Consider the following 144179-nt stretch of genomic DNA (forward strand, 5'->3'; position numbering starts at 1 on the left):
GCTACACATTGTGTCGACGCTTCTGTGTGGCTTTTGCTTCTGAGCTGGCATGGCCTCTCCTCAGCATCTGCCCTGTCTTTGCAGAGTAGCTGGGCGTAGTTAAACCATGCCTTTGGTTTAACAAGCTCCAGTTGTGTATTTCACTAGAAAGCAAAATCTTCATAAAAAAGACTGGATTTACAGTGACAAAAAGATGCAAAATGAACACACATTATGTATTATATAGGGTTATAAATACTGAGACATTTTATTTGGAAGAAGACAAGAGAATGTGTTTATGTACGTGTCCTAGATACAGAGGCATAAATGCTGAAACTTTTGCATTTGAACATGTATCACAGCAACAAAGTAGAGCTTCTGTGTGAGGAAAAGCAGTAGGTTTACTGTATAATAGCTTTTATTTAAAATTTATCTACAGTCTTCCATAACATTTACAGTGATTTACAGGATTCCATTTATATGTTTTTTACAATTTACACTATTTGCTGTAAACACTGGAAGTTGACTGGAAACTATTAACACCTATTTATCAGAGTGTTTTTTGCAGAAGTCTTGAGACTCAGACTGTATCTAATGCTTTTGGAAGAGTTTCGTAGAGACAAAAATCTGCCCTGTGTTTCAGCATTAATGAAGGACAGAAGGAAGGAAAATAGAGTTCTATAGTATCTATATACATAGCAGTTCCTCAAGCAATATTCAGAGTGAATTCAAACATGAGAGAGAAGTGAATTCTTCTCTTTCTTGTTACCATGAGCAGAAGAGTCGATTGTGTAAGATGCAGCTACTGAAGCATAATAAGAGAGGAAGGCTGAGATTTATCCAAAAATGGAATTTGACCAGCATTGGTGATAATACATGAGAAGGAAAGAAAGAATCCAGGTTGCCACCCATCTGGAAAAGCATTTCATAACAGTTAACTATAAAGCCCTCTGAACAATTTTGGCCTTAGGAAAACGTCCCAAAGAGCCAACAAGAAAAAAAAAACAAAAAAACTAAAAAACTGTCACAGAAGAAAAAGTAATGCAAAGCCTGATAAAAACAGATTGCTCCTTCCCTTCAATATCTGAAAGTAACATTCCAACCATAGATCCGTAGTGTCAGGAAGAGATGAGTCTTTTAAAAAAAAATATGCGGATTCTCAGGTAAATTTCTTTTTTTAATACCTTGGACAGAAACAAAGTAGCATTACATTTCAGTAAGCCAAACATTACAATTTCATCATGGCATATACACAATATAGTATTTGTGTTTGTCTAAATAACATTATAAATTTACAAAATAGAGAAACTGTTACAATTAGATGGTGGATTTACTAAGCCAGTGAATGAATACTCTTCCAACAATGCTGGTATGTTCAATCCAATAACTGGCTAGACATTAAATCAGCAAAGAGGTATCCAAGGCACATATTTTGTGTGTGTGTGTGTGTGTGTGTGTATGGGCACACACATGCACTCTTATGTACTATGCAATTATTTTCTTCAAACTGTAAATTAGTTACTGTTCTCAGAGGCAGTATATCAGATTTTCTGATGAAGGATATAAGAGTTTTTCCATTACAGAAATCATCTATACTCCCTCTCACAGGGGGAAGTCCAGACTGCGGTATACAATGGTACAAGAAACCATATATTTTGCGCTGGGTTCTAGAACTGGCTGGGTCATACCTTTACTAAGCAGGGCACTGCTTGAACTTAAATATAGTTGGAATATAGTTTGGTATTTAGCTATGTGGGATTAACATCAAATTGTGCTTCCTGGGTTTACTGTAAAACACACGTGTAACAGGCTAAGAAAGTTTAGTTCAACCTGATGCAACACTGTCTTCACTGCTCAGCTCTTATCTCAGATATACTACTTAAATTGCAGTATGATAACTGTTAGGGTGGTCTGACATAACCCGTGATAGTATTGTAAATGCCTTGTTTTTCTATGTGTTACCATAGACAAATTTAGTGGATAATTGCATATTAGATTTTATGCCTCTGGTTCATATAATTCTATGGCTCCCGTTCAGCCACAAATACACTTAAAATTAAGTTTCTGTGTTTTATCATAGATTAAACTGTCACTGTGAACAGTTCTACCATTGTCTCAATTAGATCTTATAAATGGATTCCTGTTAGCCAATTAAATAATTCTGTTTTATAAGAGATTGCATTAATAACAATTGGCATACATTAATTCAAATTTTTAGGAAGGTATTACCATGAATAAAACTCATCAGGAACATATCTCCCTGCTGTTGTCTTCATGATTCTGTAATTGCAATGACTTCTTATCTCAAAATTCAGGACAAAAGGGCTTGACTGAAGACATTTTAAGCTGATAGAAAGTCTAACCAATTTCAAAATGCTTAGAACTGGCCTTGCTAGTCACTGTTAATATTATCATAGATTAATAGAAAATCAGAGCAGGAAAGTCCTTCATGGGGTCATTTAGTCATTTAAACAGAATCAGAGCTGTCACTGAGTTCAGTGACTACAAATCACGTCTTAGGAAATATAGTTCCTGGTGTTGAAAAATTACTCATTTTAAATATGTTTTTAGATTTTTTTTTTAATTCTACAGAAGCACATCTTTTCTCATTATTCATTTATTCCACTTCCTGGGCTACACAGTGGATGCAATGTTTTTCCAGATGCCAGGTTTTTCCAGTCAAAACTATTTTTTCCCTTCTAGCTGGCTGTAATCTTTCAGGGTACCCCAGAGTCACAGCAGAGCTCTGTTTCTCAGAGCATTCATTTACCCCCCAAACTGAATCCAGCCTGTGAAGGTCCCGTTTTGCTCATATCTATGCCCACGTGAGAAGCCCTTCCACTTAAAAGATGTGCTAATAAGGAAAAAAAAAAAAGGAACTATGCTGACCTGTTAAAAAATGGCAGGTTTGAGTGCTCAGAGATTCCTGATTTTTCTGGGTAATTTCTTCAAAGAACAAAAGTTTTGTTCTTTGTTGGTTAATCTACCTTGGAGTTTAAACATACCGTAAAGCAGATTGGCTTCCAAGTGTTCAGTACCATTCCTTTATCTCCCTCTTGCCTTTCCACTGACATGTTTACCTGCCTCTGAAGTATCATTGCTAGCTCTCTTGAAGTTTTTTGTTAAGGTTGTATAAGTACCCTGCTTATGGCATTGCTATTCCTTGCTCCAGAGTGCATTTTCGTGCCCTAGCTGCTGCTGCTGCTGCTGCTGCTGGACATTTGTTGCTTTGAACATCTGTGCATTAAATCTTAGAGCTTATCTGTAGAAACTTAGGATGACGTGTGATTAACTGCACGGCTTTGATTTTGTTAGCAAGTTCTCCTTTTATGTAGGACCCCAGCCACTGGCAAGCAGATACTGACTACCATTTAGTTGCTATTTCTTCTAGTATCAGTAGTTAAACTTCTACAGTTTCTTCAGCTTATTCTCAGTCTCAATCCATCAAATTCAGGAGTTCATTGGTACATCACATCTGCCTTAAGAAAATGTACAGAAAACACTACTCTGTCATTTTTTCATCTAAAGGCTAAATATGCGTCTTTTTGTGATACCTCAGAAAATCTACATACAAATTTCAGCTCACCCAGAGCGGCTGTGGCTGCCCCATCCCTGGCAGTGTCCAAGGCCAGGCTGGATGGGGCTTTGAGCAACCTGGTCCGGTGGAAGGTGTCCCTGCCCATGGCAGCGGGGTGGAACTAGATGATCTTTAAAGGTCCTTTCAAACTCAAACCATTCTATGATTCTAATTTACTGTTTCAGAGTTATATAGCATTGAAGATAAAAAAGTATATTTGGCCTGTGATAAATTTTTTTGGTATAGTCATCCAGATCTCATACATTTTTGACTCACACTGCATTTGTTGACATTTTTACTAGCTTCTAAGTAATTGACTTTAGTTTCCAAATATATCCTCATTTGAAGTATATAGTTGAATGAAAATGTAAGTATATGTGGCTAGAGCCTGTTAACTGATCACATTGTGAACTGAAGAGCAGCGTGTTCAGGAAAGGATAACCAGGACTTTGTCACTCTGAAATTTTTAAGGAAAATACCTGAGTAAGCATTTAGCAGTAGAAAGATGCCACTTTCATTAGTGCATGGAGTGGAACAGTTTGGGAGGTTTGGGTTATTTTTAGAGGGGGACAAGCTACGTGCCGTTGCATATAATTGTTGCCTGGTAACACATCTAGGATTACAAGATAGCAGGGTCATTGATGTAGACTTACTTCTACAGAAAAGAAAGAAAAAAACCCAAACCCACTCCAGCAAACTGTTGCTTGGCAAGTTCTGTTTTTCAGTGTTTTGTGAGCAACTGAGTAATGCCAAGCTTTCAGAAATATATGTTCTAGAAATGCAAGACCAGAGTAACGGCTTGTTAGTCATTGCTTTTGTTGTATCAATAAGAAAGCCAGTTTTGCCTTTGGGCTTGGATTAGATTTATTTTCATTTGCTTTGTATGTCAGTTTACAAATACACAACAAGCTTTGGATGCTTCTCTGTATGCTCTTCTGCTTTAATAAATATTTGTTGATATTTCTTTTGTAATATCTTTGGACCTGATCCTAAGAGTATAACTCATACTGAAAGCAAAATTTCTTTAATAAGATCACTCGTGCTCAGCTACTACCTCTCATCACTAAGAGTGGCAGAATTAGGTTCCTCATAAATGTAGACTGGTGAGCTTTTCTAAGCATGTGTACTTAAATCTATATTTAGGTATTCAGTTGCTGAAAAAGTATCCTAATTTGCACAGGCATTGAGTACTTACAATGAACATTGTTTGCCATGGGCATTTTTGATCCTCAGAATGCCTTGATTTAGGCAGCATTCAACAATTTTGGCATCAAAATCTGCTTGAAATTGTTGGTTAGCAAATACAGTTGTCATTGCCATATTCTTAAGACCACTTTTTCCTCTGAATACATCCTACCTTTCTGCCAAGAACATTTTTCCAGCTAAAATTGGGGACAGCTACAGAAGTCACTTTGCAAGTGGTTCCTCAGAGGTTCAACCTCTTCCTTTGAAGTCTTTTAACTTCCCTAAAATCTTTTATTTCACTGTCAGGAACCAGGAACTCATCCTACATCATATCTTGCTTGTTGCTAAGTTTCTTTAAAGCTCTGGTGTAAACAGGAACCGATGGTGGTTGATGATGAATCACACTGGCCCTTGAGTTTCTTATGCAGTAAAATGAATCTTCCTGGGTTTTGCACGCACAGACTCAGGCTGTGGCCTCACAGCTGTGACCTGTGCTGAAGCACAGCGCAATGAATCATAAAGGACCTTGTCAGAGACTTGGGGGGGGACAAATTCTCTTTAGTTACTCTCTGGACTCTCTTCATAAGGAACAGAGGGACAGACAAACTGGGGAGCATTTCCCACTAGTGCAACTTAAATAGCCAGAAGGCTCAGCCAGCAGAAGACAGTTGTTCTGTCCTAGGCTCAGGTCCTTTAATTCTTCTGGTTTCAGGAGGGTGAAGGGGGTGCGTGTGGAGAATGATGTTTGTGTTTTCTGATCTATCCTTTTGTTCAATAAATGCTCGTGCCCATCTTTGGTGTTCCTTGACTCCACTGGGAAGATGTTTACATCATCAGTAGTTTGCCACATCTGCTAGGCAGACTTTTGACATCAGATATAGAATGTAAATACAGGCTCTTGAGGAAAGAGAAAAGAATAAAATGGGAGAATCACTGCTACCAGCTTTTTTCTAGCACTCTAGTCCTACTTTGCTTTCTTCTGTGTAGGTGGTGACCTGCATTCTCCTTGAGAAGTAGAACGTCTTCACACTCACCCTTTCCTCACAAAACAAATCTTGATCCCTTACGCACCTCTCATGTTTGTGCCATGTTTTGATCTATATGAAATTGCAGCTTTTGACAGGAAATATTTTCTCAGTATGAATAGGTAAATATGAAAAATCTACATTCATTATCAAAATGAAGCAATTAAACCATTGCTTCTTCCAGGTATCATCACTCCATCAGTCCAGCTTTTCTACTGGGGAATTTTTGCCTTTTGTAGTTTTGGTTTCTGCTAACAAAAAAATCTTTACTTTTCAAATCTTCTTCTTTTTATTTTTTTTTCCCCCAGCAGCATCCTTTAAGGTCTCATTTCTAATATTATTTCATAATTAAGATAGATAGGAGAATCTCCTCCCTACTTTCTATCTCCACCGAACATAAAAATAAAAAGGAAGGTTTTCTCTTGAGTGTTCTGACTCTTTTAATTACCCTCTCAATTTTGATTTAGGTTTTTTTTTGTTGCTCAAAGTAATTTTGCTCGCCAGCAATTACAGATAGCGTGTTGTACAACAAACCGTTCCAAACACTGAGGGCAACCTCAGGTAAATAGTTTCCATGGCGTTTAGTCAGACCTGCATAAGTGTTGCTTTGTGAGGAAAACAAAACAAGGGTACTCAACAGCAGCAAAGCGGAGGGGACTTGATGTTCTGGGTTTCGACCTGCATGTTCAGCCATACTGGCCAGACCTTCCAGCCAGCCTGCTGATGTGTTGTGCCACAGCATGGATGGGGGATTTTACCAAGGTGAATTTGCTCAAGATTCTCTGTCTGAAGGCCAGATGATTATATGATTCTCTTTCCTTTTTACTTTGACAGTTATGAATAAAAGATGCTGAAAGCATGACTTACGAAGGGGTAGGTCTACAGAACGCCCTCCTTCAAAGCCCACCTTCTCTTACCTCACTGCTCACATGCAGGAGGATTTCACTGTTCCCTGAAGAAAAAAAAATCCCTGAGCCTCTCTGGTATTGCTCCAAAGCTGCACAGAGTCACCCCGAAGTTGGAGGCTGGGTGCTGGCCACCCTGGAGCTGCAGCTCAGGGAATCACAGTTGAAATTAGTGAAAAGTGTTGCCACTCCTTAAAGCTAGAAATACAATTTTTTGCTTCTGCTGCCCAGTGAAAGAAGATGAGAGGGAAATCTCTCTGCATGTGGGACAGGTTCACTTATAAAACCACATAAGAACTGAAAAGTTTTGGTTTTATTCGGATGAACTTGCAACCTGGACATCAAGCTGTACTCAGACAGGGCAACCTTGTGTTTAGGAGTTCCCACAAGACAACCTGGTACTTCCTTCGGAAATGAAGTCAGCCCCCTCCTTCTCCAAAAAAATTTCTCCCAAAGAGAATGGAGTCATGTGTTCCTCCTGCCTTGATCGTGAGCAAAATCTGAGAGATCCAGATGCCTTCCCCACATCTGCCCGGGGCCATAGGACGCCTGAGATCACTGATCCCACCTGGGAGGTTTAGAAGCCCGCGGCTCACCCTCATCCATGTGGCTGTGGCTCACGGAAAGGCAAACATCGCACGTATGACACCTATGGGGCAGTCAATCCAAGGGACAGGGGACGGATAGCTCAGTCCTGTTCCATCCTGGGCTCCAGTGGGAATAAAAGAGCATATTTTAAGTGGCTTGCAGCAAATAACTGCTTTTGGGCACACTTGCCTCTGCCGGTTTCATCACCCTCCCTAAGCAGAGCACCTCCAGCAGCACTGCCCAAGTGTTATACAGCCCTGGTTCTCTCTGGGCTCTTCCCCATGTAGCTGTGGTTTTAGCTATTGCTTTACACTGATTTATCAGTCCCTGCTCACTCTATCCCCTGTAGATACAGTCCTGCATTTCACTGTCAAGCTAGGAAAAAAATCTTTAATGCGTTAAGCCAACTTCTGCCCACAAATGCTCCATTAATTCCATCAAATCTATTTTGGTCTTATTTCTGCCATCAGTTCTGCCACATTTTGTGCCAGCTCGAACCAATAAGCTAAATTATTAAGGCTCGGAGCCTTGCTCAGATAATATGGGCACTTTCTGAGCAGCACAGGACAAAGGTTAGCAGCAGAACGCAGCAGTGGAAAACGAAGCACAGAAGGGATGTAGCGTAAAGATGTCACTAGTTTTCTAGCCAGGCCTAGCATTAATGCACTTGCTATATTTTCCATGTCATTTACACCATCCTCTTCCCAGTTAATTTTGCAATCTGAATCCGAGGACGAAGGCTGGGGAAGGGAACTGCTCTTCTGGAAAATGGGAGGCTGTTTTAACTATTTGAGAATTAAAGTGGAAACGGGGAGAGGGAAGGCTGGGAGATTTTGTCTGGGAAAGGGAAGGTGTTTCATTTGACTTTCCTTGCACTATAAAATGAGTGTAAAATGAACAAGATTTGGCTAAGCAGCTTTAGTTTAGAATGATCGCAAAGCTCTTCACAAATGCTTCACAGTTCGTACTTAGGGGAAGCTTCATTTTCCACTGAAGAATTATATGACGCTTCAGTCAGAAAATAAGGACTAAAGCCTGGATTTATTCCTCCTAAATTGAGGAGTTAGGTGTCAAGATGTCATACCATAGCAACCAAAGAGATTTTCAGCCATTGGTGTGCCTTTCCAGCTCATGACATCCAGGGTAGGGACCCTAACCCCACGTGCCTTCCCCAAGATATCTTGCATTTGATTGATTCCCCCTCGTGCGAGGAGTACGACCATCTGTATAAAATGACCTCACCTCATCCTGACCTTTGTGCCAGCTGGGGAAAGAACAAGCAAGAAGGGGTTGAGGGAAATAAACATTGAGGGGGTTTTGTTTGGTTGGTGGGTTTTTTAAGAGGCAAGTGTGAGGATAAAGTAAACTGGAGTGGATTGGAAGATATCAGCAGGTTTCAGAGAGAGAGATTAAGAAGGAAATGAGGCCTGTACGTTTGTTCAAGAGTTCGTCAGCTAGTCCCATTCTCTATGGGATGCTGGCAGAGACATGCCCTAGGGGCAGGACATAGTGTGCACGCCACTCTTAGGAAGTTCACGGGGGACACAAGAGCTAACCAAAATATACAAGATCAGCTCTGTGCATAGGTGGCAGAGTGCACTCTTTCATGACTATCTCCGGGTCCCTGCCGTGATGCTTCTGCATGGTCTAAGTTTGGTTTCTTCACCCTCTTCACCTTCAGGGGATTTCCCAAATAGGCAGCTGCTTCCTAAGCAAGTCCTAATGGGGACTCATCATGTTTTACACTTGATGCTGCTTCTGCATGGTGCTTACTACTGTATGGACAATGACTATGTGTTCTTCAAAAGGAAAAATACCACCTTCTATATAAAAGAATTTCTGATTTCCTTATGAGCCTGGATTTAATATTTATAGATCCTCACATTGTTTTCCTTGTTTGAAAAGCACATCCTCCTCCTCCTCCAAAATCTGTGTCAGAAGCGTGGAGGGGAGAAGCACACTTATTTGTAAGATTAAATTCCTTTTATCTTCCTCACCACCAGTCTTCACTTCGATAAGACAAGGCAGGTTAAGAGGTCTCTGTAAAGTACAGAGTTCCAGTTCTCATCTTTCTTAGTACAGACTTTTCAGTCTCCTCCTAATCTGTCTTATTACTCCCATCTGCACCCTTAGAAAGACTATATTTTGAAATAGGCTAACCTGAGGACAGTATTCCTAGCACAGCAGATGTATCTTGATTTATAAATGGGCTTATGATCTTTTCCTTTTTATTCTTCACACCAGCCTTTTGTAGCCTAACATTTACTTTCTGATTTTCATCTCTGTTGAGCAGTGATCCTTAGAGAGCTGTGATTAGTAATTTAGAACTGCATCCAGATTTACTGTAGCATTGAATTTCATATTGCCACCTCACTACACTGCCTATTTCCCCATGTTAGTCCTTCTAGTTTTGCCTGGGTTTGCTATCTTGCTGTTTATCACCCTCCCCAGAACGCTGCTACACATATATAACTGCATAAACCTCATGAATGTATTTGCTATACCTCAGCAGTCACCTTTTTTTGACTCTTAGCCAGTTTCTAGTCCATGGCAACAAATTGCCTCTCACCTTGATCCTGCTGAATTTCTTTATCCATTCAATGTGAGGGATTTTGTCAAAGGCAGTTTCAAAATCTAAATAATGTCAAATAATTGTCCATCTCCTATAAAATATTTTCCTGGCATTTTGAAAGACTGCTAAATAGGTAAGAAGGCACGATCTCCCTCCCTCCTAGCATACTCACCCTCGCCGAGCCCTATGGTCATGACGCTTTAGAGGACATATAATTATGGTTATAATTATCTCCATAACCAATTCACTATACTAAACTAAACTATAAATTCAAGAGATTAGAATTATTCTGATAAAAATATATATTTATCAGACATTAAAATTGTATTTGAATAAGAATAAATGCTTTTGAAAATCTAATGCTTTTGATTTACTTCTCAATAGCAAAAAATGTAGGCATTGTGGAAACTTCCCCATTCAGAGGAGAAGCTTCCCCTCCGCAAGTCATTTGTGCAGTCACTAGAAGGAAGGCCACATGGTGTTATGTTGATCTTTTCGAACAAGATATCCATATGGGAGATCTCAGTATTACTGATGCTTTCAGTTACAGCAATCTTGTTAGGCAGAAAAATACTTCTGACATTTAGGTGAGATTTTCTTCAGGACCCCTCAGCTGTTACATGGGCCCCTCATTTTTCTTCATTTATTGGAGAACATGTTAAAGCACACTGGCATATATCAAACACCCTATAAAACAATGACTTTTTATGCTTTAGTGTTGATTTGGCATTAAAGCACTTTGACATATTTATTCATTTAAACAGTTTCATTAATGATTATAAGCCATCAGTTAGAACAGTCTTAAAGACTAATACAGTGGGTTGTCAGATTAAATAAAGATCAAATTGTTAAGTAGCAAATTAAAACATTAGATCACACTTTTCCTTCAGTTTACCTCTAGAATCCTATTTTTACATTTTGTCAATTTTTACAATTGTCCAAACTCCTTGTTTAACTGGTCAAAATGTGTCACCCCAGTGTGCTGATCTCTATAAGTCTCTGCTGTGTCCCTGCCCGGTTACCATTTTTTCCCATTTTGAATTGCCAGAGCATCATATTACGAAGAGCTCTACTCCAACTCATTCTAAGCAAAGAATAATTTTCTGCCCATCATTTCTCTTCCTTTCAAATGGGATAAGCTTTCCTAAGCTTCGGTGGAAAGGTCCTGGAGGACCCAGACAGAAGCACAGTCTTTGAGAAGGTGATTCAACCCATCTGGAGATAAGCACGAAGACAAATAATGTGCATTGCCTTTGGGAAGCACCTGTCTCTGCCCATTGACTGTGGAAAGTAAATAATACATCTACATTGCCCAGTGCAGTGCTACACAGATACCTGAGCTTAGTCTATAAGCAGAAGCATAGCGGCCACTCCACCCTCATTAATTAGTCTTTCTGGAAAAAAAAAAAAAAAAAAAAAAAGCACCGATGTGGCTGATCCCAGGATCTGAACAAGCACCTCTGCTCGACACTGGTATTCAGAAGTGCCATCAAGGCCAATCTCACCTGCAGATGGCAAGTCCAGGCTCAGAAGCAGCCAGGAATGTGGATGTATTTTGGTTTTGACACCACCTACAGAAACATCAGGGTCTCACATAAAGCCTGGGGTGATATGCTAATGCTAGAAAGCCTAAAGGGAACCTTCTGGCTTCAAAATGATTAAAACAGGAAATCAAGGAAAGAATAAAATTTCTCTAGCAATTTAAGGTTTTTGAAGTTTTAACTGAGTATGCTGATTTTTTAAAAAAACTGTGGCTTTATTTTCCCTCTTTTATCAATGAAATCCTTTCCACTTGAATGTGTAGATTTTCTTTGTATGTATAGAAAGACATTTTAAATCAACTTTCATTTTTTACTCCACAGAGTACCACTCTGGATAAGTGTCATTTATTCAGAAGACTTCCTGAAGAAAAACAGATTTTCATGACAGAAGGTCACTAGAAAAATCCAGTAAAGAACATGGCTTTTAGTAAGTTAAGACTGCTACTTGTTTATTAAATGTTCTTGTCATCACGGATCTCTTGACAGAATTAGGTGCAACGAGTGGAAACTTCTGTAATTTATCCCCATGTGCCATTTTACTCAATTACAACGCGCTTGCCTTGTTTTCTCTCTAGAGCATAGGTTAGCTGTTTGCTCAAGCCAATACTGGATGTAGCCTAAACATGACTAATACTTTTAACCAGATGGCTCTACAGATAGGTCTTTTTCAATTATTTTTTCAATATTTTCTTCCTGGACCTCTTATCTAGATTTATCTTGAGGTTTTAGCACCATATGTCCATTTTATATACCTTTTAATTACTTGGACTTGCTACACAGCATTTTCTTTTTTAATGACTCCCCAAAACAGTGAACTAACCAAATTGTTACAATTCATGGTCATTTTCATACTCTAATGTCTTTTTTCATAATCTGTTTAAAAGTAATTCTGGTACCTTATCCAACTAATGCTGCATCCTCTGAGACACTCCAGAGAGATTCTCAGAAAACACAAAAGGTTTGTCCATTCATTGAGCAAGATGTTAATGCAGACTTGAGTTCTGCATCTATCACATTCCTGCTTTTAGATATGTAAATCTCATCTTCAGATGGCAAATTTAAGTGAGCTTGTTTCTATATAGAAATACCATCATTTTCTTTTATAATGGAAATCTCTGTGAATGAACACTTGATTTTGCAAGTAGTTTTGGTGACTGCACAAATATGTTCCTAATCTGGGACTGTATTTTCCACTCAGATGTTTAAATTTACTTATGTGAATAATGTCATGGAAACATTCTTTTTTTTTTTTTTTTTTTTTTTTGTAAATTTAAACATACTGCATGTAGAACATCTCACTAAGGATGTCTATACATAATGGTATTGGCTCTAGTCTGTGTACTGAACAAGAACTACAGATAATTGCTGAAGTAATCCACAATAGCAAGAAAATATTTTTAATATGTGTAACCAATTTCTTCAGCAAAAATTGCAGCTTTTATTGTAATTAACTCTTTGTAGTTAAGTGGCCTGAACTGGGCATGGATCACAGTGATTCAGTACCTCTTCCAGGATGTAACATGTGGTGAGTACTTCAGGGACACCTCTCTGTTTGTCCTTGAGTCTTTTGCTCAGTTCCTCCTTCCACAAGCAGAGTATTGGCACTCGTCATTGCTCTCATCACCTCCAAGCTGCCAATATGATCATCAGTATACGTCTACATAATTTTTTCTTGGTTCAGGTAATTTTCTTTGTGCTATTTTGAATAAAATTGAAATTGTTTCTGCTTTGGAGGTGTCAGCTTTTAATTTTTTTCCATAATTTGCTGCTATACAAATGGTAGCCACTAAAAAGTCACAATTTATCATGCTGATGTAAAAGCTGTTAAATACTTTGAACACAGCTTAAATAAAGCCTTTAAACTTCCAAAAGACTTTATCGGAAGATTTTCTTAGAGAAAAAAACCCTCATACAGTGGAAACCTAATTAATATTGGCAATGGATTCACAAAGAGGAAACAACATTCCTCTCATATGGTCAAATAAATGATGCTTTTCTACTCACTGAATCAGAAAGCTGTCATCTCGCCAAACAGTATAGCTCTGTGGTCCAAATACCAGATTCCAGAATTAATAAAAACAGATTGTGGCACATGTGCTGGACAGTTTGTTCTCAGATTGCCTGTAACGTGATGTGCCTTTCAGGAGAGAGTGGTGGGCTCCAGTGGGCCCCAGGGAAGGAAAAAGTCTCTGGGTGAGAGAGTCGTGGCAAGAAAGCAGGAGCAAATTTTCTCTCTTTGAAAGGTTAATTACTTTGGTTTATGTTTTAATAAATTCTGGCTTTGAGTTGAAAGAGCTTTTTGGTTTTCTGGTCGCCACCCTAAGGCAAGGGTCAAGACACGCATCTCAGCTTTACCTGGCTCTCCCCTCGCACCATTGCACACAAATCGTTGGCTTAACAGTATGCAGCATTTGAATTTATCAGAACTGGCAGCAAATTAATACTTACATCCTGTGAAAATGCCAGGGTTTCAAAATTTGTGTTGTGTCAGACAAAAGAAATATTGTCACTTTTTTTACATGGAAGTAAAATTTCACAGCATCCCATTCTTTTGTTTTGTTTTGTCGTTCTAAGCTAAACAACACTTTTTGACATTTCCAGACACTGGGTTCACTGTGAGCTTAACCGAAGCCTATTATTAAACTAATAATCTTCCTCCAATTTAGTCTGGATTTTGAGCCACTGTGCTGACTCCTGAAGAGCTGGTCTTTGTGCCTCCACTCTATTTTAACTCAACTTATGAAACTTAACCATCTCAGTGCTGTGGAATCCAGCCCCAAACTAAATATTTCATCTCCCAGTGGCAAGCTGAAACATCTTAACCTCTGCTTTGGGGTTTGGAGGTTATCGTTTGGTTGGTTTTTAATTTTGAAAAACTGTCAATCAACTCTACACATCATTTATAAAAATACTGGGCTTAATTTAAGAAAGAAGTTTTTACTGTGTTCCCAAAGAAGAAAACCCTCAAGTTATTTAATAGTCACTATATTTTTTTATCCTGGCACTATGGTGCTGACTGATTTATGTCTTCTCCCATGGCTGCTTTCCCCATTTGGATTTAGTTTTAGATCATCCAGAAACCTGGGAAAAAATCTCCAAACATCCTAAGAATGTGTTTTTGACTTACAGAAATGTTGGGGTTTTTTTCTGTTTCACTGTAACGGTCTTTGTAAAGTACTAAGTTATGAACATGGGCCTCTGCTCTTAGGTACGTAATGGAGACCTTGCATTTCAACACCACACTATTATTTTGAGTACCCTTCCATAGCTACACACCTACTTGAATTCCTGGAAAACTGCGCTGGTTTGGGATTGTGGCTCCCCGTTCCCTGTTGGCTCTCTCTCCTTATCTCCTCCTTCACAGCATTTCCCTTCTCTCCCGCCAGCTTTGTGCGATCGCTTCCCCGAACCACAAAAACCGCTCCTGCGAGCTGGGCAGGGTCATCCAAAAAGACTCCTTGGTACTGTGGGAAAAGCACAAATAATCTTGGGTCGTCACATTTTGGTACTTGTTTATTTATTTGCAGGTTGAGATCCTAATTCTTTAGTCTGAATTGATTCACAGTGAGCTAAAGGTCATGCTCATTTTGGCCAGGCAGTTGACATGATTTATAATTCGTGTTTCTCCAGTTTTAACCAGGGTCAAATACTTCAGAGAGCTGTATCTGAGATGTTAACGGCTTCCTAATCTAAGTACAGGGGAATATTTTTGGTATCCATTCTTTTTCTTTTTTTTTTTAAAGAAAATTTGAATTTATAATCAAGAATATATAGGAAATTCTTAGATTAAATCTTTTTCTGTGTATTTTCTTTCTGCCTTTTTTTAAAAAAAAGAATATTGAAATTGTGCAATAGTATGTCTTTCTCTTTAGGACTGTTTTAACTTCTATACTAATTTTCTTTTGTTTCCATGATTACAGTGAAATTCTGTCATGTCCAAACATATTTTCTAGTTGATAATTTCATGACTATTACACCACCCTTTTATTATGCATGCTTGCTGTTTTCTTCAAACACTAATAGTTTCTATAAGAGTCTACACAACTCGTGTTACTGTTTAGTTCTGCTTAAAGGGTAAATAAGAACATCCCATTTCCTCATTCACACACACAGTTATACGTGTGTGTGTGCATGTGTGTATCTACACACACAGACATATATATCTCCATCCTAAGCCCAGAGTAGAGAATTTCATAACTGTTCCCTGGCCATGAGTGAGTATTCTGAAGCTATTTTTACACCAATATTATGTCAAGTAGTCATAGTATTTGTGACATTTTTCCATTCTAAGTGTCTAGAACTCTATAATCACTATATAATTATATTATTATTTGTGTATAAAATGTTGTGAATACTATGTTGCCCACAATAACTCTGCTTAAACCTGGGGAAATGCAGACAAACAATTAAAAAATCTTTTGCTATAACCCTTTGTTTCAATGTGTTGACAATTTGACTTTAGATTTTTTATGTTATCGTCTGCTTTCACAATATCAAGTTATGCTAGACTCCAATTTATTGCATATAAAACTACTTTCTTGGAACCTCTGTTACCAAGATCCCAGACTGAAATATTTTCAATCTTTCTATAAAGAAGAGATGGTATCTTTCAGAAGGTCTGGAAACTGTTCTAATGCATAAAGTGCCTTTCAGTGGACAGGTACTTCAATTAAAGTAATATCTATCTGTAATGTGACAGGCTTGCAATAACTGGATTCCTTGTCTAGTCTAACTTGAAAGCTCAGAGGTAACCATTGAAAACCACAGGAAACGAGGTTTAATTTGACTGTGTGACCTTGTGCCTTGATCTAGATTAGTTGTGTTGTGGTTTCTGAAACCCTAATGAGTTTGTTTAACAGCCACCCTGTAATAAGCAGCCAGTAAACAATACCTCTGCCTCAATCTACCTATTTTTATTTTGAAGAAGGCAAGAGTTGTGGAGATATGGAATGAAAACTAAAAAACAGTAAAGCAAATACACAACTAGATAGGAAATAGCAAACAAATTGTCACATTACCCAGATGGCTTATCCTGTTTTGATAACAACTCCTAACTGCTGCATACATCTAATTTAAATGCAGAATAACTACTTGCAGGACTACGCTATGTAGTGCTAGTTAAGAACTGTTTTCATAGTTTTATAACAAAGGCTCCTTCATATTTATTATTCCAAAGGAATAAATCTATTCTCTTGCAAACAAGTTTTTTTTTCCTGTTCTTTTTCTAATCTAATGCTAAGAATTTTAATATTCTTAATCTTCACTTGATTTATTCATCTGCTTGATTGGTTACACAGTGATCACACATGATGGTGTCTCTGGGATGTGCTTTCTCTTGGGATTTTTATGAACTTGCAATCCTGTGTGCTGAATACTTATCAGAAGTAGTCATCTTAGTTAGGACTGTATTCAATTATAGGGCTGTTATGTTTCACCTTCCCTATTTGTGTAAGGTGATTTCATCCAGAATGTTATCTGCTTTGTCCATTATCATGCAAAATAGTATTTCCAAATAACTTTCTTCTTTTCTTATCTATAATTTGCTTTCTCGTGGCCCTTTCTGACTGCTTCAAAATTTCTGTATTTGAATTCCCATGGTCTGACTCTCCCTTCAGCACAAGAACAGGACAACATATCCAAGTATTTTGAAGCTCCTGGGATTGCTGATCCTAGTTTTTGTTCCCCCGAGCTCAGCTTTCCTCTACCTCCCCCTTTTGCCATCGCTTCAGCAATCGTCTTTCCTTTGGACATCTTGCAGAGCAAGCATCCTGTGAGTAATATGGGGTTTTGTGGTTCTCTAATGCTACTTCTGTTATCCTATTTCTTATCCTATTTCTCCACTCTGGAAGACTTCCAATAGTACAGCTCTGCCTCTAGCAGTGCAGTTGTCATGATACCTAAAGAGCAGAGAAGTTACTTTATAGCTTTTTACACTTTTAAACGAGGTTATCTTTGTTCTAATTCTTTGTAGACTTTTCGAAATACAAGGAAACTTTTCCAGGCTCTGGAAGTCATTACACAAAGGGATAGAGCCCACAGGCCTCTGCTCCACAGGCAGGTGGGCTGTAAGCCAGTGACAGGTTACATCTGGGGACACAAAAATGCTGACTGCTAGGCATAAATCACTGTACTTCAGGAGCTATAACCTTAGAAGTTCTTGAGCTCCCAGACCTGATAGCTGCAGATAAAGGTTTCGGTACTACTTCTAATATCTAACCCTTAGAAGGGGTAATTCTCAGGATCACAAAGGAAAATATGTGCATATGGGTGCTGTAACTGAAATAGTGAGCATCATTGCGGCTGTCTTCAGTGAAAATTTAAACTGATGCAGTCAAATGTATGCATTGATGAATTGTTAAACCAGTCCCTGGCACATTTTGAGCTGAGTAAGTTAGTACCCTGCTGAGCCGCTCCAGAGCACAGGCTGCCCCGTGCCAGGGTCCGTTCACAACAGGCAGTTTGGAAGTGGGCACCCCATTTTGGAGGCTGAGAAAAATGAACAGTATGGGCACAGCCAGTCTAAGCCAGTCGGCCTGGGGATTAACGAGCGGACCTTGGGACTGGTACGTTTACTGGTATAGACATAACCATCTTGTGTACTGAGTGCTTGGGTATGCGTTGCAGAACTGCAGCTGGCCAAAACCCCCACGGAGGGGTGGGGGAGTGGGGTTTGACAACCTCATCAAATGCAATTTAGCTCTTTCGTGGTAGGAGTGCCTGAAAAGGGCATGAGGGGGCAGTGCCTGAAAGCCAGGCTTTTTGCAAAGTTACAGTCCATATACATGTAGCAACTAGGATCTGCATGAAAGGGCAGGGAGTGGACTTTGTAGAGTCCTGCTATTTGGGCAATGAGCACTAGGAACCTCTGGGACAAACCACCGCAGGTGGTTCAGAAAACATCGGTAGTACTACCCAGAGAGGGAGCTCTTGGGTTAACTGCTGGTATATGGTATGCAGGTATATGCTGGAGGACACGTACAAATAATAATGATAAGGCTCAGTTATTATTACATAGCCACATGTACAAGAATAACAAGCATAATGGAATAACAACCATAACTGGGATATAGGTTTCTGCACCATGATGAGTTGAGTTGATGATTGGGTTAATAGAAATGGGACAACATTCAGTAGCACAAAACATAAGGCCAAGGATTAAGGAGTTTCTGCAGTAAATTAGCTCACCTGTTGGAGCAATAGACCAAAAAAAAATTGATAGCTGGTAGTGATCCTGTGATAGACTGAATTGATGCAGCCATATAAAAAGAAAACCTATCCTCAGGGATAGGGAGGTACTAAACAGTACTCAAGCAAGAGTCTACCTGGAATGCAATGTACAATTATAGCTGGTTATACAAGTGAATTAAACACGCTGAAAAGCAGAGAAAGACTTCCAAGATAATTAGGGAAAAGAAAGGTTATCAAATGATCAGGGGGCTGGAGCACCTCTCCTATGAAGACAGGCTGAGAAAGTTGGGGTTGTTCAGCCCAGAGAAGAGAAGGCTCCGGGGAGACCTTATAGCAGTTCTCCAGTACCTAAAGGGGGGCTACAGGAAAGATGGGGAAGGACTTTTTACAAGGGCATATAGTGATAGGACAAGTGGTAATGGTTTTAAACCATCGAAAGAGGGTAGGTTTAGATGAGATGTAAGGAAGAAGTTCTTCCCTGTGAGGGCAGTGAGGCACTGGCACAGGTTGCCCAGAGAGGCTGTGGCTGCCCCATCCCTGGCAGTGTCCAAGGCCAGGTTGGATGGGGCTTGGAGCAACCTGTTCTGGTGGAAGGTGTCCCTGCCCATGGCAGGGGGGTTGGGACTGGATGACTTTTAAATGCACTTTCCAACCCAAAGCATTTTTGTGATTCTGTCTTCTGAGAGGAACTTGGCTTTCAGAGCCTAACAAAATGTTGCGTGTCTATAACATTGCATGTTAATACACCAGAGAAAAGCTGTTTGAACTAATAGCCACTGCTGGCACAAGAACAAATGGGTATAAACTGGACATTAATAAATTTATCCCTAAAAGAAGGTTTTCAAGCATCAGAGCAACAACATTTTGGAACAGCCTTTCTAATTGCGGCACAAAATTTAATGTGGTTAAACAGCATGATCACAACCTGGATTAAATGATGTGACTGACCGAAATAGCAGAACTGCGATGCTTTCCTATGGCCTGTATTACTAGAGGAAAACTTTACACAAGGTTTTGGGCAATGGAAGTATAGATCCTATATCTCTAGATAAGTTTCTGAATTCAGTGCACACTGAAAAACACGTTTGCTGTTGCCAATTTTTTCTTGCCTCGCTTAATGCTTAGGTTCTGTGTCTGTTGTTTGTTAACAAGAGTTTGTGAACTTGATTATACATTGTTTTGCTACTGTTTAGGTACTTTACATCTCAGTCATTAAATATACATTAATTCTTTTAAAAATATAAATAAAACATTTTATTATTTCAGTAGATTAGATCTTTGCAATATATTGTTAATCTTTTAGTTGTATTGTTACAGTTCAGTTTGGCATGCTGATGTGTAATGTCCATTCCCCTCTCCTATTAGGGTTTTATTGGTTGCTATAGTTACCAGCCATTCCTCTTCTCGTGTCATTTATGTAGGCGAAATTCTTAGTGACCCTAAAGCTGTTATCACACACAACTTGTTGTTCTATTTTGTGGGATGGCAAGGTACCCACCCTGTTCTGAGAAAGACTTCCAAAGAAATGAGTATATCTTGTCTGCATGACGGTCCGGACTCGCAAGGCTGAATCCCTCCCTGCACTGCCGTATCTTTTAAATCCACACTAACAATAACCCAGCAAGGTCTTGTACATGCTGTAACACAGTCTATCTTGATATTTATTTTTTAATCGATTAAAACATTTGGCTCTCTTCACACACAGTTGGGGAACCAATTAAAAGTCCAGAAAAACCATACAAAGTTTCTGATGTAATTAGACATTTCAGGGCATGCCATTAGGGGCCATCTGTTCTCCTGGTTGACGGAGTACGACTGAGAAACGCGCTGTTTCCTTTTGTACTTGGGGTTCCGTCTGCCTTGATGGGGGTGGGGGCTGAATTTATTTATAGTGGTCTTAATCTGTATAGTCGGTTAAGTATGGTTTATCGGGTAGAATGTTGAACTGTTTAGCATTTGAGGTGCCCTTTACTGTTTCAGTGCAAATAACTCTCCTGAACATTTTTCTAGGAGCATCTCCATTGGTTGTGTCTTGTTTACATTCCCCCATCACCTGTTTTTTTCCCTTTCTACCAGTGATCCAATTTTGCCATGCAGTAAATGGTTACAACGAGAGAGAAATCACTGACATTTCATGCATCTTGAATTTGGCTAGTAAAGCCAAGCAGATCTGAGCAGTACAGCAAAACATACGCTGCAAAGTTATGAGAACTGGCTTACTGTCTCCTCTGTAACTTCTATGTGGTCCCACTGAAGGCAACTTAGAATATGTCAGACTGACACACAATGTGGAGATAGATATCCAAATTAACTTTTAATTTAGGCATTTCTGCTATTCTGCCAGCCGTGATGTGTCAATACTGTTAAGAGGAGAGTTCAGTCCCTTTGTATCAGTGCAGCTGGTTGTCTACACTTTTCTCCCTAAGTGCCTCTAAATCCTAATAGAGCAATGACATGCAGCAACGCTTTCGTTTAACATTTCTAACAACTGATTGCTTCAGCTAGATTTTTGCACTAGCACACACATATTTAAAACCTAAGCCTGGCTCTAAATAATATTTTCACTTCTTGTATAAATTCATGCAAATAAGATCAAAGGTCTCGTATGTTCTGCCTATAGCAAAATACTCACAAATCTGTGCCAAGGCAAGACATCTGGTCATTCTGCTTGGGTTACGGCACTGTGTTTCATTATATCTACTGTGCTTTGTTGTTCCATCCACTTTATGTACAGCAGCAGGTACAGTTATAGCAATATTCAAGCAACACCTTTATCCATTCTTTCACTCAAATGCAATATTGTTTGAAGAATCAAACCTGAAATATGAGTTTATAATGCACTGTCACTGCACGCTTAGCAATGCTAATGCCACTGCTCCAGCATCACCCTTAGGCATGTAATCCCTGGCACTTGCCCAGGCTGGATGGCTTCCTGTCAGTTTTAGGAACGTTTATCAAATCCATAAGCAGCTCAAAAATAGTATTTGAAGATAATTGTAGGCACTTAGGGTAGGATCATCTCACCAAAATTAGACAAAGTCAGTTATCGAGGAGTGAGTTAGCTACCTTTCATTCCCTTTAGTGTCAGCAGAGAATAACAGGAATTTCCAACTTGCAATTATTTTCCCTGATTTAGGGAAGGTGTGTAATTAGGTACCTCATTTGGAGTGAGATGAATCACCTAGGAGCCCACATCCCTCATCACTATGAAGAGCTCAACCTTGACTTCTCTAAGTTTTAGCCCCCTGAAGCTGACTTCACCCACCCCCCAATATGTGTTTCCCTGACCTGCAATGCGATGAACTCAGCATTTTTCAGCTATTAGTAGCTGACTCTAGAGATGTTCTTCCTCTCTCTTGAGGAGATAGGGCATGCATTTTTCTTCAAAGAAAATATAAGTGCAGCCACTGTGACCATGAAGCTGCAGCTGTTCATGATGCACACCATAGTGAACGCAATTAATAAAGTCATCTGGAATTTATTATGTACTGTGAAGGAGATGTGGATACTGTGGGGTGTAATTGGAAGGAGAATTTAAATTCCTTTTAAAAGAATTCTCCCTGAAATAAAGAGTATCTTTTTTTTTAATTTAAAGTGAGTGAAGTTGCTTAAAGAACACAAAAAAAGCTATTAAAACTTTGACAGATGTTCTGCTCTGGTAAAATGGGAAACTGTGTTAATTTTAACCCAAATAACATAGAGCTAGATTGAGCATGTCAGAACTTTTTGTTGCAACACTTTTGCAGACTGAAATGTTTCTTTGCATTTTTTTCCTTCAGGAATTACTTTGTTTCAAAATTGTAATTATTCTATAATCAGAAAACTGGAAAAATGAACTTTGATGGATTAATTTTTTTCTAGAATGGTCCTTTCATAAAGTATCTGAAAGCATCAAGATTTTGGGAGGAACGAAATCATCCAAGAATTGGAATTTTCATCCTCACAGGAGCTCTACTTAAAGGTCATCTTGCAAAGCTGTTTTCATCTTGGGAATGGTCATGTCGACTGTCTGCTCCCTTGACGATAATAATGTACATCACTTCTCACAGTTTTCATGAAATGGAGGATGGTGTAAGTCACTGCAGATTATATCATTACTAGATGGTAAAAATACTGGGTTTAGAGATGGTTTTCTATGTGTTTTAAGACATGTATCTTCCAGGTGCTACAGTAGTGGCTATGCTTTCTCAAAATTTAATATTCATCAGGAATCCTTAGCATGTTCCTTATCAATTTTCTCCATTTTCTTGCTTCATAAGAATACACATTCTGTTACAGAGGAACTGAAAAAAAGATATGCACATAAAAGCCGTGGTCTGAAAAATGGCTATACTACGAGCAGGATGGAGAAAGGTGATTTTTCTGGCCCTCTTGGCTTTTCTAGGTCCTGGCAAAAATATCTGGGCTTCTCGGGCTCCTCCCCCGTCTCAGCAAAATTGTTTATAAATACCTAGAAGGGACATGTTTTCTTATAACGGAGACTGAGTGGCCAGAGATTCAGTCAAGTCTCTGCTATTCAGCAGCGAGTGTAATTTTCCATTCCAACACTTTACCTAGAGACACAGCAGATCCTTTGTCTCTCAGCATCTAAATTAAGATCAGGTTTTTATCTTATGCAAAAATTCCTTAGCGATATCTGCCGTTTTCCACGCTACCGAGGACTTTACAGGAGATCGCTGCACCCTGATCCGGCTGCAAGAAGCTGTGAAAAGTTTCGAGCTGTTTTCAGTGACTCTCCTGTCCGTGGGATTGCTCCTCCTGCCCGTTCCCAAGAAGAGGGAATTGCATGTGAAGCCGTCTGTCCCTCTCTGGCAGGATCCCGAAGCCGTGTGTCCCGCACGCCTCAGGCTGCGAAGAAGCCCTGAAGAGCCTGGGCGACTGGTGCCTCTTGCGTTTCCCCACGGGGATGGGTCTGGGCTGAAGCAGCAGGAGGTGCAAATGGGGTGCTCCTGCTTTGGGGAGCAGTTGTCCAAAAGAGGCTTGGGGACCTTCTGCACCAGTGGGGTTAGTAGGGTTTTTTTTTGTTCAAATCTCGGTTTACTAGAGGAGCAAATGAAAATGGGTATGTGAAAGCTCTCCTGTTAGGCAGAATATTTCAGACTCTGTGTTCAAGCTGTATTTTAATCAAGGGTATCAAAAATACAGAGAGAGTTTGTCACACAGACTGAGCGTTAGGGATATTTTAACAGGCAGAAAGAAGGATGAGTGAGAGCTTAGCAAACTAACATAGGCCTGGAAAATAAGATTTGATGACCTTTTAATCACTGGCTTTCTCAGTATGTAGAGGAAGACAATTTATTTTCCCAGTGCTTCAGTTGCTTTCTGTACAGTGGGGATAATAACACTACTTGAAATAAGCCTTGTAGGGAGAAATGTTAAATATTAGCAGCTGCTTATGGGTTTACAATCAAAGAATCACACTAGGTATTTACTTCGGGTGAGTAAACGCTATGTGTAGATACAGAATTTCAAAGTAAAATTGGTCATGAAATCATAACATGGTAAGGCACTCCTCTCAGACTATGACCAGAGGGTACCGGAGGACCTGTGGTATTTTATGAGACACCTGTACCATGAGCTAAAAAACCAACTGGACTTTAAAAAGCCTTTGACAATCTTCAGAGGAAAAGACGAGTTATCACCTTTAAATCTGAAATTACAGATAATTACATTTTCCTCCCTTAATCACCCCGTAGTTCCAATTAGGGATGCTATTTCTCACTTTCTCTCCCAAAGTGTGGCGCAATGCCGCTATGCATTAGTGAACAGCTGCCTTACTTGACCCCAGCGGTGACTGCTTCTTGGCGGTGGATGAAACGAGCCACGCCGATTCCTTGACTACATCACAGGGATATTGTGACTAGCTTAATTAGATAATGCTCAAGAAGCGTTGTGAGATACTTGGCTTAAAAGCATTATGTAAGGCCAAATTAATTATGAGTATTAATACAATCTTGATCTAAAGAGTAATTTGAATAAGGGATAAAATAATAACGAGATCTTTGTGAGTCACGTACAGAGTGCTTTGCTTCTCCACATAAAACATCTCCCACGTCATTTAAAATGTTTCCGTGGAGCAGAGCAGGGCAGTGCTGCTCAGAAGTGACAGGAATATGCGCTGCCAGATGTGAGTCATCGCTGAACTCCAGCACTCCTCTCTTTGTTCACATCTCAAGCACAAGACACCCTGTTCCCTACGACAGAGCTGCCTGCCGATGCCTTGATGGAACATGAAATGAGGAACCCGCCAGACAAGGTGGGGATCTTTGGTTGTGTTTTGAAGTCTGGGGGATTATCTTCATTCCCGGTGCAGATCAACCAACCTTGTCCCTGGGTGAAATCCTGGCATTTCTGAAATCAAGGAAATGTTCCCTTTGACTTCAGTGGAACCAGGATTTCCACCACGTACATGTTTCAGTGCTGGGTTCTTTCAGGTAAGGAAACGTGGAAGTGCTGGAAACGATGTGAATTTACGTAGCCATGTAGGCAATTTCCCTACAAAAATAGAAAAATCAGACTGAACTGAACTGACTGATCTCCAAATCTGTCTTGACGGCTGTGTGGCCAGCACAGGCTTCCACTGCAGCTTTTTGCTTGGTAAGCTTTACACATTTTATGGATACCTAGAAAGTTTGGTATCAGCTTTATTTTAATGAAATCTGAGCACATGGAGAACAGATTTCTAAGTCTAAACTTTTTATATTGCTATGGTAGATTCTTTTGATTAAAGACACATATCTACAGTACTCTAGGATGAACTGAGTTGCTCCCTAGATCTGCACTGACGCTAAGAGGAGTCTACGGTAACTAACTACATTTAGTCACATGAATTTTATAATTTTATATTTACTTTTTGGTAAGTACTTTAGGATTTGAATGAAACAGGGCTGGAATATTGAATGAGTTAATGTTACTGAGCTAGTTACCACAGAAACTGAGCACAGAATTGTATTTTAACTTTAGAAGCAGTGTATCTCTGCAAACTTCTCACTTTGTTTACTACCTAATGAAATATTTGAACTGAATAACCATTTCCTTTTCAGGTATTGGACAAATATCTCTAATGACTACTATTTACACAAACTCCACTTATAAGGCCAGACTTCCACTTGCAGACTTCCTTGTTATGTAAAACTTGAGCTGCCTGACTAATGCCAAGCATATAAATGACATTCTGAATATTTAGTTCTAGTCTTGTTATTTTTATTTACTTCTGTGCTTCATTACAATGAGAGATACATGTTTTTGTGTTTCAGGGATTATAATTACTCGTGTCCACAGAGCAGCTCACCGGAGAGTATAATTATTGCTCACACATTGGCTCAAGGCAAGAATAAGATTAGAAAGTCGGACACGGTCATGACTCTTACATTTTAATTTGTTCACCTCCTGGTAGCACCTAACAGATCACCTACGCCTGTCCTAATTTTTCTATACAAAGAGATTAAACTCCTGCCTCCATGAGGCAGATACTTTTTGTGAGGAAGGTATTCATACCTGAAAATGCAGTTCACCTTACTCACAAAGACATAGAGCTGTCCGAATCGCCACCTGCGGCAGGGACGGGGACGGCACCCAGGGCAGCTGGCCACGCGTGCACCGCAGCCGATATCACAGAAATGTCCGAGGCCACAGAGACACGACAGACAGCGCTGGCTGCACAGGGATGGAGGGCGTCCTCTTTTTTTTGGGAGAATTCAAGCAGGGTCTTGGGGCAAGCTGCGTATCTACCACAGCTGGAGAGATTGATTCAGGCTGGAGGTGACATATCCATTGCTCGTGAGCCACGTGTAGACCAAGAATCGGTTTGACGTGGCCTCTGAGGACTCCTTGAAGACGGGGGCTACCGCGGCGATGGCCAGAGGGCCATCTATTTCTAGGCGGAACCTGGTCCAGAATTCAAAAGTGCTTTTAGTGCAGGAAGACACTGGCCTGCCCCTCACTCACCTGGAGAGGGGGGTGCGGAGGGAGGGAGGGTGCTGCCTGGCGCAGGTACCTGCTCCTTTGCTATTTCACTGGCCTGTGCACTGCTGACGCTTCTGGATTCTTCTGGTTTCTGTCCGGTGCACAGTTTAACTTCCTGAGAACTCTCATGCTTCAGTATAACAAAAGTGTCCAGGCTTTAACATAGCCTGTCTGGTAAGACATTATGGTTTGTGCTATATGTTGGGCTAAGCCGAACAAGTTAAGCTCTATCAAGCAGTAAAAACTGGCAACGTCCCTTCTTTGTCTGTTACCAGTGAAACCTGGACCTCTAAATCACTGAAAAATATCTGGTACTCAGACTTTGCCCGGGCTGAATTACTCTGACTTTGTGCGAAGATTTTCCTCCTCCGCAGGGAGTCCTGACCATCTCCTCAGAGCTATATTGAACAGCATGTATTCACGAGCTTAGTTTGGGAGCTACATCCCTAGCTATAATGTTGGCCAAGATTTCTCCATGAGGCCTTGGTAAGGTACGTAAGACCACGTAGAGATGGCCATCCCGCTCTCCGTGCTACAACCGAGTGAACAGAGCAGCCGCTTTTCCCTCTGTACACTTGGCTGAGATCTTCCCTTTCACTGCCTCACCATGTACGGCTTCCTCCTCTCCAGAAAAACTGTCTGTCTTGACGACAGGGTAAGGAACAGCAGAATTTCTCCGGGGCCATTCTTTTCCTGAACCTGGTTTATATTTGATCACAACCATTTTGGTATTAGAAGCCAGGTACCATACATGACCATTAGAAGCTTTGCTGAATGTGACATCTCACTTTTTTATTGAAGCGAAGCAAGGATTATAATTTTTTAATTTTACCCAGGACCAGAACCCTCATAAGAGTTGTACACACTTGCAATTTTAATGACTTAAAAGTACCACTTATCTCATGCCTGAATTTAGCCCAAAATGACTCGCTACAAAAAAATATTTTTTTTTTTCCAGAGATTTGTCTCCATTACAGAAATGCTGGAAGTGGTAAGAGGAGAGCGAGCAAGCTGTTTGTAAATATTACGTATTCTGTTTTAACATCTCTTAGTAGTAAATGTTCACAAACAAGCATAAATTGAGAAGTTCATTCTGCATATTTTACCTTCATTTTACCTGTTTCTTTTATCAGACTTATGTCTGACTGTATGATTTTAAGTGGTTTTTCAAAATTGCTTCAAAAAAGATGCTTCTGTAGAGTTTGCCTATACTTGATATATATATCTTCGGAATGATTTGTTCTTGTGCATGCTTTTAGTTACAGAATAAAGACTGCTTAAACTTTTATTGAGACAACTCAAGTAATTTCCTTACAACAAACGGAATGAAAACCACAGCATTAAAAGAAGATTTAAAGACAAGAAAAAAGCCTTTTCATGAGAGCACGATTCTTGAATAACAACTTCAGCTCCGACAGTGAATTCTTAGTTATTTAATGAAATCCTAGTGAGCAGTACTTGATACCATATGTGTCAGGATTTTTCGGTGTGAGAAAATGAGCTTTGGTCCTAATGTGTGCTCTGGGAGCGAGAGGCACTGGGAAAATATTATAGCAGGGCACTTCAAATTAATTTGCTGAGTTGTCTTTGAAGGTAGCTTGGGTGCTGATAACAGCAATTTCTGGTTCTCCGTCAGGCCGTGCATGCGTGCGGGGAAAAAACGTGTCACTGTCCTTTCCTTCCCCACCCACCGGTTGTGTTCATTCCTCCTGATACATAATCCACCTCTGCAGCTCTCTCCCCAGCATCACTAACCGTGACCCAGCTGCACCTACTCACCCCCCTGCCGCCTTCACCCCAAGCCCTTTTTTTTGCCATCACAGCAGCCCCACGCTCAGCCAGCGAGCCGGAGCCTGGACGCACGCCGCCGGCGATGCACGCTGAAAGCGCGCGTCCTCCCACGCTCGAACACCTTGGGGCAGGGGCTGGTGTCGGGGCGGTTTGGGGTGCCCACGGGTACCCCCTACACCCAAATGCTCGGGTCAGCACGGTGGTAGCCGCTGCTCTGAGGTACCACCGCGCTGTCGGCCGTGCTTGTAGCCCAGCGGGACAAGGGCTGCAGTAATGCGTTGAGCTGCTGAGGCTGCAATTCCTCTCGCCTAACTCCGGCTTTCTAAAGGTTAGAGAACTTGAGACTGGTCTGTTCCCTTCCCTGCTAATGGAAGGAGACAGGAACAGCTGTGCTCGGAGCCGAAGCTCCGGGTGGACCTCATCGCTCTCCAAAGGTGTCTGTCCTCCACCGACAAGGACATCAGTTGGCTAACGCTAACTGCATGTGGCACTGCTAGGTCTCGAGAGTTCGCAGAGACAGAGCTTGACCTTAATGTGCACCAAAATCATTTTAGCGTTAACAGAACCCTTCTCGGCAAGTGAGTTGCTCTACATAAGGTAAGATCTGCACAGGGTCCTACCAACATCTGCTCCTAATATTTCAAATTTCTTTTGCAGGTTATAAAATGCAAAAGCAATACAAACAAAAAGTGTTCTCAATGATGAAGAAATATTGTCATTAGAAGCTAATGAAATAACTTTCTAAACCATTTTACACCAGTTTGCCAATAGCCCAAGCCCAGACTGAGCTAACTCAAAAGGACTATAAATACTGATTTTTGAAAATTAATAAAATAAATAAAACCACACTGTCCTGGTTTTGGCTGGGATAGAGTTAATTTTCTTTCTAGTAGCTGGTATAGTGCTGTGTTTTGGGTTCAGTATGAAAAGAATGTTGATAACACACTGACGTTTCCAGTTGTTGCTGAGTGGTGTTTAGACTAAGTCAAGGATTTTTCAGCTTCTCGTGCCCAGCCAGCAAGAAGGCTGGAGGGGCACAAGGAGTTGGGTGGGGACACAGCCAGGACAGCTGACCCAAACCGGCCAAAGGGATATTCCAGACCATGTGAGATCAATCCCAGTATATAAACTGGGGGGGAGTTGGCCTGGGGGGGGCAGATCACTGCTCGGGAACTAACTGGGCATCAGTGGGCAAGTGGTGAGCAATTGCATTGTACATCACTTGTTTTGTATATTCCAATCCTTTTATTATTGACATTTTATTATTGTTATTGTTACCATTATTATTTTCTTCCTTTCTGTTCTATTAAACTGTTCTTATCCTAACGCACCAGTTTTACCTTTTTCCTTCCAATTCTCTCCCCCATTCCACCGGGCTGGGGGGAGTGAGTGAGCCGCTGCGTGGTGCTTAGTTGCTGCCTGGGGTTAAACCATGACACACACTAACATTATCTGAGCAAAATTCAAGGTGGAACCAAGAAAAGTAGAAGCAGATTATTTGCATTTCTCAAAGATTATTGCTGGAAGTATATTCATGTCTATAAGTACAAAGGGGAAATTGAAACTGATATTATTCATAAATAAGCACATTTAAAGTAGTATTACATAAACAATTTCATTGAGTATTGATCCACTTAAAAGCCATATAGCATAGAAGAACAGTGCTCTCATTACATGAAGTGTTTCATAATAAATACGTGAACCACTGAGTAAATCCATCTCATTCATAAGCTGCACAGAAGAAAAAGGTAATCAGTGGGACAAAAAACATCAGCTAAATCTGTCGTTGTTCAGTATGAAGTTCTTGTTTAGTGCCAAATTAAACTTTCTCAAACTTTTTTTCTCATGTCACTACTCTTTGATGCTTTATGTTAAAGATGTATCTGAATAGAAAGCCAAAGTCATATCTTTCATTTGCAAATAAGAAGTAAATTGAAATTTGATTAAATACATTTCATCAAATAGCACTTCTGCTACCAGGATGTGATTGTGAAGCTCTTCCAGTATAGTGAATGACTTTTAAGCTCTTTTTTTTTTTTTTTTTTTTGAGAAAAAAGTTACTTGCTTGCTTTCTAGCACTAGCATTTACTTTTTACAAATACATTTTCTGTACCTTATTGTTTTTGTGATGGAGCTGTTTTGACTGATCTCACACTTTTAAAAGTCAGTGAAAAACCTCTGTTTCATTGAAGTGGAAGCCTTGATCAGGCATTGCTTTTTCTTCTTAAAGCTGAAATAAATATAGAAGCATGTGTCTTAGTACATTTAGATCAACCTTTTCTTCTGCTCATGAACAAAGAACTCAGGAGTGGAGGGAGAAGATGAGGGCTTTCTCTGGGACAGGAGAGAAAGCCAGGGGTGGGGGGAGAATAAAAAACCCCATAGTTTCTCCTTAAAGTCCTCAGAAGACCAACTTTGCCTCCCCCTTCGTGTTTTGTGGATGGAAGGTTTTGAGCTGATTGGTGACAGAGGTAGGTCAGCATAAGGACCATTTATTGAAATGAGGAAAAAAGCTCTCCAGGTCAAATGCTTCCATATCCTTTGCCTTTCCAGTGGTTAATCAGTACTGTCTTCTGAGACAACATGACTATGTTGAGTCCTGTTGCAAGAAGATTATTGCTGTAAAAATGTTCAACCGACAAAGATTTCAGAGTATGTATTATCAATTTGTATGGGTCAAATCTTTGTCGGCAAAATCTCACTGGGATTTGCTTGATCCTGCAAAATGCAGTTTCCAGCTCTAGCTCAGCAGACTCGTACCACGTATATATGACTCTAAGCAGACCACCAGTCCCATGTATTAGAGTAAAGCTTTTCAGCACATTACAAAACTCATCCCTAGTTGTTTCTGTTCCAGTAACTTTTCCATATTTTTATTGTAGAAAGTTCTTCTTAGTTGATACAAAATTCCTTTCTTACACTGCATCCATCCCAGAAGATGCAAAACGAATTGTCTGAGTGTGAATGTGTATGTACATACACACACATATCCACACACATGTGCTCTAATACATACACAACATCAGCCAGACTCCTAATATCTACAGCCAAAATTAAAAAGAGGGACTGTTTGACACAAGAACATTAAATGCCTCTACTGAACTGAAAAGTTGAGGATATCTTTTTTTAAAACATTCCTCTTACTGCAACCACTGACATAACTGACATAGCTCTCCTATCTATCATCAAATAATTTTTTAATTGCTGTAGGTGAAAACTAGATTTAAACCAAAGCCCTGGAGGCATGAAGTTCCATATTTACATCCCCCTTCAATAAATAGCCAGCTTCTTCGGTTCAGATTTCATTTATGTGTAATGAAAATACCAAAGCATCTGAAGATATTCTTTGATCTGCTTATAAACATTTTGAGATCAGTGGCAACAATCAAGGTACAGTAATATGATTGATTGATACAAACAAATTAAGCATCAGTGAAGAAAGTCATTGAAAAGTCCAAAACTCCCCAAATTCTTAGAAGACTGGATTTCTTCTAAAAGGCTTTTTTCTCAGTTAACTAACTTGGCAGTGCTCAATAAAACTGAAAAGCTATTAAGCTAAGTTAATAATAAGCTAAGTGAATAAAGTTAATAACTATCAGAAACTGTCTGCTTTTTTGTTAGTCAGCTTCTTGACAACCAGTTATAACCAACAGCCCTGGCATCTGATTGGGAAAACTCTTGGCTCTGGATAGATTCTTAGAGAAGAAAATTCAACATCAAAATAATGAATGGTTTCCATGTAGCTTTAAATTTTCATTTTGTTTCCTTAAATTATATAAGGAGATGGAATTTTGTTCTCTCATATACCAACCAAGAGCTAGGAAAATTTAGCAACAACAGCCTGGATAGATGGTTACACATAACATACTGAGTATTGCAATAGGATGTGACATGCTGCGTATTGCAAATGACATCAATCATTAAACACTTACATGTTAAAGGCCCTTAAGTAATTTACGCAATTTACTGGCTAGTCCACAAGTCAGTGTTTCAAGATTAATATTATACTATTATGGGTTGTTGAACAATGTCAGTGGTCAACTCCCTTCTTTTTCCACCACCTTATTTTGTGGTTGTCATTAGCGATACCACTTAACGCTTTATTGGACTTCCATTTGCCTGTTTTCTCACTATGTAGATATATTTCTGTTCCCTGTAGCCAAGTACCCACAGAATAATATGAATACTATTCTCTTTAAAATGTAGTGTCATTATGAGTACTTGCTCAAGCACACAAAAATTGCTTGGATTCAGAGGCCAGTAAATACGGAGTCAAGCCAATCTCAGGTGCTATTGTCAAAGTCTTCTCATTTTTCTACTTAGGTTTGTACATTCACTGAGTTATATGATTGCATCGTTCATAGAGAATACTGGGATCACATCCTGACTTTGTCATTTCTGCTGGTTTTGTAACAGTATACACTCCACTTCATCATCTTAGAAAAATAAGAAGGGAAAAGAAAGAGAATTGTATTTTCTATTCAACATTGTTCAGCATACAAAATGCTATTTGAAGTCCTACCTGAAAATTTTAGCGCTAAATGGTTATTGCAATACACACTGAACACAAAGGAGAATTCTACTAATTCAATTAAAATGGAAAGACAGATGTCAAGCACAAAAAAATCCCACAAATTATTAAATATTCCTTTAACATCATCCTGTCATCTAAGGTAGCTATGAAAGTTGATTACCTCTTTGTTGGAGGAAATACCAAGCCAAATGTTATTACTGCACCCACTCATTTTAAAAGAAGTTGCACAATGTCAAAATGTTTTATTCCTATAATTTATCCGACATTTTATTTTTCAGTATGCCTCTTTGTATGTGTTAAGAGATCTGTTTTCATGAAACGAATGAAAAGAAAGAGGACAGTAGGAATAAAAAATAGAAGTCAAGGCAAAAATAAACTATCTATAGTCATGTATCTCTGTAAAAATGCCAAATAACCTTGGCACTGGGATAACTGGCTGCTTTGTGTGACAAAGGGGACAGAGGAGGCATTAGCTCACCCAGAAACTGTACCAGTTTCACTGGTGATACCCAGGCTTATGGGGTCCCTGGAGCAGGAAGCCCACCTGGAGATGAGCTGCAGTTCCACCCACATCTCTGTGTCCCTTGACCTGGTCACTCTTGTCACATGAAATCTCTGAGGATGTGACCAGCATGATGTGAGTTGTCCTGCTTGTTTAGAGAGGTAGGACAGGAACAGCGTGTCCTGCCTGGGGCTGGTGCAAGCAGCGTTTGTCTCTTCTGTCTCCTGATTCCCTTGCATCACTCACTGATTCAAAGAATGCAATTAGACTCACCCTAAATGAGAAATCACTTGATATTACATCCGTGAGCAATGGTATTGTAAATTACTGTCACTGAACAGAGGATGGATAAACAGAGATATTTTTCTAATGTGCATTCCTCTTTTATTAATAACATCAATAAGCAAAATCACTTGTCTTCTCAGGCAGGCTGGGGAATACAAGCAATTGCAATTGTTCATTAGCTCATTTACACAAGTACTTTTTGCTAAATAGGTGCATATTCTTGTAGCCTCACCGCACGATCAAGACAAGATTGCTGGAGCTCAAAAGAAACAAAGACAAGCCCAGGGGGACTGCAGATATTTATTTAATCACAGGACCATTGACCTGATTTTCTTAAGCTATTTGCTCACTTGAATTCAAACCCATCCATAACAAGGATTAAGCAATTCACCAAACTTTGAGATGTAAACATCAAACCAAGCCTGTTTTATCTGATTACATAAATTGGAAGGAAAATTTCCCAGTCTGTGGCACATTAAAAGATAAAAATCCTCCCCTCCCTTGCCCTCCCACACGTTTACACCTTGTCTCCAGGTCACATGAGAAAGAAACTTGTCAATTATCAAAACTCTTAACACTGAGACTGGGATTAGACAGAACATGGAAACATGTTTCAAAATTAATGCAGTAAAGAAATACGGCAATAATAAAGGCAGCCTTATGCCTCATTTTAATATTTCCTCATTTAGGTTATTGGTTTGCAATATCGGCATCCCATTAGAGTCTAAGCTACAAAGAAGGCTTCAGGATAATAGATCTTGCTTTAGGCACCACTGTTTGAAGGGAAAGGGACAATTTAATATTTTAAAGTCAGTGGAACTGTGTGTGGGCAGTAAGGAAGAGGGGCTTATCTGTAGATTTACTGTGAAACAATTACGCTCCTGTAAGCTCTAAATCCCTCTCCTACTCACAATTAAAGGCATAGATAACTTCTTAATGTACAGCAGCTGACAGTTCAGATGATGGAAAGCCAATATCTATCAGTCTCTGTTTACTTCTTACTCTGTGTGGGGAAAATCAGCCATATGCAGAATCCATTTGGGACAAAAAGAGCTTGACTAGCAGAGTAGAGATCATTTCCAGTATCAAACTGTTTCATCCATCAAGTCTCTCCAGCAAGACAGGACTGGATGTTTCATTTGCAGGGCAGAGGAGGCGATACCAAAGGAGGAAGCAATCAATTCAATGAGAAAAGGAAAACTCCTTTCAGGCAGAATTTCAAGCTCCTAAATGACTTCCTGAAAGCCTCTGCATGGCTCCTTGATGGTTCTTTTGTTTGCTTGTTTCTTCTCGGAAAGGTAACTGCCAGAAAACTTCACTCAACTTGCATTTTCATTCATAGGGAAAGCAGTGCAAAAGGAAAGGGTGTGGGATTTTAACAGGTACAATGAATCAAACCTTGAAGACTTTCTTCAGTTTGTGTTTTACAGCTTATACAAAACTCTAACCAAAACTGGCAGAAGCTTTAGCACTTCAGGAACCCCAGAATTTAGCCTGCTGTGTTTAGCTGTGAAGCTCTTCCATCCACCTATTACACAAAGGTACAGTATTCATTTGTACAGCTAAATTCAGTTTATTTCACTAGTAAAATTTATCCAGTCCACCAACAAAGGTTGTCTTTAATGCACATTACTGCACTCCTCTAGCAGAGAAAGCCATGAAACAGATCCTGCTGGATCCAAAGCAGCCTGTGGCTCTCCTCAAGCTCTTTGGAGGCAGCGAGGCTTGCCCACTGCAGGAGCAGGGAGTCACTGCCTGGGGAACTCGACCTGTCTGACACCTGGATTGACAGCTTAAGCACTTTTGTAACTCTGTTCTGTGTCCCTGTTTTTCCTATTAATGTCTTATCTTACAGGATGTAAAAGGAAGACTGGCAAACTAAACTGTGCAAACACGAATCCAAAAGAGAAGTTTGGCTTGCCTCCAAAATATCAGTAAAAACATCCCAATTTTCATATTACTTTTCAGATTTCTGTATCCTTCCTCCTCCCCTTTTAATATCACAGGAGATTCCTGGCTGATCCTTACTTGTCATAAAGATTTTATAAGGAATTTGTTTAAGGGGACTTTAATGAAGATGGCTAGTAATAGCTCACTTGTGCTAACTATAGAGCGAGTAACTGAGGAGACCTACAACTTGTCCTCTATCTGCCAACATTTGTGGGTCCAAACCCAGATGCCTGCTGCTTGAGACTTGCCGCACGTGCAAAACTGCGTGAATCGGTTTGCACATGCAGTGTCCATTTGCCTAGGTTATCTCCTTGCCTGGCCCAACAACTATATGGAAGACTGGCAGATTCCTGCTAAAAGCTGGAAAGCAGCAGGTCCTTCTGTTGAAGGTCTATTCTGCCCATCTACTGATATTGCAAGCAACTCTTTGACATCCAAAACATTTACCTCAAGAGACACATAATCTACAGTCTGCAGAAAACCTGGGTACCTTATATAGTGTTATACCTCAGTGACAGAAACGAAGTCAAAACCACTGTGTCAGTTGTGCTCCTTCAGGATTACATTTCAGTCTCAGCGAGAGTGGCAGCAGCCTAGGGCAAACAAGTAATGATGGTAGGTACTGATCAACAGTGAAATTACTTACTTCCTTTTTATTCATTGACCCATGATTGAAGTGATTGAAGATCACCCTCCTAGAAAATGGTATCAAAAAAGCAGGTTCAGCTGTTTTTCACCTCACTGGTTATTTAGGTGTAGGTCTTTGCAGCAGCATTTTTATTTTTGGAAAGAAAGGACCCTTGCTTTGATCTTAAAAATTTATATCAATATTTTTTTAACCAGTTCAATCATACCTGAGTAGTATATTTTTGTGCTTCAACATAGTGTGCAGAGACTTGCATCAAGAAAACCAATAAAAGGAATTTTAGGGGGGGGAGCATTTGTTATTATGACATCTGTCTTCCAGAGCAACCACTACATGTACTGAAGCCCTACGTCCTGGGAAATGGCTGGACACTGCCTGCTGATGGGAAGTGGAGAATAAATCTTTTGGTTTTCCTTTGCTTCCGTGTGCGGCCTTTGCTTTAGCTTTATTAAACTGCCTTCATCTGGACCCACGAGGTTTTTTCCATCTTATTTTCTCCCTCTCCCATCCAGCTGAGGAGGGGAGTGACAGAGCGGCTTGGTGGGCACCTGCTGTCCAGTCAAGATCAACCCACCACAGCTACCAAATATTTTTAACATCTTTCACAATCAAAGGTATATTTGCTTTTATAATTTTTGTAACAACATAATCTTTGTAGTATTTACAAGAGGGGGATTGGAGAGTTGGCTACTAGGCAGAACATCTTTGAAAGTGTTAGGGGATCGTTCAATGTATTCTCACCAAAAAGCAACATCTAATCACCATGCAAGACACTTTAGTTTCTAAGTCATCCTAGAAATTAAAAATCAACACTACCTTTATCATACAGGGAAAAATAATGAAGATGGAAAAACTTCCACTGCACAGGCTTTCCCTGTGATTTTTGTGGAGGCTCAAAATTTTTTTAAGATCTTCTTATTTCATTGTTTTAAATTGAAAATACAAATCAATGTTTTTATCATTTTTTTCTTTTTAGCTTCAGCTGTTTTAGTCACCTAACAATCCATTGTTCACAATTTTCAGATTTTAATAACTCAACATTTCAAGGATTTGCTTTGAAAACTTGCTGTCTAAGCCCTTGTAAAAGTCTGACTTGAGTTGCATTTATGATTTTATGGTGAAGGATCTGTCAGATTTTCAATTATAAAGTTTTATTTTCAAGGACATTTACATCATCTTTGAATTCCTCCAGGGACATCTGAATGATCCTTTTAGGGTTTCCTATATTTGACAGGATTTTCCAAGGTTTCTGTGAGCTACTTAGATATTTCACAGGGGCTTCCTTAGCCCTGTGGTGCAAGCTTACTGCATATAACTCAAGAAACTGTAATTTAAGCACAGAAAATCAGTATGGGATAACATTTGACACAGTACTCAATAGCAATTTTTTCAGTTATGAATGGTGGTTTTTTGGGAGTTCTCTTAGAAAAATGTAAATACTCTGTCCTGCAACTCTGTGGTTTGAACACATGTTAAAATCTACTCTATTTAATTTATAATCAATTTATCTAAGCACTTAGTTTTTGTAAACTGAACTAACATCTCTGTTGCATCAGTGTCTTTGGCAAATATAAATAGTGATGTTGTATATGGCCACAACCTGACTTACAGCTGTCCTTTTACCAAAGGAGAAAAAAACTGTAAAATTTAGACTACAGCTAACGAGCTTTGAGGGCAATTAGTCATCTTGAATATGATCACTAACACTTGAAATGAGCTCTGGTTAAAAACCATTACCTAGAATAGTAAACACTATCTGTATAATTTGCACTTTTGCATTGAACAGATAAGAAAACCTACTGCATGATCTTTGAAACAAATAAATACGCACTGAAGAAGGCTAAACAAATGAACATCTATAAAAGCAGTGTCCTGGTTTCAGCTGGGATAGAGTTAACTGTCTTCCTAGTAGCTGGTGCAGTGCTATGTTTTGAGTTCAGTATGTGAAGAATGCTGATAACACTGATGTTTTCAGTTGTTGCTCAGTAGTGTTTAGACTATAGTCAAGGATTTTTCAGCTTCTCATGCCCAGCCAGGGCACCTGACCCAAACTGGCCAACGGTGTATTCCATACCATGGGACGTCCCATCTAGTTTAGGAACTGGGAAGGGGGGGCAGGGAATCGCCGCTCGGGGACTGGCGGGGTGTCGGGCGGCGGGTGGTGAGCAATTGCCCTGCGCATCATTTGTACATTTCAATCCTTTTATTACTACTGCTGTCATTTTATTAGTGTTATCATTATCATTATTAGTTTCTTCTTTTCTGTTCTATTAAACCGTTCTTATCTCAACCCAGGAGTTTTACTTCTTTTCCCGATTTTCTCCCCCATCCCACTGGATGGGGGGGAGTGAGTGAGCGGCTGCGTGGTGCTTAGTTGCTGGCTGGGGTTAAACCATGACAAGCAGCTAAGTTAAACTGAGTTGGCAAGAAATCTGTCCAAGTTAATTGCTAATTAATATTTGTTAATCACATGGGTCAAATAGGATAACTGACTTTATTAGATAGAGTGCTAGTAAAGAAGCTGGAGACGAAAGTTTAGTTTCTCACTCTATGGTTGATTCCCTGTGTCACTCTGTTCAATAAAATTTAAGCAATGGCACTTTCTTACCATGAAGGTAAAGAGGAAAATAGAAGGATGCTCAGCTATGGCAGTAATGAAGGGCTTAACGGTGTCTACAAGCTGAAACAACACACAATGGAGAAAAACAATGCCAGCAAGCAATCTTTAAATAATTTTCTAACAGCCTTTCCCTCTGCTGCCGTAGGAGAGACAAAACTGGGCTGGATGGACTAAAAATGGGCTGGTGAGGAGGGCTTTAAAGTTGCCAGAGGGGAGGAACCTCAGTCCATCCCACTCCTACCAGTTTGATGCCAGTGCCAGCAATAGATGCCCAGAGCCTGGAGGGGGATCACAGGTCAGCGGGGAGCACCTGAAGAGCCGCACAAAGGAATTCCAGACACTCCAGCCAGTAAACCAGCCTCATCAGGGGCCCAACTTAAATGCCTCTATGCAAATGCACGTAGCATGGGGAATAATACGTAAATAAACATTTCAAATGAAGAAACAAAAAGGAAAATGTCTTTTTTTACTTCTTATAGCATCTCACTGGCAATGGCCATAATTATGGTTGAGAAGGTATTTCTATTATGACATTTAGAGGTTTAATAACATGATCTGTTGTGCTAATATTGTTCATGTTTGTTCACTACCCAAATGTGAATTATTAGGAAAGTGTAGTAAAAATCCAGTCTAGCTGGTTCTGAGTTATGGCATATGAGCAAACATACTTCTGCATAATTTGAAAAATGGTTAAGTTGCCCTTTTACACTCCAATTCACGTAACTTTTAGATTGACATATACCTGCCTTTGGCATGTTTGAAGAAATCTGTTTTTGAAATAATCAAGTTATGCATCTTAAAACTGCCTACCTCAATCACAACTGTGCCACACTGCATATTTATTAAAGGCCACATTTTCCCTTGAGAGAAATATGTGCATATGTGCATGACTCTCAATGAAGTCACACACATATCTGTGTGTAGAATGAGGTGATAAAGCATAAATAAAATAGTAGAGTTGAAGAAGGAATGAAAATTATAAAAGCTATTGGAAAATAACTCCCCTCTAAATGCAAGGTGCATGGGAGTACAAGAGGATTATCTCCATAAATACATTTCTTGGACCAATTTCACCTTAGGTTCTCACAGACCAGTGCAGAGCAAAACTTCTGATTAAACTTCAGTTTAACTTTCTTACAGACCTTAAAGAAATTATATATATAGCACATATATCAAGTATCACATGTACTCCACAGAACTCAGCTTTCTTTATTCTCAGATATGAATTATCGAAGAAACCTACATAAGAATTTCACTCTGGTGACTTGCTGCTTTTTCTTTCATTGTTCCTCAAATCCTTGAGACTTTGAGTTATACAAACAATCAAGCTTATAGTAAAGAGCAACTGAATGTTACAGTTGAAATGAAAAACTGCATTGATTTTATAGATCATAACTGACAAATCAAATAGTGAAATATTTCAACAAAAGTCTAGAATTTCGCTAGAACTAAACTAAATAGAATTTAGTCAGAACTGCTTTTAGTTTGTTTTATGAACTATACTTATACAGTAGTTTTCATGGATTTAAATGAAGCATCCTTCCCTCTAACAAGGGTTTTAGTGATGTTGTACATCATGACAACTCGGTCTAGTTCCACAATGACACATATCGTAAAATTTAGGTTCACCTTCATTGCAGCTAATTCCGTCTAACCATTAGTTTTCTTAATAATTACACAATTGGCAATCTTGTAAATTTTTATTATTATTATTTTCTTCTGATATTTTCTACTCATTCAGCAGAAACATCATTGAAGACAGCACACACACTTTGACAGATGGGTGATTGCCTCTTAAATCCTCCTGTGGAATGGATATTTGTGGAGACCTATGGGCATGTGCAACATTCTCCCCTTAAAATATGCAGAGTCCAGCCTTTGTGGTTCTAATCTGCGGCCTGAGGCCCATGTACGGACCTTCAGATTTCTGGACAGCTGCATCAAGACATAACTTGTATGGATCTTATTTGAATTGGAAATTGTGTCACTTGAGTCATGCCATGCAAGTTTTAAATGGCATCTTCATTTGCATCTACTGCTGCTCACATTGGTAGATCACCACCATTTTATTTCAGACATGGGAACCATGGGAATGTGACCCTCTCATGCTGTAAGCAGATGCTCTTCTCTTCTGCAGCAACAGCCCGGCTGCTGGAAAGAAGGATTTATGTCAGGTCCAACTGCCCTTCCCTGATGGGCTCCAGGAGCCCCAGGAAGCACAGGATAAGAGTTTCAAAGCAGATACAGTATTGATTGTAGCTCCCTTGATCTGTTAAAATTATGTTCACCCTTCAGCTGTAAAGCTCGGTAACAACTGAACTAGGACATGTGATGGGATTTTTCTGAGGGAAGGAAAGTTGTGTGTGGAGGAGACAAAGTGTTTTATCTTTGGAAGCCAGTTGCTATAGTTGAAACATATTAATCAGATAACAAAAAATTACTTTCTCTGCCTCTTTACCGCAACCTGTTTCACTTCATCATTTGTATCTAGCTATGTGTCTGTCTGTCTGTCCATCTATCTATCCGTCTAAATGTGTATACATATATTTATGTGTGTATACCTCTATATATGACCTATTCTATTTATGCTACCTAATGCATTGGAAATTCATTTTACTAGTCTAAAATATTTAAGTTTTTCTGAGGAGTTTTTTTTCTTTCTCCAATCTCCTTTCCATAGTTGCTAGATGCAAGGAATTCTGGGCTCCAAGAATCTACGTTTTTAATAATTTAACCTGAAGCCTACATTTCACACCAGGAAAAACGAATGAATTAATAGTTTAAGCTTGTTAAAATCCGTGGGACACATTTACAATTACAGCAAACTGACAAAACTCCTTTTAAGTGAATGAAATGGTGACAATTTACATGGCTGAACTGTACTCATGGTATAGCAGTACAGTACAGTCCTTTGAGGGGAGAAGTTACCCCAATTTTGAAGACTGCTTCATCAATAAGAATAGGTCTGTTAATCACTAGTTATGTGTGCGCCGGTGTGCAAGGAGCCCGTGTAAACAATATAAGCTTCCATGAAATGAGGAAATGTCTACATTGTCCTTTGTGGATATTTTAATGCACTCAATTTTCTATACTACAAGGCAGTTCAGGAGAACTGTTCAGATGCTCTTTGATTCTAGCCCTGTGTGTAGAGGTGTAATCTAAATTTTGTATATCCTAGGATAGCTATTTGACAGCAATTACCTCTTCTCTCTGCTTTTTCTATAAACTTCATAAAGAAAACCTTGTGGAATTACAATAAAAAGTACTAAATTAAATGAAAATTCTTTTTCTATGTCCTTACTTTAATTTTTCTTCCTTCCCAGATGTCTGTTGTCCTATATAGGGAAAATGGAAAAAAAGCTCTCACAACAGTTTTTTGTTAGTCTTAGATCAATGATGAAATACAAACGCAGAAAATTGTCCGTTATATTGTTACATTCATTTTTAAACATCTCTACACTAAAGTATGACTATCATTCTGATTACTTGCTAACACACTTCTACCCTTTTTCTTACCTGGTGGTGTGGGAATCTTTTAGTATTGATTTCCAGATGGTGCAATTCTTTGAGGGAAAGGTTTTCTTTCTTTAGTATGTGCTTTATAGAAAAGAATGGAATCTGTTGTCATTATCTTGTGTATACATCTAATTTTACAGTGTTATGTAAGTGATAACATTTAAATAAAGCACTGTAAAGTATCTATTCATAACAGAGCACACCATCATAACTGATGGTATGTTGCCTCTTAATGGTAGCAAGTTTTGTTTCCCTATTCTCCTCATACTGTGTCTAACTTTTTATATTGCTTTTGTAGCATGAGGTTTTCATAGCATCAGATGCTGAAGTGTTATCTTTTTTTCCTGATGGTAATGCTTTATTTCTGAACAGTAACAAAGAAGTCATCGCATAACTCCCTGAACATCCTAAATCAGATGATTTGTTTAGAATTGCAGATTATGATCAAAGGGACTACTTGAACCGTGTTTCTGTCATCAGAATTACATACAAAATAGAGCCATCACAAACATATTATAATCTAGTTTGAAAAGAGCATGATGCTGAGTAATGAAGAAACATGATGCCAAATTTTTTTTTAATTAAATATAGCACTGTAACACAGAAGAATGAAAGCTCAAATGAGAAGACACTGACGTTCCTGCTCGTGATTTTCACACATTCTTCTCAAGACAGCATATCTCTTGCCCCACATCAGCTAAACAAAATTGCAAACTACAACAGTTGAGACAGCATATTATATACATATTTTCAGACACTTCCAGCTCTCGGGTAAATTGAGATGCATTGAAACATAAAGATATCTGATGACTTCTGACAGATTGTAGTTCTCCAAATAAAAAGTTATTCTTTCACGTTTGCTCAAATTATTGTTGATATTGTAGGCAGCCAGTAAGAGCAGGGCCTGCCTGTTCAACAGTAATGTAATCCATTTACTTTTAACAATCGTTTGAAGCCTGTTTTTTTGGAGTTTGTTCCGAGTGGACCACTGACTTGTCTGGAATTATTCAGCATGTGGATTGGCGAAATACAGAGTATTCATGACCTCTAATGTGATTAAATACCTGCACTGCTTTTATATTTAAATATTAATAAAAGCAGCTAATTATTTTCTATGACCTATTGCCACGAATATATCCTTTGACAGTTCTTGAGATCAAAAGGCATCTTCAGAAACCGAGATCAAAAGAATTTATCTGCAACTAGTAGAATCAGCTTCCTTCATGATCTACAAACTGCTTATTTCAAATCAAAGCTTGATTTTACTGTTGGTTCACTTGAGACTACATACAGTGCTAATCATCCTACATTTGGATATGGAAATGGGAATTGTATCTTATTTTTTATTTATTGGATATAACATTAATTTGCACACGTGCATGAATGCATGTGCACACACACACACTGTTCGTTTATGAAAAAGTAATGTTAGATTATGTAACCACTGGGAATAATTAGTGCATAAAGTTAATACAAGTTCTGTACTTATTTTTGAAAAGTGTTCTTCAATAGAACAGGATCACGCACCTCAGTGAATCTGCAGTTGATTGTGCTCAGATTTTCCTGCTTTCAGATGACTACAAAAAGTCCTTAGGGATGCTCTGTTAATGGCGGGGGTGGGAGGAATCAGCTTTTTTCCACCCTGAAAATATTGGGATGCTTCGATTTATTTTAAAGGCAAACCTAAAAACTGTAAAAAGGTGTTAGTTGGTATTTGGAAAGTTGCATACAGTAAGTTCATAAGTTTAAGACACATTCCTTTTAACTACACCTAGCTTCAAATCCGGGGGGGGGGGGGGGGGGGAAGGGGAGGGGCTGTGTATCTAAAACTAAATTTATGCAGCTCTTAGATGTTTAAGTTCAAAATAATCAAGCAAAAAACATCCCTCCAGGCAGCTGTTTAATGGTAGAAGGTCTCAGGATTGTTAGGTGCCTCTCAGTAAGCCTACATTTGTGAGTAGGACTGGTACTCACACAAAAAGCAAACACTTTATTTTCTAGAACAGTAATAATGTTGCCTCCTCCTAATTCTGCTTTTCAGATTCAGCTCTCTGTATATAAATGCCAGGTTTGCAGGTAAAAGCACTGATGTCCCTGAATCTTATTTCAGTCACAGTTGAAAAGACTATGTGAAAACATGGATGTGCCGCTCTACCTAATGACTGTCCACTTTGCAAAGCATCTGCATCACTTACATGCACAAAAGATGTGCAGAAAATGATAAACAAAGTGTAGCTGCTGATATGTCACCGAAATAAAAGGCTGGAGAATGTTTTGTTATTTTTTCCCCTGGGTTTCACTGAGAAATAAGTAGTGCTGTCAGAAAGAAAATAGTCTCTAAATTATTCAGTCTAATTTATTTTTATCATTTGAAGTCTAAAATGAAAGTTCCAGTGTGTTAACCGTTTTCTGTAGTTGGGACGGTAAATCTGTTTTTAAAATTAAAAAAAAAAAAATTAAGTACATTAGCTGGGAAGCCTACCACTATGTATTTTGATAAAAAATAGCTAGTTTTTTGAATACATTAATTTAATGTGTTAAAAACAAAGCTGTTTAGATTATCCAGGAACAAAAAATGGGGGTGAGAATTTTAAAAGTATATAGTAATGTTTGTCACATCTGAATACTTCTGTGTTTAGAAAGGTCAATGCCCCTCTCCTTAAGATACACTGTGATAAGGCTAACCGGCACCTAACGCATCTGACTTCATTACTAATTTCTTATCTCTCCTCCTGTCTGCCCTCCTCACCCTCCTAACCTGAAGAGACTCCGTTTCTGGCCGAGAAGGTCTTAACACAGCCTCTTCGGCAGAGTTTGCGTAAAGAATGTAATTTTACATACAAAACTAATTTCTTAAGTTAACTGGTGAGCTTTCATGGCAGTGTCGCAGCTAAAAGGCAGCTTCTACTTCCAATCTGCTGCGAAAGAAATACTGTTATGATCTGACTTGCTCTTAGGAGAGCGGAGCGTAAGAAATGTTTGAGGAGACCAAAATGACTCCAAAATTCCTCTAGCGCTAGAAACGCGGCGGATTTGAGATCGCCCATAGATCGGCGTACAAGCGTGGGGGGGTCCTTTCAGGGGACCGAGGCGGCGGTCAGCTCCGCCACCTCCACCCTCAGCAGGCCGAGTGCGAACACCGAGAGAAACACGAGTGGGACGAGGGGGGCCTGGAGCGGAGGGCTCCCCCGGGTCGGGGCCTAGGCGACGGGCGAGCTCCGGCCTCCCCGCCTCAGCCCCGCGGCGGCTGGGAGGGCGGCTGCGGCCGCTGCGCCTCGCCATGGAGCCGGGGAGCGGGGCTGCCCTTGCAGGTGGGTTGGGGCCCGAGGCCGGCTAGGGCTGCCCCGGGGAGGCGGTAAAAGGAGGCCGGGCGAGGGCTCCGGGCGGGAGGCGGCGGCGGCCTGAGGAGATGCCCCCGGCCCGCCGCCGCGGCGCGGTGCAGGGCGGGCTGCCTCCCCCGGCCGCGGCCCGGTGCAGGGCGGGCTGCCTCCCCCGGCCGCGGCCGTCGCCGCGTTTGGGGCCCGTCCTTCGGGTTTGACAACCCGGCGTGTGGCGGTGGAGGTCTGTCGGTCTGGGGGTGGAGGAGGTCTGGGGGAGCAGAGGTGGGGCGGGCGCCTGAGGCGGGCCGGCGGGGGCGGGCCGCCCGTGGAGGATTCTCGCGTGGGCGGTGTGGGGTGTTCCTGGAGGGCTTTCCTGAAGAAAGGTTCGGTTTATTTGGCTTGTTTTATTGGGCTTTTGGAAATGGCGGCCCTCCCGTGAAAGTGGCGCCTCTTGTTATTAGCCAAGACGATAAGCCATGAATGACTGCTGCCAACCTGTGTTCAGGGCCTTGGAGTTCTTTTCTAATAGGCTACGAATCTGAAGTTTTTTCCTTACTCGTTTCACCCAAGTCACAAGTGTTGTTGCTAAGTTGTATTGGATAGGTGCTGGAATGCAATTAATGTTTTGCTAAAACACAGTTCCATTAAATACACAGATATAATACAAAGGGATTATCAAAGAATTAGCAAAGAATTACCAATACTTTAACCTGAAACTGATTATTTCTAACGTCATTGAATTAAAATGACTGTTTCTGATCCCCTTGTCGTTAGGAAATTAGAAATCATAGTGCTCAGTCTTCTACACTTTTATCAGTGACCGACAGAAGAAAGTGATGATTAATTTTCTTTTATTTCCTGTTTGTTTTCTTAATTTGAATGCACTAGTCATTGAGCTGAATTAAAGTGTGAAAAATACTTTTCAATGGACTTGGTGCGAATGCTTAACAGGCACTTCCATAGTCCACTGTCTTTTACAACTTCCAATGCTTCGTAAACTAATATTCAGGCACTACGTATTTAATTGTGGTTATAGTTATGTTAGTAGCTATAGTATATATAAGACTTTGTTCTTCACTGCATACTGTATGCTTTTGAGAGTACCAGGTTCCTAGTATTCCTCCCATTCTCTCTTTTCCTTGTCTTGTATTCCAAACATTTGCTTTCTTTTGAACAGTCTCATCTTCCATTCTGCCAGTATAAAATTTCTCTAAGAAAGCCAAGATCAAGGTTTTTAAAATACAACAGATGCTTTGTGGTAACTTACTTGAAGGAAACTCGTTCACTGAAAGATACTGATCTTGCAGATTTATAAACTTGTGGAAATGGAACTATTCAGGTGAAGACTGAAAATGTGAAATTAAAAGAGAGAAGTATGGTGATATTTTAGCTGATATATTTTAGCATGGGAAGAGAAGAGATGCAAAGTAATCCCTGTATAATCCTCTAAACTGTTCATGACTTCAAAAAAAGGCACTCTGCTTTGAAATTCTACATTCAAGAACTAATGCAGTCATTGCAGTAGGTAAAACTTAGGAGATACGGCTGCTTTCTTGTTGTAACTTGGCGGTATAGAAGGACTGGGATTATTTTCCACAGTCCAAAATGCCAACTGTAAATTTATACTTTATGTAATTAAATATTATTAGCATATGTGAAACTTTATAAATTACTAAGGGTCTGACTTTCATGGTCTATCTCATAAAGCTACAATTGTTTGAAGAAATAAATCATGTTACATTTTAATCATGTTTCCTTGTACTTTTGACATAATGTATTTTTAATACTTACTTTAGTATAATTTTAGCACCTTGAGTCCATTTAAAAAAAGAAAGGAAAAAAAAATATGCTGGAAGTATTGTTTAGGCTTGTGATAGTAAAACCGAGTTTTTCCCTCACCAAGTATGTCAATATTACGTATCGTTGTGTGTTATGAGTATAGGTTGTTTAAAAATGACACTGTAGAGTAGCCTTGTTTTAATATACATTTTTACAATAAAAGCTGCTTAATTGGAACACAAGACATACTTTAGTTCATCTTGATTATGCAGCTGTCCCATTATCATTATTTATTATATACACGAAAGACAGTATTACGTTAGGCATACCAATTAAATCAAGTTTATTGGTGCTTAATGTTATGGCCTTATGTGTCTGCAGCTCAGCCCAGTTCCGCTAGAGCACTCGCATCATTTTGTGACCCATTTTGTGTTCCATTATGACGGATCGATATCTTGGTTGCTATTGTGTAATGCAGAATGAGGTTACAAAGATGGGGGTAATTTTTTCAACTTTATCTGCAACGTGTAATTGACAGACTAGTTAAAGTAAAATTCATGGCAACAAAGCAGTTTTTCCTATTATGTTCATGCCATTAAAGACAGACCACACATTTATATTTGGAAGGTAAACCATTTTTTTTATATTTGTTACATACTATTATTTAGGACTGTCTGAAGATTTTTACCTGTGTAGTAATGGTGAATCATAGAATGGTTTGAGTTGGAAGGGACCTTAAAGATCATCCAGTTCCAACCCCCCTGCCATGGGCAGGGACACCTTCCACTGGACCAGGTTGCTCCAAGCCCCATCCAACCTGGCCTTGGACACTGCCAGGGATGGGGCAGCCACAGCCTCTCTGGGCAACCTGTTCCAGTGCCTCACCACCCTCACAGTGAAGAATTTATTCCTTATATCTAACTTAAATCTACCCTCTTTCAATGGTTTAAAACCATTACCACTTGTCCTATCACTACATGCCTTTGTAAAAAGACCCTCCCCATCTTTCCTGTAGCCCCCCTTTAGGTACTGGAAGGCTGCTGTAAGGTCTCCCTGGAGCCTTCTCTTCTCCAGGCTGAACAACTTCAACTGTCTTGGCCTATCAATTGCAATTTGTTTCTGTCCTGACAAATCCTTTTATATGTTCCATCTATTTCAAATGTGAAAAACTGAGCCCTTGAATGGCCTGGAAGTTAAATGAGTTAGTCTATTTTGTGTCTTACTCTATTTTAAAATGTTCAATCTTAGAGGATAATGATCTGAATAACAAATAAATGTCCTGTTGTAAGCAACATTTTGTCTATGACATTTGAAGAAGTATCTTCCATTATTAGGCATGAATTTTATGGGCAAAGTTAGAGATCATGCCTAAGGTGTGCAATCCTGTGACATAAATGAGTATTACTCAAATGTTGAATTATTTCAAACAAGTTTAGGGTTTGGTTTTACTTTGAGGTGCCTTATATTTTTAAATCACAGTAGAACTTAGCCCTGTTCCCCCCATTGCTTTGTGACTTCCCTGTTTCCAAGGTCAGTCAGAAAACTGTATGTAGCGCTTGGAAAGGTGAATTATCTAAAGTTATTCACCTCCCTTACCCAAAACCATCCCTGAAAGACTTCTTAAAAGCTCTAGAGCTGAGAATTCCCCTGTACAAACTGAGTAGCTCATCCCTTGTTGGCTGGGTGTGGCACAGGCTGCTGTTCCTCTGGGTCGAGGAGCCCAGCTCTGGGTTGGAGAGACCAATGGACGTGGGCCCAGGGGCTGGAGGAGGCTCAGACCAAGACCACTGGGGTTTTCGTCAGGGAGCAGTCCGTTTTGATCTGACTGCAGACTTAACTGTCCCAGTTTCTAGGTTAATCGTGTTTAGGAGGCCGATTCCTCTAGTTCACATATACTAATGCAAAGAATAATGAAAAGATCATCCCTGTGCTTCTGTTAAAGACTGAAAATTATTGTTATCCCTGTCAGCCTGTTGTTGACAGTAGTGCAATTCTGGCATGAGGTAGAAAAACCCATATAGCATCCAGGAGTACTTTTTTTCCTCTTGAGACTTAATTTGCTGTTGTGTGCAGCAGTGAGGGCAACTGCTGTGCATTCAGAGACCAGGCTGTTCAGTTGTGTGTATTTAACAGTGAAAAAAGAAGCAATGAAGAGGTAAGAGGCAGAAAAGCATCTTCTGACAGCTGAGAGAGTGCTAGGGGAGGAAGGGATGCTTTTGTGCCAGTAGTGGGCTCAGGGAATTCTCTTTGTTTCCTGAAGGTGTCACGTGTTTGACCTCAACTTCCAGACTTTGACAACATGTTATGAGGATGAAAGTGGGGATCACTAACTAACAAGGTGCACAAACGGCCCTTTTGTGGGGTTGCAGGTTTTTTGGAAATAGGAGATTTTATAGCTTGTTAAAATTACTTTAAGGAATGATTTAAGTTTAGATGCAAGTTTCATGGCTCTAACGGATGTTTTCAGTTTTTTAATAACAATGAATGATTTGAATTGTTTAGGTTTTTTAACCAGTAATGTGAAACCTTTGAGCTTTGGAATGGAGTTAAATATACGAAGTTTCCGACTGACAAGAAAACAAACTAAAAAGGTGATCATCTGAAACTAGTGGTTTGGTTTTTTTCTAATTAGTGGGAATTATTTCTTCCTCACGTGTTGCCAACAGTGTCAAAACCAAGGTGAGACTTACCAGAAAGGTATCTTGCTGTAGTTAATGATGTAATATGAGCTGCTGCATCAAATGCACTTGCAAAACAGCAGGACTGGCAGGTTGGGGGAGTAGGGTAGTGCTTACAAATCAGATATACCCTGGTTCTTTCTGTTATCCTGTTTCCTGTTTATATCTAAGGTCCTCAAAGGATCTTACACCATCTCTTATTTCCCCTTGGTTATCTAACACAGAGCTGTATAGGACAGTTGACTTCTTTTGTAATTATTTCAGCAGCTGAATAATTACTCAGCAGCCTTCCATGGCTGGGACCTCGGCAGGGCTGTGGGTCCTCAGTACCCTCTCCCTCTACAAGAGTTAGAAAGCTGGAGAGGGGTGGAGGTCTCTCTTGTGCTGGGAATCGGGAGACTCAGTCCTGTTTGACAGTGATGTTAGCCAATCCTGTCCTTTGCATGCACTTCCCATATCAGTTTGCGGATTGAAGGGTTTGCATAGGTATCTGTTGTTAGGGTGCTGCTCCCTGCTTCTAGCAGAGCTCGCAAGGGGTTACTGGTTCCCTCCTTAACACTGAGTAAATGCAGTTATGCAGTGAGCTTTGTTAGTAAGTAGTTACTCTCACTGAGCAACTTGTGTCCCAAATGTGTTTTGGTTGATAATTCTTGATCCTTTCAATTCTTGACAGTCACGTTTTGACATTAGCAGCTAGGATTAGAATGGTGACTTTTTCCTGTTGTTGGCCCAGTCAAGGAAAATTTCTGGTTTGGTTCTAAACTTTTTTTCTGTCTAACCATTGGTGTCATTTCTGTGCTGATATGAGCAAAAATATTATTGATAAAACTCTGTAGCTGCCAATATGCTTTTAGTAGAATGCATTCACATTTGGTGGTCTTTGGTGCAGCACTTCCTGAGGGCAACAGATTGCTGTGCAATTTTTGCTAATGCACAGTTGGCCAGCATCCCTGTATTTCTAACAATGTCATCCGGTGTGTTATTTTCTAGGAGAATTTTTACAGTGGTTTCTGAGAGAGCAGTTAGGCCTTTAGGGTACTGTGAAAAACTTGAATCAACTCTTACAACTCCTGCTTTTCCTTCCACAAACTTCTCTTTTCATGATCATAAAAGAAGAAAAGAGAAGAGAGATGGTGATAGTGACAATAATAGAAAGGAGGTGAAAGAGCTGTATATTCTCTGTAAAATCTTAATGAAATCCACTGTTTCTGGAAATACGTGCAGGTATATCACCATTTGTCGTTAATTACCTGGTTTTAAACAAGAGATTTTGAGATTCCAACAGAATTACTTCTCCAAAAACTGTTTTGATTGTGTCTTGTTCCTATGGAGAACCAACTTTGTGATCTGTGCTGCTTTTTTTTTTAAACCAGCATCTCTACAAGTAATTATTCCAGAAAAGGAGTGATTCTTTTTCTCCAGAGTAAGAGTACTTCATTAAACTCATTCAGTGTAAGGCATTACTACTGTAGAAGTGAGTCTGTACAAGATGTTAAAGAGAAAAAGGTGTCCCTCAAAATCCAAATTTCATTACTTAACTGTATGTCCTAAGTGTTAAGGTGGAATGCTTTTAAGATTTTGATGATTGTGATTTAAAGCAAAATTAGGTAAGATACCATGGTTTATGTGATTTATTAGGGATACATCTCCTTTAGGAAATAGCATTTTGGCATGTTGAGGGTGAAAGAACCTTTTGCTTGTCTCTGTTGTATTATGAGCATGTGCACTAAGGTTTTTGCTCTGCTTAAAATATAGTAGTCCCCTTTAAAACAAAGTAGAAAAGTGACTCTCTTTAGTTTGGTAATAAGTAGTGAAAAAATACTAATAATTTTCCTTGACCTGTAGAAATTCAGTCTCAACTAATACTTGCCTACTACTTACATTATTTTTATTGGGGATTTTTTTTACTCTAAATCACTTGATTTAGAGTTGTGGGCTGAGATGTGTAAAGTGCATAGTGGTAAAATACTACTGGTCAAACAGCTAACTTTGACTTTTCTTTGTAATAGTATGTCATGTAGTAGAAATAAACAGAGCATGATAGAAAAGAAGGTATTGATGGTGACTGTAATGATAAAAGGCACCTGAACATTCATGAAACGCTGAAATTAAATACCATCTCCTGACCCATACTGGAATGTTGGTCCTTCTGCAACTTCTCTGAATATAATTTAAAGGAAAATGCTAGTACTGACAAAGCATGTTATAAAGCACAAAGCAAATCTTTATTTGTCCTTTTTTAAAAGGGGGTGAATCAGAAAACTTTTGCAAAGTAGACTCTGGAGATATCAAAATGATAAACCATCAGTGAAAACCATTTGTAACACATCTTTCTGCCTGTCTTAATGTGTGGCTCTGCTCTGCAAAGGAACTTTGTAAGAATGAAGCTTGACAGACACTGTTTGAGTGATATCCGGGTGAAACTTCTATTGAAAATGAGATAATCTGGGGAGCACCTTTCATGTTCAAAGCCAAAGATTTTGGATACCTTACTGTTACTACTTACTCTTCTTTCAGTGTGTTTCCATGTATTTCATTTTATTCACAGCTTTGAAGGCAGTTCAATTACTGCATGGTTCTGTATTTGTAAAACATTTCCTTTGATGTATGAGGCAAACAAGAGTCTTACATCAGTTTGTTGTCCCACAGAGGGGCTGATCCTTTGAGGCTGGGAGAACTAACTTGTGCTTTTCCACTGGAATTCTTGGATATGGTTAGAAAAGTTGTGTGAAATAGATTTTTAAAAGTAATAAGTTTTGCAAAAAGTACCATTTATTTAATGCATAACTGCTTTAAGCGGTGGGTATAGATAGTTTAGTTCAGTTTCTAAGGGCTTACTCTCTCATTAGCTTTAAGAGTGCACTGGTGGCTTAGACTAGGTGTTTTCTGCCCTGACACAGGGCAGGAATGTAGTGTGTCAAGTGGAGAACGGTAGCTTAAAACATAGCTGTAGGTAGCTAGATCCCAATGAATTTTTGCAGTCTTATCCCTTGTGCTCTGTACATTTCAAAGTGTGACTGGTGTGTCTGAATGGACAGTGTGTAAGGAATGTACAGGAATTGTTTGTGCATTTCAGAAGTATTTGAAAGGCAAAATAAATATTTAAAAGGCAGGTCTTTCTGTAAGTGCCCCTGATGGATAAATAAATATGTGATGATTTATGACTTACTGTTCAAAGTTGAGGAGAAGGAAAGGAGGAAATCAGCTTAGTGATAGCAGGTGATCTGGTGAAAGGACGACATAAAATACCTTATTCAGACCTGTGCTGTGACTACTTCAGAGATACTCAACAGAACTTATTATAGTGCTTAATCTACAGTTTTCTTGGATAACAAGAAAAAATAATATTATGAACAATTTTTAGATGTCAAGACCAGGATGAAAGTGTAGGAAGTGGTTTTTTATTATTATTATTATTATTATTATTATTATTATTATTATTATTATTATTATGGAAGGAATATTTTTTCAAGTAAAAAAAAATACAGTGAACTACTGAATGAAAATGCTGTAGAATTAGAAAAAAAATTTTGATAATTAGGCTGGATATTATTAGTTATTTTTAATTTCATTTTTTTCCTTTTCTGTTCCTAGATCCTGTGCTGTTGCCCATGACACAATCATCTAGATAAATATTTTCTTTTTCTGACTCCTGTAATGCCTTTTGCCCTGTCCTCACAGTTTGTAACAGAGCTGATGAAACTATTTTCTTCACTTATCTTACTATCCACTTGCATCACTTTGAAGCTGTCTTCATAGACCTTTCTGTAGGCTTGAGGCTTAATGTAGATTTAGAACTGCAAGTGCAGCAATACCAGGTGTCCAAAACCAGAAACTAACAACAACCTTAGAGTTTTATCTTTTGAGCACTGGGACTTTTTGGTGTTTTTTAGTGTTTTCATCTTTGTTTTAGTGGAGATAGCATTTGCATTTAAAGTTTTGCTAGGATAAGCCTATTTGAAGTGCTTGTTATTTCCACAATTATTCTCAAACACTGCCTGAATTTTATTGTTATAGCTGGAGTGCAGCTCATGTATGTTTTATTCTCACATTGTGCACAGATGCTTACATTTCTACTCTTTTCCTTGATGATTTAGGAATGCACTAGAAATAAATAAAATAATTGGTCTCACTGTTGAACAGTTTCCAAAGCCAAGAAAATGCTGTGCATAATTTCCTTAACAGAGTCATATGAAGTTACTTTTTTGTTTTCTGTTTTTCTAATGTAATAGAACTCAAAGGCGGAAGAGAAAATCAGGTTTGGTATTTGAAAATATCAAAACTAGCATTGGCTTTTGCAATTATCCACTCAAAACCACCAGGGAAGAGTTGCAAAGAATACACTGAGCACCTTGCCAAAACTGTATCCGAACAAGATTTTGGATGGAAATCAAAAGTTGAAGTGCTGGAAGCTGAAGTTCTTCGATTACGTCAGGAACTTCTTTTGAACAAGATCTGTCCAAGATTCTGCTTGGAAAATGGTAAGTTTCTGAAATAACTTCTGACTGTGTTGCAGTAGCAAGGAAACAAACAGCTTTCATGTTGCCTGCACCATTTCTTGTCCCTAGATATGAGAGTCTTTAGTGTACAGCTTTCTATTTTTCCTAAAGCTCTGAAGAAGTAGAACAATTAATTAATTTGTAATGGGATTGAGCTTGGGAATTTGATGCTTACTCAGAACTTACGTTTTTAACTTTCAGAATCAATATGTATCATGGAATGTATCATTATCTGGAATAATTCCAGACCAAGTTGTCAATACAAAATGTTACCCTATAACCTCAGAGACACTAGTTTGCAAGAATATTGATGTAACCTATTTACATTTGGAACATGTCTTAAAGATATATTGCATATTTTTTTACCACTTTAAAGATGCTTAAAATCAGAATTTCAGCCTGATGTGTTGAAAGCATGAATCCCTAATATGTATAACGGGAAGGTTAGGCAGGCAAAGGACTGTATGTCTGCTATTTCTGTTAATGTATTTAGACTGCGGATACTGTGAATGTTTATTATGACATATAATAAAATTTTGTGAGTCTGATACTGTAGGATTCAGGAAAGCTGTTAGTTAAAGAATAAGAAAAAAAAGAAAAAAAAAAAGATGAGCTCAAACAGCACTGTTTCTCTGACTTGTGCATGTTGAGTGAGTCATTCTCACTCTGAGATATCAATGGCACAGGATGAGCTTGGAAATCGGGCAGTAGGGGATGTCTCCAGGCTCTGGGGAGATACTTCCCCCAGGAGATGGAGGTCACAATGCTCTGGGTTGAAGGAGAGAGACAGCTCACTGTTGAGGGGATCTCTAAAATCAAAATGTATAGCTAGTTGCTTTATGACTTGAGATTTTTAGAAGGTTCCCTGATAGAAAAGTTGATGAGGCTTTATTGGAATGGTTTTGTACTGAAACGGTAACTTCTTTATTTACTTGTGAAAAGATTTCTGGATTCTAACTTTAACTGAGAGGGCAGATGTATTAGACTTTAGCTAGAAGCTGTAATATTTTATTTTTTTTATATAATAGACATTTCTCTCTAGAGAAGTGAATTAATGACTATTCATACTTAGTTATTGTCTGTATGTCTGTTCTCTGCATCCTGTTCCAAACATGAAGTTTATTTGAGTAAAAGTAACTTTCAAGCTGCTCTTTCGAACAGGTGTCTTAATGTTACAAAGAACTGGTTCCATATGATGCATATGATCAGGAGAGATCTATTAACATCTAATGTCTGGAGAGGATATTCAAATTGTGGATTACACAGAACGTACCAAACGCTAGAAAAAAAAATCAATTCATCTGCAACTTCTGTGTTCCAAGTGTAACTTCTTAAAGATTCTTTACCCCAAGCTGTTGAACTGAGCAATACTGGTATGTCACTTGCCAAAGTAAGCTCTTTTAGTTGTGAGATAGGCAGAGGGAAGCAACTGTCCCTGGCAAATAACACTTTTTTCAAAGGATGTTAATTTTCATTGCCCTAGTCACAGTGAAGTTTGTTCACAGGCCTAAAATGTGGTAAATCTTGCCTAATTTTAGATGTCTGCAGCTGCACTAAATTTTCTGTGCTTTCTTCATTATCTGTACAGGGAAATGGCATGCTTACTCTAAAATTTATGGTACACTTGGCCCATTGCGATATTCACTAATATGGATATGGTGAATTGTCCACAAAAGACGTTCCTCTCCATTCTGCTAGCAGTAGGCTGAGTGGCTTAGAAAAAGTCCCATGATTCCCAAATCACTTCAGTAAGCTGCTCTTCATAGATAGCTCTTTTTATCTTTTTTATGGTCTCAGCAGCCTGTTCAAACATAGCCTGGGTAGCTGACCAAGTCTCATTTTTCAGTGAAGCCAAACTTTAATTTCAGTCTATGTTTAGCTAATGGGATCATAAATAGTAGAGATGAGTATGTGGTATCTATATCCCTTTAGTTTCTCCAGGGTACAAAACCAACACACTACTAATTTGAAGGATTACCGTGTAGCTGCTTTTCCCTTCAAATGTTTGTTTATATTTATGATTACACTGTAGATAAACCTGTTAGACAGAAAACCTTTTGACATTTGAAATATCTATGGGAGTTTACATCAACCCCACCTGCATCATATCCTGGCCAAGAGGAATAGGGCATAGTCTCCCGCTTCAGTTTCTCTTAACCACTTGGGTGTAAGAGAGCAAAAATATGTGGAAGACCTGAACTGTATCATAATTTCTATTTCTTCATACAGGTTTTCCTTAACATTGAAAGGATACTTTCGAGCTCTTGGAGTCTAACTTTGAGATGGCCGTTTTTTGTGGTATTTCTTTATTTTGACTGTTTTGTTTTGGTTTTCCCCTCCTTCTTAAACCTTGGTATGACATGTGAATTCTTCTGATAATGGATTTGAACCATATGTTCTCTTGGAAAGGATATGTTCTTCATCAGACAGATGTAACTGCTGAGTGAGCATTCATGGTTACAGGTACATTGGAGACTACAATGCTCAGTCTCTTGCTTTTGAGTAAAGAAAGATCGTTACTGACACCTGACGGGATATCTGTTGGTGAGATCTGTTCACTCTTCTGGTGATCAAGTTGATGATGTATATTAATAGCAGAACACCTGTGGTTGATACTTAAAGGGGGGTGGTTGTAGAAGCAAAGCCTACCTGAAATAGGGGCCACTCCACCACTGACATCTTCTGCTCTGGGGAAAAAAGTTTCCTCTCGTGTGTTGTGCCAGTTTTGAGATTTTTCAAGCCCATGGAGGTTAGAAGCTAAAGGGTGGCTGCTGCTGAGATAGGAAGGCACAAGGAGCTTGAATCTAAGTTGAGAGGAAAAGTGGTATAAGTGGTGTTCCATCCTGTTCACTTGAAGGCTACTATAGATCCATCAAGCCATTGTTATGGTTTGTTGTTGATGGTATATTGCCCAAGTTTACTACCTAATATCACACCAGAGGAGTTCTCTTTAGGGCCAAGTATAACTGGGCTTGTTCTTAGGGCCAGATATTCTACAGATATCATGGATCCTTTTCCTCCTCCATTCGTTTCTCCAGCCTTGTTTTTGGAGCCTGTGTTCTGCTTAAAACAATGCAACCTTTTAAAACAATTCAAACCCTCAGCTTTTCTTTGGCTTTCTTGTGTTCTGCTTAACAGCTCTATAGGTGAAAGAACAGCAGGGTTTCACAAAATCCACCACTGGAAGATCTCATGCAGCAAGGATCAGATACTGCACTTGTGTCTGCTGCTGCCTGTTGAGAGCTGAAGAGTTCGAGTCCTTCAGCCAAGGTTCGCTTTGCAGCTGTATCTTCCCTGCTCTGCATTCTGAGTGTGAGAGCTTTCCTCTCCCACCTGCTGTTTGTAATAATAATAGTAGGTCTTTCAGAGGCTTCAGGAATGATTAGAGACTGCCCATGGAGTTTTATTTCCCTGATGTGAGAAATTTGTGAGCTCTTTGAAGCTGTGATGTGTGTTTTCCTTCTCCACATAAAGTTGCACACAGTATGGATGCACAAGCACATGAAGGAGAAAAATCAAAGTATCCATTTTTAAAGATATGTTGTCTAGATTACTTTTGTCCCACCTGACCAGTTCTTTGTCCTCAGAGACCCCAAAAAAGTTTGGGGTTCCTCGCTGAGGGGAAGGAGCATGCTTTGCTACAGGTAAACTGGTGGTATGGGTTGTTAAAGTTTAATGTGTTGTTTATGAAAATGCTGTGGTATATATTCACTGACTGTGCTGTGTCTGGAGGTTCCTTATTTGACTTAATGTGCAGCTGTCTTTCTGAATACAAGGACACTGGTATTCCTTTTACATGGTGCTGCTTTTGGCTGTACGTCAGCTGTCTGAGGAGGAAAAGCAAATCTTTTCGTAATTGTCTGGTCATTATTTTTCACCTTGCCAGTATTGTCCTGACAATTATGCCTATGGGTAGAAAAAAAATCAAATTTCCTATTAATCAAAGTTTCTTGCCTTTCTTTAATTCAGATTGAAATTTCACAGAAAGGAGGAAACTCGTTGGTGTTATTCTGCGAATAAGAACATAAAATATTTGAGCATTCTGTTGTCACTTTGCTTTGGAGCTACATGAAAATACAAAAGGTCTTACAAAGCATTGATGAATTGATAGATTCATGGATTGAAGCACCTGTCCTCTAAGACAAATTCCTTAGCTCATCAAATCAACAATCATATTGTTTCTTGGCAGCCTCTGTTAAAGAGATCTGAAAAGCCTGCAGCTGTTACTCCATCCTAAGAAGGCATAAATGCAATACTCTACCCTTTTTTGCCAAGCATGTATTTTAGGAATGACAATTTAGAGGACAGATGTTTATTGCCTTGGTTGCTTTAGGCTGATACTCTTGAAGGGTTCCAAATCAGTTATCCAGGGTAAATTTTTAGCAAAACTTGTATCTAGTATGTGTTTTCTCTTCCTTAGCTTCACCTTCAATCTTGGTTCATGTTCTTCCCTTCTTATGGAGTGGATAGGAATTTACTGAACTGCTCGCTTCTCTAATTAAACTAAATAAATACATAAACAAACCAGATTCTCCCCCACTTTTTTTTTTTTTTTTTTTAGAATTAGTTTATTCTTCTTTTTATGGATAATTTACAGTAGAACTTCATCTGCCATGCCCTGAAGTCCCATCCTGTGTTCTTAGCCTCCACAGTAGCATATGGCTGCCAGCCCACCCTACCATAGTCTGTCTGTGTGTTTAGGGAAATGCTGAACTCTGAGTCAGAATGTGGTTAATGTGAATGTCTGATTTTTAACTGTGTCCTGAGGCTGTGTTTGACTTCTCAGGGTACTAAATTCTGCTTCCTGTGTCAAGACATTTGAAGCAACTTGTACCTCTTTAGGGAGTAAGAGCCAGAGACAAAAAGAATTCGTTATCTCCTGCTTCACTCCTTAACTTGGTGTGTTTCTTGAGGCATTTAGATGTACATGTGGAAAAAGGGAGCAATTTCCTTTGTAGATTAGTATGAATGAAGACACTTCAGTCTCCTTTCTTCTTGCTGGAAGCTCAGACCTGTTGCAAAAGCAGAAACATATAGAATTGGAACAACCAGCTCATCAGCTGAAGTAAAACTGATTATAAATGATACACAGCTCCAGTTTACCAGCAGCCTTGTTTTGGGCCACAGAATTCAGCCATCTCTTCCCTTTCCACTTCCCTATAAGTCATGGCTTGGGTGTTTCTTGCTCAGTAGGGAGAGTCAGAAACTCTGGGTGCTCAGCTTAAAGCCCCAGCATTTCCTTGGTGGGCAAAGAAGGGATCAGATAAGTCCTGCTTTGATGAGAGCAGGAAGAGTGATAGCCAGTCAAAATCTTTTTTGAATAATTTGATTTCAAACCTCTGGAAGGGCAGAACTCTCTGCCATAACTTAAATAACTTGTGATGTTTCTTATTCCTGCTTACATTAAAAGGAGCGGTGGGAGAACATAATTGATAATAGATTTTTTTTTTAAAGCTCATTTTCAAAGAGAAACCAGTCAGATGAATTCAGAAAGATCAGACCAAAACATATGCAGATTCCTCAGAGAATATGTTATCTGCAGCCTCATAAAGGAATCTTCCTCGTTAGTGGAGGGAGCAGCAGCAGTCCAAATCAGACTGAATAATAATGATAAAAACATATTAGTCTATTAGGAGAAATTACTTCCCTCCCCAGAAAGAAGATGAAATGGTGTGAAATGTTTACAGCTGCCCTGAATAGCACTTAGCAAAGGCATGGTAGTAAGGTAGAGGAATATAGACTAGAATATCTAAGTTATCATGGTAAGTTTATGTAAAAGCTATTTCTTCAGGTCAGTATGTTTGAAAGAGCTGCTGTTACAGATTGCTGTGTCCTGTCACCACTTTTTTCCCTCCTGGTATTTGGCAGGAAGCAAGGAATGCAAAAGAATGACAGTTACAGAAGAATAGTCAACCTCTGAGGGGTATCTTCGGCTTCTTTCTTTTTCTAGCTTCCTTCTTCCAAGGTGAGAGGATTCTCCATTGGGCAGCAGTCAACACTTAGTTTGATGTCGCCGTGGAAAACATATCTGATTATTTTTGTCTGGTGCTTAGGGAATGTGATGTTTCTGCCTAAAAAGATTCTTCCTCCTTCCCTCTGCGTGCCTTCCCCCCTGACCCCCCCCCCCAAAAAAAAGGTGGCCTTGTCTCCATACAGACACATAAGGGCAGCCCAGTCTAAGTGTCATCTCAGCATTTTCTCTAAGGCCTGATGGTGTCAGACAGACAGTATTTCAAAAACGAACTATTTGACATCTTAAGTGTACTAGTATACTCCTATGCTTCTACCAGTGGTACTAATGCAAGTAGGCCAGCATTGCAAGTAATGTCTCACAACCTAAAAAGTATTTTATTTTTTTAGGAGAGGAGCAGGGAATTGAGAACAGATAACATGAGGTGACAAAAATGAAGTTAAAATGTGTTTAGCACAGATTTATGGGAACATGGCTCTTGGAATATGATGATGAGATAAATCTGTTCCCCATAATTGTAGTGACACAATGGGGAACTTTATGAAAGCTGAGGCCTTTTCAGGATAATTAAATAAGTTAATTTGCAATCTGGAAAAAGCACCAGCTGGAGTGTAATGATTCATTGAAATCTCAGAGTACTGCTCCTTCCATGGATAACAGGTCTGTTTTGGTTGTGGAAACTTTCTCCCTTTGAAAGCAGATGCTGTCTATCTTATCAGATGGCATTGCTACAGCTGTTCTAAGCACAAACTTGGGGCAAAGGGCCCCAAGCAGCATCCTTTTCTTTCCAGGTTTCTGTATAAGGAACCTATTTGGAGGCAAAAACAACCCAATTGTCCCAGCAAGAGAAATATACTATTTTATAAATTCCCTGTGTAGATCAAGTTCCTGATAAGATGCATAGTGATTTTTAGGAATAAGGTTCATAAAAGCAAGGGGGATTCCTAATTTAGTGTAGATTCATTTCCTTTCTTCTGGGTAACAGAATTATAGTTTTGGGGAAAACTGAATGTATATGGTAAAAACAGGTTATGAAGTGTGGCCATGGCATTTAGGATCCTCTTGCCTATAAGTCTACTGTGGGGAGCTAAGGATCAGTCAGATTTTTCTGTGGAAATACAGAATCACAGAATGGTTGAGGTTGAAAGAGGCAACTGGAGGTCATCTTGTCCAACTCCCTTGTCAAGCAGGGCCACCTAAAGCCAGTTGTGCAGGACCGTGTCCAGGCAGCTTTTGAGTATCTCTAAGAATGGAGATTCCACAACCTCTTCGGGCAATCTTAACCTAACTCAAACTTAGATTTGAGTTCCTCAAGCAGACCTTTGTTTGTGGGCTTCTGGATATATAAACAAAAAAGCCAAATATTTATACCATGTTGTATTCAAGAAAAGAGATGTTTTTAGGAATGTACACCCTAGCTGATTCCTTAGGGAGTCCACCTCATATCAGCCTTCAGCTCATTACAGTTGCACCCAGATCACTGCTGCCTGCATTGGCTGATACTTCTTGTTTCTTAGAGAAGCTCTGTTTGACGATGCAAAGCATTTTTAATAAGACATAGTACTTATAGTTCAGTACTACCAGTTCAGATGGGTAGTCTTCATAGGTAACATTAATTCACTTAATATCTTGAAATATCCCCTATCTAGCTTAGAACTCAAATTTCAGTCATCGCATTGAGATGGTCAATATTGTAAAGCATATGTTAGATCTTTTGTTGTGAAAGCTGCTTGATGAGCATTAACTGACCCAAATCTGTATGTTCGTCACCTGATTATCGATCCTTCCATATCTTTACTGCAAGTATTCTTTATTTGACTTGAACTACAAAGGATTTGTGCTGTCTTCTACAGAAATCCCCTAAAAATGAATGTTTATATCCTCAAAATCCTTCTCGGTTCTTAGTGAATTCTAAACGTTTAGATGCTTTATATAAGCAAAATCCCTAACAAATTGAAGTATATGCTTCTAAGCCTTCTGAGAAGCATTTAAACCCTGGCATTGAACAATTAATTTGAGAATTTTAGATACTCAGTCCTATGTTCATTTCTTGAAATTATTCCTAAATGGGAAAAGTATGTCAGCATGAAATGCCTTAGCTTTAAGCAGAAGAGCTTTCTTTTCCGAGCCGGTTATTAAAAAAAAAAAAAAAAGGAAATGCAGAAGCAAAGTGTGGGTTGTGTGCCTTCTAAAATGTCTCCATTTGGAGAATCCTGGAAGCTTTTTATTATTTTTTTGTTATTATTTCAAAATGTTCAAATATGTGAGACAAAATTTCTTTGCTTTGATATATAGAGAAGTTCGGCTTGGTTCCAGATCAGGACAGCTATGGTGTGCTAAACACATAGGAGTTCATGAGGGAGGAGAGTGAGTTGTTTTTTCTCAATCAGTCAGCTTGGTTAGTAATGAAACCAGCAGAATAGAGGCAGGCTTACACATGAAGAAAAGGTAAAGAAAACAGTTAATAAGTGTGAGAAGATTTTTTTTGAGGAAGAAGAAGAGAATAAACTTGATTCATTGTTCATGGAAGGTGCACTTGTAACAAACCAATCAGCGAATACTACATGAAGAATTACAGAGTCCCGAAAAATGCAGAAGTGGAACAGTGAATACAGTAGGAAAAAATATGAATAATTTCACACATGTTTTCATTTCCTTTTAGAAGTTACTGACTGAACACCTTCTTGGAAAGAAGAATGCAGTATCATCAAAGGGGTTTCTAAGATTGTCTCATTTTTAATTGTCTTTTTTTTTTTTCTTTTAGATGTGGAACTGAGCCTATCAATTGTAACTGAGTTTTAAGAGAGCTTTACGTGTCAAACGTCATTGGGTTTGATTTTCAAGTGATAATCCATGTGTGTGCTTACAAAGTGAGAGAATATAAACAATGCCTAATGCTTGAAACTGAAGTAATTTTTTCTTTGCAGAATTCAAGTCATGTCTTCACTTTGTTTCTTACACCTGCCACCTTCAAGCCCATTTTCTGTTCTACAGTCCCTGTTGGTTGTGTGACTGCAGATATATTAAGTTTTTCAAAAGACCTGAAGGCCATTTTATGATTCCACAGCAATTTCTTCAGATAGGGACCCTTCTTCAGTTTTTAAATTTTGAACTACATACAGCATGTGGCCTTCCTCATTGTAACACTGTCCGGTCTGTGGCAGCCAGTAGTGCAGGCGTCGGACAAAGCGTCTTCCACCGCCCCTGCTTCTGCTACGTAGATATTACAGATGCTGCCTCTCTTACTCTGCGTTGGGTAGAACCAGGAGCTGGGTCATTCCCTTCTCTCTCCACAACTCTGAGAAACCTTATGACGGTACTGCTGCCAGCAGGCACCTGGAAGACAAAAGGTGTTTTCCTGGCCTGATGAAGCAACTGGCTCTTCCTGCTCCCTTTCTTGTCCCTGAACTGATTCTTGGTGTCTGTGTTAAGGTGGCTATTCAGAAGTGAGAGAATTCATCTGGGAGATGGGGTGGACTCTGGTGTTTCCCAGAGCTCTGCTTCCTCACGACTACTTGAAGACTCCACAGTATCTCATCGTAAGACTGATTGGCATCTCACTCCACTGATAAGAGCCTCTGTGTTCTGTGGTCCCACAGCAGTATGTGCATTTGAGTTCTTGTGCTTCACAGAAGTGCCTACAAACCTTGCTTACATACTCTACACAGTGTGCAAGTCACCCCCTTGTCCCTTGAGTGACTGCTGGTTTTCAGGCCAGACACTCTTTGCAGTGGTTGATAGGTGTAGAGGGATGTCAGTTCTTCAGCCTTTGCACCCCAAGGCTGTTCTTGTGACCGTATCTTGCTTTGTTTGGGGAGCACGTAATTCTGATTTTCAGCTCAGGATCTTAATGTAGTAAGGCGCTAAAGGGACTTAAGAATTTAAATGTTTCCTGAATCTGATGTGGCATATTTAAGGAGGCTGTAAAATTGCTCATGACCAGATATTTCATTACCTATATAAAGGCATTGTAAAATTTTGTGGTTAGTTTATCATGTGCAGTAAATTTTCATATTTCTTGTTCCTGTATATTTATAGTCAAATGTTTTTGAAATTACTGTTTAAAGATTATTGTTAGTGTGAGGCAGGCTTAATACTGTTCCTCTTTGGGTTTTTTGTTGTTTTTTTTTTTTTGTACTTGATAATCACATAGTGTGAACATCAAGACTGCTTTCTCATTTAAATAGTAGGCAAGTACAAAGTGATTAGTTTACCTTCTTTCAAGAAATAAATGATAAGCTGTTTCTAGACATTTTGAGGGAAATAATGAGTATTTCCCGGTGGGTGATTTATTTATTTTTTTAAAAGATAACTTCCACCTCCTCCCAAAATGACTAGAACATATAAATAACTGAACATTTTTAAAGCATTTTATATTATTCGTTGAACTGGAAATATGCTGCTATTGGGGGCTTACTATAACGGGTTTTCTGGAAGCTCATCATGGGACAGGAGTGTGATATCTCAGTGAGTAGGAACTGGAGCATAAATGTAACATTGTCTCCTACTGGTAGGAATTTCATTGAATATGCTACCTCTTTTATTTGGGGACAGTCTGAAGTTTGGTTCCTACTGGTATCTCTATATTACTCTGTTCTTCCCTTTTTCCTCTCTTTCTGTCTCCTTTCTTTCACCTCTGATGTTTTTTTCTTTTCCTTCGACAAGAGAATCGGTGCACATACATATGTTTTTTTGCACGTAGTTCTTGCTTTGCTTCTTTTGACTCCTGGCATTACATCCTCATGAGCAATTTTCGTGTTGCCCCATGGGATTAAGAACAGGAGCAAAATATCCACATAGTGAAACTCACAGTAGATGGATTCCCTAGAATGGCTTCTTTTCCTTAAACAGTACCATAAACTTTCAATTTTTTTCTTCTGGAATGTCTTTTGCTCAAAACCTTAGGGAGAGAAGACATGAAAGATTGATGACTGTTTTTGTTAGTCAGACCATGGGAAGTGTGCTTTGCTTCTTTGCTTGCTTTCAAAGTGTTGGTATGCAGGGCATTTGGGAACAGTGTTAATATATAAAATGCTAGGCTGGCCTTACAAGCCCTGCTTTTCCTACCTCCTGGAAATGTTGGTTGATTTCCCTACAGTTAGCCCTTTCATTGTGAGTCAATTGGTACCAATTCCTGTTCAATTTTGAGTGTGTCTGAATGTTAAAGGCATGAAACTCAACGATAAGTAAATAAACCACATTTCCAGTTTTGATCTCAGTAGTAATACCCTCATTGGATGATCTGGTATGTTTTCAGAGACTGAAGTAATGGTCAGAATTCAATTTGAAATTGTGCATTTAATGAAGTCTGTATAAACTTTTTTGAGTAGTGTTTTTTTAGTGTACAGAATACTGTAGATTGCTGCCTAGTGATGTTTTCTGTGTTAAATTTTTTTTTTTTAACTTGCCATGAAATATAACATTTATTTCCTGTCAGGCCAAACGATCTATAAAATCTTTTTATTCATTTAAGAATACAAACACAGAGGAGTATGGTATTGCTTTAGATCCTTGTGGAAAATATGAACAGTATATGCATGTTTTTTAAGAGAGAAGCAGTTTGTGGCTGTGCCCCAGTAAGCAGGGCACAGCCAGGAGTTGGTCAGATGGGGTTCTAGCCTTGCCTCATGGCACAGAGATGTTTATGTGTGTTGGTCGTCCACTTCTCTGCTCTAATGTCTCTTGCTTGTTTTGAGTGTAATCTTTTGACATAGGTAGCATGTAGCACAGAAGGAGTCTGTTGTCACCTAGTACTAAGTTATGCCCAGAGGCACTGACTTAAATATATCTAATGTGTGAAACAGGATGAAAGAGAGTCTACAATAGTGTACAAATATAATTTAATGGTGTAAATGCAGTGCATACCTTCTGTAACATAGTTTTTCTGTCTTTGAAGAAGATGGTATGAGATAGGTGGTGACTGGAGAAATTTTTGATTCTGGATGTTTTTCTTTGTTAAATAATGAAAAACTCAAGTGTAATGTTCTGTTCAACTTTGTCTCTGTTAGAATTCCTTACCTGACTTGGGGAGAAAGAGTACACGTAAAGGATGAGATCTTATTTGATGCAGTTACAGTAAAAGACCTTTACTGTCTTATAAAAACAGTCTGAGTTCTTGAGAATAAAAGTAGTGAAAAAGTTTGGAGGGCCAGAAATTTATATGCATTTCCTTCCCTGGGAATAAATGGGAGTATAGATGTCCACTTAAATTATATATGTGAAAACTGAAAACTGTCAGGAATTTTAAACTCAAAATTACTGTTCATATTGCTATGAGCATAAAACATCTTGTTCACAGATAGATACTACTTTCTGAAAGTTTTGACTTTCATTTAAAAATGTCACCTTCTTCCACAGCTAAATTCAAGTCATGAGAAGTTCTTGGTGAGCAAGCATACGTATGTTTTACGTGATTTTTGTGTGGAAGCAAAAGGAGAAAGCATATATGGCACTTCCCATAAGTATGTATTTAAGTGCTATGTAAATATAACTTTTACATTTGTGTTTCAGGAAAACCAGATGCCTCTGCTGAAATTCTTCTGGATCAGGAATGTATAAACCCTATGAGTTACTCAAGCCAGCTAGAAGACTCTGGATGTGATGTCTCTAATGACTATGCATTCGATTCTTTAGGCATAGCTTCTGATTTTCACCAATCTGAGCATAATGTCAACACTTCTAAACGTTGGTTGGAAAGAGTTCCCCCATTGAATCTTTGCTGTACTGGCAAGGAGGAATCTCTGACTGCTCCAGTGCAGTTTTTGCAACATCTGCTTGAAATAAGAAAACTGTCAGAAGGAGGAATTCTTCAAGCAGACTTCACACAGCTTGAGAATGATTCCTTCACCATATGCAATTCAGTGTCTCAGTTGCTTGATGGACTGACTGTTTTTTACAACAGTCCTAAATTTCCAGTTTCAAATGTTCTTACTGAAGCAGTTTGTGTTTTGATCAGTTTAATAACTGATACTAAATTATCTAATCATGTTTTGAAGAAATGTTTCAAGAAGCTGGAAGAATTTAAGAAAAACCTAATTCAGATTATTTTAAGAAACAGCAGTGTCAATAGGGTAAGTTTAAAACATCTTCCATCTTTACTACACCATTTCAATATACTGTAATACTCTCCTGGTTTTAAGCACTTTTTTAAATATTAGCTTGTCTTACTATATTTTGAAGAGTACTTCTCAGAGATTTTTGTGATTGCTCTTTTTTGTGATATGTACAATAAATACTCTAAAGCATTTTAAAAAGTTCTTGCTCATGCATGCAAGTTCTTCTAGTCTGTTCCTGAGTATAGGACTTTAAAAAAACTGTTAAAAAGGCAGATTAAAACAACTTCTTATAGAAAATATGAGACAAAACCACATTGTTGCTCTTGCTATATGAAGATATTTTGTAGATATTCAGAAAGTAATGACTATACAATTTTTTTTATTCTTTCTTATGCACCTAGATTAAATAGGTTGGTTTGCTTCAGAAGATCTCTCTCACTCTCTAGACATTTGCAAATTTGTGTTTTAAAAATAAATTGCCAGATGAGTGAAGAACTCAGAAATAGCATGTCGCCGGCACAAATGGCAAATAGGACTGAATTGCATTTTGTCTGTATTCATCATTCTGCTTTGTTCCATGCATCATCTTGTTAGTTTCCTCATTCAACTGAAATATCCCTAGTCTGTCTTCACAAGACTTCTCATAAGTAATGAATTCCATTGTATGTCTTAGGAATTTTGGTTTTCATTCTGTCTTTTAGAGTAACTTGGAACAGATATGATAGTGGAATTGTTTGAGACTTAAACATACCAATTTAGTGTATGCAACTACACTACCATTATAGTAAATGAAAATCATATCCCTATAATCCATGGAGACTAAAGAATGCTGACCAGGTACTAGGTCCCTATTTTAAGATGAGCTTTAAAGTTGCCTTTAGCAAAATGAGAGCCTGGGCATCCGCTACACCTGTGGACAGATGTACCCATTTGTCTTAATTTAAAATGAATCCCACTCACTGTCTATTAAGTATTTACACCAGAATGTAAATATCAAACCAATATTATTACCAAAATAAGGGGGAGGAGGCAGGGGAGTGTGAATATGCCTGTATTTTGGTTAGAAAGTGTTCAGAAGGAAATCTTCATATACTGAAGCTTTTCCAGCACTAGAGCCTTCTGTCTCTAGTACCAGGGTGCTTTCTATTTCAGCGTTGCCATGGTGTGATACTTAGTTTTTAATTAGAGGTGTCCCTGGCCAGTGTTTTGAAAGGATGTGAGCATACATACCATTTGTGTGGTATCAGCAATAGAGTCATGCAGGTGTGACTCCTTTTATTTTTTTGTGTGATTACAGGATACAGAACAAAGAAAACTTGAGCAGGCATTCTTTAAGGACTTCTTCATAGTTGATGATGTCCAGTGTTTCCACCTGTTCCCCTCCTCTACCTGAATGGGAAGTTAATAAATAATTAAAATAATGTTAATTGTAGGAAAGCAACCAAGAGGTTTTCCAGAGAGGGATTACTTGTTGACTGGAGGAACCTGGCAAAGGTTAAGTGAGAGGTGCCACATCTTAAATGAGAGAGAATATCCTGATCAGGGATGTTTCAAGTCTGCAAAGTGCTTTTATAAATCATTCAGGAAGGGTGGAGTATGTCCACATAATTTGCAAGTGGCATCTTTTCTCTGAATAACTTCACTGAAGCAGATGGCGCTTTATGAGATGTTTTATATCTTGCTTCCACCAAAATATTGACTTAACAGTCGTTCCTATCAGCAGCCATTACTTCAATCAAACACATTCAAAGAGTTTAAAAATTGTATAAACCAATTATTAAGGGATAATTGTGGTAGTTTCCAGATTTGTAGGGAAAAAGGGAAAACGTCTGTAGTAATTGCAATGTTTATAAAGATTTATTGAAAAATCCTTTTTAGAGGTTTGGTTTTCCTTAAACTGAATTGAATATGGAAATAAACATGTAGAATTCAGAATTAGTAGTGGAAATTGTATAACTAATTCTTCATGTGCTGTGTACCAGATATCTCCCAGGAACACTTTATGCTTCAGTTTTAATCATCACTGTTTACTCAAGTGGTGATTGAAATATCAAGATTATAGGTTTAAAATAAAATTACCATTAATTACAAGGCTGTCATCTGGAAAGAGTGGCAAACTGTATGAATTTTGGTTCCAGGAGGATGCTTAAATCCATCCAGTATTAAAACATTAGGAATTTTGTTGTATCTAACCTTACTAACTGTCAAAAAGCATTTGTACAGACAGTCACCAATGCAGCTATAGTATTTAACACAACTTTCCCTTTGCCATCTTCACCTATAAAACTGTCAGGAGCTGTCAAGGAGGACAAAGGGCTGTGAGAAACACCTTAAAAAGTGAACAAAGAGAGAAATAGCTGTGGATTACACTTAACACCTCATCTTCAAAAGCAATCCCAGCGTTTTGCAGGGCAAATTAAATAACTCAAAAAAACCTTTAAGAATTGGAAAAGAGATAATTATCTCTACATTAGATGTAAAGGAAGAAAAACAGCAGCAGAATTGCGTGCTGTAACTGTTGAGTCCTATTGTTTGAGATGTTTCTAATTATAAAGCACTGGAAGCTGTAGGAACCAGCAAAGGCATATACTGAGAGCTTTTCTGCCTGGATTCAGTTGCCTAAAACTGTGCACTTTGGATAGAATTTTCGACCTGAAACTCCAAATTGATGTGAGTATCAAAAGGAAAAAAAAAATCTATCATTTAGGATATGAGAGCTAAAATAAAAGGAAATATTACTTGAAATATAAAACCATTTAAGTCAAAGGACTACAAATAAAAGTAGCCTCTTGAACTTCCCTTTTTAATTTTTCTGTTCTCCCTCCATGTTTGGAGAGCAGCTCAGAAGTCTGCACACATCTGTCAGACACACAGTCTTTTGGAGGAAGCCTTCTGGAAAGGGCCTTAAGTCACGGCTGCTAAGGGTGAAGCATGAATGCTCTGAGGTTAAATCACCTGCTCAAAGGCCTGTCTCTGCACATTCTCCTGGGATGCCATGAAAAAGCTTGTGAGGATCCTGTGTCTAAATCTGGTACAGATAAGTTGTTGCTGTCCTGTTGCAAAATCTGTGATAGTCGCTGCTGATCTATGGAGCAAGCACTTTGTCACCAGTTTTTGAGTCCTCAGCACTGAGGCTGTTGCAGGTTTGTGTGGGTGTGTGGCTGTTGGTGCATCGTGTTTCGATGTGCAAATTGTTCATTCATGTTGAGTCACTCCGCTGTCAGCAGAACCACTGTCCTATTTATGCAGGCTCTTTGCAAGTGCTGCTTTCAAGCAGTCGGAAGTGTATTATAAGAAAACTGTGAGACTGTATTCAGTTTGCAGAGCCACTGGTTCTACTTTTCAAATGGACTGTTCTCTACCACCTGACAAAACATCGGAAAATGTTTCCCATGGAGAAGTTCCACAGGGTCTATGGTATGCGATTACAGCTCAGTGGAGTAGAAACTTTGTCTCTTCTTCAGAAAGGAAGCACAGAAACACTTTTTTCCTTAATCCACCCATTTGGGATTTGACAACAGCTATCTCCATCCACCTCCACAGGGACAGAGCAAATGTGCATCTCTTCTGCTCCTAGATTCATCTCTTGCTCACTGGCACTGAGATGTGCCTGTTCTGTTGAAGTTTGTCTCTGTTGTCCAGGATGTATTGGAACAAGGGATCATTTCTCCTATATCAGAAAAATGCAACAGTCAGAGGCACTGGGGATTCCAATTCCCAACTCCCTGTGCTGTTCAGAATAGCATGGTGTATGTTTCTGGTGAAGGTTTTGCACAGCTCATTGCAGTAGGGCACTTCAGAGAGGACACTAAATTCCTTTTACATGGGCAGTGTCCTGAATCCTGCCGGAAGCTTTCTGTAGTGAACTTGAGCTGGCTGTAGTATATGGAATTATCTTTGAAATCAAATCCCTTTAACAGAAGTTAAGATACTTCATACACATCTTATTTACATCTCTCATATATACAGCTGTGTAAAACTTCAGAACAATTATTGTTAAGGAATTTGGAGTCTCACTTGTTACTTTGGAGATAGAAGAAAAATACTTTTATATTTTGCTTCTTTCAGTGCAGTTAGCTGTATTCAAGGCTGTCATGGCCAAATACAGTCACAGGGTGCTGCATTACACAGGATTTATGCAATGTGATCCCTAGTGGTGTCACACTAGTTTATCAGCATTCTTGACAGAAGTTCAGTTCACTGGTTGTACTTCTAGGTGCAGCTGATACTGTAATTTGGAGGATGGCTAATGCATCAGTTATGTCCCAGAAGATCCTGGCCTTCACCCTGGGTTCTGTACAGAGATCTGTGTCTGTCTGTTGGACTTCCTGGTTTTAAGGAATTAATCGAAACCTTAAAATAGAAGAAAATGGTATATTGCCTTCAGGATTCTCAAGCAAAGTCGAGCTGTGTAGGGCTCTCAGAAGACACTGCTTTCTGGTGCCTCGTTCCTGTTCAACAAATACCTCATCCATCTGCCCCACCTCACTCATAATCTCTTTCAAACAAGATGCAGATGGAAAAGAGATGTGTTTTGGTGAACTGTGGTTGTTTGCTTCTTCTCATAGTATGTTTAAAACATCAATACTGACTTCAAAGATGCTGTCAAGAGTCATGAATTGCCTCCTTTGTTCAAACAAAGCAAAAAAAAAAAAAAGTTATGTGTTATTTCCTTCCCTTTTTTTAATGCTTGTCTCCTTTGGAAATTGGCTACCCTACCTTTAGGGTAGTTGTTCTGAAGTTGTTTTGCATTAACAGTATCTGAATGGATACCGAGACATGAACATAGTCTTTAGGAACTTTTCCTGTCCTGTTTGGGACTTTACTGCCTGTTTTCATTTTTTCTCTCTCTTATGTTCCATTGAAAAATCTTTATGTAGAATTTTGAAAATGCTTAAATATTACTGTTGATATATTTAGGAGAAAAGCAAACACAAGAATTCTGAGTAGTAGTTTAATGCCTTTGTTGTCCCAAAAGTGGGGTCATTTACCCAGTGTGCGAGACACCAGTATACACACAGAGCAGAGGTATTTTATTCCAATTCATGTTTATGCAGATGGGGGCTAGGTGGTAATCCACAAAGCTAGCACACCTTATACCTAAACAGGCAAGCAATTTATAAAGTTTAGTTTTGCATATTTGGTTTCCAAAGTTCTTCCTGAAAACTATTATCAGTAGTCACTTATCTACCACAGTTTCTATTTGGCTAAAGTTTTCCCCACTTTGAATTAAAGGTACAGTGTTCTTTTATTCTACAGCGCATGCTCAAGGTGTTGTCCCACAAACGGTGTTCGTTTACCTGGTGTGCAAGCCAATAACACACAGAGTTGAGTTATTTTCAAATTAATTTCATTGATGTGTATGAATGGGTGCCTGTCTCAAGACAGCACACCCTTGTCTCAAAAATTCTCACATTTATACAGTTAACTAATACAGATTCATTGTTATTTTCCTTAATGATTGGTTCTTTCTTCTTCGCCCCTCATGTAAATTAGTGTGCAGACTCTGTCTTCTTCCTTCATTGTCTTCTTCTGAGTAGGTGGTCTTGTTTGAGTAGGTGGTCAGTGAGTCGGTGGTCATGATGTCCCCCTGTAGGAATTACGTTTTGCCTACTTCTTCCCTAATCTTGGTAGTTCCAAGTGGTTCTTCAAGGTTTATTGCCCAGACCACAGTCCATTACCTTTCCTGACATAAAGCCCCATTGTCTAATAGTTCCTAAACGGTAAATCATGTGTAGTTATTGTTTCCCTATTTTAAATATTAACTGATCCGGGCTGTACACAGGACTTTAGCAGCTCCCTGGTTATTTCAATTGTATTATACATATTAATTGATAACAAAGGAGGGGGGGGTGGTCTTTTTTGGTCTTGAATTAAGTCGGTGGTTGTGATCTCCCCCTGCTGCCTTTACCTTTCCCCCAGTTACGGAAGATCTTTGCTGACCTCATGCCTATTAGCAATTATTCAGCTTTCAGAGCCTCCTGGGGTAGGATGTTCCCTTCTTACCCATCTTTTAGTTCTTCAGGGGAACAGTTGTTAGCAAGGCATGCATTGGTTATACAAAGGGTATCCTGTTTCACAAGACCTTTGTGGCCTTTTTCAGGTGGCTTAAGTACATCACCTTTACCAGATGTTTGTGTGAGAAAGGATTCACAATTCTTCATGAAAAAAACAAGCTGAATTGTAGTACAGTGAAAAGCAGAAAGAGAGAAATGTTTGAATCTCATTGGCAATTATAAAATGAAATGTGTGGAAGTGTGCTTGTGCAATTGAAAAAGTACACATTAATCAGAACCATGGTTTTGAATCTTTTCTTATCTAGGATACAATTTGTATGATTCATTAATGACTGAAATTGCCTGGAAGAGAGTAATCATGAACTTATTCCAATGGTTTTAATACATGCAACAGTATGTATTTAATACATGCTCCAACTAGTTGTGGGTAACAATAAATTCCCCCAGCTGTGTATAGTTTGCAGTATCTTTTGTCAGCAACTGCCAGGACAGTATTTAACTCATTAGTTTACAAGAGTCTTGCCTGCTCAGGGACAAATAAGATCTAAAAATAGTTATTCATGTCACTAGTGGTTCCCAAGTATAAAACTAGTGGGCCTCAGTTTTCCTAAATTAATTGAGTCCCAAGGGGAATATCATGGCTCTTGAGACATGGTGCATTTTCATCAGCCGAAGAATTTTGCTTACCTAGTGGAAGAGCAGTTCATTCATATGAATATTAAAATGTGTTGCCAGGATTTTATGGTCTAGTAAGAGTCAATGTTTGAATCTCTTGACTGTTGAATTAAATTTTCTCAGCAATCTGTTGTCCTATGTAGAGAGCCATTTAAGTCAAATGGTAATCAAAATCCATTGTTTTGTAAATCATGACAGTCTAAAGCAATCACCAAACTGACTGACTCTCATTTACTTCCATAAAGTGGATCATAGGAGTAACTAGACAGGAATGAATGAAAGGAAATTTTGTCTGCCTCTTAGACTTTTGTCCACCTTCCTTCCTCAGCCAGCCTCAGCTGGTATACATTAGGCACTAAAGCTACAATTATTGAAGAGTTACAGGATGAAGTTAGCAGAATTTTTTTTTACCATTAGGGCAAAAAAGTCTTACTTATGTTTTCCAGCCTACCTGTAAAACTCTTTTGTCAGGACTGTCTCTTTCTAATGATAAATACTGTCATTGCCTGTTTTTAGTCAAGTAATTAACTAGTATTCAGGGTATTACAGATTATTTCCACTAGGAGGAGAAAAAAGGGATGGAATAGGCCTTTGCTGTTCTTTTGATTTACAAATTAAATATATGGGGGCCCTTAACTCAAGAATACAGGAAGTTCTTGGTTTTGTCAAATATGGTAGGAAATACATATCAAAAGCTGTTTGTTTGTTTCTTTCCTCTGCCCCCAGTCTCTCTCCAGTGAATGCTTTCTGTTAAAGCTCTCTTAACTTCCTGTAGCATCTCATTAGCACTGTCATTTTGCTGCTTTGGCATCTCTGTGATATTTGCAGCCGAGACCATGTGGAACAGCAACATCAAAGCCCATCCCTCAGTCCTTCACTTATCATGCCTGTGTAAAAGCACTTGAATTCTATCTAGGCCTTGTTTTCTGTTATTCTAGCCATGTTATTGAACAAAAGGACCTAAAATTGTTCTGGTTTTTTGGTCTCGGGTACCATAGTAGGTTGTTATTCAAAAGGATGATATGACCACGTTCCTGCTGTAAGGATTGTCTTTCTCTGCACGGAAAAATTCAGTTTGTTGCTTTTGACAGAGATGGTACTTTTTTTTTGTCTTGGGGGAAAATCACCTCTTACATCCTCTAGTTTTTGAAGGTGGCTGTATATCCTAAGGAGTTTTTGGTAATCGTCCTCAACTGTTGCTTAAAAAGTGTGTACATGCTTTAATAATGAGAATCTTGGGGTTTCTCTGTTCTTTTGCCTGTTTACTAATGAACCTTTCCTCATAGCTTAAATTTGTCATGCTTCTTCTCTAGGAAATATTTTTGTGTGCCCAAACAGGGTGTGTGTTTGTGTTATGGTGATAGGATAGAAATGAAAAGTAAGCTCTGTAGAGCCTGTTATCTACAGCCAGTTGCAAAGACAGTTGAGTATTCCTTGACTAACTTTTTAGTGCTTAGCTCCTGCAGTGAAATCTACAACCCTAAACAAGGTACCTCTGTTCTTCCTAGGTATGCATGCCAGATACTTGGCATCTTTAAGTGGTATTCAAAGTAGCTCGCACATTGTGGGCGAGAGGGAAGAAGAGTGAAGGATTGGGAAATAAACATCTGAAATCCATTTTCATTTGCAGGGACTGTCTGTAAAACTTAGATGCTTAAATGAGACATTGAGTTACATCCCTAAGCTTCTTTAAGGATGACCAGCTCACCCTTTAGTTTAAAAACCTAAAAGCTAAAGAATATCTGTTTTCTGTAATTTATCCAGTGACTTTTTCTAAGCAGTCCTCAGTTTAAAAATTCGAATCCATAACTCCTCTGCTTTGAGTGAGCTCACACTTGTTGCTTACTGTCTTCTGCATCCATTAACATGGCTTGGCAATTCAGCATCACCAAGCAGATAGGCAGTTCTTCACTCCTGTAGACCAGGACTAGTTAAGAAGGAGTAATCCAGAGTAATATAAATTTTAATCTCTCAGGCAGGGAAGACTTTATATCTAGAGCTGCTTCTTCATAATCAATAGAGTATTTGCAGCAGGTATTAAAAAAAAAAAGGGCAGCAATAACATGAATTGTCTGAGTCGCAGCTGTTGTGATGCTGTTTATTTAACTGGGATTGATACTGTCTTCCTGTTGACAGTATTTACTGGATCCAGCCTCTTGGATGAATTAGATATCTAGTTGCCTAATTCATGAATCCCACGGAGATGCAGACGTTCTTGATCTCTGCCAAGATAGCATTGCTTAAAGTAAATTTATTGGTGAAAACTGTAATGTGAGCAGGATCCCAAGTGTCTTCAGTAGTTTGCTGGATTTCCTTATACGTCAGTTTGTACTTAAGTCATCAGATGAACTGAGGACTTGTGTGTTTGTGTGTCCTCAAGGAAAGTGTTGCTTTTTCTGTAAAGGTGATTGGGGTGAGGTACTTGCTTTTAGTGTATGGAAATGGATATTACCATTTTGAGGTAGACACTAAATTAAATGTGACAGTGATTTGCAGGCCTGAATTCCTCTAAGGACATCCAGGTTGTGCTTTAGTTTTGGGTTTGGGGTTTTTGTTTGGTTGGTTTGCTTTTTTTTGTTGCTTTTTAAAAACCAGAAACTCACAACAGGGTCTGTGATATGTATTTTATTCCATCAACTAGGTGTCATTGTTTTATATATCTTATCCAACTCAAGAGAATGTAAGGTGGTCAAAATGGGAAAGACAAGGTAAGTCTTTATTCTATGAAACCAAAAGAAAAAAAAGTGAAATAACTTTAGAATCAAAGACTTAGAGATGGTATTACTGTAACGGTAGAATTTCTAATATAGCATGCTCTATGTTTGAAAGTGAAGGTTAAGAGGAAGTTACCTGGATAGTAGTTTTATCTCAATAACATACAAAGCTTTATAACAGAGTTAAAAGCAAAGAATAATTAAAGATTTAGAGATAAATGATATGAAATGCAACATGAGTTTACCAGAGATAAATTGTGGCAGAACAACGTAAGAGCATTCTTTGCAAAATAAACCGTGTTTACAGATGGGAAATTTGATAGCTTTTATCTATGTAGTCTTCAGTAAAGCATTTGTTATGGAACTCATGCTAGAAAAATGTTAATGAAACTGAAAAAGGTGTTCTTTAATGCTTTAATCTTCTGTAGTTGGATAAGAAAGCAGCTAGAGAAGTAGCAGCAAGTTGTGCTGTGTACGGAGTGTTTGTACTTGACAGGAAGGGAGAGGAAAGGTTTGTGCATGTCAGTCAATCAGAGGACGTACTACTTAAGGGTAGTCCAGCCTCTGCAGGTGCGCTGGGTCTGGCCTGAGTCTTTCCTCCTTACTTCAGCAGTAACAGCCTTCCCTTGTGCAGGGAAGGAGAGGGTAAACACCTAGGAAATAGTCTGGGAAATTTACTTTTGCCAGAGGGCTTGGTGATGTGAAGAAGCAGTAAGGGGGGGGGGGAATAGGAAGATGGCTGCAAGCATGTCTCTCCTTCACAGCAGTTTCTGTGGGGTCTCATCTCTCCTCCTTGCTGATGTGGCAACAGCAGTTGACTTGGCTTAGTTTAGCCTGTGGACAGGAGCAAGCGGATGCACTGATTACTGCCTGCTTTGCTAGAGAACTGGTATCGGGTTGGATAAAAGCATATATGGAGCCAGAGGGACCCTGCTGATCAGTACACCAGAGTGACTTTCAGGCAGCTATGAAGAAATAAACCCAAGAAAGATATTTTCAATTCGTGAGCGGAAAAAATTGCACCTTCACATTCCCAGTCTGACATACAAGCTTCATGGTCAGCAAAGATGACTGGGAGGAGTTCATGTAGTATACTTCCTTGGAGATATTCCCTCCTCACTCCTTAAATTCAACAAAGCGCCACTTAAGCCAATAGGTTGCACATTTCTTTCAGTGAGTACCATAGTATCTACTGCTGGCATTTCTGGCTTTTCCAGCATCATTCACCAAAGTGTTCTGGGTTTCAGAATATTTAGTAGGCTGATGGCAGGTTATTTGTTTTTCCATCTCCATCCTCTGCTTGGCATGCAGGTGCTATATTACAGTAATTCTTTCCCAGATATTGAAATACCTTGGTTTAATTTTCATTATTTTTTCACCTTTTCTGAATCGTTTCTTAACAAACTAAAAAAAAAAATAAAAATTGTTCATCCTTTTTGCATTTTAGCTTGGTTTCTGTAAAAATTTTTGGTGCATGTAGTCACAGATGTTGCAAATAGACCTGCCTCTATTGTATGTCACACTATGTGTCAGAACGTTTTTCAGCTAAAGCTCTGCCAAAAAGTACCGAAATACTGTAATATAAAAGGCAGCTTGCAGCAATGAAGCTAACCGATGGTCCTAGCAGAGAACATCAGGTTTAGAAGAGTGGAGAGAAGTACAAACAGGATTTTGAAGGGGTAACAGCAGAGCAAGGGATTGAGATGAGGTTTACAGAGCAAAGAATTGGAATAATATGTATCAAATCCCAAGACTTGAAGATAGGAGAAATAGTGCAGCATAAGCAGGAGGAGAGATAAATGACAACCACCAAATTAACAAAGGAAGCAACATGACAGATAAGGAAAGGGGTACTAATGTTCCTTGTATAAAAGTCAAACTTTTCAGTTGGCATTGAGTTAGGAGTGGAAGTCAGGTTGTACTAAATGGGCAAAAGGCAAGGGTGATGTGAATTCAAAGGCAAAAATACTGTTTTGTTTTTAACACCTCACAGTTTGAGGACACCTGTAATAATTATTTGCCTTAGTCCTGTATTGCCAAATATACCAGTCACTTGGGGAAGAGTGCTGTTACTTGGCATGAAAGCTGTAAACTAGTGAAACGGAAAGGTGCAGTTTTCATAGTTGCAGGGTGTAGTGAATCGTGCAACTCATGAAGGAATTAAACTCACAAGTTTTGGGTAACTGTTATTAAGGAAAAGTCTAACATTATGATAAATGAATTCTAAACAAATAATTGGTAAGATTTTTATCCTGGTTTCCCGGGGAAGCAAGGCTCATATAAGTGTGCTCTTTATTTTGCCTGTCAGTCTTTTCCTCTACTAGTAACTTTTAAAACTGATAGGCAGTTTGAAATCAGTTGGAAAGATGTGGAAGGTCAAAAATACCTTCCAATAGGCTTTAAAATCGGTGGCTGGGTGGAGGAGAGACCAAATTAGTATGCTTGAGGCAAGCAGAACATCGACATTATATATTCATTTTGGTAACAGCCAGGTCGACAATCCACACATCCTTCCTCGCTACTGTCACAGCATTGCTCGCTCCTGTTCTGCATCCTGAGGAACATGGAGGAGAGCAGAAACCAGGGTGTGGGAGGAGGGTTAAAGACAGATGATGCAGCTCCTGAACAGTGAATCAGGCGCCATTATTTTCTTGTTTCTGATCGTATGGTTTTTACAATCTAATTTTCTGACTGCTTTTACCTGAGAATCCCTGAAGAGCATAGGTCTTTATTTCATCTATACCATTAAGCAAGCCCAAGGGATTAAAAGATTTCTGTTCCTTTTTTAATGTTTGATAGATTTGAGAGCTGAAGATATGCTTTTATCTTTAATGAAACTGCATACTATTTGAACTATTATCAGTTTGAATGTTTCCAGAGTTTAATTAGCAATACATGAGCATTACTCTGAAACACAAAGTCTTATTTCTGTTCGCTATTGACAGTTTTATTGCTTGTATGCTATAATTTTTTTCTGTATGCATTTAATGCATACAGTCTGTGAGCATTATTTTAACCTTAATTCTTTGTTGCCTCCTTATTTTCTTAAAATATACTAAGAGATCCACTTCAATACCATATTAAATCCATACTCTTTAATAAATCAGTTAGCAGGTGGGATTTTTCAGTGGCGTCAATACCCATATCTCAAGTACCGTAAGTATTGTCGTTACAAAATCCCTGTTTACTTCCCTTAGTAGAGGCTCAGGTTTTAAATTTGAAGTTCCCCTGTTATCTAGTCCTACAAAATGCCAATTAGAAAATGGTAACTCTTGCCAAACCAGAAAGGATATGGAAATTTTTTTAAAGATCTTATTTTAGTTAAATCTCAACTGCTAGCATTGATAAGTACAAAAAGATAAAAATTTTCATTGTTTCACTATCTGTCTAAAAATCTTGTAAGCAAATAGAAGAGAGCTTAAAATGGAGCAATTATAATCATGTTTGTATGTAAACATATACATTTAGTGTGTTCTTTGGGAGAGGTAGCATTGAAAAACTACTCTGGATTGTCTAGTTTGCTTGCTTGCCAAAGGCAAATTAGTAAGTATACTCAATATTATGCTCTGAAAATATAGAACTATAAAATATGTATCCACTCTTAATTTATAAAAAGAAGTAAAAATGAGTGGAGACTTTAATGAAAAATATGCTATTTTTTAGCATTGTTTAAACCTTGAGTTATGACTTGAAGCAGTTGTACCCTTTCAGAACATGGGTGCTATCAGGGCAGAACTATCCAGGTGTTGCAAACTTTGTTTCTTTCTTACAGTTTTAGTAGATACTATGGAAGATATTTCACAACTGTAAATGTCTAGATTATTTTTAGGAAGAGGAGTCATTGTTTTGTTTGGAAGGGTGTACATTTCCAGTATATGGAAGTCTGATTTTAATTCATATATCCTCAAAGCACATGTAGGTCCATGCATTACTTTATCCTTTCCTATAATTTTAATTGTTCAGAAACCTGTTTTTATCTCACCTTCATTCCCATTTCATCTTTATAAAATCTTTGGTGTATACATTTATGAATGATTTGTACCTCATAGATTTTCAAAGCTATATGTGTACAATTTATGAATTCTCTTTAATATGAGGAACTTACTTTGTATCTCTGACTGCAGATTTGATTCTGAATATAAGACTTGTGTTTATTATAGTTTTCTTTTTATATTTATTTTGGGATTACGTGCTAAAGCGAGATGATCACAACAAAGATTTATTAAAGTTTGATTGTTGACTGTGAATAGGAAATTGTCTCATTGGGCAGATGATAACCAAGCTGATCAAACTCCTCAGTTGTAAAAGGCTGGTAAATAGGTGTTGCATCAACTGGCAGGGCAGTTTGGCCATCTTATCAGGCAGACAAGCAGTAACTGTAAATGGGAAGCTGCCTAATTAACGGTTTTTACAGCAAAAGTTTTCGGTCCACCTCGCTGTCCGCTTACCTAGCCTGGTCATCTTACTGTAGAAATCTATCAGGTTGGTTAAGTACAGTTTTCCCTTAATAAATCCATGCTGACTACTACTGGATCGCCTTCCTGCCTTTTGTGTGTTTGGAAATTATTTCCAGGAGGATTCATCCAATGCAAACTTGTAAATGGTGGGCAAGTATTCTAATTCATATATATGTGTGTGTGTGTGTGTATATATATACGTGAGCTGGCTAGAGGAGTAAACTAGATTGTTAATAGGATGTGGTGGTCTGCCTTTGAGTGGTTAAGACATGGTAGTTATTCTTAGAGACACAAATTTGGGTCAGAGTATCTTTTTGTCAGTCTAAAATACTCATTTACAAAGAGATACTGAATATCAATGTTGTAGGGTTATACATTTATATAAAAATATAAATTATAGTATTTAATGTGTATTACTTTTGTCTTTGAAAGAACTCCAATACACTTATATATAGAAATGATAATTTCTTCTAGTAGTGTTTTATGAAATAACATTGCATTTACTTTGTAGAGCAGTATGTTTCATTACATAATAGCTATACATTTCTATTTCAGCAAACAAAGACAACAGGTTGGTTTTTTTTTTAGTAGAAAAGGCTGTGGGGAGAAAAAAACCCCAAACCTAATATAATTCTCATGTAAGTTCACATCACTCATCCTGTGCTTCAGGAGGAATGCCTTGTTTACAGCTTGTTAAACAACAATATGAAAGTGAATTGTTTGAATTTGAAAATATAGTGTATCTTCTATCAGTTCACATTTAATGAAGTTTATTCCTGATAATACTAGTGACTGAAAACTCCAGTATAGCTCTTAGCTTGCTAATGTGTTTGAATTTCAAAGAATTCATTTGTTCATTTGTCTACCTGTGACAAACAGAATTACTGTATATGCAGGGTAGTCGCCCACTTTCTATGACAGCAGACAGGCATGATGACAGCTAATGCTGAAAAGCTGCCTCCTGGGGAATTCACACTTTTGGAGGAGTTTGTTCATATGACAGTGTCCTGTAGTGCTAATCTTTTGAGAAAGGAAAGTTCCTAGGTAATGGATGTGGGTTTCTCCTAGATCTCATATTAATAGAGTTTTAAGCTCTTTCAAATTTTGAATTTGACTTTTTTTCTTTAAAATTTTAATCTGTAAATCCCATTTCTATTTAAGGTAATAGTTTGGGCTAAAAGAGAGATGTATTTTGAAAGATCAAACTTACTGTTATTTTCCTTTAGTTTCAGGCACTGCATGCTGTGTCAAACACGCTGGTTTTGCTAGGAAGGAACAACATACTAAGAAATTCTTTAATATCTCTTCTACTATCAGAAGTCCATCAGTTTGCTGAGCAGCTGTTGCAAGCTCACCAGGTACTGTCATCTTTTCTTTTGGAGAAGGGCCGAAGAGTGGTGTTGGGGAGTGTTTTGTCTGTATCTGTTTGTTTCATAAAATGTAATAAATGGATCATTCTATAGAATATGCAGGTTTAAGAACCCAGAAACTGCTAGCACCTAACTTTAACAGTTTATTCCAAAAAAAGATATAAAATAAAGAGAATTTCCTTATGGACAAAAGTAAAATTATCAGACTGTATAATAAATAGATTGTATAGGTTTTAAGATCATGCTATATGATTTGGAAAATACTTGAAATAATTAGTTAAAACAATTATTGCAACATGTAAGTTGTTGGCCATGCAGGCAATGCAACTTAGGTATCCAGCTGGACCCACAAAGAATTATGTCTATCTCTAGCTCATGTAAAACTGGAAAGAAAGTTGCATTATTTTATTTCAGAATTAGATTTCATGTTTCACATTATAATATTAATTTCCATGATGCAAAAGTTATCCAGTGCTTAAAATTATATTTAGTTTGATGCAATGAGCAGGAAATGAAGAGCAGAATAGAATGGAGATAATGTTTTTGGTAAAATGTATTCTGAAGTCAAATTTTTTCCAGTAAACTATAGGGTTTAAAAAAAAAAGAGACAGGAAGTGGATGTTCCTTTAACACTTAGAGAAGGGTTGTATGAAATAAATTGGGTTTTCATAGATTTTTCATGTATTTGTGTGTGGTGGTATGTATTTAATGCAAATTGGTTCAGTTTCACTTGGGATTATGACTTGATTGTACACTATCCTAGAAGGCTCAATAAAAAGAAAGCACACAGCTTTTAATTTGGTGGCAAATGAAGTTATTGTTATATATATAGAAAACATTCATCATCATAGGTATATCTAGTGGTGATCCACTTTAACAAATGCTTTAAGTGTTGCTCATGCAGTCTTAACTTTATTCTTTTTTTTCTCTAGGATATAATATGGGAGTAAGTTCTGACTGCTGGAGAGGGAACACGTAATTTCCAACCCAAATTTCTAGCATGTTTGAATTACATTCTGGAAAGGCTTCAGAAAGGCCAGTTTTGAAAGAATTAGACAATGAGCTGTGTCTTATTTTAAGTCACTAGTATCATACCAGAGTTATTGATGGCAGCCAAAAGCAAACAGACTTTAAAGAAATGTAAGGATAGGGAAGTGTGTAATTAAAAAAAAAAGTTTTGATTTTAAGTTTAAACAAGTTGCCCATTTTTAACATTATTAAATTTCAACTGTTTAACAGAATTAGTCATCCCTCCTTTCAGCAGAGTTCTTGTCAGTGGCAACGCAGAACTCTTCAGTGCTCCATACTAATGAAGAGCTTACGTTGAGCATTTTGTTTTGCTGCGTTAGTTACTATGGTACTACTTAACCTTGCCATCATAAGTGAGCTTCAGGCACTTAGGTGGAGACTCCAGTGACTAGTTTTACAATGACCAAGTAGTCTTGAAATGTTCACTCCCCAACACAGTGTTGGACTTTTTCTGGGAAAAGCAGAAGGTTCAAGGTGGTTGAATTTGAAGCTGCAGGAGCTGTACTTCTATCTGTAGCTGACACTTTGTAGGACTATTAAAGTTTGAAAAGCTGCAGTTCATGTAGGGAAAGTAACTGAAGTTCTGGTTTGCTTAGCTTGCTGTGAAGTCAGTGCTTTTAAAGTTTGTGGATTCTTGCATTTAGTCCAAATAGATGTATTGTGTTCATTTACAAACCCTTATATGTTCTCTATGTGATAATTATTTTTGGAAATACTGCTTAAAAAACCCTTTCTATTTATCACGATAGGACACTAAACTCTAGTATTTCTTACAGCCTGATTTACAGATCTGCTTCTGAATGATTCTGACTTTGTGTAGCATTACTTTTGGTAGGCTTGATTCTAAAAAGGATTAAAATATTTTTTTCTTGTTTTATAATCAAAACTAACAATATGGTATCAGTTTGAAATATACCAAATGACAGCTTTAAAAAAAAATTCTTCAGAAATACTTAAATTAGAATTTGCAGGATATTACTTTATATAATCAAACTTCATTAGCTGGCAAGTATCCTAATCCTGTTCTGTTACTTAAGCAAAACTGCTGTTCATTGCAAAGGCATTTCATGTCTTCCATTTAAGACAATCAAATTAAGGACTCTGAATTCTAGTTATGATTAGAGGTGTGCAAATACCTGTTTTCTTTTTGTTTTGTTGCTTTTTTTTCTTTTTTTGTTGTTGGCAGATAGGAGAAATAAAGAAATCATCTGAGGCATGTATTCAGGTTAGCTTGCAACTAACTTTTAAACATTTGGTGAAAAACAGAAATTGAAAAAATAGCTTATTAATCCAATCAAATTTCTATGTTTTATTTTTGTATAATTATAATTTTTTTTTAAAGTTGAAGATGTTTTCCAACACTGACTTGGTTTGAAAACAAAATTCCTTTTAGTTTTTCTAAATGAATCATCTAAGTATCTCAACATTTTTAGTTTAACTTCCTCATTAAGACAAATAGTTTGTAAAGTGCTTACATTCCAGAATATGCAACTTTATATTCAGTCATTTCTTCAATAGGAAGTGTGCTCAGCTCAGGTTATGTAGATTTGTGGATATATCCTTTGATAAATATTGAAAATTTTTTACTTCAAAGTTCTGACTGATTTTAGTGAGTTTGTATCTGTGTCCTCTTTGAACAAGCTTATCTGTCAATGACCCACACTTTTAAAGAGCTATCTATGCCTCTAGCTTTACAAACTAAAAAAATAGGTTGACTGTAGGAGAGTGTATCTAATGAACTACACCAGAAAATTAGAGAGATTACTCTGTATATTTTTATGTTGTTCTCTAATTGGCTAAATCCATTAATTGTAGAATATGACAAATTAATGTGAAATATATGAATAATAGAATTTTGTTCAATATTTTGGACCAATATTCCCACTTTAATGTAGAAAATAGAAGTAACTAAGGAGCATGTAAAACAGTATAGTTATTCTGATTTTTCACGCAGTTAAGATGAATTTTGTGGTAGTAAACTCTCGAGCAAGTTAGTAGTTTGCTTTAATTCATTTAAGTACTTCATCATGTGCTTAAAGTGAAGCTCATACTTCAGCGCTTTGCTGACACCATGACACTGACTTCTAGGCAAAAGCATATTAATATAAACTCAAGTGGATCCCTTAATTTTTTACTCATGTTGGATATGTACTTTTCATTTTTGTCTGTAATAGGAACCTTTCATGCTTCATAAATACAGTTTATAAGAATACAGTAACTGAATCTTATCTTCCTATGGAATAGAAATCTTCTGATCTCCAATTGGATTCCTGCTGCAGAGCAGATACAATTTTAAGATACTAAGATTTCAGAATGATACTGTGGAAGATGGATTATTTTTCAAATGCTGAACTCCTCACCATGATAGCAGATCATCCTTTGTGATAACTGTTTCAAAGATAGACAACCAGAAAAGGAAAGCACATATTGGTTTGGTGCCCATTTCTAATCCCCCAGGTATTAATTCCAAGAGCTCTGAAAAACAAAATTAAAAACCAGAAAAAAAGATTTGAAAATAGAAAAAGGAAGACATACTGTGAGGTTTTGGAAAGCCCTGTTATTCAGTAATTGCTGATACATAGCTTGTCTAGCATTACATTTTTATATCACATTATTTTCTGTACACTATTTTTCCATTTTTAAAACTTTAAAATACTTTTATCAGAAACACTGTACACTGCATAGTTTGGGTTTTTTTAAATCAAAACACCAAGTTGTGTATAATTCTTAATGTTACATGTAAGCATTAAGTCTAAATCCAAATGTGGGTGCTAACTTTTCTCCTGAAATGAATGGTGCACTTAGACTTTGACACAGGATCCAGGGTGGGATGCATCCTATTTAGTTTAGTTGTATGTAGGAGACACTGCTGTCTACTTCTCATAGAAGTCAACCAAGCAGCTAAGGTTAACTAAAAAATTTGCCAATGTGAAGATAGTCGTGCAAGACTTTGTTGAGTGTTACATCAGTTCTTGACAATCGGGCTCATTACGACAGAATAGCTTGACTCAAATGAGCGAAAGGAGTTAGACATATGGTGGGATTTGTCTCACTTCAGATTTCTATGATGTTTCCATCTGTTTTTCTTAGTTTTGTTTTCCTTTATAACCAAGGGAGGGAAAGAGGCATTTCTTGTCCAGCCTATTTTGGATGACGTAATTATGATAATTGACCCTAGAGTTGTCTGCTTCTCTCTTCTGGCCATGAAGTTCTCTTTTGGATGATCTGGGCCAGAGCAAAGGCCCGATCCTACAGAACAGCTGTAACAGGTAGTCATGCAAAGCGTATTTCTGACTGAACACTGACACACTTATTCAAGTAACCTTCTTAGATGGTTGTAACAAGTTATATTTCAGTTAGGATAATTAATAAGTTAACTTAGTTCCCAGGTATTCAAATTCTTTAAGTGTACACATCACTGGAAGAGATTGATGATGAGCTGGGGTGCAGGATACATATATTGGAGCTTCTTGTAACCTGCATCAGCAACGGTCTGTCTGATGCATGTGCCTCTAAATAGGAAGCCCTGTTCAACTAACAAGTCCATGCAGGCAGTGTACTTAGGAAGAAAAACAACAAAGAGGAGCATGAATGCAGTATGATTTTGAGCATTTTCTGAGATTTTTGTTGCCATTCAGCACTGTGTAGCAAGCAGTCGTGTCACTGAAATGTCAAACTACACAGCAACAACTCTGTGTGGAAGCAAATGAAGGGCTGAAATATTCCTGTGGCTGGAGAGCCGTTTTTTTCTAGCAGGCCTGCAAATTAGAGACATTGTGAATGTCAAGATGGACTAGCACAGTTGGTAATCAATCCATTGGGGAAAATGGAGTTTGCCTGGAGCTGTGTTCAGCTAGATAACAGAAAGGTTTAAAGTGCTAAGAACTGAGCTATTAATGTCAGGGCTTGTCTTCACAAGCCTTTCTCCATGCAGCCATTCTGTATCCAGCAGATGCTCTGGGCAGGTATGGTACCCACCACATGCTTTATTCCAAATGCAAGCGTGTCTGATGTGATGTAGAGAATTCTTCAGATAAGCTCCTGTTTCCAAGATGTCTACTTCATTTATGCAATATGTCTCATCTCTTCAGCCATAAGTTTATATATGTTGTAATAGAGCTTTTATATGGGTTAGAAAAAAAGCTATACTATTTTTCCCAAATATGATAGAAAATGGCTAAAATCATTAATTAGAAAAAAATAGTTGAGACTATTATGCAACTAGAAAAGCTAAATGCATTTTGCAGTCCACTGTTGTTCAAGATACTAAAATGGCTATCCAGCATATTTGGCTTTTTGTAGTTTCTACTGTTGACTTTTACTAACGCATCAGATTACTAATACTTCACCCAGGTAAAAGAAAAGAGATTGGTGCCCTGTAGACCTTATGAAAATAATTAAATTTGCATGTGGACATCTGTTCATCCCTCTTAAGATGTCATTTCTTTTCTTATTATGCTGATAAGCATAGATTGTAACATATTTCAAATTGTAAATGATTAAAGATGCTGCAAAATAGTTCTCTGGGTAAACATAGGATTATTTTTTATTCCATATGACTGCTGATGCTACTGGTAACAAAGGAAATAATGGCTGCATAGAATAATCAGTGGATCTGCATTTTGTATCTGATAGAGACCTAGTTTGGAGATAAAGACTTGTGAAAACATAAATCTCTCCCCTGAAAGACAGAGTGAAAGAATCAGTCAAGACTCGGTATATGTCGGAAGAGTGCCATACACCTTTGATGTGTATACCTGCTTTTCCTGCATATGTCATCCCCTATTACAAATTATATTTTAAGGTGCATATATGTCAGACGGAACTGGAAAATGACAAATGGTTCATGCATTTTCTCTCTTCCCTCTCATACTGTCATAAAATGATAGCGCTAAGGAGAAAGGAGTTTGGAAGGATTCTTACAGAGCTAGAAGCAGCGAGGCTTTGGTTGCACTTAGGTGCCTGGCAAAATTGAGGATGACATGTAATCAGAAAACCTCAGGTGTGTTTGGGAATAGAAGCAGCAAATATCGATTACATGAGGAGGACTCTGTATTACTGTCAACTAGAGAATTATTACTCTTAAAATTGGTGAATCGTCTTGTTCATGGAAACATAATACTGGAAAAGGAAAAATGCTTAATTACAGAAATCAGAATGTATCATACCTCAACAAGTAAATAAGTAATATTCCTGGAAATCTTCTTGTTTCAAATCTTGCACAAAAGCCAGGCTTAAAAAAATCCAAAATAACATGATTATAAATTAAAAAGACCTATTTGAATTCTTGGTACAGGAAAAAAAAAAGTGCAATGAAACCTTATCTGGGTTGATGCTGCTCTTACTTCCTTATTCTCAGTGTTAATTCTGTTCTTTTCCTATTGCTTTCTTTACAGCTCAGTTAATCCTTTTGCATGCTTGAAAGCAGGATGTGAATAAGGAAGAAGCATCTGATTTCTGTGGCATATGTGGTATACCTGGTAGTCTGGAAGACCATTTGATTATTACTTAATCTGTGTCTCCAAATAGGTAGTTTTAATGCTTCTGTTAACTTCCTTTCTTCATGGAGCATTCTTCCTTACTGATAGTGATTTGCAAAACAGAATGATGTTACAGCAAATTAAGCACCACTTCCTTAATGCTTTTGGATATTGGAGTTGTCTATGTGAATTATCATACATACCATATGTGCTCTTAAAAGTTCAATTTACAGGCAAGGTAACATTTTGTTACAGATTTATCTTCTGATTTTCTTTTTTCTTTTAGAGAATTGTTTAAAGTCTTCATTACAGTGTACTTTTATCACAGCTTCACTGAATGCTTTTCGGTATACAGTATAAATGCACCGTTCCTGTGTCAATGGCTTTGCAGTTTATTTGCTGTTTTAGTATTTCATATCTTCATGAAATGGAAAAGGGAAGAGTTGTAGCCCTACAATTTCTAAATAGAAATTATTGATATAATGGATTTTTGTTTGGAAGAGTAATTACAGTTGATAATTAAAACTGTCTTTAAATAAAAACCTACTTAAATATAGTAAAATCTAAATGGAAACTATGGAATGATAGTGGATACTAATGAACTCATCGCTTCATCTTTCTTTCAAAACATTTTTTTCATTTTACAGGACACATTAATATCTTTGGATTTCTTAGCTTCACACGCACTTGCCTGCCTCTAAACACGTGAGAGAGTCCTGTACATAATGACTTAGAACATCAGCTTGCCCCATTGGGACCTCATTTATTGGTTTGGGTTTTTTTGCTGAAAATACCTTTGAAGCTGTGTTTATCTACCTATAGAGCTTATGCATAACCATCACTACTTTAAATCACAGTACCAGGAAGATTAACTGATGTTTGTTCAGTGCTTTCTAAAATGTTAAAGTGCTTTTAAAAACTCATTATGTAGCTCACTGTGAGACATTATAACCACTAAGCACGTGCACAGTGGCATATCTTTTGCAGTATGCTGTGGTATGCCATCAAGTGTAGAAAAACTGCTTCTGTTCTTTGCATGTTCTTCTTTGATAAGCAGTGTTTTTCCTTATGAACTGCTGTGAATGCCACCACATCCAGAAGGAGCTGCTGTCCCAAATTTGGCTCTGAAACAAGCAGAGCTTGTGTTGCTAGGATTTGACTGATGTATAAGTTATTAATAGAGTAGGTTTATGTCTGGGATGAAAGGGTTGGCTACCTGGAGTTTCTTTTGTAGCTAAGGTTGGAATTATGATTTGCATGGCTGAGACATGGTAGGTTAAATCTGGCTTTGTAGCTTACCTTAAACATAGTCTAGATTTTGGGTGACAGCTGGTTAAGGCTTGATCTGGCAGGGCAGCAAACTGCTATCAATACTGTGCCCAGAGGAGGAGGCAAATTTCAGGACTGGTGTAAGCAGCAACTCCTGTTCATTGTTAGATTGACAGCATTTCTGGTATAGATTTAATATAGGGAGATAGGATGTGATGAGCTAAAGCTGAACATGCTTACAGAAGGTATCACAGAGCTAGATTTAGGGCTGTCGTGCTGAGAGCTTAGGAGCCTGGGGTTTCAATTTTAGGTAGACACTGATGATGTAGCCTTCTCAATCCGCAACTAATTTGGTGGAGGTAGTGTATTGGTGGGCCTGAGTAAGTGTAAGAATGAGAATTGAGCTTATTAATGCCTTTGGGACTCATAGGGGTTTTGGAGATACAGGAATGGGATGCTGGGCTAGGTTTGTGGTGAGAGAGAAAGGGAGCAGCAGCTGAGTGTGTTTAGATCTGTGTGTTAGTGACATGAGTTGCTGGACTGGTGTTAAGGTAGAGAGCAAGGCTTGGATGGCCAGGATTTGTGGAGCAAAGAATGCTTTGCTAAAATTGGAGGTATTGCAGAAAGAGAAGCTGAAATATGCTTGGGCAGGATATGATTTATATAGCTTGATTAGATTTAGGATTAAGACGTTGCTGCTTGCAGTCTTGGACTTGGATGAAATACAGGCAACCAGATACCTTTGCTGGGCTGAACCACAACTGTAAAGCACGTGTGCGCACATTTACAGTCACAGAATAATCTATGGCAGCACAATCTGTATCGCGTATCTTCTAGAATGATTTATTTCCTGCTGAAGTATGTATGTGAAATGCATGTAGCACTAACATTACAGAATTAAAACTAGTTTTAGGAAATAATGTTCTTGAATCCACTCCAGTTTAACTTCCTATTATATAAGAATAAATTATTTTCACTTGATTCCAGTAACAGTTCACATGGGGAGAAAAAATTGAGTCAAATGCATAGAGCAAGAAGATGGGGAAAATAGAAGAAAATTGTGTATGTTTGTATTTCTCCTTTTTTGTAAACAATGGCATCCCAGGTTGCACGATTACGCTGCAGCCTTTGAAGATTTAGCTTGCATGTTTTGAATTTCCTGGCATCTGTCAATCCCTGAATTGAGTTGGCAAAACACAATTAAACCTCTAGGTGTATTGTCTTGAAACAAGATAATTTTGGCTCTATTTCATCCTTATAATTAATTCTTTCATTAAAAGTTACTCCTAGTCTCTCCTGAGTTTTCAGAGAATTAAACTTCTAGCTGAAGTTGCTGGTTTAAAGAACTCTGTTTCGTGTAGCCTTATCATTTAATCAAAGCTCTTTTACTAAGCCTAGCTACTACATTTAATAGAGAATACTATAGGGAATTGTGTATGATAAATATGAGAGTGTGGTAATAGACGGAGATACAAATCTGAGTAGTAGTTCTGCCTATAGGAATAAATTATAAACAGAGCTTAGTTTAGGCTATTCGGTTACTCATTTTGAGTTCTTCTGACCCAATTTGATTATGTGAACTGTATTTCAGTCCTGTTGACTAACTTAAACAGAGTGAATTCATCAAATGATCATAGAATTGCAGAATGGATAAGGTTGGAAACGACCTCTGGAGATGATTTAGTACAACCCTCCTGCTCAAAGCAGGCTCCACTGGAGCAGGTTGTTCAGGGCTGTGTCTAACCGAGTTTTGAATTTTTCCAAGGATGGAGACTACACAGCCTCTCTGGGCAGCCTGTTCCAGTGTTGATCACCTTTATCATAGAACAAATTATTTCTTATGTTTAAGTGGAATTTCCTGTATTTCAGTTTTTGCCCATTGACTTCTGTCCTGTCACTGGATACCACTGAGGAGAGTCTGGCTCTGTCTTCCTTATCCCCCACACCACCAGGTATTTATACACATTGATGAGATCCCCCCTGAGCCTTCTTTTGTCCAGGCAAAACAGTTCCAGTTCTTTCAGCCTCTCCTTGTACGTTCTTGTCCCTTCATTATTTTTGTGACTCTTCAGTGGTCCCACTCCAGTATATCCAGGTCTCCTTCGTGCTGAGGAGATGTGCAGAACTGGACCCAGCAACCCAGGTGTGTCTCACCAGTGCTGAGCAGATGGGAGGGATCACTTCCCTCAGCTTGCTGGAAACACTTCCCCTCATGCAGCCCAGGACACAGTTTGCCACCTTTGCCACAAGAAGTCAGCTTTGACTCATGTTCAACTTGTCTGCCAGGGCACCCAGGTTCTTCTCGGCCAAGCTGCTTTGCAGCTGTCAACCACCAGCCTGTACTGTGCATGGGGTTATTCCTCTTCAGGGATAAGATTTTGTACTTCCCTTTGTGGCAACTCAGGATTCCTCTTGGCCAGTTGCTCCAGCCTGTTGAGGTCCCTCTGAATGGTAGCACAACCCTCTGTTGTGTCCATCACTCCTCCTGCTTTTGTATCATCTCCAAACTTGCTGAGTTTGGAGATGTTATGAGTCCCATTGCCGAGGTTGTTCATGAAGATGTTAAACAGTACTGGTGCCAGTGTCAGAAAGAGTGTAATCAACATGGTGGTTCCTTCACTGTGATTAACCTCGCTTCTGTGTCCATCCAGGTATCTTGAATTCTCATTGCCTAGTCATTTCTGTCTGATACCATCGTATTACTGCTAGATCATTGATGTTATCACACCTTCCTTCCAGTTGCCTAAATCCCATAACAGTTATCTTCCTTTTACTTCTGTCAGCCCTGGTTACACACCAATCCTTGTCTGTCTGTCACAGACTCCAGAGTAGCAAGGAGGAGGTAGCACCATAAGTTTGGGGCTAAAGAGGGCAAGAAGCTTTAAAGCTTGAAAACTCTTTCTCATTAAAAATAAGAGTAATTCTAGATATTCACTTAAGATTTTTCTCAAAAGTAAATGGCATATGATTCCATTTGGTATTTCCAAAATGGATAGCAAAATTAGACTAGTGAGTTGCGCTTCTGTCAGATAAATGCTGTGTGGTTGAAAGATGTTATTGTACCACCCGCTGAAAACAGAATAAATTTTCAGGTATAATGTGAAAAGAATACTTTTCTCTCTCAGTAACAAGACAAAAGAAACAACTCTTACACAACAAAATTCACCCGCACTGTAGATCAGGTAAATTATAGTGTTTTCTATCATAAGAGCTTGTTTTCATTTTGTAAATTTTGGCAGATGTTAAGCATTCAGGCTGAAACTTTTTTCTGTAGATGTCTGCCTCAGGCCATTTTTGTATGTGCTTTTTCCTTTATTTTTGTTTCTGTGAGTGCATGTGTACAAGTTTAAAAAGGAAGGCATAAGTGTCCACAGCTTTCACAGAAGTCAGTAGGAGCTTTGTTTTGAATTCATGCAGTTCTGTGTAATGTCAGGCATTGTAAAATCATGTCCTAGTCAGCCGAGATCGGCAGCTGCCTTGAGTATTTAAAAGATTCTTTCGTAAAAAGATGAAAGCCTTACCTCTCTCTCTAAAAGCAGCTGTGAAGTTAAAGTAATATTTGTGGCATGTGTGGCATTATAGCAATGATTGTCATTTTAAAAAAAAGTATTAATTCTGTATTCAGAACAGAGACTGAATGCTACATATTTTATGCCCATGCATATAATAAGGACAGAAAAAGTACTGAGTAGTATTTCTTCTAATTCCATCCTCTATAGTAACAGAAGTAAGTACCCTTGCAAAAAAGAAAAAAAAAAACCCACAACCAAACAGTAAGTGATTACATAGTTAAAACTGAAGGCATAAGAGAGTCAAATTAGGCTTGCCATGTCGTTGTATTAATTTAAAGTTGCCTTTCCTAGTAAAAAGCAGGTAGCTAGTAGTACATTAAGAAACTATATAAAATAAATGAGAGAATTAATTCGCAATATTTAAGAACATAGTCTGAATCATAGACCTTCATTTTCTCAACGTTTCATGATTCTGTTAATGAATCCTTTGACCAACCTTTGGAATATGTCCTGCTAGTTCATTCTACACGGTGGTTGCTCAAGAATCATTCGGCTCTACTTAGCTTAGAGGAAGGTATGCTTTGATTAGTGTCTGAGTTTAATGAATTAGCAGTTTATACCTACATTCTGTCTGTAACACAGGAGCTGATTCCAGTTTGTGCTTTTTTAAGATACAGTTTTCCATGGTCACAGATTCTTGAAATTAATTAATTATCATTGTCTGTTTCTCTGAGTGTAGATACCGCTGTACAATAGTAAAGGAAGTTAACTTTGAGAGAAAGTATAAAGTTGCTGAGACTTTCCTTATGCATGATTTAAGACTAATGAAAAGGAAGAGGGTTTCTGCTCCCATAGTGGTTTTAGAAAAGGTATATAGAGATTAAACTGCTGACAGAATTCTCTTTTTTATATGATACTATTGTGTTATTTGCTATACGGCATTACTAGTCACCTTTAAAGTGTTACTTTTGCAATTATGGAAGACTTAGCAATATTTTGCTCAAAACTCATCTATTTTCCATAGATACTGTTGCTAAGTAGGCCAAACGGTACAAGGTGCGGTTGTAATAGTCTTCCAGGACATGAAAAGTTGCTATAGAAGGAGTAGTCCTGACTTCTGAAGTGAACAAGAATAAATGTACTTGGTGATTAAGGTTAGCTATCAAACTTCTCACACTGAAGGTCTTCAAGTATGTTCCTGATGAGCATCTTTTGGGGGTGACCGAAGTATACTTGAACCTGTCTGAGGGTGAGGATTGGAACTAGAACACATGAGGACCCTTTCAGCCATAAATCTGAACTCTGCACTCCAATTTATGTATTATGGTAACATTGATAATTATGGTCAAAATTTGAATCAGTTGCAACGGAGGGGGAAGGAGGCAAAACTCCAGTGCAGATTTCCTCTGCACTGAGTTTTAGAAGAAATTGAAGTACTATTCTAATTAAATGTGTTGATGCTAGTTTTGGGGGAATTGGTATAATGAGGATTTAATAATTAATCCCGGTAGGTCAAGAAAGAGGTTTTACAGAAAATTTACAAAATTTTACTCATTTTAGAAAATTACTAACACGTCCTACAATCAGGATTTCAAAGTGCAGGAGGTTAGAACTCTCTTCTTCAGGCAGTAATAAAAATTCAGGATGTAGATTAGATGTGTCCTGGCAGAGATTTTAAACAGGTGATTTTTGCACAGAAGGGACTGGTTTGCGTCAGAGGAAGCCTCTTGGGGTTTTCATATTTGGAGTCCTGTGAATTCTGTATTTCTCAGGCGATTACTTTTGATGTCCCCGCTTATATTCAGTATTCGCTGTAACACCTGTGTATAATATATTTTATCTATAAAGACTGAGAAAACGGTAATTTTAAGAGAGGTCTTGGAAACTGGGAGAACAATGTAGCTGAAGACTGGCCTGCACCATTGATCGAAACCTTATAGATTTGTGCTCAGTTACATTGGTGCTATATGTACATATAAGGGTCTGAATAATGAGTAGCTTACAGCTGTGTTCACTTGAATAGCTTTTCAAATAATATGTACTGTTCTGGGTTGTTTTATGCTAATGACAAAATTAATTATATTCAAGAGCCTTTTTGCTCATTTTTAAATATTTCTATTTATCATAAGAGCTGTTCTTCAAAATGTATTTTAGCATACATTTCAATTTCAGAATATACTTCTTAACTTCCTTGCAAACAATTTTAAATGCATTTGAAAGTTAAATTATATTATCGATGCATGGATTCTGAGGTCAGAGGGAGTCATTTAGTCCAAACTCCTTTCTATACAGGTGATAGATTTTTCCAGAAGCTGAATTTAAGAATGTGTTATCAATACATCTAATCTGAAAACTGTTATTGATTCTGTTAATTTTTTACAATTATTATTCTCCTTATTCTTTAATAATAGCTTATGAGTTTTGGCTTTCTCTGTCTGAATTTTATTTCCTAGAATTAAGTAATAGTTCAAAAAAACCCCAAACAACAAAACCCTGATCAAGAGTGATAGAATATGCTGAAATAGTATAACAGCTGCATAAAGTTATATAGTGCTGTATATAAAGTTATATAGTAAGCTAGATAAATTATGAATGAAGCATAAGCAATTGTCCAAACAATTAGTTTTATGTTGAATCAACTTGAATCAATATTACTAACTAAATATTGATTTGTTTTGTTATTTATTATGTATTTGTTAAAATATTTATTTGAGGAAGAAATCCAGCTGGTGGAAACAAAATTTTTACTAGAACTTATTTGAAAGAAGCGTTACAAATGCTTAGAATACTCCAACATTTTCAATATCAGTTAAGATAGTTGGGAAAGATCCAGTCCTGGCTATGTTGTGGTCTAATTGCGTTCTGCATGCTGCTAGTCCTGTTAATTCAAAAGTTAAAGACCAGATCCAGAGCCTGTTGAAATCACTAGAGGACTGTATTTTTCAGTCAAATTACATTAAATGTTTGGTTTTATAATATGATAGCATTATACAGTTGTGGAGTTCGGGTACTTTTAAGAGTACTTATTTAAAACACAAATTCATATTCTGTTCATGTGAGTATAATTGTTTCCTTTTACCTAGGGATTTATAATTTTTTCTTATACTTCACATAACCCTTACTTTGTGTCAGTAATTTTTATTATGACCCTTTGTAAGCTATGATTTCATCATTTTTTGTTATTTATGAAACATAAACTCTTAAATAATCCTACCTGCACTTACCAGTGATGTCTGCCTTGGTTGCCTCCCCTACCTGATGCTCTGAAACAGGATTCTCTATATCTGTCTCCTTATTCACAGAGCGTACCACATGTAGCAAACTTGAAGTACTCTATTTGCATTTTCAAACTTAGCAGCCACTTCTGTTATGATTCCTGTAAGAAAGCAACAGTTACAGTAATACATGTTCAGTAACAAATGCAAATGACTGGTTTAAAGAGAGAAGAACAAAGCTTAATAGTGTAAGTTGTCTGTACTTTTGGGATTGTTTTCATGTCATCCATACTTTCTTATTCCTCTTGTTCAGTTTTAAATTGCAGCGTAAGATATTCAAAGAAGAAATTGAGTGGAGATTTTGAGGGGTTATCAGGATACAAAAAATAAGGTATTTGAGGTTACTCCAGCAATTTCATCTTATTTTTTCGTAACAGTGTTGGAATGGGGAAGAAATTTTATATTTTTAATGCAAACACCCAAAAGATGTAGCCAAAATAAGTTGTACTAAACATAGCAAAGATGAAAAATGCGTAGCATAGTTGCCATGGCAAAGCTTTTTCTTCTTTCTGGTGACAGGCAAAGCAACTGAGAGGACTCTTGCTTCTCCATATGACCTTGGTGTACCCCATCAGTCTCAGGTCCCATGGGACAGCACCCCAGAGAGCTTGCCGCCAAGCCTGCAAGCAGCAGTTCTCCCTGTAGAGCCAAAGGACCATTTGCTCACTCAGCATCTTGGCACATCTTTTGTCATCCTGAGGTGCTTCCTGATTGATTCTCCTGCCTGAAAAGTGAGGGAAGAGGAACCAAAGGAGGGCATTTTAAATATCCTTGCTGGCAGCCTTAAAGACACTTTACTGTCACTGTTGCAGGTGTGAGAAATTCTGTCAGAATTGCAGATAGCATACAACATTGCTTTTAACTCCACATACAACACCACCACCACCCCACCCCCCAGAAGACCTCAATTTCTCATTTGTTGCATTGTCTTTAAAGAAGCATTCTTCATGTCTGCTTCTTTCTTCTAATAAGCAGTGTAATATTAGGAAAGAAGATGACTTTTTTTCTCCTCTATCAGTATCTGTGTACAGATCTGAATTCACTGAGAGCAACTCAGGGTGGTTTTTGTGTGCAGAAGTGATGGCTCCCAATGAATTTCTGCACATGCAGGAGCTGGTATAACATAAACATGGCAAATTCTATTGTAATCTGTGCACAAGGCACTGGTATTTTTTTAATTGCATTTGACTCAGCAGGAGACTGATTTCTCGAATTTCATTCACAAAGATGAGATGCCTGTAGTCATTTGATCAGTGATATCTTATTTGTAAAATACCAGCCTGTTCTAAGTTTCAAATTCCAAAGAAGACTGAAAAAAACCCCCATATCTAAAGGTAAGAATCTAAAAGACTGACTTATTTTTAAGGAACCTGTTTCCTTCAGTAGGAAGTTTAAGAGAGTCAGGATTTGCAGTCAGATGCGTCATGTGAAACAGCAAGATTTTCAGGAATTTTTAGCTATCAATGTAGTTAAAAAAGTAGGTTGACAGTGCAGTCTGTGGATTTTTTTATAATTATATTGAAATTGAGTCGTATTGATTTAATTGCCGTTGTGGTAAATTAAGGGTCTGCAGGAGCAGCAATGAACAATTCTCTTATCAGATTATAACTGTTTATATCATTGGCAAATGAAATTTTTTTGTTTGTTTTGTTTTGTTTCCAGAAGCCTCAATAGTTAAGTGTAAAAGCATTGCATCTCAAAAACAAACTCTCATATAGGCATCCAGTTGCAGTTGGCATATTTCTAACAAGACCTTCAGGGCTTTGTTGCTGTAGGGAAATAGTAGCAATTAATGTGAAATCTAGTAAGTGCATGTCTGTCTGCTAAGTTAATAAATAAAACATAGACGGGTTTTATTAGCTGCCAATTGTATCCAGCAACATAGGCAGTGAACTGTGATACATAAAATAAATTGGCATCTTACAAATACTATTTGAGAAATAATTATAGTCCCTGAAGTGATTAGCCATAATAATAAATTTTACTTTTCCACTTCTTCATGCTATTGCAAAATTAATTAACTATAGAAAAGTAAACTACGATTTTGTGATTTAATCAAATATCTGTTAGTGCCAGGATCTTTCTGGGGTAAAAGAAGGGTCTGCTTCCTTTGATACTCCTTGTTTGCAGTCCAAACCATGAAATATTATGTTTGTATTGAACATAACACTTTTTGCACAGAAACTTTGTATTTTTGTAATACTCAACATGAACATAGGGGACAGAACTGTGCTCCAGTTAATTCAAAACTGTATGAGCATAAAGGAAATTCTTTAGCAGACAGGCCCCACTGCCTTTTTGGCAAATGCAATATCCTGTTGAAATAGATCTTCCAAGCAGTGATCTAAGGCTTAATATATACTTATGTTTGATATTTTAATGTGGGTCTTGACATATGTTCATTGTGAGAAATATTACAAAGGTGCTCTGGAAAGAACTTGAGAGCATCTCTTAATAAAGTGTTAGGCTGTGGCAGATGATGTTTCATATCCCCACTTTTTCAGTTCTGTCCACAATATCATATGGAACAGAAATGTCCTTTTCTTCTTCCGCTTCAGAAGTGGAGGAGAAACCACTCTTGAGTATTTCTGGTTTTTTGTGCATCTAATTTATAATTTTCCTACTTACATTTAATAGGATAAATTTTGTTTTTATCTGTGGTTTTACTTTTATTCCTAACATGCTTTAAAGTTCTTATTTCGGGGTTTTGGGTTTTGGTGTTGGTTTTTTTTTTTAACTCTACTACTTATTGATATTCTGTGATACCTTTAACGTCTCTCATCAGTTACTAGCATTATAAATTTTTACTTTACCTTCAGTGCCTTTAATTGCCTCCTCTTCTGTTCCCTCCGTATAGATTATTTAATGTTTTATCAGTGCTCTCACATTTTCTTTTAATGGGTTCATTTTTACATCAGCATACTTTGTAATGTTGATACTTGGAAAATTCAGCTGACATACTGGCAGCTTAGAAGGAAAAATAGTGACTTCCATAGTTTGTCACCTTTAAGATAAAGCTATATATATATGTTTCTGCAAGATGATTAAATTCATTTTGGGGGAAAAAAGATGTGATTTTTTTCCTTGAACTTTCAGATCAAGCAGTGTGGTTATTGTGGTCCCTTCTAGATTTAAAATTGAAGGTTGTGTAAAAACACCGTACTACATTATTTAAAACTTTCAGATACATGATTACCAAGAACTTGGAACTATTTTTAAAAAGAGGCAGAATTACTACTCTGCTTTTGTCAACGTTTCTTTGCTCTAAGTATTTTAAGTCAAAATATTTGTTCTGAAAAATTTGAGCTTGTTTATTTAGTTTGTTTTTACATGCTCTTCCCTTCAAGGGCAGTTGTGCTATAGAAATGCCACTGAGTGGATATGAATTTGGAATTAGGAAGGGTAAAGTAACTGTCATAAGATGTGAGAACAACAGCAGCAAAAAGAAAAACCTTTGAGAATTGATTTCTAAGTAAGCAAAGCAGCAGCAAAGGAGGACTTTTTTGTTTTCTTTTTATGGACTGTGTAGAATTTCAGCCTTCTGCAGTCTGATACACACATACAAAATAGAAATAATAAGGCCTGTCACAAACTTAAGGAAATGCTACACATATTAGACAAACAAGGACTGTCTAGTTATAAATTCTAAAATGACTGTTTTCTTATCATCTTACTGTTGCTTCTGGTTCTTAACGTGTGTGCCTGCTGGTAGCTAATATTTGAGACTGAGCAATAGATGTGATTTTCTAGCTAGGGTGTACTTCTCAGAGTGAGCTAGTGAGTCACCGTCACTGTCCGTTTGGCTTCTTGCTGTCAGCCAGGTTTTGCTGCCTTTCTCACAGCTTTTTGCAACTCTGTCAACTTTGCACTTTTAACAGTTGTTCCTTGTCATTTCACTGCACGATTTGCTCTAAGGCTGTTGATTTTCCTAGTTTCAGAACTTCTCAGTTTTGTTTGGCTATGTTTAAAGCTAAACTTTAAAGCTAAACTCATGGTTTCACATCAAAACTACCTTTAAGTATTACCATTATGCTAATCTTCTTACGGGTCATTCATATTTCTATTGCATTTACTCCTCTTTCCTTTTATTTACTTACACACACGGTTAACATCCAGAGTTGCTTCTGAAAATAGACTATCAAATTTGCATTAGTCTTTTAAGCAGCTGTGTCAGTATGTTCTAATGGTGTTACTGTCGTGCTGCATCTTCCTAAAGCAATTCAGAGCCCAGTTGTCTGTAGTGAATACTGCAGCTACTTGAATTAGTTAACTTTTTCAAAAACAAGGACAAAGAAATACTTTCAGACTTGCACAAAGTCAAAATAAACCTAAAAAAATGTACCTATATTCTTGCAAAATTATTCCCACCAGTCAGTGACTGCCTTCTCAAAGGCTCATAATATAAATGCAAGGGGAGCATTGCAAACGAACAAGTAATTGACTGCTATTCAAAACTGCTTACAAACATGAATATTATAATAACCAGTAGAATGGCAATTACAGTCTGTGTGGAATGTTAATGTGCTACTTTGCATGAAGTAGGCCTTTGTTATGAGTTCGTTTTATAGGTGAGCCAGTGTAGATTGTTTTCAATATGAAATATGACATGCAGTGGTATTAATAAAATCTTGTTGCACATATTGCCATCTCTTAATATGCAATTAAGCACAGTTTTAAATTGTAAGATAAATCATACTGCATGCAAGAGCAGCAAATTAAAAACCACTCTGAGTATTTTGTCATTATTCTTTCATCAGTTAGTGTAGCAAGGTGGTGCTAGCTATTGTGGGTCTAAATTCTGATGATTGCAGTTAGTGTTATTTTTACTCATAACTGTAATGAATGATTATTTTGTTTAACCCTTAAGAGTGAGTTCTTTAAATTTAATTTCATGTCATTTATCAACTACAGAAAATAGGTTCTTAGCTATTATTTCCATGCAGAGCAACTGTTCTAAAATATTATTCGGATTTGAGATAAACTGGTAAAGATACAGATGATGAGTTGTAGCAGACCTGGTCATGTGATAATGTCCTCTTAGAAAATATGTAATGGAATAGAAAGGGTTTGGATAAAACCAACAGATTTAGAGACTTGCAGTCATCTATTCTGAGAGAAAGAAAGATTGTGATTTAAAGAGGAAACAAATGAGGATTACAACAGCAGTATAGAAACCAGTATATGATGTAAAGAAGAAAAACTGAGTCGTTCTTTGCCCTTTATCATTATGGAAGAACAAGATGGCATTGAAATTTGAAGGTTAAAAAAACTTGCATCTGAGAAAAGACACACCTTTGTTCAAAGGTAATATCTAGTATATTTTCTTTCCTGATCTTCAGATCCTGTGTGAGAACTTTCTAGCTGCTTCCTCTGTGTGGATATTCCATGAAAATTCTTGTCATATGAGCTAGTTCTCTGTAATCTTTTTTTTTTTCCTCTGCTTTACCTTTTGTCTTTGGACTATTGATATCACTTCAGATGTGTTTCTCTCTAAGGCAGTAATTTTCAGCCAATACTTTGTACTTTGCTGTGGATCTACATCTAATGAATCCTAAAGGGTGAGTAAGAAGAGTAGATTCAGGAAGTACTGTGCTTCTAACCTTTATCTTGTTCTCGGAAAATGCCATTAGAACATGCTGCAGTTTATACAAGTAGTCCCAAATGTCCTAAAGAATTCAAAAATTGAAACTGCTCCTTGAAAACCCTCACTTAGCATTTCTGTATGTTTCCAAAGCTGTAATGGGGCAGCCCCTGGAAAATGGGGCACCAGGTGGCAACCATGGGAAGACCAGATATGAGTGGAATAACTGTTCCCTTGTCACAGTAGTCTCCCACCTTCAAATGATGGTTGCTTTTAGGAACAATGTATGCAGATTACTTCCATAAAAATATTTTGAGCATTACCCACCTGATCTGTTAAGCTTTTTTTTTGGTACAAATGTGGTGAGAAAGAGCATTGGTTCAGGAGGAATGTTCTGTTGACTATCTGACTCTCCCTATTGTTAGAGTCTAATAAGTAGAAATTTGCTAGAAGTCGCTTATAGCATAACATCTGTGAACCTTAATTTTGATAGGATTTGATTTTGTTTCTTCTCTCCTCTTTTAATGATTCAATCTGTGATGATTTTCTGTCATATTTTTGTTAATGTATTTCCTGCAGTCATCTGAAATCATTTTGAAGAGCTAGGTGGCCTGTGTATTTAGTATGATTTGTTAATATGATCTTTTAATATCTTTCACAGTGGTTTTAATCCTGCCTGATAAATTAACCAACTATGTTAAATTGCATTAAATTTACAGCATTATATCTGTTTAACATAGCAAAGAGAAAAGGGGAATGCTATTGTGTTACTAAAGGCACTCAAATAAGCATTGCTACTTTCTTGTATGTATTCCCTACTGGTAATTATTAAATAGAATTAGGTGACTGTAAATAGCCTTGTCCATAAAATGAAGTAGCAGGTATTTTGAATTATGACATCTGGTCCACAGTTAGGAAGATGCTTTATTTCTTGTTCCAGACCATTTAATTTAAAAAAAAAATATATCTGTCTCAAACTGAAGCTTACCTATCGTTTTGAAAGGCTAGTCATCATATGAAATGTTGGAGTTTTTCTAATCTTTTCAGGACAAATTTTTAATAAATATCATGCTATATCTAACATTGCATTCTGATTGCACAGTAAACCTGACATTAGCATTGCATTTCACCTACTGTGTGCTCATTTAGTAATTGGCGAGTATTCTGGCACCTGCAGAAAGAACAGGATCATCTCTGAGAATGTTCTGAATATCGGTTACCTTAATTCTGCTAGTACGATGCTATTTGTTGTTTTACACAAAAGGTCATGTGCTGTCTTAATGGTGGTAAGGATTAGGGACTGATTTTTGTAATCTTGAAACTGTATTAAGCTCTGAAGTGGGTTAGGTAAGTACCATATTGTAATTGCTTTTTTAAATTCTACTTCGGAAAAACAAAAACAGCCTTATGAGATGAAAAGCGTGTTCAAAAGCTTCTTTTCAAAAATGAATGAGTTATGATTAAGTACTGATAAGCATGTATCTTGCATTACTGTCAGGATTGTGTTTGTTAGAGCGAGCCACTAAAGCAAAGTGATTGCTGTTTATTTTCAGTACCTCTGTGCGTTTTCTAAAGATATGTAAACTTCGGTCTATAAATCTGAAATTAATATAGCTGTATTTTTCAGCAATCCATTGTTTTCTGATGTGATTTTAATTAATAGAGGACTTTTTATTGTTGTTGTTATTCAAAACTTAATTTTATTACCTTAGTGTCATTCTTTACCTATAAAAATGTTATATGTATGATGTTTACTTTCAGGCCTTGCTTAGATTACTAGCATTGCTGTATACTTTATGACATTTCCTGTAGGATGAGAATGTAATTTCTTATGTCAACAAACAGCATCTATTACTTTGATGATACGGTTATTGCATATGGTACTCCTACACTTGCTTGTGGTAAATGAAAGAAAGGCACATCAGACAATGAAGTGATGTTATGGATGTGTTACCTCTCACCTGTTTGCCAAAACCAGAAGCTTGATAGGTGTAAGGCTGACCCAGGGAATTGAGTGGAAATCTTGAAGGACAGACAAATCTGCCTGTGAACAGAACACAGTTCTGTCTGGGAAGGCCCGTTCAAACATCAGCTGCAACCAAAGCACCGTACGGTTTCTGGTCAGGAGGAGCTTCCTTACCACTTTTAAGAACACTGGAAGAAAGAATATGAAAGCTGTTTCTGTCCTATTCCTTGCTTTTCTTACGGACAGTAGCTACTAAATGGGGAAACGGATGGGTTGACAGCTTATATTCTTCCTGCTTTTTTAGCTTGTTTTTCTGATATGTTAGAATAACTTTGATATGATACTTGACCTTCTAGTTATAAAACCTGGATGCTTATGTGCTAGGACCCATACTATGATAGAAACTTTCACAATCTTTATTTCAGATTCTTTTCTGAAAAAAACTAATAAGAACCCAACATATTTCATGCTTCAGATGTGAAGAATTGATTTTTATTTTTTTCATTCTAGAATAGATTTCAAAACTAACATATATGACAGAAGTGACAATTCAAGTTTATGCCTTGTAGATTGGAGTAAAATAGGTTTATAAATTCCCAGTATCCCGAGAAGGTTCATACATTAATCTTTTTGGTTGTTCTCTCTAAATGAGATTTCTTAGTGGCTCCTATTTTAGCTTTCTTTAACAGGATAATGGGGATTAGAATTTACTTTTTAAAGCTTTCTGGGTCTTCGTTATGTTATTTGCAAAGCAATTGTTATGATTCTTACTCCAAAATGGAAGCTTGAATGCTCTACTGCTGGTATATATCATTTCTTACAATATGTTGTGGAAATCATATTACTAGATAAGAATAATACTGCTTAAGATGGCTTGGGAGTTTCTTGTAATTCAGTGTGTCATATTAAGGGCTAGTAACAGATGACCCTGCTAAATGATACGTGGAAGAGGCATGATGCATAGATGTCTTGGGGATAAGCATCTTCCACTTGGGTGATAGAATTTGAAGTGCTTGTTCTCTTTGCTATCAAAACTATTTTCCAGGGTATGCCAAATTATTGTGTCTGGGCAGACATCATTTTGGCAAGATTCTTACTGTTGCTTCTGAAAACTCTCTAGCATGCAGCTGGCTGGGACATCGAAAGTGTTGTTCACAATATGTTGCTCAGGACTGTTGTCACTGCACATGCTGTAGATTCATTTGTTCCAAGAGTTTAGCTGATGGTCCCTCCTCTGGAATTTAACTTTCAGAAATGTTAGTAATTCCTTGACCCTTTCTGGAGGCATGTTTGGTCTTGATCTGTAAGCAGAATTGTTGAATCTTAGGGAGCCACTTGAGAAGAAAGTGATAGCATGAATAAAGACGCCACAACTAGAATTTCAGATCCCATTGAATAAAAGATCAAAATACTTTGAAAGTTTGGGGCAGGGGGGAGTTGATATAAATTTAAATAAGGAATTGTAGGTGATGTGAATTTTGCTTTAGATACTGAAAGAGGGTGTAAATCAGTTTGAACTTTCTTGGCAGGTGAATATTGACGTGGTTAATAAGGATTATGATTACTGGGAGGGATGTTAGGGAAATATGCATTTCAAATCACAAAACAAAAAGCAATTAAAGAGAAATGCTAATCAGCTAAAAACTGAATCCCAAGTCATGGCAATTTGTAATGTAATTACCTTTTATTCAAATACAGTAGTATTAAAATCAGAACAAAAAGATTTCTAGTAAAGTCTTTCATGCGTACCTGTCTTAAATGTTGTAGAGATGCTTATCAGCATGTTATTTAAACACTAAACAGCAATTAGAGATAACCTCTTTTATCCTACTGTATGCTTTCTTATACCATGGATATTGTTGGGTTTGTAAATTTTAATGATCCACATAGAGGTTACTTACATGCTTGTGGAACATCCAGTTAAAGGACTTCCTGTGTTGTTTTGAAGTAAAATACCTATTACCCAAACATACATGCCACACTCTGAAAAATGTTTGTCTTCTGTTTAGAACTTAAACACAGCGATGAGTAGCCTGGACAGGGATTTCTCAAAGGACAAACAAAGGGCCAAAACCAGAATTCCCTGTGAGAGTCTTCTTTGTTCATAAAATGAGACTGTATTGCCACATGAGGAAAGAATTCATTCATTCTTGAAATATATTTCCATTAACCTCTGACTCAGCCTGGATGGGTAGAGTAAAACAGTGTTGATTTTACTGAATACTTTAGTTTTGTCAGCATTGCCTTAGCAAACACAAATTTACTAAATGCTGATCACTTGTTGATCGAGTTTCCAGTCCGTAACTTCTTTCTTATTTTTCATTATGATAATTTAGAAACTTTTTTCCTAAAAAGCGATGCTGTTAAATCTCTCTCCCTTTAGGGACTTGTTTTTATAATTATATACTTGTTAGGACAACTGTAGTGTTAAAATACAGAAAACAATTTCAGAGAAGCATCCCTCCTATATGCAGGCATAGTGAGCACAGAAATATTTTTTTCATTTCTGTGGACATCAATGGCTATTGTTTAGTTTGTCACTGCCTTGTTGTTTAGTCCCAGATCCGCCTTCCTTATAGTTCTAGATGGAGCAACCCCTCCTACTTCCAGAAAGTCAAGGCAGCAAATAAAATAAATAAATAATTTTTAAAAAGAGTTGGGATAATTGACCATTAAACAGCATACCCAGTGTTGTGTATGTCTAGAAATGTGTAAATCAAGCTTAGACATTTTCTAACAGGCATGCTCCACTTCAAACAGTTTGAAGTAGTTTGGGTAAGTCCCATGTTCTGTGTTACATGGGACATCAGCTTACGCGCTCTCTGTGGCCTCCTAACCCATGAATTTTACTTTTCTTGCCAAGAATTCAGTCTGCATGTGTACCTGCCTGCACCAGCAGCCTTCTGCAAGGAAGCAAGGGGTAGTGGAACTATTTGTTGAGATGTGTTGGTTGGTAATAGACTATTTCAAGGAAGATCTATGCTCTTTGCCTGCTCCCACTTGCTCTAAAGAATTTCTAGGAACTTTGGCTCCATTTGCTTCCCTGAGGAGGGGACAGGCCATGGGGGATTTTTGCTGGAAATGGCTAGATGGGCAGATTTGGTTCTGCTCTATCCTCCGTCCTCCTTAACTACCTGAGTGATCACAGCCCAGGAGCTGGTGGTGCTGCAGTTCCTACTGCCTCTGCGTCTGTTGAAAGGCAGTATTAGCCATAATACTTCCCTTTAGAAGTTCCTGTTTATTTCAGTCTTCCCTTTATGCTTGTCTGAAAAATATGCATGTAAAAGGAGAGAAATACCAACTTTTAACACTTGATATTTCCGTGAAATTCGAAATAGAATTTCTTGGGATATAGAAGACATCTTGCTAGCATAAAAGTTATATCCCTGCTGAATAATAAAAGTTTGCCAAGAAATGGAAGTGGCAAAAGTTGCAAGAAAAAATTTACAAGAAGCAAAACTGTTAGATCATGATGGATTGAGGAGATTTGGGTGGAACACTTCTCTGCTAAAATAGCCATCTTCTAGAATTGTCAATTTTATCACTTTCTAAACAGCAGAGGTGTATAAACTGCGTCTTTCCACTTTGATTCAAATTTGTATCAGTATGTCAGTATTTTATATGGCATTATGTTGTGTATAATCATTGGTTGCAATATACATTTAAACTCAGTATCTTCATAGGACTAAAAAAGCCTGAACAGGTGTTAACTAAATTATAGGGATAGAAAAGGAGTAAAGCTTTTTTTCATTAATCAAACATAATGGTGCTTCTAGATTAATTCTAATTGTTTTAATTTTGTCAGAAATTACAGCATTTCAACATTACATTCTAAACTAAAAATAAGTTTTCCTGAGTTAGAGCTGTTTCTGGCTTATTCGAGAAAGCATACAGGTGTTGCTGAGGCTTTGTCCATAGCCTACATAAGTATCTGAGTTGCATGGAAGCAAATGCTAGTTGCCATGAACATAATCTCTTTCTTTTCATCTAACTTGTATTTGCACTGGCAGAGTATTGTCTCCATTCAGTAGGTCCTTTGCAACATAAAAGGAATAAAAGTTATTTGCCTATACTCAGAAGGTAACATTCAGTTTTTTGCATGTGAAAATTCCAGCCTCAACAGACTGCATCACTAGAAATATGAGTTGCAACTGGTAAATGGCTTAAAAATTGTAGAGCATGTCTTCAAAGCTAATATTTATTCTCCTGTTCTTGTTTATATTGCTCTTATTGAGAGTATTTGAATAGATGACATAAATGTGCATGAACCACATTCTAAGTGCAAAAATTGCACGTAGAATATCACTTGGGATATTTTCTGAATCTGGTTGAATAACCTTCAGAAATTACATCTACTGTTCTGTGAAGCTTACTTCAATTAATTCTGTGCTTTCAGATCCCTACTTTTTGTCCAAAATTTTGCAAAGACCCCAACTCTAAATCTGTCCAGTAAAAGAGCAGTGGCTTGGAATTTGATCGAGGGCCATCTGATATGTTGCTTTGCAAAGAGGAAGGATAATAAAAGCCCAGGGACCTGGAGCACAGATGGCTTTTTAGCATCCTGATTGTCATTGCTGCATACATTTTTGAGCAGTTTCCTTTAATGTATTAGTCCTGGTTTCTGTGATAGCATTTGTAAAGAAGACAGGTTAGAGAACTTCTTCCCTGCTTTCAGATTTTGTAGCAAATATGTGTGCTATTCCAGGTGATCACCGTGTCATGCAGGAGAAGCTTGGAGAATTAATTTCAGCCAAAACCTTTGACAATTCCTGCATTCTGAACTTGGTGATGTAAATATATGAATGCTGATTAGCAGGTCATCAAATCCAGCCAGCAGATCCTTGTACCCCTTGTTTCCATCTGATGTAAAGCTCAATCTTATTATTTAACTTTGAAAAGTTTTTTTGGATTGAGAAATTGTAATAAGAAAATAATTCCAAAAGTTAAATTCAAAACTGAGGTGTGTACTAAATGCATCTTACTGCTAAGAAACACATTTCCAAGTACCTGGTGAGGAAAAATTGGCAAGGACTGATCTCAGAAAAAAAAATTAGTATCCAAACCCCATATTGCACACCCGTCTGATCTGTAAAAAGAGTGATTATCTTAAAATTCTTTCTGAAAAACAGATTTAAGTGTTAAATGTAGTTAAAGTTGGTATTAATGTATTGGAATTGTAGTCTATAAGTGAGGTTTGCGTTACAGACATACCTTCTGAACTTTCTGGATGGGCCAGCTGTGTGTATGTGTGTGTACACATACATATGCCGCTACCCGCTTACACACATAGGTCTGTTATCTGTCTGCACCATTAGGTAACAGTAAAGGTATTCCTTTACAAATTCAGTGGCATAAATTTGCATTGGTAGTAATTGCATCAATTAGTGCTACAAGAGACATCTAACAAAAGAAATGGAGACGCATTTTATTCAGGTTGTTAAATGGGTTGGAAAGGTTAATAAGCCTTGAGCCAGAAAATGTTCTAGACTGATTCCCCCCCCCCCCCCCCCCCCGTTTTTGTGAAACAATATTTCAAAGTGCATTTGTCCCCTGAAAAGCAATAACCTCAAAAAAATACTTCCTCCTTGCCATCAGACTTACCCTTTCTGTTCAAAGTCAGTTCTGTGTGGCTAAAATAATTTTCCTTTAGTGCAGTAGTATTTGCAGAGGAAAGAGAATTAGTTAGGTTGTGGTTTCTATTATCCATAATCAATTAGATAGTTTACTAAGTTGCAATTAGTTGCACTTTTCAAGACCCACTGAAAGTAACACAATTGCTTAACTGCTTGGAAGAGCTTGAGGTTACAGGGATAAGTGAAGTGACATAATTTGCCTTTCTAAAACATTTTCTATTGATTCCTCATGCAAAAGGAAGATCTGAGTGAATTTACAAGGCCAACACATAAGAATCAAATGAAGGTTTTTGCTTGTAATGTTGTACTTCTAATATCCAAATTACAGGAACTGAAAGCATAGAACTTCAATTTATGTTTCTACATAGTCATTTTGCTGGGCACAATCATACTTTATCACTGTAAAGAGTTTCAGGACATGGTACATCTGAGGATCTAGTTTAGAGTGGGATGAATTACATCCTGAAAGAGTCAGTTGCCAAAACTTGGACATCTAATACCACACTAGATGCGATGCCCTAAGGTTGTACTCCTGGCTTACAGCTGCTGACTCTTCTGTAAAGCTCTACTCATCCACATGCCTTGGATACCCATGGACATCCAAAATAGCAACAGATACCTGCATTCAAGCAACTGAGTCCCATCCCCTGCTTCCATCTGTTGGCTAAAGCAGGAACCAAGGATAACTATCTCAGCCTGTTGATGCCTGTGTTGGGTCAGATGACTCCTACACTGAAAGTCTTAGGAGCAGAATTTGTAGGCCTTTAGAATCATGTATTCCCTAGAAATTCAGGAAATCATTTAATAGTCAAAACAATCACTATTTAGGCATGGTTGTCCTAGAGGCAGATGCTTGGTATTTGAAGAAACAGACTGTCTTGTAACTCTGCTTTAGAAGGAGGTTTTCCCTAGTTACTGAATTTGATTTAATTGGACTTTAAATGTATGCAAATAGTTAATATTGTCCTTTTATATTTTTTGCTGTATGTAGTGATAAGAATGTCAATATCGAATTCTTGGCAGCAGCTTTTGAACTGGAGATTTTTCGTACCCGGTTCCAGGGAGACAGAACGGGAGCATGCAAGGCTAGGGATAATATTTTTCAGTAATTAACCTAAAGTTCAAGATGTTTGGAAAACTCAGCAAAATTACTTTGCTACATTGAGGCTTTGCAGTAGGTTCGCTATGGTGTGTTAGTCTTGTCCCTGAGGTGGGAGGTTACCTGAAAGACATTACCCTAGAGAGCTTCAAACACAGATTTTAGGTTTAAGAACTACTAGCTCAGAAAGACAAAGTGAGCAGCTATGTTTTTACTTTTCAGTTCTGATCATCCATCAGGTCATTGGTAGATTTTGCTGTTAAGGAGGACACAGAATTTCATTGCAGGGAGACAAGTCCCCAAGGTTTAAGTTTTTATCTTACCAGTTGTTCCCTCTGTACAGCAGAGATTCTGAAAGCTTCAGTTTGAAATTGCAGTTTCCAAATACAGGGCAGGTAAATTTATATTAGATAAAGCTATAAGGCTTTTAATGAATTAGTAGTTTGGCCAGTGAGCTCATTTGACAAACTGACTCTTCCACTTTGTAACTGACTCAGATATGTAGTACTGGCTTGTGTATTTTCTACTGATATTGAGAATTTGGACTTTTTGTTTGCTTTCTAGAGGTGTCACTTGAATAGATGATTGTCTATATTTGAGAGTAAAAAAAAAATCTTTTTTTATTTGTTATTTTATTTCTCAGAAAAAAGAAATCCCCCCAATATCATTATATGCCTAAAACAAACAAAGCTGCTGTTGTTGTTTATCTGTAGATCATTATTGTATGTCACAGCCTCTGGATAATTAGGTAGAGAAAACCCTCTTTGACTCATGAACAGGATGTTGTGTTGACTTTTCATTTGGTAGCATGATGGAGAGTTAATTATTTGGCTGTTATCACAAAAAGGAAGACATTTCTTGGAAGTAATCCTACTGAGTGTGTAGCTGTTCTGATCATATAAATACTACTGCAAATTTTTACATTATTCCTTAAACTGTCGTCTGAGATGGTGGGCTGCAGAAGCATTTTCAGACTGTGCTTATATATCGATTTTTCTTTATTCCCAGACGCAGGCCATGTATGACATTACCCAGTATGAGAATATTTTTCCTTTGTGCATGATTCTGGAACAACTTCTTCAAAATGAGACAGAAGAAAGTAACATTTCAAGCTCAGACTATGATGGAGAAGAAAAAATCGAATTTCTGAAGAACCTTGATCGAATTATTCTTCATCTCTCAGATGAATTCCCTTTGTTTTCTTTATATTTATGGAGAGTGAGTGTTCTTTTGAACTCAGCTCAAATACAAATTGATTAAAACAAGTAGCCTACTTTTTAACAGTGCATTTGTTGTGGGATTGCATTGGAAAATTTTTGAGCCAGACAGGAAAATTGTCATTATTGGAAAACATTTACTTTAAACTACTATGCTATACAGCAGTTTCAGAGATAATGCAGTTTATTTCCAATTTTAAATATAGAAAAAAATGTTATAATCCAGGTGCTGGTTTTGAATAAATGCTGTTTCTCATAATGGAAAACAATATGTTGGTGTTTGTGTACACAACAAAGTAAGTTGTTTCAGGTGATGTTTAAAATAAGCACTCTGAATTTTAAAGTCTAGGCATAAAGTGTGTGTAGAGGTTTCAAGTTAGGAAACTAGTGCCTGTCTTTTAAGAGTTGTATAGCTTCTGTGTACTTTAGAGACAATGGCTGGTTGGCAGCAATAAAAATGTTTCTTTTTAAACTTGGTAACTTATCACTACAAATTCTTATAGGACAGACTTTGTTTCTGATTTAATCAAGAGAGTCATCACCTGAGCAAAATAAAATCTGGCACTCAGTTTTACAACTTTCTTACATTCATTGTATACTTCTTGTCTTTACTTGTGTATGCACAAGTGTAGGCACGGTAGGCCTAATTCACTCTGAGTTGACTAATGATTTCAAAGATTTAGGCTGAATAAATTAACTCCTTTAATGATTACTTTAAACCTTTCTGTTCAAAATTAATGAATATTGAGAAAATCCCCTTTGTATATTTATGTATTATCTGATTTTAAAAATTTTATTTTTATGATGGAATTATATTCTTAGTAAAAATTAAAGTAACATATTTTAACAGAAATCATCTTAAACATAAAAGGCCTTTAAAGTATGAGTTCAACAATACCTTAACTGATCCAGAGTCTTTGATAAATTTAGAGGGGAACTAATGACATTTAGTTCTATGATGAATAACATTTACTTCTAATAGATAAACAATGTTTTAGTTTTGTTATGTCTCCTAGTAGTGCATATTGACCGTAAATATAAAATATTTTTAGCATTAGTCCTTATCCTTCCCCTTGCACTTGTTTTGTCAGATCAATTTTTGTCAGAAAAATTCTCTGAAACACCACTTTTTTAATACTGTAAATAATTTATCTTGTTAATTTGAATGCATTTATTTCAGGTAATAAAACTTTGTTTTCTGTATATGTAAAATATATACATATTTACAAAACAGGTTACTCTGATGTTGAATTGGCTCCCCAAAGAGAGATTCTTATACTTGTTTAGACGCTGGCCACTGTTCTGTTTCTTAAACTTCGTATTTGGTATGTCATATGGTAACATTTGTTTAACGCTTTCTTTTAGCAAGCTAACATTCAACAGAAATGTTTGATGTGCAAAACAAGTGTTCCTGAATAGTCACATTAGGAAATAGATCAGATAAGTTTAGCCAAATTAAACCAAATTAAGTTAAATAAGTATGTATGTTTGGTAGCCACTCAGGAACTACTGTGCCCTTTTTGTTCGTGCTTGACTTTGTTTGTTTGTTTCATTAAGGTAGAAGATCAGTTCTTCTACCTCCCTCCAGAGCGCTGAAAGCATTATTATGAAAAGAGCAAGGAAAGGAATAAGCAAAAGGAACTGGTATCTAATTGATATAATAATTTTCATTTTATAAAAAAGCTTCATTCAAAAGTATTTTGTAAAGACAACACAAAACACAGGATGATAATGGAATGTGTATAATAGCAAAATGTATATTGTTTCAAGACTCCTGTTCTAAAGAACAATTTCAACACTAGATTGCACACCACTGCATATTTGCTGATCTATTGGCAAAAAATATTTTTGTTATTAGTAAAGCAACTTGGGCACAAAGGGACACATATTTTTTTCTTTGCAGATTGTAGCATTTTTTCACCAGAAAACTCTCTAGGCCACTGGAAGAGCAATGGATATTTTGGGAAATACATGCATCCTTGATGAGTTTTAAAGTAACTGCTGACTTGAGAGATGATTTTTGAAATCTTTTTCACAACGTATATAGAGAGGGGGGGGTTGTGTCCAGAGATGGAATAACTACCTGGCACTTACACTTTGACAAGGATTTGAAACAATTTGTTATGCAGCTTTGAAAGTGTTGGGGCAGAGTTCCCCTTGTAATGCCACTGCAGCGTTTTAGACACACACTAGCCTCTCTGCAAAAGTGCTATTAACTGGTCACCTGGGCTCTCCTTATCTGCTTCAGTGCAAAATTAAATAGTGGAGTTAAACCACATTAATAAGCATATCTCAGCTTTGGTGGAAGCAATAACCTCTGCAACCAGAATAGTTATTAGACAGATTGCTGTGTCATGTTTCTTGAAGAGATTTTTCACCAAGATGGGACTTGCCTCAAGATGAAGATGCACAAATGTAGACGTGCATTTAGATGTCTCCATGTGGTTGGCATGTCTAAGCTATGAAACTCTTAAAATACCCTAATATTTTGGGCTGGGTCTCCAGCTGCTGCGCCACAGGACTGCAGATCTTCTGTAAGTCCTGTGTCACATTTTCTCTCTTCAGGTAGGTGCCTCTGATACCCTGGAGCATCTTGAGTGGCACTGTCACTAAATGTGTCTGCTTAGGCAGCTGAATCAAACAGTGATGATAGCATGAGCTTACATGTGTAGTTCACTGACATGAACATGCATTTAGGTGTCTTAATGTGAGAAATAAATCCCACCCGTGTGATATCTTATCTGTTTTTAGGAGTAGGAAATCCTAGGTTTAAGTCTATGCTCTTCAGACAATTTCTGCTCTTGTCCAGCAACTGTTAGATGTAACTTGAGTAAGCATCGCTGTCTTTAGTTTTGAAACAAAACAAGATGACTGAGTCAGTCCCTGGAGTTAGCTGTTACATGTGAGGATTTGCGACCTGATTGGAAGAAACCTTCCTGCAGCTTGGACTTATAACTAAGTTGTAAAGTACTCACTAAATAGGTATGTCAACATCCAACTTTTACATATCTGGCCTCCAGAGAGGAATCCCAAATCCAGAGAAAGTAGCTATGGTCTTTGCTGAGTGGAGATTATTAGATGTCTCAAAAGAACAATCTCAAAGTCCCACGTGCTGAGTATAACATGTTGTAGATCTAAAGAATAGGAAACACTAAAAAAAGAACTTGGTCTGACCTGTCATCGCTCCCTGGAGTGTTTCACCTGAGTTACCCTTACAGTTTTAGAATTAACAGTTCAAGGATACTTCTTTTGTCTTGCTGATTTCATTTTTGTAAATACATGTACTTTAGAATTTGGCAAAATACTAATGTTCTGCAAATGCAAATTGTTCAGGCTTTTATGTATGTGTATATATATATATGCACACACACATATGGTTGAATTATATGTTTATATGGTTGAATTAGCAGTGCTTATTAATTAGTAGCCTAATAGCAGTTTATGATTTTGTAGTTTGTTACTCTGCCACATTCTTAGCTTCCCAGGTGACTGTGTTTTGTACCTGTCTCCATCTGTTTTAGAAAGAATTTTATGGTAGAGTGTCTCTTTTTATGAGAGTAGAAAAATTATGAGACAAGGAAAATAAATTTTTATTCTAGTGCTGCTCCATTGACTGTTCTATTCACTAAAGAATTTTACAAGCCTACTAATGACAGCAGTGGGTGGGATTTTGAAGTGAACTGTCTCAGGATTTTTTTGTAAACTTAATTTGGAATCTTTTTATAATCTGTTTGTGATTTACTGATTTTTTTTTTTTGAGGTAGTTATTGGTTGTATATGTTGGTAATAGTGGAAATGAAGTTGTACCTTATTTTAATCCTGTAATAATCTTTATTTTTTTTCTTTTAGTTATCTATGTATTACTAGCTGATACAGAGAAACACTTTATAGTTTGCTGTGGCACAACATTCAGCTGACATTCACATGATCATAGGAGAATTTGGATTAGGGGCGACCTCAAGGTCTGCAGTCCAACCTTCTGCTCAAAGCAGGGTTAGCTATGGGGTCAAACCAAGTTGTCTGTTGCTGGTTCAACACTCAGTCAGGGATTGAAAACCTTCAAGTACAGAGACTGCACAACTTCTCTGGATAACCTGCTCTTCTGCTTGACTGTCTTTATAGTGAAAAAAATTTTCCTTATATACAGTCGGATATAAAATTTCCTTTTATGCTCTGTGTCTTTAGTCTTCCCACCACCCAGAGCCTGGATCTGTCCCCTTGGTACCTTCCCCATAGGCCCTGGAGGCTGCTGTTAGCTCCCCCTGAAACCATCTCTTTCCTAGGCTGAACAAGCCCAGCTCACAGCGCAGATTCTCCACCCCAGTCCTCTTGGTGGCCCTCCACTGAACACGCTTCAGTTTATCAACACCTCTTTACTGGGGGGCCCAAAATGGGCAGTACCAGCCTAGATGCAGAATAACACGTGCTGAGTAGAGGGGGATAATCCCTTCCCTTGATCTGTGCTCCTGCTGACACAGCCAGGATGGCGCTGGCCCTCGTTGCTGCAGGCTGATGCTCCGCTCGCTGCCCACCAGAGCCCCCGAGGGTTTTTCCCTGCAGAGCTGCTCCCCAGCCAGGCACTCCCAGTCTGTGGCACTGCAAGGGGCTCTTCCTTCCCAGGTGGGGCACGTTGCACTTGTCTTCCCTGAATTTCATCGTCTCCATCTAGCCCATTCTTCCAGCCAGCATCGGTCCCTCTAATGACAGCTCCATCCTCAAGCATATCAACTGGGACTCCCAGTTCAGTGTCATCTACAAATCTGATAAGGGTGCAGTCCGTGACTTCTTCCAGGTCACTGATGTTAAACAGGACTCATCCCAGGGTAGTTCCCTGTGATACCCCACTTGTGACAGGCACCCAGGTAAAGTACAACCCATTAACCACTACACTGTGAGCTTGATCATCATATGATTTTTTTTTTTTTCACCCACCTGCTTTTTAACCTATCCAGACACATTCTATCCGTGCTTTGCGAGGACACTGACCAATTCTGTCAGCACCCATTAATGTAGACCACCTGATCCCATGGACATATGTGGGCTGAAATCTCACAAAGAAAAACCTGAACTTGATCTTCAGCTACTCCTAATAGTTCTCTTTGAACAATTTCACTAAGCAGAAAGGCCTAGGAGACCTTGTTGAAGACTGAGGCAAAGAAGGCATCAAGTTCCTCAGCCTTATCTGTGTCTGCTGTCACTAGAAGTTTCATGCTTTGTAAATCCTCAATTTGGTTGAGAGCCATCTGTGAAATACCGTGATGTAAATCACTTTGAAAGTCATCAGTAATGTAATTAAGTTCATCTTTGCATTTCCAAGATCTAGCTTTGAAATTTCAGAATTAACATCAGATTTGTATAAAATTATTTAATCTGAAATTCAGTTTAGCTTAGCCTGTTTTAAAAAGCTATACATTTGGGGGTGATTAATGTATGTTCATATTTTATTGATCGAGACAAGGGAATTTAGTCTTTAGATCTCTTGCTGGTATGGGAACAGAGGACTCAGAATGACTGTTTCATCAAACAAAAAAAATCTTACAGCTTCCACTTTTTTATTAGTTTCACAACCCATGAGCGTGTCTGGCCTGCAGGGACAACTACATGGACCAAACCAACGTTTACTTCTCAGAGGTGGAAAGCCCTACTCATAACTTATTTTACACCACAGAAGGGCAGGGCATTCTCCAAAACTCTGCAAGGGAACATGTCTGCGAGGTAAAATAAGCAGTGACTTCTGAGGAAGGGTATTAAAAACACAGTATTTACATGCAGATCCTCTTGTAGCTCTTGCACAGTAGTAATCTCTTTAGCTGTCTTCAGCATTCTGCGGCAAGGGGAGAAGCAGCTCATCCCAAAAAATAGACTGGGGAGAAGATGAAGGAGGTATGGATGAGCAGGAGCCTTTGACACTGCTGGGGGTGCGAGGTGGGACAAGGAGTATGGGAGTATCACATGGCTGGGTGACAAAATGAGACACTGTGCAGAGAGATTGGTACCGTAAAAAAACGTCATTTATCCTCCTTTTCACAAAGAGGGAAAAGGCAAGGGTGAAATTAGATTGGTTTTAAGCTAAGGCATTGTCACCTCAGTCCCTCACAGCCACAAATCTGACTCCAGCTTCTTCAGTTCTAACCCCTTAAAAAAACTCTCTTCTGTACCTTAGTGTCCCTGCACAGATTTTGGTGATCAGCTTGAGAGAGAAGTAGTTAAGAACTACAGTCGGGTAATAATCATAGGACTACATTAACATTAGCATCTTAAACTGTTTCAGTTTAATAGTGAAAAAAGGGCAAGTTTTTAAATATTTATTCATAATGCTAAACACAAAACCAGAAAAAGCAAAGGATGATGTTTTAGATGTTTTCCTTCAGTGTTTTCGTTCTCTGAGCAGTTGTCTATATATGTACCTTTGCCTTTAGAGCCCAGAGAAGTTTTGCCCAGCTATATACTTGTAGCTTTCCTGGTTTGTGCTTTTTCATCTATCACATGCCAGAAAGGGTCTTTTTCTGTTCTGCAGTTCTTAATTGCCTTCCTTGATTTGAGATAGAGCCAATTGCAGGTTTTCATATGGTTTTGTAAAGAAAAAATTAAAGGAACCCCTCATAACCGGGCAATGAAGATTGCTAAAATCCCCTTTGGTGGTAATTTTTCCTGTTAATTATCACTTACTTTTTAAGGCAAAAACCCAAACCCTTTATTTCAAAGGAGACCTTGTTTTTCTCTTTTTGTTTTTGTATAAAAGGCTCTTTTGAGTAGAGAAAATTTATAAGAAATTATGCAACACTTCAAATGTTAGTCTGCCACCATTAGAATATAACAGAATAGATTCTTTTGTAGGTTTTTGGTGCAGCAATTTGTTCTGCTTTTCAGAAAACAGATTGTACTATTTGATCCTTTAAAAGCCTACTCATATATTAGAAGCTAATAGAAGCACAAAGGAAGCCTGTTCCATGCGGATACCCCTTGACTCCAAATTCCTTGTTGTACTAAGGTATTGTTGCAAGGGTTTCTGTGTAATATTAATGTATGTTCTTGAGCAGCATACTCAACTTCACTTTTTTCCTCCTAATGATTATATAAACCAAAATTGACATCCAAAACTGTAAGTAAAATGACTGTGAACTTTAGGATTCTGTTTGGCATTTCTAGTTTTTTGCTCCAAATGAGAAAGAAAACCTGCTTAAAATAATTTATGCTTTAGTATGAAAATCACTTAAGGCAATAATTGAAACAAATAAGTTAAAGAAATACCTGCCAGTCGTGTATATCACTGGAATTATTTTTGACACTTTCTGGTTTTTTACTCATTAGTTTCTAGTAAAGTTGAAAAGGGTCCTAGAGGCAGGTTACACCCAAGTCATTTCACTGCTAAGTTAATTATCCTGTTGCACACAAAGTGCCGTTATGGTTATTTTGAAGTAAACTAAGGGGGTTCATTTTTAACAGGGGAAAATGTTGACGACTGAGAGGCTTTGTTGCATTCTGTGAGTAGACTGCACACAGATATCACGTCTACCCTTACTGTTAACACCTTCCCTCATGTCTTCAGCCCTGGTTAGGCAGACCATACAGGGAGAGTTTACCTGCACCTCTTCGGCAATTAACGAGAAGGGTGAAGTACTGAAATTGTGTGATCACATTTAAAATGAAACATTCCTGAGGTTTTCTTACCTATCTGATTTTTGCAAGATATTTCACCTTTATTTTGGTTGCTGCGAGCACACAGACATAACTAAGGGTTAGATTTTACATTCCTTACTCAGGGTACCTTAGGGTGGGTTTTTTGTTCCTGTTTCTGGTTTATTATTTTATCGTAACTTCAGGATGCACACGTGATGCAGGAATTAACAGAAGAGCAGAGGCATGAGTCCTAAGCTCCCTTAGCACTCCTGCCCCAAAGAGCAGAAAAGACAAAAACCTAATAGATGACACTGATGAAGAAGTCTGTGTAGTTTTCCTTTTTTGTTCTGTATTTCTTCTGGATGGATTATTTTCAAAAACATTGTGAAGAAAAGTGTTTATCATAACCAAACCGTCAAAGCTGCTTTTAGGCTCAGTGACAGTATTCATGTCAGCAACACTTTAGAGGAGGATTAGAAATTATAAGTGAACAAATATCTTCCTGATTTCCAGACTGATGAACAGCAGATCATTTTACATGTTGTCTTGGTAATGTGCTACCAAGTGTTGATAAACAGGAATATCTCCATTTAATATTCTGTGTCCCTGGTCAGATCTTATATTCTTCATTTGCTTTCATTTAAATCTCTTGACTGTCCCTATGATTCAGTCTTTCCAGGCAGCATTATTTGTGTTGATAACCTGTGAGCTGATTTGATAATAACTTTCTAATAACGTTATTATGCTTGGAGAGTAGTAATTCTAGCCGTGACTGTACCTGCTCTGTTTTGTGTGATGGCAGCCTCCCTTATGCATGTTGCAGCTGCTTGTACAAAACCAATGTACATTGTGCTGGATACATCAAGCACTTAAGTCCCCTAACACTACTGGGTGTTTTGTGCATTAAGATTTAAATATGCATCCTTTTTTTTTTTAGTGAAAGAAATGGGTAAACTCTTCTAACTGGTCTCTGATCACACTGAAATAGGTGTTTCAGCTAAAATGGGTCAGCTGAGCACAAATGTGCTCTTTATGGTAGCTCATTTCAACTGGGTGGGTTTTGGGTGCGAACAAGAACAGTTCGGGAGGCCATCATGACCCCAGGCAGCTGCAGTCAGGAGCAGCTGGAACTAATTTTGAGAAGTGATCTTTTCAGTCAGTTCAGCTACAATCAGGAAAAAATAAGTGTGTCTGCAAACGTACTGATTCCTGGGTTCTCCTTTCCTCCTTGTGCACTTAACTCCTTTCTCTCTTCTCCCCTTCCCCTTCCTCATTGTCTTCTTGTGGTAGACACCTGCATTATTTGCTCTACTTACCACATAGGCGCAAAGAATTATCCTAAGCCAACACGATCTGCAAGGCTTCTCACAAAATGCATTTGCAGGTTCCTTGTTTCGAAGGGTGCCCCAGAAGGCAGTAGCAAGGACGTTCGTTCATTCTTCTCAACGCAGTATCCAGGTGGGTCACTCAAAGCGTGGAAAATCAGTGACCCCTGCTCAGTCTTTCAGAGAAAGGCTTCTGGACAAATATTTTCAGAAAAGATATACTCTGTGGCTCCCAAGCACTTTCCTATCGTGTTGCGTAAAGGCTTACATTTAAGGCCATCCTTCTCGTTACTCTCCCAGTGACTAACACGGAGCAGGACCTTGATAAGCGTGTTGGCTTCGCACGGCTCCCTGCCGGCTCCAGTTCTCCTCCTGAGGCGTGCAAGAGGTCTGCCACCCTGCTGAGGCTCAAGGTTCAAAGGCTGCGTCTCTGGCCATCAGGCCAACTGAAATTCTCAGAGTCTTCTAATCCGAGTCGCCGTGTCCAAAGCAGCTCTTGAGGGAAGGTCCCTGGTCTGCGTTGTAGGGAATCACGGAGGAAAGTGCTAGATGAGCGGTGCCAAAATGGTGCCGGGGACCGCTCTGGCGTTTCAGCGACGGGTGATTGAACTTCTCTGCCCTGACGCTCTCATTCACTTCTGCAGGCAAAGTCCGCAGGTTTCTAAAGTCGTGCAGAGGCTGAAATGGGATTTTGCACAGACACGCCTGTTGCTTTGCCTAATGTCTAGTTACGTGTCTGTTTGCAAATTCCATCACGAGGTTTGCGCTCTTTGCTTTAAATGTCATCCTACCCAGAAGGAAACGTCACCAGAGGTTCTCGGAAGGTCTGGAGAGGGGGTCAGGGAAAGTCCGAGGGGAAGCAGGGGAGCAGAGCTTTGGATGGGTGACAAGCCACGGGGCCTGAACTCCCAGGAAGGAGAATAAAGGGAACGCAGAGGAAAAGGGCTCCTGAGAAGCAGAGCTAGTGCCTGGGCTTCCAAAGGACATGGCATGCGAGAGCTAGATCACAATTCGGCAGCTGGAGGCAGGAGATCATTCTGGGCTGAAACTTCAAATATATTCAAGATTATTTTCTTCCTGGAGGCATTAATTTTATTTTTTCCGTTAACTGGAAAATTCTGTGTTTTATTTATTCCCCTCATTAGTCTTTCCTGTTGATTTCTTTGCCTTGTTTGTGATTTGTAAGGTCTCTCCTTATGCCCTGCTTATGTTTGAGAGTGTCACTAACACAATCTCTACTCCTTCTTGCAGATCACTTTTGAAGGCATCACACATTGTCAGTCTTAACACCATCTTCTGCAATACACACCGGGAGAGCTGCCTGCAGTCAGTTCACCAACATTTATCATCGCTTTTTGCTAATGCTGCTTTCGTCAGCTTTTTATTTACTCAAGCCGTAGCAGGTATGATCCCAGGGGAAACTTCCAAGGGGAAATGTAAATGACAGTCAGCATAAGGTCCTCAAGGCAGAGGAGAATGAGCCAGGTTTGGAGAGGGGATCATCAAAGCCAGGGGTCCTATTATATATTCAGATTCCATCTCCAGCACCTGTTTAAATCTTAGATAGCAGCACTGATCTTATCCTTACATCAACTCTAGAGTTTATCATCTGAAGGAAATAGTAACTGGAAGTGGGAGCAGCTGACAGTAAAGAAATTAAGACTCAGGAGAGGGGAAAGAACTCAGAAAAAGAAGAGAATCTTGGTTTGACCTTCAAAAGGACAGCTTTAGTGGGAATAGGGCCTCAATGTATACTATGGAAAAAAGAAACTTTTATAAAAATCTGATAATTTTAAAAGTTACACCAGAAGATACCTGTTTTTCAATAAAGACCATCTCCTGAAACAGCTGCAGCTGAAATACTAAGGGGAGAAGCTGAAAGTGAAGATGAGTACACTCAGTAGTGTGCAAGAAATCCAGAAAGTAAATAAATATAATACAAAAAAGTAACTAGTACAAGTAATATTGACTTCTTCAGCTTTAATAAGCTGATTAGCAGTTATGTTAAAACTGTGATTATTGTGAATTTTATGTTACTGGAGATTTCTGTTCACAGCACCTTGAAGATTAACCTTTACACTGCTGATATCTTAGCATGAAATCAGGAGAGGGAAATCCTCATTTGCAGATGTTGGGAGTAAGTTTGATGATACATTAGAGTTAGTAGTCTTTATCTCTTGTAATGAAGCTATTGTATTCTGTACTTTTATTAGAACTTCATTATCAGTCATTCAATTTCTATTTTTGTCTGGATTTTTATAAGTTGGGGTTTTTTTTTGTCAAAACCCACTAACTTCAAAAGATTCTTAATACTTAGAAGCAAGCAGATTTTGAAACTTGCATTTCTAAAAATCGAGGCCAGCTGTACCCAACATTTACACATTGAAGGCTTCAGATTGCCCAGAAGTTTAGGGACAATCCCCCTCTAGCACAGGAACTCTGTAACTTATAAAGACAAAAAGTATGCACACACTAACTTAACTTGTGAATAATTTCAAAGAAAATATGCAAAGCATAAGATGAATATGGTGCGAATTGAAAGTGCTGACATATCAAAATTTTCTTTAGTTCAGAGTTGTAATGAAATTCTGACAATACATATTTTGCATGAAATATAATCTCTGCAGCTTTGCAGTTTCTCTTGGTTTTTTTCCTATTGGAATCTTACCTTGGAATTTCACTTTTATATTTGTTTTATTTCTGTCTTTAAATATATATATGTATATATTTATACATATACTTTATATTTGTATTTTACTTGTATATTTACTTTTATTTTGGACTTATTTCTTTTACATGCCATAATTTGTTACATAAATTATGCAAACATACTTTACTATTAATATGCCATAGCAACTGAAACTTGTATTATTTGAATTGTTACTTTATCTTTTTTTTTAAAAACTTAGAAGCAGCTGTTATTCAGTTCTGCTTGAAACGTGTTGTCATTTTGTCTTTGGTGCCTCCAGTTTGAAACGTGAGGGCTTTCTAAAGTCACTCTCTCTTCAGTGAGGTCTGTGGCACAGAACAGCAAAAATGCATCTGTCTCTAAACTTGATTCTTGAGTAGTACTTACTACTGGTCTGATGTCCATAGATTTTATTCTCACTTATAGTTTATACTGACAAAGTTTACATAGCTTACTTGAATTACTAGACTTCCTACTGCCTATTATCTCTCAGGTCTGTTTTGGTTTAGCATTTGTATGTTTTTCCAGCTTAAGCTCTGTAGGGTTTTTTTACATGCCAGTCAGCTTGTCTCATTCAGAAAACAATTGCATCCAACTTAAATACAGAGCAAGATTGTTCAGTACTTTGTATTCAAAAAAGCTTTAGACTGCAAGTCGCCCAATAAAGTACTAATAATTAAGGATTTCATTTAGCAGATCAGATGCTATTAAGTGCAGCTCAAAGTTGTTTAGACATGTCAACAATTAATTCTATAGAAACAAATGTTATTTATTAATGAGTTGGAACCCATTAATACACAATTCTTCAAATAAATAAGCTGTAATTATATCAGAATATAATCCTCTGATGGAACAGCTACAAAGTTTGTCTATTTCTAAAAGCTTTTTCTAATGCCTCACTGATTTCTATTTCCTACTCGATAAATTATGGCCTAATTAGTGTACAGCTTTGTTGCAGAGAAACAGCTTTTACTTTCTAAAACATTAATCTTTTCATATTTCTACTTTCAGCAGTAGTCTGTCTAAAAATGATGCTGCTCTGCATCAAAGTTGCCACTTCATTTACTGTTATAAAATGCTGAGGTGATGAGGGGTGTGGAAATTGCTGTAATTATGCAAGTACATGTATTTACTTATTGTCTCACAGCTGCTTAAATATTATTTAAAGATAGGGCTCATGAGCAAACAAAAATTTCATTTACTAATTTTTTTTTAAGTCTTTTACACTAAATTTCTTCCACTACAGTAGAAAAGGTAAAGCTTCAACCAAGATAGATCTCTTACCTAGACCCAAGTTCAAGCTTTTTGCTCTTCTGCAATCTGGATGAGGCAAGATCTTGAACCTGTTCCTGTCACCTTGTCTGCCTTAGCTTACACATTGATTTGTCTCTGTCTCTCACAACTCGGGTATTCTTGCTGTGATTAAGATCTAATTAACCTGGTATTTTAAATCTGATTAAAACTTCTACCCAAATTTAAGAAAACTTTCCCAGCAAAAGTTATTTTTTAATTAAAACTTCCCTGAAAAAAAGCTTTTCTTTCAGGTGGATATTATTCTAAAAAACAAAGTTTTCTTGAAAGTTCCCAGTCAGCTCTATTTAGCTGCTGGAGGGGGGGACAGTTTGCTGCTATAAATCATGTACAGCACTTAAAGATAATTTGTGGAGCAATTAAAATAGCTACTAAGATTTTATGGTGTGCAATTATGTTTCTTCCATCAGAACATCATTAGAAGGAAAGTTGTTTGCCCTTGCAAGTAGAGCTTGCTAAACGTAAAGAAAAATGCAACTGGCAAGCAATAAAAGGCAGATTAAGGGACAAATAAGATGTCCAAGGAGTTCTTTATGAGCAGGGCTTTTTTGTGTGCTCAGCTTTTAGTTTTTCTAGCCTTCCCTGGAAGAAGAATAAGAGCTCAGAAAACCTACTGAAGCCCATATAGTTGGCTGACAGTTTTAAATGCAACTTCATGCATAAGTAGTAGATATGCTAGGTTATAGTTAAGTAAAGTAGTACATGCTGAACTTGCATATTCAATACTATGTTGTGACATTGCCCTGTTTTTTCAGAGTTTTAGTTAATCTGCAAAAGGTGTCTGCATCGTTTTTAGAACTGTAGGAAAGTTCAGGTTGGAAAGGACATCAAAAGGTCTAGTCCAACCTCCTCAAAGCAGCGTCAACTAGAAGGACAAACCGGGCTGCTCAGTGATTTATCGAGTGGAGTTTTGGAAACTTCCAAGGACGGAGACTGCATCACCTCTCTGGGCAGCGTGGCAGGCTCCAGCCCTGACCATCCTGGTGGCCTTCACAACTGTATTGGTTTTATGTGGCAAGGTTTTGGTAGCAGGGGGGGTTACAGGGGTGGCTTCTGTAAGAAGCTGCTGGAAGCTTCCCCTGTGTTCGAGAGAGAGCGAGCCCATACCAGCCGGCTCTGAGACGGACCCGCCGCCGGCCAAGGCCGAGCCAATCAGTGATAGTGGTAATGCCTCTGTGATAACATTTTTAAGAAGGAAAAAAAGTTGGGAGTGAGAAAACAGCCGCGGGAGAGAGGAGTGAGAACATGTAAGAGAAACCAGCCTGCGGACACCAAGGTCAGTGAAGAAGGAGGGGGAGGAGATGCTCCAGGCGCCGGAGCAGAGATTCCCCTGCAGCCCTTGGGGAAGACCCTGGTGAGGCAGGCTGTCCCCCTGCAGTCCAGGGAGGTCCACGGTGGAGCAGATCTCCACCTGCAGCCCGTAGAGGACCCCACGCTGGAGCAGGTGGGTTCCCGAAGGAGGCTGTGACCCTGTGGGAACCCCGCGCTGGAGCAGGTTCCTGGCAGGACCTGCGGATCTGCGGAGAGAGGAGCCCGTGGAGCAGGTTTTCTGGCAGGACTTGTGACCCCGTGGGGGACCTGCGCTGGAGCAGTGTGCTCCTGAAGGACTGCACGCCGTGGAAAGGACCCATGCTGGAGCAGTTCGTGAAGAGCTGCAGCCCGTGGGAATGGCCCACGTTGGAGACGTTCGTGGAGGACTGTCTCCCGTGGGTGGGACCCCACGCTGGAGCAGGGGAAGAGTGTGATGAGCCCTCACCCTGAGGAGGTGAAGCGGCAGAAAATAACGTGTGATGACCGTAAACCCCATCCCTGTCCCCCTTGTGCCGCTGGGGGGGCTTGGTGGAGAAATCTGGGAGTGAAGTTGTGCCCGGGAAGAAGGGAGGGGTGGTGGGAAGGTGTTCTGAGATTTCGTTTTATTTCTCATTACCTTACTCTGGCTGATTTGTAATAAATTGAGCTAATTTTCCCTAAGCTGAGTCTGTTTTGCCCTTGACGGTAATTAGTGAATAATCTCTCCTGTCCATATCTCGACCCGTAAGCTTTATGTTATATATTTCTCTCCCCAGTCCAGCTGAGGATGGGGGAGTGATAGAACGGCTTTGGTGGGCACCTGGTGTCCAGCCAGGGTCAACCCATCACAACAACTCACTCCAGTTTATCAATGTTTAATCATTTCATTTCATTCATTAAGCATATATGCCTGAGTAATTCTACCCCAATTCAACAGTAATCCTTGTTTAAACAGTGTAAGTATACTCAAAGTAGCATGCGTGCTAAATAAAAACAGAATTCATTGACAGCTCCAGCACTTTTTCAGAAAAATGAGCTGAACGTTATACTACACTGTTGCAGAGTCAATAAACATCGGACTGGAATGCATAAGAGGAGTGAGCCTTCAAAACGTGAAATCATTCTCTGCGTCCTGAAACTGATAAGGCCACAAGAAGAATAAGGACCAGTAGCAGAGAATTGGTGGTGGGGTTGTTTGTGTTGTGAGCTTCTTCGTGATTAGACATCTAACCATGACTTTTGGGGGAACACTGGAAAATTAGAATGAAGAGGCAACTTAGGGGAGCCGCTAATAGCAGCTTTCAAGTACATAAAAGGTGTATTTAAATACTGTCTCTGATGCTGAATTTCTGGTTCGTATGTAACACTTTGAAGTTGACAAGATTCATACCTGCATGAATCAGCATGGCAGAACAAGAGTTGTCAGATGGAGCATCCTCTGGCTGAAGCACTGCTCAAAAAGGATTGATTCAAAATACAGACGGAACTAAGTCATGCTTTGCTCTCTGTCAGAAACTTGAGCTTTCGGCTGAAATAAAAAAGAAAGCGCAAATGAGTTTGAAGTATCTATCCTGTTTAACCCATTGGTGTGAGAACAGGTAAAAATTGAATGAGTATAAGGTCTTTTTAGCAAAGACAAAATGTCCAAACCATTTATTTATACAAGGCATCCTCAAGTTTTAGGGAGAAAGTGAAGGAAGGAAGAGGAGGCCTCTGTGATTACTTGATAGGCTGTTCAAAAGTGGTAGCATTTGTGTCATTTTTTTCTTGCCAGCACTCCTGGTGAGAAACAGAAGTAATTCATCTCTGCAGCTGTGTACTGGATTCCCAGGTGTCCACGTTGAAGGTGTGCTTAATTTCTCATTTCAGGCTTCAACTGAGAAGTCTGCTATTTTGTCTAATACTGTTTTCCTTTTGGGGTGAAACAGACCACTTTCTGCTTTAACCTCTGCAGATAGAAATAGAAGAGGAAAAAATAGGTCACTAGATACTTAATAACTTGAGTAATAGACTTGCACACAGCTTTACTCAGAATGTCCATTCATTCTCCTCAATTGTATCATCTCTTACTAGACTGCATTACAGGTGAACATGGGATTTACAATAATAAAAAGATAAGTTTCTGCCACAAATAATTCTGAATTTAAATTAAACACAGCAGTAAGCCAGAGTTAGAAGAGCAGTTATAACAGCAGCTTGTCAGAATAATAAAATAGTTTATTGTTGCAGGTTTTTAAACTTAAAAATGCTTTGAGTTTAGGAGTTAATGTCCAGAGGGCAAATATGATGGATCCATGTTCAGAATAAAAAAATCCAGGAGTTTTCTGACATTAAAGTTATATAAAGTGTCATTTTAAGTTCTGTGGGGTGGGCCCTCCACACTCATTGAATTTCCAGATATGCATGTGCAAAACCGTTCCAGACTAAAGGCTTGTTTGCATTTGTGGCATTTGTGACTTATTTCTCAAACATTCCTGTCTTTTAATGCTCTGTGGAAGAACATAATGCAAAAATGTATGGTGTTTCTCATTTCCTGTTGTCAGCAGTGGCTCAAGATAGATGGAACATTTTATATCTAGCACTTCTGTTCTTGTCAATATAGCTTCCCTTTCATGACTTAATGGTTTGCTTTGGCCATGACAGTCTCATTGGGTTTTTTGGTTGGTTTTGGGTTTTTTTTTTGGTGGTGTCATGTTGTCATCAACCAACAATCTCCATCTATAGTGGCTGAACATAGTCACCATGTCAGGTGTCTGTTTTGCCAAAGAGCATTTCAGGAAATGGGACTAAACTAAAAAAATTGCTGCACAAGCAGATCCTTGCTGCACAAGTTGTCCTTTGACTGTGTAGTGCTAGAGATGGAAGTCTCCAGCTCCTTGTCTGGCATGTGTCATACCTTTGGGCACCAGCAAAGTTCCAAGTCCTGAGAGCCCCTGAGAGGTCTCTCCCTTAATGACCTTGCACCGGGAGATGCCAGCCCCTTCAGTTCCTCTGGGCTTTTTCTACATGCTCCCATCAATTTGTGAATCCCACGGCTTAAGGCTGCATTATGTCTGTTTTGCTTTTGCTGTCTTACAGCCTTCCCCTTTCTGGGGATTTTTTTCAAGAGCTATAGGAGTCTAAGAGCCCATTTTTCAAGCACCTGGCAACGTCAACATTGCACCTGGTTTTTAAGTGTCTTTCTACTTTGGAAAGTATCACTAGGAAGGGAGAAAAGCTATGAGTTCTATTGTTCATGCTCTGTCTGCAAAGACACAGTATGAATGTGTTCCCTGCAGTTTCTGAGATTTATCTAATTCAGAGAACTAGTCTACCTGTGTTCTACCAAGAAATTCACATCTCAAAAGTGGACTCATTCTTCAACACTTTCCTTGTCAAAAGGGTATTGCTTTTCACCGCACGAAACAGTCCCCAAGGTTGTTTCCACTGGTAATTGGGAAAGCTAAATGTATGATTATCTCCTGCTAGAGCTCTTAAACTGGATAAATGAGTTGTGTCAAGGTCCGATATGAGATTACCAGGATGGAGACTACCCTCAGCACTCCCTGGGATTCAATAGAAGTGCAATTTATCAGGCATTATAATATCTCAGTGCCTTGGGTGACCAATAACCACTGGCTAGTTTGTGCCTGTACTTTCTGGAGTTCTTTTGGCTGGACTCTGAGCCCTATATGTCAGGGAGAAGTTTTGAGTCATCCACAGTGTATGTGTGCCTACAGGCAATGACTCAAAGGTATAACAAAAAGGTGATTCAGCACATTCATGCTCACGTGCATTTCTGTGCTCCTCCTAACATACTATAAAATTAAAAATGAAATTGCTTTTGAATTGACTATTAATGCACTCACAGTGGGGCCACAGGCACGTGAATCTCAATGGACTGCTCCCCTAGTAACATATTTCTTGAGTCTGATTTAAGGGAGCAACAATTTTGGTTGATAGAACGCAGTCTGACTGAGGTTATATTTTGCAATGCCAATCCCTGAGCAACGATCACAGTAAATTTCTCAGGAAATTTACCACCCACATCTATGAAGCTGTCTGATGCTATTTTAGATAGTGTATCCCTGGGTCCTGTTCCAGCAGTCATGTCTATTTTTTGGCCTAACCTCTTTCCTAGTAGCGTGTAGTCTGGTAGAAAGTTGGCCTAGCTGTCACGGCCATAGTGGCAGACAGGGCCTGAGTTACTGGGTAAGAAGGAGATGGATGGACAGGTTTTTGGCTTTTGTGTTTTCTGAAGTAATAGATGTAATACATCTTCCAGCAGTATCTATGCATGAGGGGTTTTTTTTTCTCAGGATTTATTCTCCGTATTAATGACTTGATAATTTCATAATTCAGGAGCAAATTATTGTTGATTCATTGGTTGATTCACTCAGTCTTTATTTTGATATATTCATTGTTTATTTTTAATTAGCTGAACAATCTAGAGTAATTTAGCCCCAGTCATTGTTATTGCTATGCACTTCTTCCTTTAATCATAATCCCTACACAGAGAAGCGAATTGATCTTTTAAATTACATCATTAACTCCAAGATTGTCAATAACTTAGCAAATAACTTCAGTTATTTAAGTCGTTCTTCTAAATTACCACTTTTGTCCCCCACAAAATGAACTATAAAGTCAGTAATGAAAAGCAAATAAGAAAGAGTCATGTGTTTTGAGGTGAAGATATACAGTTATATGGTTAAATACGGTGTGAGCATGGCTCGGTGTCCGTCAGGGTCTGCCGGTGCCCTCTGAGTGCCGTCGGATAATGCGTGGGCTCTCTTGAGGAAGCTGTGGAAGTAAGATACTCAACATTTGGACTGTCCTCCAAATTTAGCATGAAGCCATCACCTATGAATGTCCTGGGCTCAACCTACCTAAACATCATCCTGAGCCTCTGAGCAACCCCGTGACTTAGCTGGGGCAGCAAGGAGCTCCCTGTGTGCCAGAAACAGGGCTTTCTCGGACATTAATTCAAGATCAGTTCACTCAGCAGAGCTAGTGACCATTGGAGAACATCGCTATCCTTTGATCCAAGTGCAAAATGTGCCTTTTTTTTTTTTTTTTTTTTTTTGTTACCTTAAGATGAATCTAGAATAGCACAGACATTGAGCTCCCGCAGGAAAGCTCTCTTCCCTCCTGTCACCCTAACACCCTTTATTTTTACTAATGTAGCCAGAGCTAATCTTTCTTGAACGTACATGGTCTGATATGTACAAAGGAGTCCAAATGTGGTTTCACCAGGTTCTTCTTGGAAATTTATACAGCTATATTCTTTTAGCAGTACCTTCCCTGATACGTGTTTGCTTTTTTACAACAGTGTCCCGTTGGTGGTTCGTTTATCCTATAATGGATTCAAACTCCTTTCACTTACCCCTCCTCTGTGATTTTTTCAGCTGGTTAGCCACATTTTTAACACTCTGTTCTACTCATTTTGGTACATTCTTCTGTTTTGACAATACTTCCCAACTTTGTGTCTGTTGTCCACTGATTCCATTATCGTCTTCCATTATCTATGGAAAATACTTATATTCTTTAACAAGATTGGTCCAGCAAGCAAGCTTCAGTGGAAATCCTCCTCTGTCCTTTTAGTCCAACCTGCTGTAATTTTCTTCTCCCCAACTGTTGATGGCTTATTTGGATTGCACATGACTATACTTCTTTTATTATACATGATTCAAAAAGGATAATGCTGCTCCTAATTACCATTTTGCAACAGTGCTAATTTGGAAAGGGCAACTGTCAATAGGTGTGGTTTTACTTTAAAGAAATGTCATGGGAGCCCAAATTGATTAATACACTAATTTTTTCTTCTTATTATGCAAGCACATTTGTTTGTTTATGCTTTTTGTGAAAGCGTGAATTATATATATATTTTCCTCTGAGAAAATAAATAAATCTGGAGACCTGGCCTGACACGAAATCAAGAACTGAAACAATTCTGTGATGTTCTCTCGACATATTATTCCTGACTTTATATGACACGTTTATTGGAAACATTCAGGTAAAATGTTCTGATTTATTGCCTTTCCATGGTAGATTTACTGAATGCATAAAAATGCAGTGAAATTAAATAGGATTTTCATGAAATTATGCGTGCAGTAGCATTTTGATATGAGTGAGAGATCACAATTTTAATTTTATTTTAATGTGTGCTTTGATCCTTTACTCTTGTATCAATTGTATAGTCTTTTTCAGCCCTGGTATTTTCTTGGTAATATTTCAATCATGCTCCAATGTATTTATGAAAAAATATGGGAATTTAAAGTACTGGGACTTTTTGTAGGTGTTGCATTTGGTGGGTTGTAAACCTCTTATAGGAGGGCATGCAATTAAAAATGTATTAAAAACATATTTCATGTTCTGCGTGAAACAAGAAGTACATTTCATCTCTTAACATCATCTGGTGATGACATATTTTAAGCAGAGCTCCGACCATTAAAGCCCAGAAGGAGCCACTCCACATTTCTCACTGCCAGTCAGTGGGGTGTGCATACAGAGGAAATGCAGCGTTGCGAGTCCTCAAGGGCCTCAGAAAATAAAAAAGAATATTAATAATAGAGACCACGAATGCCCACATGATTGAAGACAAAGGTCTCCAGTAGGCTGAGACCAAAAATCATGCCCTGGGAAAGGAAGGAGTGTTCTGGTACAGGGTATTCTGTAAGAATAAGTATGGTTATTTACTTGGAGGCAATAATTAAGTGTTCCTAGGAGACATTGTAAGGCATTAACTTTCTCTAATAGTGTGATAGTTGAGGGATTTGGAATAATTTTTACATAAACATACAATATTGCTTCAAAAGCTTGCAATAGATTATATGGTTTAAACTGTGTTTAAATTGCATAAATTTGCTTCTATTAGACTGGCCTTGAAATACCTTTATGTGGTTAAACTCACAAAATAAAAATAATTTAAATTTTTCCCTTCAGGTCCCCAAACTAACGTCTGAACTTAAAAATAAGATCTAGATAAAAGTTTTAAAGATTATCGATGTAGCAGTGGTAATCAACCCATGTGTTCATTTCTAAACTCTAAGACTCCCCTTTTGTCGTTGCTGGGGAACAGATCCTGCACTGGCTAAGCAGTGGGCATTTTTTTTCTTGACAATATTGAAATAGGTTCAGAAAATTCAGTCTGAAGCAAGAAAAGTCTTTTTCTCTCAACCCCCTTTTTCTTCCTAGTCTTAGAAAACACACCTATCAACAACATCTTACTTCTTAATCTTTTATGCAGTAAACCTAGGGAAAGTAGTAATCTTCAAAAGGTTTGGGTAATTTTTGGTTCCAAACATTTCCAGCCCGTGCCACTTGGGACGCGTTGTGATTATCGGAGCAAAACTCATTCGCATTGAAAGACTGACATATTTTATTTAGCAGACTTTGATAGGAGCAGGTTTAATGGCAGAAATCACAAAAGCTTAACCAATTTGCCTTCTTTCTGCAGCAAAAAGGTTTTGTAGTAGAACAAATAGGCTTTTCTAATTGTTCTAAACAATGTTACACATGAAGTGCTTTAGAACAGTTGCCAAACTGGTGTTAGCATTTTACAGGGAAACCATTGTGTTGGCGAATGCATTGAAATAAGAGACAAAAAGCACAAACGCCTTAAATTGCACTTCATGTAGACGTGAACATTAGGAAACATTGCAAAACAAAAATGTTGATAAAGCTTTTATTCATGTCCCCTGCAAGAGCCACGTGGATTTTGTGACTGATGTCACTAACTGCAGCAACCCAAGAGTTCAGAACTGGACAGACTCGTATCTGACGAGTAGCTTAATAATCTTTAATACCTCGGAAATGAATTCACAACTAATGACAATACCACCTGCACTCTTATAGTAAGTGCGTACCTAGTACGCTTGTCTCCTGGAAAACTGCCTTGCTGTTGAGTAAATAGGTTGAATACCATGGAAAGAGGGGGAAGTATTAAAAACAAACAAATGAAAAAACCAGAAAAAACCCCAAACCTTTCCATACAGTGCAGAATCTCAGCGTTAGTCCTTTATATCTCTGTCTTTGTTACATTCCAAGTGTGCTATAATTAAAAAAAAAATCCATGTACTTCATTATTGCCATTAAGTTAATTATGGGATATTCAATAGGGAAACTCATTTATTCATTGAATTTCATTTACTCTTTCTGCCTCATCACAGGAAACTGTATCAGTTTGCCTTTTTGATGTAAGATGTCTAATATAAAATGCTGAAGATAAAATATGATCAGCCTTACAAAGGAAAGCAAATGAGCATTATGTCTTTGTTGCAAAACTTTTAGTAGGAATCTTTAAGAATTCATAATTATTGAAACCCTACTTCAATAGTCTTAGTTTTCTAGTGACTGCATTCTCAAATTTTAAATGCTACCATTTAGCTAAGTCAGTGTTTTGTCTGTGAGTGCCACATGTCAGTACGTATTTCCTTTTCTGTTTCTCTGTTACCATTAGTGCCTCTGTGGAAGTCGTGGTTTAAAAATTAAGGAGAAGGGATGATTTTGGAGGTAACAGAGATGGTTGCGCTGCAGCAAATTTGTAGGAAAAGAGAAAATGGAGGTGGCTGTGGCCCTATAGTGAACTTGAGGAGGCGGCACCTCTCACATCTGACTGCAAACTCCCGTTCCACACCTTGTCAAGCGCCAGAAGCCGCAGCAAGTCGCCCCGGCGAGTTACCGTCTTCTGAGTCAAGACAAAGACGTAAAGAACCGACTGTTTATTGATGGTAGAGAAAAAGAGGTCGCAGGCTGCTGCGCGCTAAATGGATGGACCTCGCGCACACCCTGCTGCTCCTGCTGGGGGCTGAGCTGCCCCCGGCTTCGTCTTGAGTCAGCAAGACTCTTTGCTGAGTCAGCAAGAGCTTGAATTCAGCGCCCTGCCGCGCCGTCGTGGTTCAGCCCCCGCCGCCAGCTCAGCCCCACGCTGCCGCTCGCTCCCCCCTGCGAGTGGGATGGGGAGTGAGAGAGTAAAAAGTGAGAAAACGCGTGGGCTGAGACAAAGTTTAATAGGCAAAGCAAACCAAGGCATCCATTCCCCGCTTCCCACGGGCAGGCAGGTGTTCAGCCATCTCCAGGACAGCAGGGCTCCATCACGCCGAACGGGGACTTGGGAAGACAAACGCCATCACTCCCAACGTCCCCCCTTCCTTCTTCTTCCCCAGCTTTATGTGCCGAGCATGACGTCCTATGGTCTGGGATATCCCTCGGTCAGTCGGGGTCGGCTGTCCCGGCTGTGTCCCCTCCAGCTCCTTGTGCCCCCCCAGCCTCCTCGCTGGTGGGGTGGGGTGAGGAGCAGAACAGCCCTTGGCTCTGGGTAAGCCCTGCTCAGCAGGGACCAAAACAGCCCTGGGTTATCAGCACTGTTTCCAGCACAAATCCAAACCACGGCCCCATACCAGCTACTATGAAGAAAATTAACTCTATCCCAGCCAAAACCAGCACACCTACATGGCATCTGCTGTTACTGGCAAGAAGGGTGATGTTGATTTTTCTAATCTATGATTATGCAGGCTTTGCGATGGATCTGAACAGACTGTTCTGGAAAGCATCTCCAAAGCCCACTAGTTAGTCAGAAGAGATAGTTCAATTGTATGTGGCTTAAATGAGTCCGATGTTTCTCAGAGCTGGGGTATTTTGTCAATATGTGACACATTAGTGAATCGACACCAGAGAGAGAAATGAAACCAGATCTTAATTTCACAAAAGCAGAGCTATTGGTCAGTAGTTGTCTCTCACAATTCCTATTTTATCCTTAAAACAAAAACAGAGAAGAAACAAAAAAGATCTTTCCTTTCCCACAGGATAAACAATTGTATTTTTTAAAATACTACTAAAATCCATTTGTTCTTTTAAAACACAGATCTTAAAACTGGAATACTTTCCACAGCAGGATTATTTTACAACTCAGTTTCCTGCGGTAATATTTTCTCTTCTTTTTATTCTAATTGTGTCTGCACAGAAGTCAATAAATTCATAAACAATGCTCGTTTTGTATTCTAAATCATAAAAAAGACATAGTTTAATAACAGAAACATTGTCCTATGTGGTAATGAAAACTCTGAGATTCAATAATGAAGCATGCATGCAAGTTACAGTGAAATGTACTTGCAGAAGAGCTCACCTAATTATGTTTGAGTTCACTGTCAGATTTTTAAGGTGCAAAATCACTGTGCTGTAAAAGACCCACTTTATGTTCATTGCATATCCCAAACTCTCACTAAAACTCTCAATAAAGGGGGAAATAACCATTGGACCCAAAGGACTTTTGCATTGGCTCTCTGGTGAGTTTTAAAATAATACTGGGTACAGCATGTAGTGTATCATGGAAGTCTAATAAAGTAAACAGAGCTTGCATTTCTGTAAAATTGAAGGGTTGCTGCAGAGTAATACATCCTCCTGGTCTGAAAACACTGTAGCTTTTTTTTTTTCCCCTGCAAAAGTATGTAGAATTCATACAGGTTTGCTATGTGAATGTCATCTCTTCCAGCATGATGATTTAGTCACATCATTCTGGTAGCCAAAGGAGGATGATTACTATCCCATGCTCTGATTTTCACTCTGGCTAATAAGGAAGAGAAAATCAGACAAAATTATCTGAGAAATAAAAAAAAATGTACTTTTTTTTGTTATGGACATATTTTACATCATGCCCTTGTATTGTGTGTATACAGTATACAGCAACATACAATAGTGTGCTGCATAGGAAGGAGTCTTATACCAGCAGAAAAGTTCTGGCAGTATGTGGATACAGCAAGGAGCAGAATAGTAGGATGGAGTTTAACAGCTTCTGAGTTAGAGGTGGAAACTTTTGGGAATGAGCTAGTGAGAGGGGACTTGCATGATGAGAGATGAAAGGCAAAGTAAAATGTCTTCCCCTGTCAAAGGCTAAACTGTAAAGCAGGTTTCTAATATAAACCAGAGGTTCAGATAGGGAGAAAGTCTTCTAGGATATGCAGCATGGTGCAAATAGAGGAGATGGAGGGGAGGGCAAGATCAGAGGTATAGAATAAGCATGGAGGACAGTGTAGAAAAGAGGTCAGAGAGTCACCTGGGGATCCTTGAAAGAAGGAGGAAAAGTTTTAATTTGATTTAAAAATACCACAAAAGCTAAGGAAAGTGATTGATAAGGTGCAGCTTCCGGATTATAGAATATATGCCACTTGACATGCACTGTACTTACTGGGAAAGCTTTAAGAGAAGATGAGTAACAGTCAAGATGAGAAGTACTTTAAGTCTGAAAGTGTGTAAGGAGACAGTTAAAGCAGACAATGGGAATGCAGGAATGAATTGTAGTAAGATTTCAAGGGTGGGGATAGGCTCCCTCATAGTAAAAATTATATGAAGGAAAAGCATTTGTTAGCTGTGAAAGCCTCTCAAGGCTTTCCCAAAAAATGGGGTCTAAGAACAAAGTCAGAGCCTGAGATTCAGACCCTAATCAAGGTGCTCAGCAGAAAATAATACCAGTATCCTGTGACTGACTAGCCCTCTGGTTTATCCAGCTGAGATGCATAAACAAGAGCAAAGCTTAGTGGAGAAGGAGACACGAGAGAGTACATCAGCCTAGAGAAGAAAAAACAGTATTGTTTCTGTAAGTTCTCGCCACTCAAAATAGACCTAGGTTTAGAGAGCTAGATCCCATACGCAGTGCAAGGGGAATGCAGTTTTAAAATTGCGGCAGGTGAGGGGTGGAGTCACCAGGATTTGGAGGAGAGCACAGCTGCGTAAAATGAACAGGGGAATGGTGCAGATCAAAACCTGAAAGCCCAGTCCTTCTGACCTATTCATCGTTTGGGGATTCATGGCTTGAATGCTGTCTTGAATTTCTATTCCCATTTTTTAAAAAACTGAGAAGGGCCCCCTCAAGTGTACGACAGCTGTTCTATACCAGCGCTTGCAAGACACCACACCAGGTAACTCTGTCTCGACTGACTGTGGAGTTTGGGGGTTCCTTTTTCTCCTCTTTGAGGTTTCATGCAGAATAATTGGAAAACAGCAATCCAGATTTTCCCCTAGGATGTTTAATTTGTCCAACCCCTTTTACCACCACTCTCCAGTGTACTAATCACTAAGAGTTTTTGCAGCCTCAGCAGCACTAGTAATTTGTATTATCTTTTGCCTTGCATGTTAAAGAGCGTTTTCTCCACGTGTCTGGAGTAGGTGCTAAACGCAAAGGCACACAGCTATCACAGATGTTTCTTCATTCACCCACATCTGAGATGACAAAAGGATCTAGGAATTAGACAGCTATTTAGGAAAAATTTGGAGATGACTGGAATAAAACAGAACAGCTGCTCTCTGTGGAAGCCGATAGCATTATACCAGAAGTAGAATCAGCTCCCTTTAAGCCAGATGTCTCTAAATTAGGAAAAGACCCAATAAAGGACTTAAATATTGATGTGCTATATTGAGATACTCTAATGCTGTAATTTGGATTTTGTTCCTGACAAAGGAACCCAAAGCACAGTTAGGTACACGATCATAATAACCATCGTGTGAGGACCGTCTGGCACGTCAGAATGAGATCCAAGTGGCTAAAGCACTGAGCAGGGGGCTGTTTAAAACCGGCTATCTGGAAAGGCTGGGAAGAGGGCTCTATGTTGAAGTTTCTCCTTGATGTTCCAGAACAGGCTTCTTACAAATGCCCATGTGGAGGCTCTTCTCTCTGGTCTGGTTACTCTGTGTGTAGCCATCTCCTCCGGGCGTGTGTCTATGATTATTCGTTAACAGCAGGGCAAGGCTTAGCCTTTTCCTTTAAAGGATAGCTCTTTGGTGGTATTGCCTACTTCTTATGTACAATCAAAAAGCTGAATATTCAAAGAAGGAAGTCTTGGGTTCAATATTCTTCTTAGCCCCCCATCTTCCTGGCTGGAGTCCTTCAGAAGATTATCTTAACCACCAGTTTAGAGGTTACAGTAGGCAGGGCAGAGGGGCACCTTTTAAACTTTTTAAAACCGAAAGGAGTAGGGAATTCATTGCCTGGCACCACAATGGTTATCACGGTAGCCGAGGCAGTTGCCCTTTTTGGGGAGCAGCACCGTTCTGCAGGGTCCATCAGATGCAATCACAGCAGAGCAGCTCTGCTGACCCATACCCTCTTTGCTGGGAGTGTATAATATTAAAAGATTAAGTCAAAACGGTGAATAGAGATTGATGATAACGAGGTAATTTATGAGATGTTAATTGGCATATGGTGTATGTCAAAAAAAATGGATTACAGAATAGCAGGAATACCAGCTGTGTGTGTTAATACTGATGATACAAAACAAGCAGCATCTGACCGTGTAACAGCCACAGCTGGGTGACTCGAAAGGAGCACCTGCACTGTGCTGCTCCGAGGAGTCCGGGCAAATGGAATACAATCCATGTTTCCTGTAGTGAGTATAATCACTTGTCATCGGTTATTCACATTAGTAGAGATGGGTTGATAGAAGAAAATTATTATATCCTTTGTACAATACCATTTCTCTGAAAAATAAGATCAGCTAACAGGCAAGTCAATATTTATATGGCAGGAACGGACACTAGCAAAAAGACTAATTTACTTGATGAATTCAGAATGATCATGTTGTGAGTACTGGTATAAGTGTTACATAGTGCTAATTAAAAATGCAAGTGCTTCAGGTTTTTGGGACATAAATCTTTGCTTTTGAAATGGAGTAGGCACCTCCTTGACTAAAGTGATCAACCACCGGCTATACCCTGTCTCTGATAGTTCAATCCCTAACATGCAAATCAACATGCTCAGACAATGCATTATAATCAAGCTAGAATAGTAACAGCAGTTAAAATATTTTAAAAGAAGAGTAACCTAGCATGTATATTGTCAAAAGGAATATGAGAATAAAATAAAATAGCAGCAAGGCATGTGTTTAATAATGAATGCCAGCCTTTGTCATAGATACATACAAAAGTATTAGAAGTGCTTTCTCATTGTTGGGGTTGTCAGCTGGAGTGACCCGGTAAAAAGAGAATGCGGCTTATTAAAAATAGTACATTAGAAAGTTAGTTGTGTACACTTTATATGCACACGTGTACTGTTTGTTCATATTGTTGTGGAGATTTGTACATCCATGCTTGTTATCCATGGGCCAGATGGTACTGTGACTTGCACCAGGTGAGGAGCCAATTCAGTATCCTTTTAAATGAAGCAATCAATGTAACGTTGAAATGCATCATTTGGTAGTGTTTGTCATCCAAATTCATCAAAGGAGCTATGGTACAAAGTGCAGATAGTTCTGACTGTCTGTTTGTAAGGGAGAAGATGAGCGTATGTTGTATAGCAGCAGGTAGATTCCAGTTCCCGCCAGTGCTGGTGTTGTTGGAGCTGCTAAAGTTTTCTTGCGCACAGAGTAGGTACAGGCTACAAAGGATTCTGTGCATCAAAAATCATCTAATGACTTGAAAAACATGAAGTTTACACAAATATTTAGTGTTCTGACATAAAGAGGAATGAAGTAATGATTAGGGAGATGTAAGAGTAATTGGCCTTACACATGGCAGAGAGCATCCCAGAGGGTCTGGGTCAAACCAGCTAGTGTTTAGGTGAAGGACTGTCACTGAGACGTTCCCGCTTTCCCTCCCTCAGTCGTCTTCTGTCAGCTCGGTTAGCCTATTCATCGGTTTATTAATGATAGTCAGTTACTCATTCTGATGCCAATTTTCTTGTCTGAGAACTTAGAGGTAAGGTGTTTTAGTCTGGTCTTGATCAAAAGGGACAATCGGACTCTTTCACTCAAGTCCTTGTCAACTGGTTACTAGGGAACTACTTTAAAGCGTGTTACTGTTAATTTGACACAGGCAAGAGAGAACAAATGGCAATATAGAGGTGTTTTCATGTGGCAAGTTGTGCTCCACTATTGCAAGATGCCATTGAAAGCATCATACAGGGGACGCATCTTTTCTAGCTGTATCTAAATATGAAGATTGTTTATCTTTGTCACCAGACTAGTGATTAGTGCATCAGCTTTAATGTTGTTCATCAAGAAGCTCTAAATAAAATTTTCAAAATCATGACCCAAGACTTGTGATTCTGAACCATCTTGGCTTGTGGATGATTCACAAGACACCTTGCATTCCTGCTGGAAGATGTAGCCAGTGTGTCATTTTGGAGAAGTACGGGGTTTTTTTCCTCCAGTAAGAATGCAAACATCTAAAAAACTGTGAAGAAATCAGAATTGGATTGTTAGGTTTCAGTTATCTGCTGTCCAAGATCAAAGCTCTGATTCCTAAACAAGGAGAAGCTGCCTAAAGGTTAATTCATAATTCAGCTAATTGAAACTTTCATTATAGATGTGATGAGGATGTGCACCAGAAGGAGTACTGATGTATGGGGGTTTTCACCTGAAGACCTGAGGTGAGGTTGAGAAGATCTGGCAGGGATCCAGGGAAAGGCACTCAGGCAGGCTGAGTCCTTCTTGGAGGGATGCATCCACAAAGTAGTGGTGAATTAAACCACAAACTGGAAAGAAACATAGTATGACAAGCTACGTACAAAAAAGAACTGCAGGAATGTGGAGTGCAGATTATGAAGGTTATAGTAGCTTCCTAGGAAATCTGTGGCATTGTTTACTCTTCTTTTTTTCCCCACTTGCTTGCTGACATATTTAAGGAATTTACACCATCTCAATCATTCCACTCTTCCTGGGAGGAAAAGAAAAATAATTTTATTAATTCAAGTGTCTCCCTGTGCTGTTAGTCCAATTCTATTTTTTTTCTAGCAGACCATGTTTTTTAGTTTCATTCTCTTGTAATATTCTGGCCTACCTTGCTTTAATATAGTGCTATTGATTATAGTCATTTTACTACATCCTTTGTAAGAGCTAGAAGAATTTCTTACAATGTGCCAAATTCTGAAATACATTCATAAAAGATGTAGTGTTGAAAGGATTTCCCATGAGTCAACTGATCCCACTGGTGCAAGCTCAGCAGATACCTTATGATGAATATTTCTCTAACCTGTTCCTAAAAATCTTCTGAGCTTTACTATGTGGACCTATTCTTTCTAAAAAAATTTAAATGAATAAAAAATGCAGTGTACTAAAAAAGCTACATTGAATTAATGAGGTTTTTTTCCCTATAAATTTTTTAGTAGCCATTTCAGCTTCAAAAACACGTTTAAGTCCTTTCACTTTAGCATTATTAGATAAAAGTTGTATTCTGTCGTCTTTGTTCACCATAAACAAGTGCTTACTTCTGTGCTGTATAAAGAATTAATAAATCAAATGGATGAAATCCCTGGATAAAAAAAAGAAAAGGAATTTTAGCAGATATTGAGGAAATTATTTGACCTTGTTGGCAATGAATGACTTTCTAGATGACAGCAACTACTTTGAGCTGTAGAACTTACAACTATTCTCTATCCTTGAGAAGAAATAAGTCAGTGCTTGCTCACAATTGTGGCGCTGTACATGTGCCTGTGTTGTACTGAAGTCATTTCACTGCACATGACAGATAGATTCAACAGCCCCATTTTAGACCGTATAACAGCCGAACCCCACTGGGACAGCACGCCGGTACCGTGGAGCTTCAGGTGTCTGCATGGCCCTTTGGATGCAGATATGCCCTGGCCTAAATTCTGTTTGCAGGGATCTCATAAGCACAGCTTGAGGTGGGACATGTGATGGGCTTCTTGGCTGGAGAGAAATTACCTGATATATCCTGAAACTGCATTACATGGCAATTCTCGGGTTTTATAACCAACCGGTCTTGTAGCTCAGCCTCTGCGTTGGAGGCAAAGTTGTGTTAAATGGCCGATATAATTTGTATATTGGAATAGAACTGCAGCAGTTTGGTATTCTTGTTATTCAAAATGATTTACAGTTTTGTTTTAGACTTTGGTTCTGATCTAAGTGTGCATTGCCTGTAGCAACCAGGGAAATTCCCTTCCTGTTGGTTTTGTCATAGCACCAGTGGATTTCTTCATGTTTTGTTAAAAAATCAATAAGTAACCATCTGGAAATGCTCAATGTTTTTAACAGGAAGCAAGAGATTAGGAGAGA

The 144179-nt window shown here is 38.4% G+C and overlaps 1 protein-coding gene across 1 annotated transcript; it reads left to right on the forward strand.

The window, feature by feature from the left end:
* The first annotated feature begins 45649 nt into the window (after positions 1-45649).
* On the forward strand, positions 45650-113008 carry MEI4 (meiotic double-stranded break formation protein 4). The gene is made up of 5 exons (XM_075046351.1): positions 45650-45680; positions 54379-54627; positions 67127-67686; positions 82761-82892; positions 112757-113008. Exons 1-5 carry the CDS (start codon positions 45650-45652, stop codon positions 113006-113008), a joined length of 1224 nt encoding a protein of 407 aa, XP_074902452.1.
* The last annotated feature ends 31171 nt before the right edge of the window (positions 113009-144179 follow it).

The sequence above is a fragment of the Buteo buteo genome, chromosome 15 (assembly GCF_964188355.1).
Source record: "Buteo buteo chromosome 15, bButBut1.hap1.1, whole genome shotgun sequence".
NCBI classification, from domain to species: Eukaryota; Metazoa; Chordata; class Aves; order Accipitriformes; family Accipitridae; genus Buteo; species Buteo buteo.

Excerpts from the sequence above, each read along its gene's own strand:
- MEI4 (XM_075046351.1), top strand. The coding sequence starts at position 45,650 with ATGGAGCCGGGGAGCGGGGCTGCCCTTGCAG. Across the intron at positions 54,628-67,126 it reads AAGATTCTGCTTGGAAAATG|GAAAACCAGATGCCTCTGCT; the intron begins GTAAGTTTCTGA and ends TTTGTGTTTCAG. Across the intron at positions 82,893-112,756 it reads AGCTGTTGCAAGCTCACCAG|ACGCAGGCCATGTATGACAT; the intron begins GTACTGTCATCT and ends CTTTATTCCCAG.